General features: G+C 36.4%; 2 protein-coding genes and 1 long non-coding RNA gene across 5 annotated transcripts; 2 read left to right on the top strand and 1 right to left on the bottom strand.

Annotated features, from left to right (window-relative positions):
• Positions 1-13,427: 13,427 nt before the first annotated feature.
• On the top strand, positions 13,428-18,105 carry LOC123559481 (uncharacterized). The gene is made up of 3 exons (XR_008368173.1): positions 13,428-15,103; positions 16,389-16,498; positions 17,084-18,105. It is a non-coding gene; the product is annotated as an uncharacterized LOC123559481 (long non-coding RNA).
• A 10,299-nt stretch (positions 18,106-28,404) lies between these two features.
• LOC123536222 (uncharacterized) lies at positions 28,405-103,363 on the top strand. Of its 3 annotated transcripts, none has more exons than XM_045319200.2 (14): positions 28,405-28,483; positions 37,985-38,130; positions 40,989-41,064; positions 47,854-47,968; positions 61,570-61,738; positions 72,221-72,439; positions 73,547-74,005; positions 75,126-75,247; positions 77,370-77,420; positions 81,960-82,028; positions 90,785-90,850; positions 96,727-96,944; positions 97,270-97,421; positions 97,922-103,363. In XM_045319200.2, exons 2-14 carry the CDS (start codon positions 37,990-37,992, stop codon positions 97,994-97,996), a joined length of 1,932 nt encoding a protein of 643 aa, XP_045175135.2. In that variant the 5' UTR covers positions 28,405-28,483; positions 37,985-37,989; the 3' UTR covers positions 97,997-103,363. The 3 variants fall into 3 exon arrangements, with proteins under 3 accessions (XP_045175135.2, XP_045175134.2, XP_045175133.2); XM_045319199.2 differs by having other exon boundaries at positions 97,267-97,421; XM_045319198.2 differs by having other exon boundaries at positions 97,261-97,421.
• A 2,043-nt stretch (positions 103,364-105,406) lies between these two features.
• Positions 105,407-107,154, bottom strand: LOC123537262 (uncharacterized). The gene is made up of 3 exons (XM_045320917.2): positions 106,983-107,154; positions 106,157-106,369; positions 105,407-105,814 (listed from the first exon to the last, which is right to left on the bottom strand). The coding sequence occupies exons 1-3, from the start codon at positions 107,105-107,107 to the stop codon at positions 105,445-105,447; spliced, it is 708 nt and encodes a 235-aa protein (XP_045176852.2). The 5' UTR covers positions 107,108-107,154; the 3' UTR covers positions 105,407-105,444.
• Between the last annotated feature and the right edge of the window lie 9,077 nt (positions 107,155-116,231).

Here is a 116,231-nt window from a genome sequence, read left to right as displayed (position 1 = left end):
TGACCCCTTTCGAAAGAAATAAACCCTCAAGGGAACTTCGATCAATTTTCTGAAAATCCTTTAAAAAAAAAATGGCCTCTAGAGAGGGCAAAAAATTTTAATAATTTTGATATGACCTATTTTTTTTCCGCAGTTGACCCGTTTCAAAATACCAAAATTCATCAAGAACATCGACCATTTTTTATACGCCCGAAAAATTTTGGCCCTTAGAAGGTCAAAGCTTTTTTTATTATTTGCCCCACTGACCCAGTTTTTAAAAGACGGGACCCGTTTCAAAAATGATCTAAATCATTTTGGTGAACATTTGACCAATTTTTATGAAACCATTCACAAGTATGGCCTCTGAGGGTCACAAGGTTTTTTTTTTTTTTAGACCTATGACCTAGTTTTTGCTGCGTTTACCCATTTCGAACTTGACCTAGATATATCAAATGACATTCAGACCAATTTTTTTAAGATTCCTAAAGAACAAGAGGACCATGATGGTCCCTGAATCGCTCACCTCATCCCCATAACCAATTTTTAGTTTTCTACGCATTTTTTTTTTATTATCTGACATAGTGACCTAGTTTTTTTAGCTCATGTGACCCATTTTGGGAAATGCCTAGTTTACAAGATAAAAATTTTGACCAATTTTCTGAAGATCTTTAAAAAATGGTCTTAGGGTCAAAAAAATTTTAAAATTTTAGACCCACTGACCTAGTTTTGACCGCGTAGACCAGTTTCAAAATTTTACTTAGATTCATCAAGATGAAATTAGACCAACTTTTTACAATCCATGAAAAAATATGGCCCTTAGAGGGTACAAAGGTTTTTTTTTTTTTTATTTGACCTAATGACCTAGTTTTTGACCGCACATGACCCCGTTTTTGACTGGATCTTAAAAATTTATAAGTGAAATTCAGACCAATTTTTTACAGTCCCATGAAAAATATGGCCTTTAAAAGGTTTACAAGGTTTTTTTATTATTTGACCTAGACCTGTTTTTGATGGCCCCCTGACCCCCTTTCAAACTTGACCCGTATCTCAAATGAACATTCAGACCAATTTTTTATACAGCCCATGAAAATTGGCCCCTGAGAGGGGCACAAGGTTTTTCTTTATTTAAATATGACCTGTTTTTGACCGTCAGCCCACTTTCGAATTGGCCCAGATTCTCAAGGGACATCTGACCAATTTTTTTTTTATGAAAATTAGAAAATTGGGGCCCCTTGAGAGGTCACAAGGTTTTTCTATTTTTAGCCTACTGACCCATTTTTGACCGCACTGACCAGTTTTTGAATTGACCTAGATTCATCAAGAAAAACATTCAGACCCACTTTCTACACTCCCCTGAAAATATGGGCCCCTAGAGAGGTCACAGGTTTTTTTTATTTTTGGCCTACACCCGTTTTTGATGGATGTGACCCTTTCGAAAATTGACCTAATATCATCAGGTGAACTTCTCACTAACTTCTGAAAATCTTGTGAAATATATGGCCTCTGGAGGTCACAAGGTTTTTCTATTTTTTGCCTAGCCTAGTTTTTTAAAGGCCTGACCAGTTTCAAACTTGACCAGATATATCAAGGTGAACATTCTGACCAAGTTTTTTGAAGATCTTGTGAATTATGGCCTTAGAGAGGTCACAAGGTTTTTCTATTTTTGACCTACGACCTAGTTTTTGAAGACGGTGACCCGTTTTTAACTTGACCTAGATTATCAAAAATGAAATTCGCCAATTTGTAAAGTCCATGAAAAATGTGACCTCAGAGGGTCACAAGCAAAATTTACGGAGGGTGACACCGCCCCGGACGGAGACGGACACCGCGCGATCACAAAAAACCACCTTGTCCTTTTGAAAGGTGAGCTAAAAAAAATGGCCTTTAGGGGTCACAAAGGGTTTTTTTATTATTTGACTACTTGGACCTGTTTTGACGGCCCTGACCCATTTTCGAAATTTCCCCAGAATCACAAATGAAATTCTGCCCTTTTCATGAAAATTTGTGAAATATAGGCCCCTAAAAGGGACAAAGGTTTTTTTATTTTTTTGACCTATGACCTAGTTTTTTTTGGCCATGACCCAGTTTCGAACTTGACCTAGATTCATCAAATTAAAATTCTGACAACTTTATAAGATCCCCTTAAAAAAAAGTGACCTCTAGATGGGGCACAAGCAAAGTTTTTCGGGGGCACGGCACCCCACGGACGGCGGACGGGACACCGCGCGCACAAAAGTCACCTTGTCACTTTGTGACGGTGGTAAAAAACATTTTTCTCGTACAAGTAGAGAGGGGGTGCTGATTTGTAAAAAACAAAAAAACTGAGAAAATAACTTTTGTAAATCAATACTACCCGAGTATGTATATTGTAATTGGTTGCCACCCCGAGTTCAATCAAATTTTTTTTTTTTTTCGTCAGTTTGATGAAAAGGACAGGCATTTTTTGGGGACTGTCTAAAAACCCTATCTTAAGTTTCGCAATACTTTTGAAATGGATAAAACTGAATAGGAGATGAAGTTTGAACAGTCAAATACTTTTTTACTTTTCTGATATAGGGTTTTAAAATTAAAAGCTGGATATTTATTCCCTTTTAAAAAAAAATGATGGGGCTTAAAATCAAAAAGGACAATGGAAAAAAAGTAATTACACCTTATATCTTTGTTTCCTCTTTTTAAAGGACTTGTCTCTGAATATTAGTCAAAGAATCAGTTGGCATCTTTTATCTGCTTTCAAAAGGTGATTCCCTTTAAAGATAATCTAAACACATGTAAGTTTTTATTGCCCAAGTATGTCACATTTACAATTCAGTAAAAATTTTTTGGGGGAATGCCCCCTTTATTTTTATAGACACAAAATTTTAAAAAAATTTGATTAGCTGCAGAGGTTTTGAAAAGATACCCAAATTTCTTTCCTCATTACAAAACAGAAAAATATTTTTTCTGCCATTTTAAAATGCATTAAATTTTTAAAAGCAAAGAAATCTGTTCCAGTGTTTACAAAAAAAAAAAAGTTTCATCATTAATTTAAAATAATTTTTCCCTAACAGCCCATAAAAATATTCAACATAACTTTGGGTACTTTATCACGCCACAAAAATATAATCACCTTTTTTTTTTATCTTTTGTGTCATGAAATTTATTTTTTTGGAAATTTTAATTTAATACTCAAACCGATGGGAGAAATTAGGTTATGAATGAAGTTTATGCTCAAGATTCTTTCCATCTCATTTTCTTCTTCCTCATTTTCATTACAAAGTGACTTTTTTCAGAAAGTTCTTAAATCATTACAGTGAAGAAACCCGAGCCGTTTTTTGGACAAAAAATGGGGTTTTTTAATCCCAAAAAAATAGACCCATTCTGTTCACCTGCAATTTTCATACCTCCATACAGAATGTCATTCTTTATTTCAATAAAAGTCTGAGGTGTGAAGTCAAAACTAAAACCCCTTAAGTCATAAACTTAATGTTTTTTTTGCAAAGGGCCTTTTTTAATTTGGCCGGGTCGTTTTTTAAAAAAAATCAACAGTTTTACTTTAAAAAGGGTCTTATTCAACGGTTATTTATGATGTTTATTAGAATAAAGGGTTCCCGGTACGAGTAAATTTTTGTGTAAATAAATTAGCTTGTTCGCCCAGCCCGTGTAAACGGCCGGGTCTAAGATCTTACCTAGGTTTAAAGGAAGTCAAACGAATGGAAACGGTATTACCCATCCCGATTCAGCTAAAAATTTCAAAAAAAAGTAAACCCTTGCGAACTTTTCTTCCATCTTTTTTTCGTCTGGTCACTGCTTTTAAGATTCATGTTTTAGGCAGCATTTGCGATAACGGTACAGGTCGTGCAATTGGGGCTTTTGGGCCATTTCTGCTTAAAAATTTAGTGTCCGAAACCGCTTTTTAAATGAAGTTACGAATCGGCAAACTGAAAATTCACATGATAAAATGCTAAGTATATCAATACATCCCCCTAAAACTTCCCCCCAATTTTTCAAAAAAGGATTTTTTATGTTTTTTTCGCATGGGATCAGCGCAGATTTGTGAAATTTTTCAAATTTACTGTCCCTTGCCCCCTTAAATACAGCAAACAAACTCAAAAAATTTTTTTCGACACTTTGTATATAGAGATATTACTGCTTTTGTAAAGATACACAAAACCCCAAGTTTTTAAAAAGTTTTAAGTGCTAAACAAATGGCTAGAAATTTGACTTCCCCAAAATCTGAAGCTTTTGGGACCATCTTGCAATTTTAATGGGGAAAATTGATGTGTGGTTCCCCTAGGCAATGGTGCCCCCCCAACTCCCCCCCTTCCTGTCATTGTTTTTGGTTTCATGGTTAAATCGCAAAATAACCCAGGGAAAAACTTCAAATAAATGTAACACCTTAATTTTTAGCTTTTGGGGCAAATTCTTTTTGTACATGGACACAAATTGATTTTGACTTTCTTGTCCATTTGTCAATTGCTATTTTGACTTTTCCATTAAAGGTAGCTTATGGGACGCGATGTCCCCGGGGCAGCAGTAGTCCCCAGAAACCCCCCCGCAACGCCTTTTTCGCGATTCTCAATATTTTTTGTGTCTAACATCGCGCTTTTTTGGAGAAGTTTATCAAGTTCTTTTTTCAAGGTAATCATTTGAGTTAAATTTTTGTGGAAAACCACCAAAAGGGTTTTGTTTACATTTTCACTGGGGGGGCTTCCGTTTTTAAATGCGATGCACAAAAGGGTTTTTAAAATTAAAAGGGTAATGTCTTACTTTACGACTAGCGCGATACTAATACACTTTCAAAAGAAAAGTTTTTTTTTTGGACAACAATACTAATTTGCCAAAATATTTAAAGAGGGGTTATAGCACTACATTGTCCCGATATCTTTAACTTTAAAATAATTATGGTTTTTGTTGTCACAATTTCCTTGGGCTGGGCAATAAATAGCGCAAACTTGTGATCTTTTTACGTTTAAAAATATCATTTGTCTTTTTCATTTCCAGCACAATGGGCAGTTTTTCCCATAAATTTAAAATTTAAGAAAAATTGGTGTCCGGGGAATACTACAGCATGTTAAAATTTACGTTCTTTTTGGGTTGCAATCCCCCGCGACGGACGTCATTTCACAGGGAAAACCCTTTAAATGGTAATACGGGGGCTAAGGTTTGTATATATGTAAAAGTTTTTTTTTTTGATTTGGGTTTTTTTTTTTGCGGCGAAATACATGCGATTTCTGTCTGGGTACTACTTGTTTGCCAGTATAGTAAATTCTGGTCAAATTTCACTTGTCCATGCAGCTTTGGGACACACTGGGTAATACAGACATTTAATTTGCCAAAGGGTTTTTTAGAGTACGGGGGGGGGGCAAAAATGTTTTCGGGCCCGGCCATGCGCCAAACACCCGTGACAATAAGAATAAAAGATTCTCGACAGCCAAAAAATTGGATTTTCGAAATCCCTACTTCACAAAATTCAGCATCCCTTTGTAATTTTAAAGCATAACATTGTGACTTTAAAAATGGGTTTTCCCCGGGGGGGATAATGAGGTCATAAAAAGAAGTTATTTTTCCCATGGGTAAACCCGTAACGGAAAAAATTTTTGACACATGTTTGCTGTTTTTTGATATCGAAAAAAAGAATTAACTTTTTTAATATTTTTTACTTAAAAACTCCAACAACACCATGAAAGTAACCCGACTTTTAACAGCAGCTAGAATGCAAAAAAAAGGGTAACTCTCAAAAAACCCAATTCATCAAAACCCATTCTTGAAATTTTTAAATAGATTGAAAAAATTAGTGCAAATCGACGCCCCCTTTTTTTAAAGTCTATTAGTTACGGGGAAATTAAAAGTTACACATCATGTACAAAGAACATCAATATGCAGGTTTTTTTATTTCTTCCCTACTTTATACCCCGGAAAATTATATCATGCCCCTTTTAAAACAGCATGCCTCCCGATTGGGTAAAAAATAATCTTTCTTTTAAATGAAGTTTTTTTGGTCATATTAGAACATTAGAATTTAATTTTGTTTCTAAAAATTTTTAAAAATTCCAAAAAAAAGAAAAAAAGACAACAACGTCGGGGAAAGAACCCGGACCGCCGAGCAAAAAGACCCAAATTTCCCCTCTCGTAACCCAATAGGCTATACCTAACGAGAAAAATGACTTCAAAAATAATATTATAATCTGAAGTTTACCTGGATAAAAGCGTTTCGTGACAAAAAAGCTTTTTGATTTTCATCGTAAAAAGTAGTAAAAACAGCAAAATTTTAAAGTGTTTCTGTAAAATAAAGTTTGTCGTAATTAAATTTTTTTAAACCTTTCTTAGAAATTGCATTTTTTTCAAGGATCTCAAAAAAAAAATTTTTTTTTTTGTCGAAAGTTGGTGGCTTGCACTTTAAAATGAATGTTGTTTTGTAAAAAACAGGGCCTTTGGGGAGTTTTGATCTAAAAGGAACATTATACGCTTTGTAAAACAGTGGTTTGTTGTAGATTGAAGAAACAAAAAATTAAATGTTCAAGATGAAACAATTTCTAAATAAACCCAATTTTAAAAAGTTATTAAAAGTGCCCGGAAACTGGTCCGTCCGATACGTTTCCCAACCATACAACCGAGATTCTCAAGTCAGTGTATGAAAAGGTGCTTGAACTACCCTTTTTTAAAGTTCTTTTGGCTAAATTTCTTTCAGTAAAAAAAAGTATAGTCCAAAAAATTAGACTGTAGCAGATCTACATCTCACTTTAAACCCCTTTAACTTCTAATTTACATTTTTTTTTTCAATAATTTTGCAAATGTAACCCTGACAAAACCCTTACTGGTTGGCGACCCCCGATTCGGACAATTTTTAAAACCTTTTTTCCCGTAATATTTTTTTTTTTTAATTCAAGATCCTGAAATGTTATCTGAATCAAATTCATTTTCCCGGGGTCGCAAAACGCGAAAATTTTTTTTTGTATTTAAAAAATGAACACCACTGAGGCCCCAAGAGGGTACGTAAATTTAAGATTTTTGGGGTTGCAGGACCAGAAAAAACGGACGTAGGAAAACAAATTTTAATTTTTCATTTCGTCACCAGAATCCTTTTTTGGGCGGCGTTAATGATAAAAAAGACATGTTTACCTTGTTTCATTCAATATTAAAGTTTGATTAAAAGGTGCGGGCTTTTAAAAAAAATTCAGCTGGCCTATATAAGACACAAATTTAATTAATAAAAATTGGTAAAATGCATTTAAAATCGGGTTTTTTGACAAAAAAACCCTTTACACTTTTTTTTAAAACGCAATTTTTTTGACTGAATTTACGATTGTAGGAGACCCTTTGAATAAGTTTTGGGCCTCAAAACAAGTTTTCGCATGCACATGAAAGCCAGCAGTTTCCCCCCGCAAGAGCTGTCCAAAATTTGGAATAAATGTAAAAATATTTCAATTTTTTTTAAGTTTTATTTCTGTTTGCAATGTTGTAAAGGATGTTGCATTTAAAGCAAAGGTCTGTGTACTTGTCAAAAATTTTAAAAAATAATAACGCCAAAATAAGCGTTTAGCGTTGCCCATTTCTGGGGCGTCGAAATTTGGGGGCGCCGCCATGGGCCAAAAATAAAAAAAGTTTTTTTCAACAATATACTAGTATAGATTTTTTTTTTAAAATTTAAAAAGAAAAAAAATTGGAAATCCCCCAAAAAAATCGAAGAACAAAAAATTTTGGGAAGAAAAAAATATGATAGAGTAGAACCCCGAATGTCAATTTTTCCCTTTGACACTAATTACACATTTCGTATATAATTAAATTTTTTTATTTATTCTACTTTTACTCAATGAGATAAAAAGACATTCTTGTTGCTAAAACTTCTTGTTTGCTAAAACTTCTTGTTTACATTGATCCACGGCGAGCATACCTTAACCTGAGACGGCGACACCTGTTATCACGACGTTCAACTGCAAACATCGAGTTTTGCTTACGAAATATTGGCGGTAGTAACCTGGCGACATGTGTTCTCGATAGTCTAACAAGAAATCACAAATTATTTACATAATTATATTCAACTAACCTTTAAAATCATCTGTTTGACAAAATATTACCCCTTTCATATAATCTGCAAGCAAAATCTACGATTATAAGTCTCCGCTGTGCTAATTTATTACAAGTTTTATCAGATGACCTACTTTCCGATTCAAGAAATCACCGTCATGTATTCTCGAGCTATTTTTAGTAACGGATGATTTCCCCATCTACATTGTGTACACTACGGTAGCGCTTTCATACTGTCGCACTGACGTTAGACGGAATGTGTGACGTCACGCTCTATGTATAGAATGTCCCCATCTAGGTTATAACACACTAAATAGTTGTTGTTCTTTATTCTATATGAAACTGACCCATTTCCAATGACCGCAGCACACATCAGGACCCATTTTAAATTCCTGTAACTTACATTTTCTTGAAGAATATTGTCAGTGCTAACTAAAAATCAAAAGAAAAGTGGGGGTCATGTTTGATGCAAGAAAAATAATTTCAGTCAAACACACAAACTGCAAAATCAGCTAAAAAATGAGACCCCAAATTATACTGGTGGTGTATGATCTAAGTTTCCATGAAAAATTTTGTCATGTTGTTATTTCATTATGAAAATGCTACCTACATGTCAAGCATAGATCTGTCATGTGATTTTAGCAAAAAAATTGCAAAGAAAATAAGGAAAATAGCCCTACAGAACAAAAAAACTGAGGACTATTTGTGTCCGCCATTATGCGACTACCATTTTTTTTCGCGCAATTTTTCTATTTAGTGTCTGTATGCCTCTAAAGCTAAAATCACTGTACTGTAACTGCTCTACTGAAAACAAATAAAGTGGTAATGAATATTTATTTTTTATTCAAACTTATTTCTTATTATTTTCTGACATATATATTCAGTTACAACATTCACATAATTTTGACAAAGAATAAGGACTTTTTTCATGGAATAGGAATTAAAGCTCACAGATCAGGAGAAAAATGAAGATATTGTAGTGAAGTTCTCCATGAAACAAGGTTCTATGCCAGTTGCACAGAAACCTAGACCCGGCCCATATTGCTTACAAGCACCACTTAAGAATTAGCAGGATCAAGGATTACAAGAAGACATATCTGAAAGTATAGAACCTGGGGAACCAATAACATGGTGGTCTCCATTAGTTGTCCAGCCAAAGCCAAAATTCAACCAAATAGAAAAAGAGAGTCTTGAACCACACATGATCCGGATTTTACATAATATGTTTCATGATTGCACTGTTTTCTCTGAAATGTTTATGAAACAAGGATATCATCAATTAGTATTACACCCAGATTCAAGATCAGTAGCAGCATTCAGAACACCCTGGGGAAACATGAGACCAAAGAGGTTAATATTCGGTGCCAAGTCGTCACAAGACTTATTTGATGAGGCAATGTACAAAATATTCGGCGATATACCAAAGTGTCTAAACCAGAGAGATGATACTTTGATAGGCGGGAGAACATTAGAAGAATACAACAGAACATTAGAAGTGGTATTACAAAGAGCAAGATATTTCGGAGTGAACTTCAACAGAGAGAAATGTAAGTTTGGCGTATACGAACTTGAATTTTACGGGTATAGGTTTATATATATATAGTTTCCACTCTTCTCTATTTTATAAAAGATGGTTCGAAGCTAACGCCTGAGAAAGTTAAAGCTGTCAAAGAATGTAAAACACCAGAATCTAAAGAGGCAGTGAGGAGCTTCATCGGCATGATTGGGTATCTTTCCAAATTCATTGATAGATACTCTGTGCTGACTGAACCCCTAAGAAAACTGACAAAGGAAGACATGCCTTTTGTTTGGAGAAAAGAAGAAGATAAAGTTTTTCAGAGACTGAAAGAAAGCATCACCGATGAGAAAACCATGGCATTATTCGACCCAAGAAAACCAAATATAGTAAGAACAGAAGCAAGTTTCCATGAAGGGTATTTCAAAGGACAGCGAAGGGTCTACAATAAGTTCATTACGTGAGCAGATCAATGGCAAGTGCTGAAAAACAGATTCAAGATAATTACATCCCATAAACCACTGATACCAATGTTCAACAAAACTATGATCAAACTACCACCAAGAATAGAGAAATGGGTGATGGAAATGCAAGACGTCGACTATGAATTGATATATGAACCAGGAAAAGACGAAGCAGATTACCTATCACGACACCCACTTCCGGAAATAGACAAAGATGAAACCGATCAAGTGATCCGGGTAGTAGTTGAGTCGGAACATGCTGTCGTAACGACGAAAATACAATATGAAACGAGTAAAGATGTTAGACTACAAGATGTTCTAAAGCGGATACTGCAGAGCAATGACTGGGAAAAACACAGAAACAGACCGGAAACTAAATCATACTATTTGGTCAGAAATGAATTAAGTATTGCTGAGGGACTGACAAATAGTTATACCGGCAACTCTGCAGAAGAAAGTGATAAAGCTGCTCACGGAATAGGTCATCTAGGATTAACGAAAACTAAACAGATGCTGAGAGCTAGATATTGGTTTCCAGAGCTAAACGTACTTGTAGAAGATACTGTTGGTAAATGTTTCGAGTGCCAAATCACAACAGAAGAACACAGACAAGAAACAATCAAACCATCGGAGATCCCTGAGAATGAATGGGAAACAGTTGCTGTAGATTTCGGAGGACCTTTTCCAGACGGACACTAACATTGTTGTAATGGATAAAAGAACACGATACCCGAAAGCAGAGCAGACAATACCCACATCTTTCAGTGACACAGCGGAACGATTAAGGAAGACATTTACTAATCACAGTGTTCCGAGAAGAGTAGAGAGTGATAAACGGGCCACCATTCAGTTCAGTCAAGTTTGCAGAATTTGCCAAAGAAATGGGATTCGAACATCATAAAATAACAACAGAGCACCCTAGAGCAAACGGAGAAGCCGAAAGTTTCATGAAAATGTTAAACAAAACAGAACAGATAGCGCATGCCATTCAAGACATGTTGATAGGTTACAGATCAACACGCATCCTGCGACAGGATATACACCATATGAAGTCTTGATGAAAAGGAAGGTTAGAACAAAACTTGACGTAACTCGAAATCAGCGACATGTGGGTTCCAGAGAAAATGGAGCACGAGATCATGCATAGAGATCAACACTATAAGCAGAAATGGCTGAAATGTAATCAGCGGCCAAGATGCAGTGAACATATGTTTAAGGTCGGAGATACCGTATTATTACGACAACACAAAAAGAATAAGTTGTCTACAGCATATGAGGCTACACCATTATATCATATTCAGAATCGGTGGATCGAGTATAGCTGCACGGAAGGTAACAGACACGCGCGAGATTTATAGAGATGCTACACATTTCAAAATTACGAGTAATATCACCGGAAAACAAACAGACGATACCTAGCTGGAGAGAAAAATTACTACGTAGAAGCCGAGGGTCGAACAATACACGGAGACGCTTAGATGAACCACAAAAACCAGTTACAGCAAATAGATCCAGGGAAACAAAAAACACCGGAAGTCGATTGAGACGGGAATTGCCGAGACGTACCAGACGAGAACCTGGTCGATACAATGACTTTGTAAAATAAACTATCAAAAGAACTGTTATTTCTTGCATACCAGACGAGGATTTCCGGTATTTTTACCGGTGCTGGAAAAATCCATCTTACACCCCGGGGCTGTAAGATGACTCTCGTGCTGTAAATGACGTATTACGAACTACATATATGTAGAAGATTTATGTAGTAATTTATATTTTATTTAAAAAACGGAATAAAATTTCAGTTCCTTGACAGTTCCTATTGGTCCCTGATAGTATATTTTTCAATTCAAATTACGTTATTTTATCAAAAATTCATAACGTTACGCTGCAACTGATAAAACAAAACCGGAACTAAACATTGTTATTTGTTTTGAAACGTCATGACGTCTTTCCTGTTTACGGACGTTAGTTTCCTGCGCTTTGTTTAAATACACTGCCATAAGAAATAGTTCTAAAAAGAAAGCCGTTCGATTGATTTTATTTTTATTATTATTTCTTGAAATTAGTATGCAAGAAAAAGATTCTGTCACTGGTTATAGGTGCAGATGGAAATATCCGGCTCTCGGGTAACTGTTTAGGCGGTAACTCGCCAGGGAGCCTCGTTACCGCCTAAATAGTTACCCTCCAGGCCGGATATTTCCATCTGCACCTACAACCAGTGAAAGAATCTTATAAGAAACGCGATTTGTTATTAAATTTTATATATCTGTGCAGAAGAGACTTTAAGTAATGATATAAGATCACTGCATTTACTAAAAGAAAAATAATAATGTAAAAGGAACCTCCCACTCTTGAGTTATTTTTTGAAGATAATTTAGAATGACTGCATGGTATTTGTCTGAAATATAGGAACCGTCACAATATATTGATGAATGTAGATTTATCAAAGATTAACAATTATTGTAAAGATAAGAGCTCAAATGCATGCTTGAATTTATGGAACATATATTACTGGAATTTGATGGTAGTGGAAAAACATTCTTGAGCCCAAAAGGTGATGAATGCAATGAAATAGACTATTTTTGAAGCCTTTAGCTAATAACACTGATGTTACAAAAATAGTGTTGAAAGATATAGATACAAGATACAATTTTTATGACCCCCTTCGAAGAAGGAGGGGTATATTGTTTTGCAGATGTTGGTCAGTCAGTCGGTCGGTCGTAATGTAGACCAATCCGTTTCCGGATGATAACTCAAGAACGCTTAGGTCTAGGATCATGAAAGTTGATAGGGAGGTTGGTCATCACCAGCAGATGACCCCTATTGATTTTGAGGTCTGTATGTCAAAGGTCAAGGTCACAGTGACCCTGAATAGTAAAACGGTTTCCGGATGATAACTCAAGAACACTTGGGCCTAGGATCATGAAAGTTGATAGGGAGGTTGGTAATGACCAGCAGATGACCCTTATTGATTTTGAGGTCAGTATGTTAAAGGTCAAGGTTACAGTGACCCTGAACAGTAAAACGGTTTCCGGATGATAACTCAAGAACGCTTAGGCCTAGGGTCACGAAAATTGATAGGGAGGTTGGTCATCACAGCAGATGACCCCTATTGATTTTGAGGTCAGTATGTCAAAGGTCAAGATCACAGTGACCAGGAAAAGTAAAATGGTTTCCAGGCAATTACTCAAGAACGCTTGGGCCTAGTGTCAGGAAAATTGATAGTTATGTTATATCCTTGGGGTCAAATATGGCCCCATCCCGGGGGTCACATGGTATATATAGACTTAAATAGGAAAACACTTTGAAAAAACTCTTGTCCAAAACCACAGGGCCTAGGGCTTTGATATTTTGTATATGACATCATCAAGTGGTCTTTTACTAAGATTGTTCAAATTATTCCCCTAGGATCAAATATGGCTCCGCCCTGGGGGTCACATGGTTTACATCCCGGCTGTACATTTTCCAGGTTCACCCTGGAAATGATGCTGGAAATACCTGGTATTACATGGTAATCCATGGAAATCCCTGGTAAATGATGACTTTTCCATATTCTGTTACATGAAATGTGGTATAATTTCCATGTAATACGGAATTTTATTTCCAGCCTTTTCCAGCATAGGCTGGACTATGATGGAAAGAGGCTGGACAACAGAGGTAAAAGGCTGGAAACCTCTGGAAATGATTCAATGGCAACATGGAAAGTGGAACTTAGTAATTTTTAAGGCTGGAAAAATATGGATAAAACTTTGAAATTTTACAGACCACCATGGAAAGAACTTAGTTATTTTTTAATCAAAATAACTGAGGAATAAATTTAAAATGCTTCTTTTTCAGTCCAGGGTGGTAGCTATTGCAAGCTTGCAGAAAGCTTACGCAAGCTTGTGTGTATTAACATACAGAATTCTGCAAGCTTGCGATAGCTTTGCAAGCTTGCGCAAGCTTTTTCTGTTAAAGCTGGACTTAGAAAATTTCATGCCAGTTGTAAGGTGGGAAGCAGTTAAAAATTCTAAGTTGAGAAACATGGAAAAAATCTATAAAAATCATTATTTGATGATGATTTATTTTTATTTTAACATATTATTCAAATTAAATGACATGAAACAAAGAATCTAAATATCAGGTAAACATTTATTTTTTGTATATATGTCTATATAAGGGCATGTCACACTAAATACCAAAACTATCAATTTGTCTGTAGCATGCACAATATAAATAAGACAATAAAATATGACAAAAAATATCTTTAACACTTTTTTATACATTTTATGTTGAGAATGTCTGAATTGATCATACAGAGAAAACTGTACAAGTGTACATGTAAGTATATAAGTCATATGGAATAATATATGATATACAGGTGATATTCTCTTAACTTTTACTCAGTAGCAAAGCTGCCATTTTTAGAGGATGGGTTTAGTTATATATAATCTGACATTTTTTTTTCTTCAAATTTTTCTGTCCAGAGAGGAAATCAGCTGAAAAAGGAAAAATCACATCCTTAAAATTTTAAACTAATACTAAAATTTATTGAAATATCATGCTTTTTTCTCCTAGAAAACAACAGCTGCAGCTACAGTAATTGCATGAAATAGTACAATTCTTTTCACCAATTCATTAAAAGTTACCTGGCAAAGGGATTCCTAGATAAGTGATAAATCATTTGGGTCTATTAATCTACTACAGTGTATGTATATTGCTTGTCTCACTACAGGAGATTATCTCATGCAGACTGATAAGATCTGGCATGCTTTATATTTAGAAACTCATAACAGAAATCAACCAATGAAAATAAGTCAGGGAACTACTTCTGGGGGCTGTACATGTACCACAAAAAGTAATCCATAGTTTTTTTCTGTTTTATATCAGTAATCTTCAAAATTTATGAGTATGTGATTGAATGGAATAAAATCTTCCTCTAGTACAAAAATATATTAACATCATAGATGTAACATTACCTTCATTAGCTGACTGTAAATGGCACATTTGCCCAAGAATATCAAAATTTCAAATCTACACAGGAAGTTCTTTGACAGAGAGCAGAACAGAGTAAAAATTTGGGAGAGTGTTTCCCTAAATATTTTACTATGTGCAGCTTATTTCATCTTGGAAGTTAACAATAATTTACAGAATGCACCAGGTGAGTTCATAAAATTTATTTATTTTCAAACAGTAATCTAGATTACCTTTAACAATGTCAAAACTAGAACAATGGATTCTATCAGGAAGCAGGTGGTTTAGTTTTCACTGTGTAATGCAACAAATGATTTTACTTCATGTCAATTTGTTCCACTGCAACTACTATGCAGCTGCAATTTCTAATTTATCATGCTTTTAATTTATAAGAAGGAAAATTGGATATTCTTTTTAAATGAAAATATCAAATGGAGGGGAAAAAAAGGCCAGAAGAGTTATCTCCGCAGGTGGCACTACTGAGTAAACAATGCTACCAGTCTGCTGACTACAATATTACACAGTATATTCAGGGAATATTTGGTTTAAATCAATGTTTTTAACCTGTTATTATATGAAAGTTATTTTTTAACAGGAAGAAATGTTTATGGATAATTTAGTTATTATTATAGATCATTATACCCTTTATTGAAACAGCAGAGCATTATATCGAAAATTCAGCAAAAATACACATATTAAGCAGCTTTTTGTTATTTATAGGTACTTTTATTGTAACTTCTTCTTTTGTTAATTCTGACATCTTTAACTACATTTATCACTTAGTCTAATTCTTTTCAATATTAAAAATGATTTTCAAATTTTCAACAAAAAAAAGTAGCATCTTTAATAATGGGAATTGCATGTCTAGTCCAAGACTATTCTAACTTTTTAGAATTTTTATTTTTAGAATTGTGATTAGAGCCAGTCTATAATTATCTAAGGTACAATATCATATGATAATATTAAAATCTGTAAATTAGACTGGCATTTGTCACAATAACGTAAATTTTTAAAAATCACATTTTTTTCAATTTTGTGACAAGTTCTTTATTATCAATCTTGCGGCTAGTCTAGTCTAGTCCACCTACTTATGATAGTCTTTGTCTAATATTTACCCATTTCAACAAAATAAACTGGAATGCACAAGTAAATAAAACTTCTATGTTCAAGGTTAAATGTAAAGATTTACCTGTTTTCCCTTTAGGAGTCTTACAGAATATTGACATATATTTGCAATGTTCAGGGAGATTATTTGAGCCTATCATACTTTAACTTAAAATATATCAAACTTTCCATGACATTAAAAAGTGAAAAAAGTATAAACAGTACTGTCAACTGATGAATGCATCAAAGACATTTTTTGGCCTCATTATTCATCACAATGTACAGTTTCAATTTTAGATCATTATACCCAATAATAAGCTATGAAAAAATTATAGACATCTAAGTGTTAAATTAAATCTATTTTTCAGGTATAGCATCATATGTGTATATAAAGTATCAGCACACATGAATGAATTGAGATATGTTTAGTGACCCAATGTATTGTGTTCAAAGGCTCCATCCAACAGTTCAAAGACATGTAAGTATATTGGCATTATATATTACTATAGTAATATACCAATACACACACTACCATAGTTCTAGGTCAACTGACAATTTTCCCCAAACATGACTGAATGTATCAACCGATTTTCAGCAGGACCCATAGCAGGTTTTATAATTATTCCCCTTGTTTCAAGTCCAGACCAATATTATTATATATAATGGTTAAAAAAGTACCAAATTAAGGAATCACTTGGCAGTCAACACAACTTGGGATGTCAGTGCAGGTAAATGGTAGAAATAAAACTTGTTACTATTTATACAATAAGAGCAATGCATAAGTCCAACCTATTAATCACTAACCCAAAACACTTAAAATATCTGTCTGCCTTCATTGGAACCTTATTCTACCAACATTTGAAATCAAATTGAGAAATAAAGCTTCGTGAAAATGCAAAAAGTAATGTTATTACTTGTTTAAATCTGCAGTGTTGCTTGTATCATAAAGATGCACTAACTTTGAATACCATGTAAGATATTAATTTTATTTTAAAACTATGAACAATACTAATGAAGAAACTGCTTTAATGGTTTAATATCTAGTGATTCATTATTTCAACAGGTCATAGCAGTGGAGCAAATGATGGCTTTGTGGTGGTTAGTGAAAAACTGTGGCAATCTACATTGGTGGTGGCAAACACTGACAGAAAATTTCTGGACCAGCAGTGACATTAAGTTGAAAATAATGACATATTTTACACTGTACTGAAGATGTAATTGCGAAAATTATTTAAGAAATAATATATCTCATTCAGTGATTTGTCGCTGAATAAATCATTGTTTGGAGTTCAGATGCGAAGGAATTAAATCACGATGGCGCAACATTACTGAAAGGATTTTCTTCAGACTTTCGCAAGTGAACAATCTTGACGGGTAGATACAACTACAATTATATTGCATCCAAAATCAGTGGCACAGAAACCGGTATGAAACCGGTATGGGACTATGTATTGCCTTGCAATACTTCAGCAGCTTGTTGTTTTATATGTGTAACCTGTAAATGATTATTGGTGTGTTTTATAAAGTTAAGAAGTCCTAGATGAAATTTTTAGTTTTTAATTTTAGCCTCACCTATGGACATGCACTGCTTAGGGGAGCTCATTTGTGATCATCCTTTGTCCAAGACTGTGAATCAAACCTACAACCTGCTGCACACAGCATTTTCATTTAGGATATAATCATATGGGATAAAACTTTTTGCTATTTCAGGGCCCTTAGAACTAGGCTGGAATATTTTCCAGGTTATACCAGGCTCATTTTCCAGCATTCCCTGGAAAATTTACCATGGTAAAACCTGGAACATTTTCCAGCCTAATCCAGGCTATGCTGGAAAATGTTCCAGGCTTTTCCAGACTTTGGTTAAAAAACTGTCCGAATACTCCAGGTTCATGGAAAAACAGGAATTTTATTACCATGGTATATTTTCCAGGGATGCTGGTATATCATGGTACTTATTCCAGCCTTGGCTTTTTCAAATTTTCCGCATTGATAATTTGGTTAGGCTGGAAAAGGCTGGAAACTTAGTCCGAATACTCCAGGCTTTTTTTTCCCATGGAATTCCATGGTAAACCCTGGAACTATTTCACCCGGGATAGACTTATATGGAGAAAAACTTTGAAAATCTTCTTGTCCAAACCACAAAGACTATGGCTTTGATATTTTGAAATATAGCATCATTTAGTGCTTCTCTACCAAGTTTTTTCAAATTATCCCTTTAGAGTCAAATATGGCCCTGCCCCAGGAGTCATATTGTTCATATAGACTTATAATGAGAAAAATTTAGAATCTTCATGTCCATAACTTACATCATTCAAATTTGGACCACATGTATAGTTTTGAGTGGCAAGATGAACCTTGACATGAGTTGACCTTGATCTTGACCTAGTAACCTACTTTCACATTTCTGTAGCTACAGCCTTCAAATTTGCACCACATGCATAGTTTTATGTTCCAAAATAAAATTTGACCTTAATTTTGACCTAGTTACCTACTTTCACATTTCTCAAGCTACAGCCTTAAAATCTGAACCACAAGCATAGTTTTGTGTACTGAAATGAACTTTGATCTTGAGATTGACTTAGTAAATTACTTTCATATTTCTGAAGGTACAGGCTTCAAATTTGGACCACTTGCATAGTTTTGTGTTCCGAAATAAAATTTGACCTTTATTTTTACCTAGTGACCTACTTTCACATTTCTCAAGCTACAGCCTTCAAATTTGAACAACATGCACAATTTTGCGTACCGAGATGAACTTTGATCTTGAGATTGACCTAGTGACCTACTTTCATATTTCTGAAGCTACAGGCTTCAAATTTGGACAACATGCATATTTTTGTGTTCTGAATTGAAGTTTGACATTGATTTTTACCTATTACCTACTTTCACATTTCTCAAGCTACAGCCTCCAAATTTGAAGCACATGCATAGTTCTGTCTACTAAAATGAACTTTGACTTTGAAATTGATCTAGTGACCTGTTTTCACATTCCTCAAGCCTCAGCTTTCAAATTTGGACCACATACACATTGTTTTGTACCAAAATGAAATTCGACCTTGATTTTGACCTTGAGCTAGTCTTGAAATTTGGAACATACAAAAATGGCTCAGTGGATGGCACCAAGATCACTCTGTAATCTCTTGTTAGGTTAATAGTTTAAAGGTCAAGGTCAGATTAAACCAGAATGGTAGAACTTTTGTTTACAGTAAGCATATAATTTCTGTTCCTTGTGCAATTACTGAATGCATCAAAGGGGGCATTTCGTGTTCGACGAGCTCTTGTTTTATTTATAGCCGGGTGTCAATATTACAACATTAGCTATGAATAGTTATTGGCCGACTCTTTAGTAACTGTTCTGATTACTACACAATAGCAATATATGTAAAATGTTCATTTACGAAAACTGAAACTAAAAAAGAAGTGAAATACTACACCCCGAGAATTAGATGGGATAAGGTAGATAAGGCAGAATATGCAGCCATGATTACACAAAACCTACAGACTTTGTCGAACGCTCGCTGCAGATCAATCCATGCTGTATGACTTTCTGCTCTTGGGAGGCGTCCTCTATCTCTTGCGATAGGTAAGTGATATGGTCCTCTGTGGAGCAGAATGGTCTGAAGCCAGCTTATTGTGTTGCGAGTAGGTTGTTAGTCTCCATGTACCACTTCAGACGTGCATTCACAATCCTCTTCATGATCTTTCCAACACAACTGGTTAGACTGATTGCACGATAGCTTGCAGCCGTCTTTGGATTCTTCCATTTATTATGGATGGGGATCATGACTGCCTCTTTCCATATCAGCGGAAGTAGACCTTGTGTCCAGCTGTAGTTGTAACTTTCCAGGAGTTTGCAAATTGCTGCAGTGCCTAAGTGAGTCAGCATTTCATTTGTGACTCCATCTGGTCCACTTCAATTGTCTGAGATCTGTCTGTAGCTCATGTAGTTTAAGACTCCGTTTCATGCATTCTGGTGTCACTTGACTTGTCTGCCTTTCCCTTTCTTCTCAGCTTCCCCTTGCCGTTCCCTGTTGATGGGGATGTTGGAAACATCTTTGTAGTTGGAGCAAAGGTTTTTGCCGCTTGTTTGCCCGTCAACAGTTTAACATTATCTTTCAAAGTTGTTAAGCCTTTCCCTGTGTCTTCATCGTTCAGCTATTTCGTCAATCTCCACAGCTTTTGACCATTTCGCTCTAGGTTGAGCGAGGCTGTTTTGTTTCTCAAGCTCTTCCTCTGTGCTTCCAGTTTGTGTCTGAGGATTTTGGCCTGGGCTCGCTGTACATACAGAAAGGTTACTTTCTTGTGAGGGATTGTTTTCTGCTTCCTCCCTGGCTTCTGATAACTTTGCCTGTAGATTCGCCAACTCATCACTCCAGTAGGGCTTATAAACAGACTCAATCAAACCGAGGCTGCAATTTTAACTGTTTGCCTTGTTCTCGGTGCTTCCGAGGGATCCACTTTTCAGATTTTATATTTTACTTTGTTGCTCCCCTTTGAATGGCACTGTAAGCAGCCTGTAGTATACTGGCGTTGAAGTCTTTGACAACCCGGTTGATGTTTCTACCTTCCACTCTGATGTCTTTACAAAGCTCATTACTCAGACTTTGGTAAAAGGTCCATCTGGCCTTCTTGTAGTTCCATCTGGGGATGTTGGGTGAAGTAGAGGCTACACGGTATCTACGGTCCATAGTAAGATGGTTTGGGCGATGGCTGCTACCTCCTAGTTGCTCATCAACTTCCCGTTTGACATGTCCGTGTATGTCATCAGTACATAAAGCAAGGTTAGGAGTTGACGTTGTTCGCCAGCTTCTGGAGTGAAAGGTTGGGGGATCGTCAGGCTTGTTGATAATGTTAAGCTTGTTATCATCTTGCCAGGTCTCCACTTCCTCTCCACGTTTATCCATATGGTCATATCCGCAGTTTTGTGAATGATTGTTAAAGTCTCCTACAATGATGCAGTTGCAACTTTGTCCAGGGGCAGAGCTTTGCCACTCGGAGAGTATATATTCACAAGTTTCAAGTTGAACTCGTTCTTTCTGAGGCTCAGAACTTGGAACCCGGAGTCATCCATATGCGTGTTGGTCTGGACAGCACTGATGTTGTTCCTGACTAATGTCGTGATGCCTCCTTTTCGTCTGCCAATTCTGTTACAGCGAAAACTCTGGTATCCTCTGACTTTGAAGGCTTTTGCAGGTTTTCTGAATGCAAAATACGTTGATGTCTTTCTCGTGGAGGATATGCACAAGTTCAGCCTTCTTGTTGAATGCATCAACCTGAAAGGCTAATGATGATTAGTTCTCCTCCTTGGTATGTTCCTCCTTCTTCTCTTTGCATGTCGAGGATGGAAGGAGGGACCCCCAGTAGCTGTGGGTGGACTCTGTCGAGGCTCAGAGCCCGGCACTAAATCTCCCTGGAGGGACCTCAGAGATTCAGCACCACATTGCTGTACACTGGATGGCTGTGTAGTCATAGAGATATTGCATAGTGCTGTGGTTCGTTAAGAGAGTGCCGAGCACTTCGGTCTTCAAACTCTGTAGGTTTCTGTCGGGGTTACCTCACCCTTAGTTCCAGGTTCATACCCTACCCTAGGAACACAGGGGCTATTTGTCCAATAGCTGGGGGTCTGGTCATAGGCATTAGGCGAGTCCACACACCGGTGAGCCTGGAATACCACATGTCTTGGGGCAACCCTCCTCCGAGTCCACTGCAGTTCATTCTGAGGCCGCAAGGTGTTCATTTACCGTGTAGCGCCATCTGGAAGGCACTGCAAAGAGCTTGTCTGCAGAGAGGTTATGTTCTGGCAAGGAAGACTACTTTCCAGATTTTATTTTATGCACTCGGCTTCTTTTTCGCCAGAAGGCTAGCCAGCGGCGGAAACTGAAAGCGGAAGGTGACAAGCACAGAATACACAGCACACCACACTTGACGCATCAACAGACCGATGTCACACAATCCCATTGCAAGGGATTGGTTTGTGTCCTTCATAGTCATCGCTATAGATAGTATGCAGCTAATGAACCTAAAAATGTGCTCTGACATCCAAGCTTCCGGTGAGAAACCGCCATAATGTTTTTATCTGAGAATAGAAACAAGTGATTATATACGTACAGATTTGGTGGATGTTCTTATTCATGGTTCTGGTGATGGATTAATCGATATTAGAGTATCTTTTTGTGGACAGTTGTGATTACGTGGATTCACGGTTCTTCCATACAGGAGGATAAGACAAAGAAGAAGAAGGATGGCTGACTAGCTACGGGTCATACAACCGCTTAAAATTATTTACGTATGCCATATAATGAAATGAACAGCCGAAATTTCTGGCGATTATTACCGTTAAAACAGGTGTGAAAACAAAGAAAAATATCAAACAGGGAGTGCCACGCACAAAAAGCGCAGCCTCCTCAAAACGAACCCCCCAGCACGCAAACGCGTGCACCACACACACACTCAAAGCTTACACATAAGGACAAAACGAACAACACACACACACCCACAGCTAACACATAAGGACAAGACCAACCTCACTCTTACCCCCACCATGTTCCAAAGACATGGGACAGTGTAAATAAAAGTAATCCCCTCCAGGTGAATCTCTAACACACGTAATGGAAACAAAAAGGCATGGCATGTAAAACACAAAAATGCTCGTGTATAAATATATAAAAAGCAAACCTTAAGAACCAAAAACGTATGTACTCAATGCCTTTTCAGAAGACAGAGCAACAAGAGAAACACCCTTAAGGGCCCGACGAAACAGGCCAGAAGACAAATATCAAAGCAGTTCAGTCCTGGTAGGATTTAAAAACTGCTCATCATAGAGTCCTCCCCCTCTTCCGTCAGACGCAATCAAAGAGGGAAGCGTAGTGTCCAACTGTAAACGGGTTGAACACTTAACATGCGGTATGTCTCAAAACAGTTGGGTCGTAACCTCTTTTAATAAAACGTTTGATAATCTTTTCAAATACATTTGGAAAATTACCATGACCCAAGATCTTACGAAGTTTGTAAACCACATCCCGATAAAAAAAACGGGTTTAGAAATACTGAATATATTGAATTTTAAAACTAAATCAGAATTACGATAATAAAATTTAGTAAAATATTTACGCAATTTGTAATAACGTTAGCCTTGCTGAAGAAGTTTACTTGTAATATATTGATTACGTTCATTGAAATGCTTGAAATGACTACACGCTCTGGCAAACCGAATTAATTGAGAAATATATACCCCATAAGATGTAGCCTGAGATACATCCCGATCCAAATGGGAAAAATTTACAATACTAAAAGTAAAATCATCCCTCTTGTCATAAATTTTGGTATGAAAGTTGTTTTTCGCAAATTAATTATGTCTTTTTAAATATTATGGTGATCTAGCCTAGCTAGATATAATGATAAATTGAATTCAATAGGCGTAGAAACCGATAAGCCTACTTGGTAAAGCAATCCATTTAAGTTGCCTTCCATGGAATATGGAAATATATAAAATTATTTGATCGAAACACATGTTAAGAGATGTTTTAAAACAAACTATTAATCATACTTACTGTTACAAGCCGGGGCTAGGGGGCGTGAGAGGTGTTGAACATTTCATTACCTCTCATGAACAGACTCAATCAAACCGAGTCTGGTTTTATTCTTCTGCATTGTTTGCTTCTAAAAGATCTTTTCACAGATTTTATTAACTATCACAACAGCAATCTTTAAGTGCCGTTTGGCGGCTGTAAAAAGGCTCCCCGTGCTTGGATTCAGTGTTGATACATTTTCTGGTCTTTTTTTTTCACTGTCCTGTGACTTTGGAACATGGCGAGAGTAAGAGTGAGGTTAGTGCACCATAAACCGGTATAAGCTCCCAAGTGGTGGTTTTGCCACTGACCGTTCCAAGGCGGTGTCCCACTGTGTTCCTTTATTTGTTTGTTTTGTTCTTGTGTGTTTGCTTTGTGCGTGTGTGTGGTGTGCGTGTGTGTGTGTGTTGATCGTGTGCGCGTTTGGGGAGGCTGTGTTTTTAGAACGTGGCTTTCCCTGTTCCATGTTTCTTTAATCTGTAATACTCGTCTTTTCGCCGACGACAGCACTCTCGCATAATGAGGAATAGAGTCTAAGACATGCACACAAAATATATAAACATAGCAAACACATAGACACTGTAGACCAAATAAGCATAACGTATCGTTAAAAATTGTAAATTCTAACACGACTCGATTTGTTTTCCTATTAAACAAAGAAGACTGAAAACCGTGTGTTATTATTCAACAATTCATTTTTCTGTTCGGGTATATATTGTTTCTTAAATGATTATTTAATAAGTATCAATAAAGGAACAGCTTGAAAATCTACCTTTAAAGTTACATGTATAGATCTATATCTACTTGCCATAGATATTTTGGTCCGCATTATATGATATAACTAGTCACAAGCTAAAACAAATTTCGGCCCCAAGTGCGTATTATTTGTAATGCTAGGGTATTATGAGACGATGCAAATACTCTAGGTCAAAATGTCACCAGCTAATCTGTAATATTTTCTGCGGTGAAACCTTTCCAGATGCTCTTCTTAAACTTCCGCTCCACCAATAAAGAATTGCAAATCAAAAACGAAACTTTTCAATCAAAGTGTCACATTACCATCGTAGAAATAAGTCTCTACTATGTCTCCTACCGAAAATCTCGGAACAGTAAGTTGATTGTCCAGAATTTTAGCGTCTGTTATTCCTAATCTGTTACCCGACATACTAGTATAACAACCACCAAATATCTAGTCTTCAATGGGATTTAATTTGTAGCATGATCGTCTCGACATCCAGTTTCGGATCTGTAACCACCTTCCTTTAGAAATTCTGTCCGATAACATCCGGTTTTGAATATTCATGGAAAATAAAGAAAGACACCCTACCGAGAATAATTTCGGATCCTATGGTGGCATATTTCTACCAACCACAAATCCACATTATTCAGTTATTATCTGGCAAGTGACAAAACTGCGTGTTTTTCACTTAAGTATCTTAACAGGACAAAACTGCCTGTTTTTGCCCACTACTGCCATCTATTCACTTACGTTAACTATAGGTACATTGACTTTTGTCAGTTAGTTAGTTATGATTGGCAATATCCCGTAATCGTCCCCTATCATTACGGAATGAATGAAAATATATAAAGGGGCATAATAAATACCATTACTTTATGATGAAAATTGTTGGAAACCCCTTTTGTTGATTCTTATAAACTCAAAACTTATTTCGGCTAAACTGCATCAGCTGCTTATTTTTCCCGTTTTTATTCATATCTTTTGGCCGATTCATTGTGTCTGTCGTTGTTAGACAAGGCTTAAATCATCCTTATATAGCAGAGGCCGGTATTCGACCACCAGGGGTATAACTATCTGTGCGCAAAATATGCAGCTGCATACACATGGTCCTAAAAATGGAAACATGAATAGTCTTAAAATTCAGTTTAAACAGTGACGGGTAACGGTTTTCATGCTATTTTTCTTTTTAATACTGTGTTTGGTTGCCTGTCTCCACACCGACACGCATTAAATATGACTTTTGGTAGGTCGTACACTGAACTCCTAAGCATTCATTTCTTCAGTTTTGCTTGTTCTTTCTCCAAAGGTGTAAAAAACAACACTTGTTTCCATTTGTATTAAAATCTAAACATACATACAGACGGAAATAGTCTCTAACATACTGTAATGCAAATATGTTAATTGGACACACTCGAAATGTCCGTTTCATGCGTTTCAGTGGGAATGCATGCAACCCTGTCTTTTACAATTTCAACGAATTACTCTCTCCCTAAAGTTTTTTTAGCTCGACTATTCGAAGAATATGTAGAGCTCTTGGACTCATACGTGCCTCGGTTTCCGCGTCCCGAATTGGTAAAGTTTTTGTATGTAAGACAGTAACCACTTGTTAGAATGGATTGAAACTTCACACACTTATTCGCTGTGATAAACTGACTAAAATTGCCAGGTTCCATAACTCTATTTTTTTGTACAAAATCAAGCCCCTTCTTCGACATCGTAATTCTGATTTAGTTTTAAAATTCAATAGTAATTTAAAGACACTTCTGCGAGAAGGTATTTCTAAACCCGTTTTTTATGGGGATGTTGTTTACAAACTTCGTAAGATCTTGGGTCATGGTAATTTTCCAAATGTATTTGAAAAGATTATCAAACGTTTTATTAAAAGAGGTTACGACCCAACTGTTTTGACCATACCGCATGTTTAGTGTTCAACCCGTTTACAGTTGGACACTACGCTTCCCTCTTTGATTGTGTCTGACGAAAGAGGGTGAAGACTCTATGATAAGCAGTTTTTAAATCCTACCAGGACTGAACTGTTTTGATATCTGTCTTCTGGCCTGTTTCGTCGGGCCCTTAAGGGTGTTTCTCTTTTTGCTCTGTCTTCTGAAAAGGCATTGAGTACATATGTTTTTGGTTCTAAAGGTTTGCTTTTTATATTTTTATACACGAGCATTTTTGTGTTTTACATGCCATGCCTTTTTGTTTCCATTAGGTGTGTTAGAGATTCACCTGGAGGGGATTACTTTTATTTACACTGTCCCGTGTCTTTGGAACATGGTGGGGGTAAGAGTGAGGTTGGGTGCGCACCGTAAACCGGTTTAAGCTCCCCAGTGGTGTTTTTGCCACTGACCGTTCCAAGGCGGTGTCCCACAGTGTTCCTTTGTTTGTTCGTTTTGTCCTCTTGTGTGGGCTTTGTGTGTGTGTGTTCCTTTGTTTGTTCGTTTTGTCCTCCTGTGTTGGCTTTGTGTGTGTGTGCGCGCGTGTGTGTGTTTGTGGTGCACGCGTCTGCGTGCTGTAGGTTTCGTTTTGGGGAGGCTGCGATTTTGGTACGTGGCATTCCCTGTTTGATATTTGTCTTTGTTTTGTTTTTTTGGCACGTTTTGTTTAAGTTTTTAGCTCGACTATTCAAAGAATATGTAGAGCTATTGGACTTACCCGTGCTTCGGCGTCGGAGTCTCAATTTGTTTAAGGTTTTGTGTGTACTATTATAAGCTGGTATGTCAGTAACCATTGAGGGAATGTACTGAAACTTCACACACTCATTCACTGTGATAATCTGACTTACGCTGCACAGGTTCCATAACTCTATTTTACTTTTTTACAAATTTATGCCCTTTTACGACTTAGAAATTTTTGGTTAAGGTTTTGTATGTAAGTTGGTATCTCAGTATCCACTAATGGGAATGGACTGAAACTTCACATACTTATTCACTGTCATGATCTTACATACAATGCACAGGTTCCATAACTCTACTTTGCATTTTTACAAAATTATGCCCATTTTTCGACTTAGCAATTTTTGGTTAAGCTTTTCATTCACTACGATAAACTGACTTACACTGCACAGGTTACATAACCCTATTTTGGTTTTTAGCTAGTGAGATTCTGTTAGGTTTAAAAATTTCACATGCCAAGCTTTTAAATTTATAGCACTTATTATTAGTGACCGGTTTTTATGGTAATAATTTATGTAAAGTTGTTGATACATTATTCAAATACGTTTTTCTCTTAATTCATCTTCTTGGTGCAGATGTAAATCTATAAACCGTACTTTCTTCATTTAGAATATTTATCGAGTTTCCACATGTCGAGATTTAAATTTAATGCTGTAGTAAAATACCACAGACTCTACCGAGGATAAAGGGCTAACCCAACAGCAAGGCTGTTGGAAGTGGCCTTATATACCTACAACCACTACATTCCTCTCCTCTCTAACATTGAAGGACTATGCATCAACTGAACCTCCTATCAATTTCTAGCCCGAGGCATCAACTGAACCTCCTATCAGTTTCTAGCCAAAGGCATCAACTGAACCTCCTAACAGTTTCTAGCCTGAGACATCAACTGAACCTCTTATCAGTTTCTAACCAAAGGCATCAACTGAACCTCCTACCAGTTTCTAGCCCGAGGCATCAACTGAACCTACTATCAGTTTCTAGCCTCATCCAAAAGCATGAATCCGTCAAACATCCTCATCGCCATTGTAGTATTTTTAATACCACAGACTCTACCGGGAATCGAAACCCGGACCTCGTGATCTGAAGGCGGACACTCTAACCACGTCGCTAAAGGGTTAACCCAACAGCAAGGCTGTTGGAAGTGGCCTTATATACCTACAACCACTGCAATGCACTCTAAGACATAACATTTTTGTATTGCATTCAATAATTGTATAGAACATATAATAAATCCTTCTAAAACAGATCCGTAATTCCAGATATTTGCAGCCATTGCAATAACACCACTTCTTTAATTTTTTATGGGGCACTGGTGATTTTTCAAGGCAGCTCTGCCCTTTAGGTAGCATCTAATTAGATAAAAAAAATCTACTCTGACGGATGCCATTTATCAGAGCGTCTGGTAAACGTGAAAGTGTATGGTAGTAGTTTCTAGTTTTCAGAAAAAGAAGAAACGGTTTCAATAGCCTGTTTACAAAGTCAGATTTTTTGTTTGTTATTTATACGGAAAGTTCATATTTTGTTATTGCAAATTATCTGGTCAGTGGAAAAGTTTTACGGCGGGAATTTTCAAGAGTGTTTTAGCCACGAGTTCTAGTATCGATTCGTTCTTGGTCAAGTTCGAAATTCGTACTCAGAAAATGAGAAACTTAACAGAAATTGAAAATACAGTTTGTTAACACCCAGTAAACTAGACAAATAGTTCATGACTTGAATTATAACGATATGGACAGTGCAATAACAGATTTTTTGTATTATTGAAATAGCATGTTAAAATTGACGCATTGAATTGATTGAACTGAATAGCAATTTCCTTGAAGAATTTAACGCCCCGAGTGAGGTTCAAACCAACATCAGTGAGGGGCAAGTGATTTGAAGACAGCGACCTTAACCACCACAGGGATCACTTTTGGCAGATACCTTCCATTTGCCTTGAATCAATGAGATTTTGACAAAATGAATCATAATGTGACTTTTTCTTTTTATAATGAGATTTTACATTGGCAGACAGCCTTTATTACACTGAAAAGCAAACATCTGTTTATTTGAAAGAACAATTTATCTTTATAGATTAACAAAACAGTTCCTTTAAGAGACACTTTGAACATAATTCAAGATTCTGTGCCCGAATAGGTTGATGAAAGTTGCAGCCGAGTGCAGGGCCCACATGCATTTTTCCTTTCAGTAAGCAGTTGACTCTGAGCTTTTACTCATACATTTGATCTCCCGCACGGGAGGGTCAAAATCCGGATTTTTTCACCTTGCCTGTTCCCCGACCAAAACCATACATCTCCCGCTTTTCAAAAAAATTCAATTTTTAGACTTTTTCCTCGCAGCACTGGGTTGATAATTACAGAGGACTGACAAACATGTTTACACAGTAAATCAAAGCGTCACCAACTGTTGTATATTATACATGTTTGACATACATGTATGTAGCTGTTTTCACAGGTGAATTTTGATAACATGATTGTTTTGATAAGGGATTAGACCAGCAGGGCTTTTTCCACCTGTCTCGCGGGGCCGAATATCAGCCCATTCTCAGTGCCATTAGGCTCCGTTTTTTACCAGTTTGAAGCAAAACACTCCCAGTTATAAGAAATAATTCCCAGTTTGATTATTCAAAGAAAAGTTTTTTTCGGTAATGAAATCACATAAATAATTGTTAGAAAATACCAACCAGTTACTATTTTTAGAACATGCCTGTCGTCTGCACCTCGGTAAAAATAAAATGCTCTGATTAAGTTGGTAAGTTGTTTGCTCCAAAGTTGGAAGACAATAAAAGTAATTGTCGCAATTATATCGACAATTTTAGCACAAATAAAATAAATGAATAAATTCTCTTTGCAAATTGGTGAGTAAATAGACACTTCAAAGTCAAAGCAAAAAACGGTAATAAATTTGCTACTTACTTTGGATTTTTGTAAATGATAAGTCCTACTTGTACAGTATTAAAAAAAACAAACATTCAATTTGTCTCCTATTTAGATTGATATAGTAGTCGCAACTTGACCGCGATGGTTGACCTTAGGCTGATAATTCATATCGATTATTTCATTATAGAAATCAAGGGTGCTTAGGGTAGCCGTGTATATTTATATGGAATTAGTTTGTATACAGTGTAGTATCAAAATATATATACTTACATTTGATCATTTAAAGCCTTCCAATACATAATTTACATTTACACAAATTTATAATTCCTTTTTCTCGTGCAGCTCGTGTTTTACGTACACTCCTTTTCAATAATAGGTTGTGCCTCATTATGTATTATAATGCAAAGGTCAACCATCGGGGTCAAGTTGCGTCCACTATATCTATGACACATTTTGATGAATAGCCTGAAATAAACACCAGCACATTGCAGCTAATTATAAACTTCAGAAGGGAGAGTGTCCACAAATTTTCCTTTATTGATTTTCAGCATTGTTCTTTGATGTGGGATGAAAGTTAACTGGTTGGGCATTGCCAGGTGACTGATGTAATTTGACATAATTCTACTCTATTTAGTGTATAAAAATTTACTTTAGATTGTTGTTGTTTTTTTTTGTGTGTGTGGATCTTAAATTATTATATGGCTGAAGAACAGTAAGTTTGTTCATTTAAATAAAATGCAGGCTGTTGCTATAGCTATAATAAAACTATAAAATATTTTTTGTTAAATATAATGTTTTCATCTACCATTCTAGTGGTCCTTTTCTCTAAATTTTATAATACTTTACACATTGTTTTGAACCGATTAAATATGACAGTAATGATGATGATGATGCCAGCTGATGATGATAACGGTCATTGTACAAAGTAATACTAGGACTGCAACAAAATTTAAGAGGGACTCCAAAATCTGAATGTTTGGCAGTCCTGACTCCATGAAACTGAATCCTAATGGAAGCCCTGACTTGTTAAAAGTTGTTAATATACAATATATTTTATCCTTTTAGCTTTTTGAAGTTAAAAGTGTAATAGAAAATAACTCAAAATATCGAATTTTGTCTCTTAAGTTTTGCGTTCACGCGCTTAATTTATGTCGGTAAAAAAAACCCTCCAGTTTTGAGATCCCAACTCCAGCTGAAAAATAGCAAACCTCCAGTTTTGGGATTCTGAACTTATCACATGTGTGCTTTTTCTTCAAAGCTGCGCTGTCCAAGTGTAAGTTCAGTTATATTCTAATCTTTCTGGATCTGATACACTTCCATTAATTTAGGCCAGGACAGCTTTGAAGTCAAACTCATAATGACCCTACCCTCCCCCTCAATTACAAACATTTTGTATGGAATTTTGGGCGTTCAGCGGTTTTTATTTTCTTGAAGGGACTTCACCAGGGGTTTCTCCACCCTATTGTTATTCTCATTGCTACTCGTACGCGAGAATGGAAGCAAAGTTTGGCCTTCCAAACGCTTCAATTTCTTCTTCGGTGGCAGTTTGACACTTCGCGAAAATAGGCGATTTGTGCCTGGTAATCATTATCACATGATGCTCTAAGGAGATAAAAGTGAAATTAAAGCGCCCACTAAACTTCATATGACCAGCAAGTAACGGAAAGTCCGCATTGCAGCGGAAGTCGCAATTTCGGCAAAAGCTCCATAGCCGCGCGGATGCGATTTTTAATTGCATTTGAGCAAAATTGATGCAAATTTCACCAAAAAACTGCGAGAATATCGCCAAATTGCGGCCAAAAGTGTATTTTTTCTATTCAGTACACAGCCCTAGAAATTTCAGTAATGGAACGTTATTGCAGATGCCTAGAATAAAAGATATGTAACGATTCTTTGAAAACGGTGAGTTTTAAAGGTGCTGAACTGTCCAAATGAGTGGCCCCTTTATACTGTCCTGTTACGGAATTCAATTTTTATATCATTATACTGACCAGTTGTTTTGTAGAGTAATATACATGTTTTATATGCTGTTTAATTTTCATGTGAAACAACCCTTTCTTTCTATGATTTGGTGTTGGATGAATTTTTTCTCAAAATGTAAGGCCAAGCGTTATTAAACTCGTTCATACTTGTTTTCCCAATTTTGAATTTGACTTGATCATTAAAAAAGTAGCTAGGGCTTCAGACCACAGTAGCAGGGGGAAATGCACCCTCTGCTACCATACTGGAGTCATCAATCTATAGAAATAAGTAGAATGAGTTCATTTATGCTATTATAACATACAGGTTTAGGATGATTTTGGTTACAATCCACAAATTTTTGCCAGAGTTATGGCCCCCTTTTCGACTTATAATTTTCAGCACTGTTGATGTCAGATTTAGAACTCTTTAAAGGATGAACTGATTGTATTCATTCTTCGGTACACAGGTATGCTTTTGATTAAAATTTGGTCTCCTAAATGAGTAAATGGATTGAATTCATTGTAAGTACACAGGTATACAATCATAGTATACAGGCCAACTTCAGTTTTAATTACTGTCTATCTTTTTTTCTCCTTTTTAGCTCACCTGAGCATGAAGTGCTCAAGGTGAGCTATTGTGACTGGTCATAGTCAGGCGTGGTGCGTCATCTGTCGCGCATCAACATTTGCCTTGTTAACACTCTAGAGGCCACAGTTTTGACCCAATCTTTATGAAACTTGGTCAGAATATCTGTCTTGATGATTTCTAGGATAAAACAAGAAAACTTTGAAATAGGGTCAAAAATCTATGAAGTCTGTCAGGTCTGAATTTAAAAGGGTAAAATGTCATCTGGCAAAAACTATGCACTGGTCAATCAATGAACCTTGTGTAGAATAGAAACTCACTGGATTTAGAGATTGATCAGAATTTTTTCTTGATGAATCTAGGTCAAGTTTGAATATGGGTCATCGGGTCAAAAACAAGGCCACCCAGTCAAATCAAAAAAAAACTTGTTACAATAGGGGCACTTAATTTTATCACCTGTCTTCATGAATTTGGTCGGAATTTGTTTTCGATGATTCAAGGCAAGTTTAAAACTGGTTATGTGGGTTTAAAAACTAGGTCAGTAGGCCTGATCAAAGAAAAATCTTGTTAATACTCAAGAGTCCACAGTTTAAGTTTGAAACTCATGATAATTGGTCAGAATGTTTGTCTTGATAACCTCTAGGTTAAGGTAGAATCTGGGTAATGCGGAATCAAAAACTAGGTCACCCAATCAAAAACCAAAGAAAAACCTTGTGTATGCAATAAGGGCTGCAGTTTACACTGGATCTTCATGAAGTTCTGTCAGAATGTTTGTCTTGATAAAATTTAGATCAAGTTTAAATATGGGTCATCTGGGGCAAAAAAACTATGCCACCTGGTCAAATCAAAGAGAACCCTTGTGTATGCAATAGAGGCTGCATTCTTCACTGGATCTTCATGAGATTTGATCAGAATATTTTTCTTGATGAAATCTAGGTCAAGTTTGAATATGGGTCATCTTGGGTCAAAAACTAGGCCACCCAGTCAAATCAAAGAAAAAACTTGTGTATGCAATAGGGGCTGCATTTTTCACTGGGTCTTCATGAATTTTGATCAGAATCTTTGTTTTGATGAAATGTAGGTCAAGTTCGAATATGGGTCATCTGGGGTCAAAAACTAGGTCACCTGGTTGAATCAAAGTAAAACCTTGTGTATGCAACAGGGCCTTTTTTTTCACTGTATATTTGTGGACTTTGATCACAATGTTTGTCTTGATGAAATCTAGGTCAAGTTTGGATATGGGTCATCTTTGGTCAAAAACTAGGTCACCAAATGTTTTGTCAAAACTATTTGACATGTGGGTTTGAAACTTTGAACACTTGCTTATCATCATGATTTCCATCTTTAGGCAATAGTACATAATTATTAAATATAGTCAACTATTTTGGCTGAATTTATGGCCCTTTTTATGACTTGGAAATCAGTTAAATTTTTCAAACCATTCCATTTTTGCCAAACCTGTTTGTCATATGGCTTTGAAACTTTGACCATTTGTTTACCATCATAGTTTACAAATGTAGGCAAGACTATATAACTAGTACAAGGACTGTAGCTCAGTTATGGCCCTTTTTTTGACATAGAAATTAGTCAAGTTTCGCATCCCATTCCATATTGTGTCTAAACTGTTTAATATATATGGCTTTGAACACTTGCTTATCATTATGGTCCCACATTGCCATTAGTGCAAGACTTATCCAAATCCACAAATACAGGTGCATTGTTTGATCTATTTTTGGCTCAGGTTTTTAGCTCACCTGATCTGAAGGCTCATGGTGAGTTTTTGTGACCGCTCAATGTCCGTCCGTCAACGTTTTCTAAAAAAATATTCTTCAAAACCACTGGACAGATTTACACCAAACTTCACAGGAATGATCCTTGGGTGCCCCCCTTTCAAAATTATTCAAAAAATTGAATTCCACACATAATTCTGGTTGCCATGGCAACCAAAAGGAAAAACTTAAAAAATCTTCTTGTCCAAAACTGCAAGGCGTAGAGCCTCGATATTTGGCATGTTACATTATCTAATGGTCGTCTATGAAAATTCATGTTCAAATTGTGCCTGTATGGTGAAAAGCCCCGGGGGTCACAAGTTTTACATAGACTTATATAGGAAAAAACCACAGTAGGTAGGGCTTTGATATTTGGTATGTGGCATCATCTAATGGTCCTCTACCAGGTTTATACAAATTATCCCCTAGAGTCAAATATGGCCTCGCCCTGGGGGGGGGGGGGTTTCACATGGTTTACATAGATTTATATAGGGAAAAACTTTGAATTTCAAAATCTTCTTATCTGAAACCACAAGACCTAGGCCTTTGATATTTGGTATGTAGCATTGACTTTTGGTCCTCTACCAAGATTATTCAAATTATCCTGGGGTGAAAAATAGAGGCCACGCCCCGTGGGTCCCAAGTTTTACATAGACTTATTTAGGAAAAAACTTTAAAATCTTGTCTGAAAGTGCAAGGCCTAGACTTTTGATATTTGTGATGTTGCATTGCCTAGTGGTCTTCTACCAAGATTATTCAAATTATGCCCCTGAGGTGAAAAGAGCCCCCACACAGGGGGTCCCAAGTTTTACATAGATTTATATAGGAAAAAACTTTAAAAATCTTCTTGCTTGAAACTGCAAGGCATAGGGCTTCTGATATTTGGTATGTTGCATTGCCTAGTGGTCCTCGACCCAAATTGTTCAGATCATACCCCTGGGGTTAAAAGAGGCCCTGCCCTGGGCGTCCCAAGTTTTACATAGACTTATAAAGGAAAAAACTTAAAAATCTTCTTTTCTGAAAGTTCAAGGCCTAGGCCTCTGTTATTTGGTATTTAGCATTGCCTAGTGGTTCTCTAACAAGATTGTTCAAATTATGCCCCTGGGATGAAAAGAGGCCCCGCCCAGGGGGTAACTTGTATATGAGTTATATAGGAAAAATTACTTCAAAAATTATCTGATCATATTTCCTAGACTGTTTAATTATAATTACCTTATAACCCCAAGTAATTAGGGATCACTTGACTGTGACCTTGACCTACTTTCTTGTTTTTAAGATATAGTCTTGAAATTTGGATGACATATACAGTTTTGCACACCGATCTTAATACTGACTTTCATTGACCATGAATGTGACCTACTGACCTACTTTCTTAATATTTTAGCATCAGTTTGACATTTGAAACATGTAGCTCATATAACTCGGGTGAGCGATCCAGGGTCACCGTGACCCTCTTGTTCTTGTCTGAAAATCTCTGGTAATATTTTGACCCCATACTTCCATCGATTCTTCGAATAGTTGAGCTCGCTGTCAACAGACAGCTCTTGTTATAAACTTGCAAATACCTAAGGGCAGTATCAAATGCAATTTATCTTTTAAAATCATCCAAAGTTGACAAATACTGTCTGATTCTTAATGTCTTTTAATAAGTAGTTTAATAAATGGACTGAAAGCGAGTAAATATCGTCTCTCACTTTCTTGGCACTGTGTGTTCACTTAATTATCCAAATTTATGTTCGTCCGAAATACTCTATAGTTTCTGACATGAACTTGCCGGTTTTTGCTAATTTATAGTAATTTTTCATGCTGTGAAAGTATTTAAATGAAAAAGCATAAATACATTGTAATCACTAAACTGCCTGATAATAAAATGTCTCTGAGCCAGTGTATATCCTCTCAAAGCTCGATAAGTATTGAGGTCAGCGAAAAGGATAGTATAATTTGGCAGGTGGCAGTAAAATGATATCATTTTAAGACTGGTTTGCATATTGTTTTGAACATTACGGATCAGCGACTTTGATGCTATTGGATTAGTCTAAAATCTCGCGTGTACATGTTTTTTTGTAAACATTTGTCTTTGGCTACGATGAAACAGTTGCTTGCCAATTTTGACAGTAGGTGGTAAGATAGTTAATGCCTCCGGCGTGTATCACTTGATTAATAAGAGGATTATAGACAACTGTCAAAATTACGTTTCATGTTGCTTTCACGAAAACTAAAGTATTGATTTCAGGGCTATACTTGATACCGAGTTTTACGGTAGCCCAGCGAGTGCGCGCTCTGAAAAATTTAGTAGTCGACAGAATTTTCTGGTAGCCCCTGGGCTGCGGACATTGGATTTCTGAAACCCTGATTGAATTCATTTTAAGTACAATTCACAAATATTTAGCAGAGGTATCTCCTTTTCAACATAAGATAATTAGTTGTCCCTTCAATGAATCTAGCCCTGATGAATGGATTGATTTCATTTTAAGTACACAGATATACGATCATAAAGTTCAGATCATGTACAGTTTTAGTTACAATCAACCAATTTCTGGCAGGATTATTGCTCTTTTGTGACAATATTGATGCCCATTTCATAACTTTAAAAGGATGAATTGATTGAATCCATTGCACCCAGGTAATCCTAGAGAATTATGTTATTCTAAAAATTAGGATCAGAGTAGACATTTTACAGCTGTAAAACTGGTCTTCATACCGGAAGGCAGTGTTTCGGGTGTAACTTTTATCTTCTGAAAGGCTGAAACCTCTGGTTTTATTACTGGTATGTCATGCTTACACTGAAGAAAATCCAGAAAACATTTTTTACATGCATAAATGTCTTCAGTAATAATTTTGTGGAATTTAAGTCATTTGGTGAAATTTTTAATCTGCAATGAAAAATCATTTTAATGTATAGAAATCAAAAGTAAAAAATCTAGGCTAATTATGTCTCCCACCACACAGTGGTGTGGGAGATATATTGATTTACTCCAGTCTGTGTGTGTGTGTGTCTGTATTTGTGTCTGTCACAAAGCTTGTCCGCACTCTAAGTCGAACATTTCTCATCCGATTTTCACCAAACTTAAACAAAATGTGTTGACCATAAGACCTCGGCCAAGTTCGATAACTAGCCAAATTGGTCCAGGCGTCTTGGAGTTATGGCCCTTGAATTACCAAAAATCGGCCTTTTTACTCTTGTCCGCACTCTAATTCAAACATTTCTCATCCGATCTTCACCAAACTTGAACAAAATATGTTTAACTATAAGACCTCGGCCAAGTCCGATAACTAGCCAATTCGGTCCAGGCATTTTGGAGTTACAGCCCTTGAATTATCGAAAAATCGGCCTTTTTACTCTTGTCCGCACTCTAAGTCAAATATTTCTCATCCGATCTTCACCAAACTTGAACAAAATGTGTTTGACCATGAGACCTCGGCCAGGTTTGATAACTAGCCAAATCAGTATAGGCATTTTGGAGTTACGGCCCTTGAATTACCGAAAAATCCGCCTTCATACAATTGTCCGCTCTCTAAATCGAACATTTCTCATCAGATCTTCACCAAACTTGAACAAAATGTGTTTGGCCATAAGACCTTAGCCAAGTTTGATAACTAGCCAAATCCGCCCAGGCACTTTTGATTTATGGCCCTTTAATTACTGATTGGATCCACTCATCCAGACCATCTAATTGGATCAACTCGTCTAAACCATCTGGAGAAACTAGACATTTTTCTTAGGGGCAGTTGTGGGAGACATGCGCTTTTCTCAAAAGCATCTCTAGTCTTGCTATTTGATTTTCAGTCCAGATGCCACGTGGTGTGACACCAACTAGGGTTCGACGCCGTCAGAGTGATGCTAAATGGAGGGCAAGTGTAGCTATGTGTTATAATATTATGAAGAATGTAATACCTAACCAGAAAAAACTTGGGCGGCGGAAAGTTTCCAAGGTAATTATCTTCAGTAATTCATGCTTTTGACCAAACTGGCACAATAGATTTTATTTCTGTATAGAATTTAGGTCTGATATGTGTGCACCTTTAATATTAAGGCTAATACAGATTCTAGCCTTGTAAGGCTTTTATTAACTCAACCTTTACCCTGCTAAATTTCTAAAATGGACTGGTCCATCATTCAGTTTGGCCAGTACCATATATTATTCGAAGGTGTTCACTGAAAAGTTACTGACTGCAGAGTGAGACTATGATCAGCCTGCATGGATGTGCAGGCACTGGTCTCAAAAGCAGAATCACCCACTGCCAGCCTAGCAGGCTAAAGTTTAATCTTAATAGTATTAAGTTTTCAAGTTATGCAATATACATTGTCAAATGAATACAAATGTGTGTAAATATAAGTACTAAAGTTACGAGTACCTTACAACACAAATTATCTCCATGACAATTTTATAGAACACAAAATATATCTTCTTTTCTATAGTTATTTAAATTCTCAATCACAAGGTTGTCATTTATATTCATAGAACAAATTCAGTTAAGGTATTCAGTACTAATTCAGAATCCTGGAACACTTCTGCTGGTAGGTCTACCAGGTAAGGCTGCCTTGTAGGTCTGCTGGGTTGGTTTGCCAGGTAGGTCTGCTGGGTTGGTTTATTTGGTAGGTCTGCTGGGTTGGTTTGCCAGGTAGGTCTGCTGGGTTGGTTTATCTGGTAGGTCTGCTGGGTTGGTTTGCCAGGTAGGTCTGCTGGGTTGGTTTATCTGGTAGGTCTGCTGGGTTGGTTTGCCAGGTAGGTCTGCTGGGTTGGTTTATCTGGTAGGTCTGCTGGGTTGGTTTGCCAGGTAGGTCTGCTGGGTTGGTTTATCTGGTAGGTCTGCTGGTTGGTTTGCCAGGTATGTCTGCTGGGTTGGTTTATCTGGTAGGTCTGCTGGGTTGGTTTATCAGGTAGGTCTGCTGGGTTGGTTTATCTGGTAGGTCTGCTGGGTTGGTTTGCCAGGTAGGTCTGCTGGGTTGGTTTATCTGGTAGGTCTGCTGGTTTGGTTTATTTGGTAGGTCTGCTGGGTTGGTTTGCCAGGTAGGTCTGCTGGGTTGGTTTATCTGGTAGGTCTGCTTGGTTGGTTTGCCAGGTAGGTCTGCTGGGTTGGTTTATGTGGTAGGTCTGCTGGGTTGGTTTGCCAGGTAGGTCTGCTGGGTTTGTTTATGTGGTAGGTCTGCTGGGTTGGTTTAACAGGTAGGTCTTCTGGGTTTGGTTTGCCAGGTAGGTTTACTGGGTTGGTTTATCTGGTAGGTCTGCTGGGTTGGTTTATCTGGTAAGTCTGCTGGGTTGGTTTATCTGGTAGGTTGGCCAGGTAGGTCTGCTGGGTTGGGTGGCTATGTAGGCCTGCTGGGTTGGTTTATCTGGTAGGTCTGCTTGGTTGGTTTGCCAGGTAGGCCTGCTGGGTTGGTTTGCCAGGTGGGTCTGCTGGGTTGGTTTGCCAGTTAGGTCTGCTGGGTTGGTTGGCCAGGTAGGTCTGCTGGGTTGGTTGGCCAGTTAGGTCTGCTGGGTTGGTTTATCTGGTAGGCCTGCAGGATTGGTTTGCCAGGTGGGTCTGCTGGGTTGGTTTGCCAGTTAGGTCTGCTGGGTTGGTTGGCCAGGTAGGTCTGCTGGGTTGGTTTGCCAGTTAGGTCTGCTGGGTTGGTTTATCAGGTAGGCCTGCAGGGTTGGTTGGCCAGTTAGGTCTGCTGGGTTGGTTTATCAGGTAGGCCTGCTCAGATGATTTTGGACTCTCTTGTTTTAAATATATGTACTGGTTATGTCTCCCCCCCCCCCCACCCCCCCCCCCCAGAACATGTAAATCCATTTCCGATCAGTAACTTGCAGAACCTTCAAACTTAATAGGGTGATAGGACTTACAGAGTAGATGACTCCTATTGTTTTGGGGTCACTCCATCAAAGGTCAAGGTCACAGGGGCCATCTGCCTGCCACACTTCATTTTCAATCAATAACTGGAGAACCATTTGACCTAGAACCTTCAAACTTCATAACGTGATTTGGGCATACAAAGTAGATGACCCGAAATATTTTTGTGGTTACTCAATCAAAAGTCATGGTCACAGGGGCCTGAACATGGAAAACAGTTTTTGACTAATAACTTGAGAACCACTTGACCCAGAATGTTGAAACTTCATAGGATAATTGGAAATGTAGAGTAGATGATCCCTATTGATAATTGGGTCACTTTGATCAAAGTTCCAGGTCACAGGGGCCAGAAATTGGAAAGCGGTTTCTGATCAATAACTTGAGAACCATTTGATCCAGGGTGATAGGACTTAGAGTGGATGGCCCCAATTGATTATGGGGTCACTTGAGCAAAGGTCAAGGTCACATTGTCTTGAATATGGAAAACTCTTTCTGATCAATAACTTGGGAACAACTTTGCCCAGGATGTTGAAACTTAATAAGATGAATGGACATGCAGAGTAGATGACCCCTATTGATTTTGGGGGTCACGCAATCAAAGGTCAGGGTCACAGGGGCCAGAACATGGAAAACCGTTCCAATCTGTAACTTGAGAACCACTAGGCTCAGAAAGTTGAAACTTCTTGGGATGATCAGACATGCCGAGTAGATGATCCCTATTGCAGCCTGCACTTTTGGTCCTGTCCTCTATTGACTTCTTGCCTTTTACTCATATGTGTTGGGGGAGACATGCGCTTTTCTACAAAAACATCTTCTAGTTTGATTTTACTTTTAATTCAAAGTCTCAAACAAGTAAAATGATTTTGAATTTTGAAAAAGTTGTCCAGAATCTTCAGTCATACACCTTCAGTCCTAAATGAAACAGTCCCCTGTGTACTGTAAATTTATTTTAGGCATTAACTCTGAAGGAGACAGAACGACACATTGTCAACCTGGAGAGGAAGTTGAGGGAACTCATCGAGGAAAGAGGTAAGGATAATTGGAGCTAGCATTTATAAGAAGAGTAGCAGTTAATTTAACATGTTGCAGACTTCAGGAAAGTTGGAAAAAATGGCCTGACATTTGGTCTAGCAATGCCTAAAAATCTTCTGGACCGAAAAACAGTATGCCAGACCAAAAAAAAGTCGGTGCACCGCATATGTTGCTTTTCTCCATCATATACGAGCCAGGTGCGATTTTGAGTCCATTTCTCGTTAAATGTTCGGTCTCTTATTTTCATACATTTTTAGCTCACCATGAGCCAAAGGCTCATGGTGAGCTATTGTGACCGTTCAATGTCCGTCGTGCAGTGTGCGTCGTCCGTCGTGTGTCAACATTTTCTAAAAAAATCTTCTTGAAAACCACTGGGCAGAATTACACCAAACTTCACAGGAATGATCCTTGGATGGCCCCTTTTCAAAATTATTCAAAGAATTGAATTCCATGCAGAACTCTGGTTGCCATGGCAACCGGAGGGAAAAACTTAAAAAATCTTCTTGTCTAAAACCACAAGGCCTAGGGCTTTGATATCTGGTGTGTAGCATCATCTAGTGGTCCTCTACCAAAAATGTTCAAATTATCCCCCTAGGGTCAAATATGGCCCGCCCCGGGGCTCACATGGTTTATATAGACTTATATAGGGAAAACTTTGAAAATCTTCTTGTACAAAACCACATGGCCTAGGGCTTTGATATTTGGTATGTAGCATCATCTGGTGGTCCTCTACCAAAATTGTTCAAATTATCTCCCTAGGGTCAAATATGGCCCCGCCCCGGGGGTCACATGGTTTATATAGACTTATATAGGGAAAACCTTGAAAATCTTCTTGTACAAAACCACACAGCCTAGGGCTTTGATATTTGGCATGTAGCATCATCTAGTGGTCCTCTACCAAGATTGTTCAAATTATCCCTCTAGGGTCAAATATGGCCCCGCCCCGGGGGTCTCAAGTTTTACATAGACTTATATATGAAAAAAAGTTTAAAAATCTTCTTGTCTGAAACCACAACACTTAGACCTTTGATATTTGGTTTGTAGCATTGTCTTATGGTCCTCAACCAAAATTGTTCAAATTGTACCCCTGGGGTGAAAAGAGGCCCTGCCCTGGGAGTCCAAAGTTTTGTATAGACTTACATAGGAAAAAATCTTTAAAAATCTTCTTGTCTGTAACCATACAACTTATGCTTTTGATATTTGGTATGATGCATTGTCTAGTAGTCCTCTACCCAAATTGTTCAAATTATGCCCCTGGGGTTAAAAGAGGCCCCGCCCTGGGGTCACTTTGTTACTATGTGAGTTATATAGGAAAAAATACTTAAAAAATCATTTGATCCTATTTCCAAGACTGTTTAATAATAATTACCTGATGACCCCAAGTAATATGATGTCACTTGACTTTGACCTTGACCTACTGACCTACTTTCTTGTTTTTTAAGATACAGCCTTGAAGTTTTGATGACATACACACTTTTGCACACCAATCGTAAAACTGAATATCATTGACCATGAATGTGACCTACTGACTTTCTTGATATTTTATCATCAGTTTGATCTTTGAAACATGTAGCTCATATTCCTCAGGTGAGCAATCCAGGGTCATCATGACCCGCTTGTTTCTTTTCACTATGATTGTCGGGTGTTAATCTAAGTTTCTTTCCCATTCTGCCCCAGCATAATCTGTTAGTGTCACCATTTTGATGTGTTGTCTGAGATGTTGCAGTTGTCGGGGTGCGATAAATGCCTGTCAGTCGGACCGCATCTGGATTAAGAAATAGCAGACCACGTCAAAGTTTTCCGGTCCAGTGCCTGGAACAACTTCTGGTCTGACCACTCCACTGTGCTATAACAATAACACACTAACTGTTAATATCATGTTGTCATACTGATTTTCGGAACAGTATGTGATAAAGTGATAGTGATTACCAAAACAAATTGTAAATTGATTGTATGAACATGCTATTTTATTCCTTATAAGTGCCAAGAATAATGTTATTAATACCTCGCCATGAGTTTATAGGAATTGTCTCCGTCTGTCTGTCCTTTGGAGCTTACATTTGCATACTTAGGTGGCTATAGGAAAATAGGTTTCTGTACTTTTTCTGTGATGTCATTCATTCCATAAGCTTTTATGTGGCTATTTTTCTTTTAAGTGGCTAAAAGAACAATGAAAGAACAAAAGAGTAGCCACATAAATACCCATATGTAGGAACATCTGTCTGTAACAATTGTGTCCGCTCCATATAACTTAAATCCTTTAAAGGATTTTCATGAAACTCAGGTCAAATGATCACACTCTGTAACTCCTAAATCCCTTGGAGGATTTTCATGAAACTTGGGTCAAATGATCACCTCATCAGGACAATTTGCAGAACTTATAAGTCAGCCATGTTGACTCAAGGTCAAGGTCGCAACTCAAGCTCAAAGGTTTGAGCCTTCCATTTTGTTTCTGCTCAGTATCTCCTAAACCCATTGAAGGATTTGAATATGACTTAGCTGTAATATTCCCCTTATCAAGACAATGTGCAGAACTCAAAATTCACCCATGCCAGCTCAAGGTCAAGTTCACAACTCAAAGGTTTGAACCTTCAATTTTCTGTCCCCTCCTTTTCTGCTATACCACTTGAAACTTTGGTGAAGTGTTTTCCATATTGAGACGGTTTGTAAAACTCATCAGTCAGCCATGCAGGCTCAAGGTCAAGGTCACTATAATGAATACTTAACAACGTCAGTGCTTCCACGCTTCCACCCAATACCATCAACCCTTTCACTACCCATAACAGTGGTAGGGGATATAGCTGTCTTTCAGGCTGCCTTGTTTAAGAATCTATGAGTGGGAAGAAAATAATGATAAATGTTATTTAAGCATCAGTATGTGTCAGGAGAATGGTAATGTTAATTCAGCACCATGTATGTGGAGTTGATAATAATAATAATGTTATTTTAGCTGTTATGTGTGGAAAGTTGATAGTGATAAGGTTTTTTCAGCACCTATATGTGTGGAGTTGATAAAAATAATGTTATTTCAGCACATAAGTGTGGAAAGTTGATAGTGATAATGTTATTTCAGCACCTTACATTAAAAATTAGGTGCTTCTATGCACTATGGCATCCTCAAAATAAGCGAGAAAGAATATTCACAAAGATTTGAAGCAAAATAGTTTACTAAATAAAATAGTTACTAGTTGGCTTCAGTTTGGGAACATGTGAGAAGTATTTTGAATGACATTATATCCAGTTGTTTCGATTTAATATTTGCAGCAAATAATAACATTGACAAGAATATTGCTGGGATCATGTCAATAAAATGAACTTTGAATGGATGGTAAACTTCAGTATTGCTGGGATCATGTCAATAAAACTAAGTTTTAAATGAATGGTAAACTTGAGTATTGCTGGGATCATGTCAATGAAATGAACTTTGAATGGATGGTAAACTTGAGTATTGCTTGGATCATGTCAATAAAACTAACTTTTAAATGAATGGTAAACTTGAGTATTGCTGGGATCATGTCAATAAAACAAATTTTTAAATGAATGGTAAACTTGAGTATTGCTGGGATCATGTCAATAAAACGAACTTTGAATGGATGATAAATTTAAGTATTGCTGGGATCATGTCAATAAAACTAACTTTTAAATGAATGGTAAACTTGGGTATTGCTGGGATCGTGTCAGTAAAACAAACTTTGAATGGATGGTAAACTTGAGTATTGCTGGGATCATGTCAATAAAACAAACTTTGAATGGATGGTAAATTTAAGTATTGCTGGGATCATGTCAATAAAACAAACATTTAAATGAATGGTAAACTTGAGTATTGCTGGGATCATGTCAATAAAACAAACTTTTAAATGAATGGTAAACTTGAGTATTGCTGGGATCATGTCAATAAAATGAACTTTGAATGGATGGTAAACTTGAGTATTGCTTGGATCATGTCAATAAAACTAACTTTAGGGTTCGCACAGAATTGAAAACTCCTTGAATTTCAAGCTGCTAGATGAAAAGTGCTTGAATTTGCAAAAACCTCCTTAAAACTCCTTGAATTCGTTTCTTGCCTTGAAAACTGCTTGAAAAGTACTTGATTCTATGATAAAAGTCCTTGAATTTCCTTCTTCAGAAATTTTGGTCAGCTTAATAAAAATAGATCATAAAAGACGCTTTGTTATATGTACGCATCGCCATGTTTTATGTCTACATAACCTATGTGTACCGTACGATACAGGTTTTAAACAGACTGGTACTAGGAAAATTACGACGTGTAAAAATTACGGACACCATTTCCGTTACCGATATTGAAGAAGGCTATATACCAATAAAAGAATTTGTTCTTTGTTTCATATAAAATTCAGCTACTTCAGACCAATTTTGTTACAGTTTCTAGATTTTCACTCCGTAGTAGACCTATTTTCCACAAGATATCCATACATTTGCTTCAAGAAAACGAAAAGAAAAAGGGGTGTTGAATAGTATGCAGTGAAATGCAAGTCAGCTGAAGTCAGGTACCCTCATATTGCCGCATTTCAGAAAGCGGTCCGCAGAATAAACACCCTACTTTTGTTTTCAAGTAAACAACTCGAAAACATGCGAGTATTAGCATGAAACGTGTCCTATTTTATGTAAAATTCATTCCACGAGTGAAATAATGCCCATTTGGCCCCTGATTTACGCGCAAATGCGTGAAAAATGGAAAAATTATGATCTATTTATTAGGGACTTCTTTCGACTACACCACGGAAGCACATTTTGGACCGAATTACTGCATTATAACCAGAAAATGTCGTGTATTTTCAACAAAAAGTGGCTTGTATGCTATTCATGTCTGGTCGAGCACGAAAACAAACGGAAAGCCATGTGCAAATATTGTAACAAAGTTATTGACATTAGTTCAATGGGTGAATCGGCGCTGAAATTGCACGTCAAGTCTGAGAAGCACAAGAAAAATGTACCTGATCGAAGGTCACCCACGGCCACTCTTGATGTGTTTACTATTCCACCTTCGCCCCCCAGCAGCCAGAGGCACCTAAAACTTGATGTTATATGACATGATAAGTCACTGTTGATGTAAGAAGTGTTGATCAATTGTTTGCCAGTCATTTTGTGTGTGATAAAGTGTTGATCAATTGCAAATTGGAACTTTATAGAAAAACTTATATCACGTGATAGTCATTTTGGATGTAAGAAGTGTTCACCAGTTGTAAGCCAGTCATTTCGTGTGTAATAAGTGCTTGTTCAATTTTTTGCTTATCCTTGAAAACGTAATAAAAGTCCTTGAAAACTCCTTGAAAACCCCTTGAATTGTCAGTCTGGCTGTATGAACCCTGAACTTTTAAATGAATGGTAAACTTGAGTATTGCTTGGATCATGTCAATAAAACAAACTTTTAAATGAATGGTAAACTTGAGTATTGCTGGGATCATGTCAATAAAACGAACTTTGAATGGATGGTAAATTTAAGTATTGCTGGGATCATGTCAATAAAACTAACTTTTAAATGAATGGTAAACTTGAGTATTGCTGGGATCGTGTCAATAAAACAAACTTTGAATGGATGGTAAACTTGAGTATTGCTGGGATCATGTCAATAAAACGAACTTTGAATGGATGGTAAATTTAAGTATTGCTGGGATCATGTCAATAAAACAAACTTTTAAATGAATGGTAAACTTGAGTATTGCTGGGATCATGTCAATAAAACGAACTTTGAATGGATGGTAAATTTAAGTATTGCTGGGAACATGTCAATAAAACTAACTTTTAAATGAATGGTAAACTTGAGTATTGCTTGGATCATGTCAATAAAACGAACTTTTAAATGAATGGTAAACTTGAGTATTGCTGGGATCATGTCAATAAAATGAACTTTGAATGGATGGTAAATTTAAGTATTGCTGGGATCATGTCAATAAAACTAACTTTTAAATGAATGATAAACTTGAGTATTGCTGGGATCATGTCAATAAAACTAACTTTTAAATGAATGGTAAACTCAAGTATTGCTGGGATCATGTCAATAAAATGAACTTTGAATGGATGGTAAATTTAAGTATTGCTGGGATCATGTCAATAAAACTAACTTTTAAATGAATGGTAAACTTGAGTATTGCTGGGATCATGTCAATAAAACTAACTTTTAAATGAATGGTAAACTCAGGTATTGCTGGGATCATGTCAGTAAAACTAACTTTTAAATGAATGGTGAACTTGAGTATTGCTGGGATTCTGTCAATAAAACGAACTTTGAATGAATGGTAAACTTGAGTATTGCTGGGATCATGTCAATAAAATGAACTTTTAAATGAATGGTAAACTTGAGTATTGCTGGGATCATGTCAATAAAACAAACTTTTAAATGAATGGTAAATTTGAGTATTGCTGGGATCATGTCAATAAAACTAACTTTAAAATGAATGGTAAACTAAGTGTATGTGGCTGCTCAAAAACTGTGTACAAGACATGCAAATCGTTTAAGTGAATAAACAAGAGTGACCAAGTATCATTGTTTCAATTATTTCTTCATCCTACAGCTTCATCTTTTTTGAAAGCATGAAAAATTAATAAGTTCCCACTGAAATGCATTGATATCAAATTTAAGTTAAATTCATTGAGTAACATGTTTTAGAATACCCAATTCAGTTTAGCCAATACCCAATTCAAACCAAAATGATGGGCAAACACCCACTTCACTCAAAAAGCTTACCTACTGATATTGTAAGGTGGTGATGGTAATTTTATTTCAGGACCTCTGTTTGAAAGTTGATAATAATTATGTTATTTCAGCACCTATGTGTGGAAAGGTAATAATGATCGAGAAAGAAGATAATTGTATGGTACCAGCAACATTTGACGACATCAAACAAGATTTTGCGACAAAGCAGCATGCACTCTTTATGTGGTAAGTACATAACATATTTTTTCATATTTAAGAGAAAGTCACATTCCATTTGCATTTTTTTCTTCCTTTTTTTACCAGTAAATTATAGTAATTTCAAGAGGGATGGGTTTAATATACTGTTTTGTCCCCTTCCTTTTTTTCAAAGAAAAAAAGGAGGCATATAAAAAGGCTGTGTCCTTCCATCCTTCTATCTGTCAGTCATACTTCGTGTCCGGTCCTTAATTCTGCCATCCATAAAGGGATTGTGAAATAACTTTTCACAAATGTTTCCCATAATCAGACAATGTGTCTTGCGCAAGAGCCAGACCCCTAGTTCCAAGGCCAAGGTCACACTTAATGGTCAAAGGTTAATAGTGTCTATTTTCTGTCCGTTCCATAACTCTGCCTTTCATCAAGGAATTTTAAAATTAACTCCATAATGAAACAAAGTGTCATGCTCAAGAGTCAAACCCACTAAACCTCAAGGTCAAGGTCATACTTTAGAGTTAAAGGTTAACATGTTCTGTTTCTTGTCCAGTCCATAGCTCTGTCATTCATCAAGGGATTTTGAAATTATTGGCACAAATGTTGCCTATAATGAGTTGATGTGTTATGCTCAAGACCCAGACCCCTAGCTCTAAGGTCAGTGTCCCACTTAGAGATCAAATGTTAACATGATCTGTTTCTTGTCCAGTCCATAAGTATGCCATTCATCAAGGGATTTTAAAATAACTTGGCACAGATATTCCCTATACATGGCTGCTTGAATTGCGGCACTACTGGTGAGCGCTTTGCACACATGAATTTGACAAATTTACTTTTGGTAACTCACTTTTCTTTAAATAGTTCTGTTCTTGAAATAGGATATCACAAATTGGGCTTCATAGTCCGACCTGTATATAAACAAAGACTTATCCTGGAAAATATGTGCTTGATTAGTGAAAGAAAGAGTGAGGTACAATGGAAATTCTGCAGACAGGTACGGATCAAAATATTGTTCAGTGATAAATTAATTCTGTACATAAATGTACATTTTCTTCTTGCTGTCATTCCGAAGGAAAATGTAGCAAATAAATCACAATTTTATACATAATCTAACTTAAAACCGTGTTTTCTTTACACGAAGTGAAAAGACATGGCTGGAATATTTCAAAATTTACCCGGTGCTTCAGTTGCGGCACCGGAGATAGAATTGCGCTAAATAATTATTAGTTTGCAGTGTTATCATGCTTATTGCTCCACGACATTTGACTTAGTTTATACTAATTTATTTTAGCTCGATTGTGATGAAAGCTTTAAGCTTATTTGAACCACTCCCAAGTCCGCTTCCTGGAAAAAAACAGTACTGGTGTAATATGAAAAGTCATGTTCGTGACCCCACTGGGGCTCGAACCCACGACCCCTGGGTTGCGCAGCTGACATCTTAACCACTAGACCACCGCTCCCCTTTAACATAGATGTCAGATTACGAAAGCGGTATGCCTTTTGGAAAAACCAAAGTGTAAGATGCAGTACAACAAAGTTTTTAATGCGTCTCGAGGTGAGTTACTGGAGCTTGCCCATCAATATTTTATAAAACAGGGTTATTGTGGCTTAGATAATATTGACATATTCAAAAGTATGCTGTACACTGCAGGGAATAATGACATCCCTTACAGAAGCAAGCCTCTGTGGCGTACATGCTGCGTATTTGCTGTGTATATGCTGCGAACACAGTAGTACGCCAGAGGAGTACATTTTACATACACCGCATGCCGCGTACTATTTCGACGAGTACACAGCATGTACGCAGGAGGTCACTAGTACACTTCAAGTACGCAGCACAGACTCTGAAAATTTAAGGAGTACACTGCATGTACGCAGGAGGGACTTGTACAAGAAAGTAGTACACTGCATGTACACGGCAGATACTTTGAAATTTGTGCAGTACACTTCATATACGCGGGAAAGACTTGTACAATTTCTTTTGGCATTTATACTTAGTTTTTTTTTTTATAAGTTAAAGTCTGAAGTAAACTTCAAATACGCGGGAGGGACTTGTTCATTTTCTTTTGGTGTTTATACACTTTGAATTTTTTTAGGTAAAAGTCTGAAGTACACTTCATGCAGGAAGGATTTGTACATTTTTTTTTTTTTGGAAGCAAGAACTTGATTTCCGAGTAACTTTTATCTTAATAGCATAGAATAGTAGAATAGTTCAGATTACCGGTATTCTGAACAATGAAAATTTGCCAGACTATTTGCAATGTTCATTTGTGAAGCTTACATCTTAGTGATTTCTGAGCTGCACCTTGCATGCAGTGTAAAAATATATTCTTTTTCATTTTGAATTAATCCTGGAGCTTTCTAACTTGGATAATTGAAAAGCCTTATTTGAACTTCGTTGCATTACATTTTGTAATACATGAAATAATTACCAAGATAATGCCTCAACAGCCCCCGAATGAGAAGAATTAATAGCTCTCACTGTTATTTGAATACTCTTAAGCAAAACACCATTCTATCATGTTTTATAAAGGCTTTAATGCTCATTGTGTTAACTCATTAAGGCCTCACCAAATTAAAAAGTTGTTCATCGGATTTGCCGCTCGTTTATTTTCAGAACGTTTTTGGCTAATTGCGCTTGCCCCATTGGAAAAAATCAATCCAAAATTTTTTGGTGCGCTACTTTTTACTGACGTAAAAGTGTGTAAATGCTTATATAATTCCAGTCCTAGATTGTTCTCAGATGGATTTTAATCAAAATAAATACATACTATGCACACATCGTCTATAATAAATCATAACACTTATATTTAGTTGCATTAAAGTTGTTTCCCCTTGATGCAGTTACGCCATTTTCTTCAAATGTTTACCAAATTACATGCTACAAAAATTGATTTATTTCATTGAAAAGTGGATGAAGAAAAGCATACTAATTTATTTGATAACATCAGTCTACATTATTTTGGTAAGGGTAAATACTTATTGATGCATGTCATTTATATTTTTTCTGTTTTTTTCTGTCCAAATGATCATGCAGTTGGTGGGGTAAGGAATTTACATTATCACAGCAGTTTCGCCACGAGAGTACACAGCATGTATGCAGCAGGAGTACACGGCATGTACACCGCAGGACTCGGGCCAGGAGTACACAGCATGTACGCCGCAGGAGTACACAGCATGTACGCCGCAGGGGTAGTACACCGCAGGCTCATTTGCATGTGAAAAGTGAATGTGCCGCGTACATGCTGCGTACTATTTCCCGCATACTAAATTCCTCCAGCGTACATCCTGTGTACTATGTAGTCCACAGCATGTACGCAGCAAGTAGTACGCGGCAGAGCTCATTTGCATGTCAAAAGTGTACTACAAACGTACTATCGGTGTATGTGCGGTGTATATCCTGCGTACTATTTAAAGCCCTTGATTTCAGTACACATCATGTACGCATCATATACGCTGTATGTACACAGCAAGAGTACGCAGCAGGCCTTTTTCTTCTGTAAGGGATATGAACGTTCTAAGTGAGTAATTTTAAGAGTTCTAATCACTGTGTACTGGAGGTGACATATAGTCTACCTACAACTCTTACATATATATATTAACTAGATATTGATTTGAGTCTGGATAGCTTGATTGTATACCATTTTATTATAAACCTATATAAATTCTGTAAAAAAATCGGCTTGTATTTCACAATTAAATATGAACCCTTACCAAAGAAAAGGGCCTGCCGTGTACTCTTGCTGCGTATATGTGGCGTACTTGTCGCGTACATGATGTGTACTAAATTCTTGGACTTGAAATAGTACGCAGGATATACACCAGTAGTACGTTTGTAGTACACTTTTGACATGCAAATGAGCTCTGCTGCGTACTACCTGCCGCATACATGCTGTGAATATATAGTACCCAGGAAGTACACCTGAGAAATTTAGTACGCGGGAAGTACACCGGAGAAATAGTACACAGCATGTACGCGGCACATACACTTTCCACATGCAAATAGGCTCTACGGTGTACATGCTGTGAACAAGGTGCAATGTATTCTTTTCTGGTATTTTTGCATCGATATTCTTTACACATTCAATCAGTATAACTTTGTGCAAAGACATTTAGGCAATGGAATGCAATGTATTTTAAGTAAAGTAATGAACTTAAGTTTTTAAGCCAAATCAAAATGTAAAAGAAAAAAATTTATTATATTGATTACTATAATTGAAAGAGAAGTTGAATTACTAATTAATATAGAATAAGTTTTGCTGTGGCAAGTTTGTTACATTTAAAATTAAAACCTAAATTATATTATATATATATATATATATATAATATTTCCTTTATATATACTGGTATGTAAGTTGTCTTGATCAAGTTGCTAAGTTATGAAAAGAACAATTATAATTCATTTTAATACAAAAGTCAAACACAGCCAAGTATGAAGTAAATAATTAATTATACTACATGAATATTTTAACTTCAGTTAAAATACAAAAAGTAAATTCAACTTACAAAACTTTGATACTGTATGTTAGTTCTTTATTTTAGTATATTTTACGCTAAGAGACTGCATGTTGTCATTTTAGCTCCAATTTTCAAATAGACAGGAAGTTATTACTGGGCATGCTCCAAAGAGATCACCTGATTGTCTAATCTATAACCAGAGTTACTAGAAAAATCTGTTTTCTTGTTGTGTATATGAAGTGTACTTCTGAAAATTTCAATCACTGTGCCACGTACATGTGTACTACTGTCTCCTGCGTACATGCTGTGTACTCTGTGAAATAGTACGCAGCATGCGGTGTATGTAAAACATACTTCTCTGGTGTACTACTGAGTTCGCGGCATGTACGCAGCAAGTACACATTATGTACGCTGCAGATGCTTGCTTCTGTAAGGGTATTCCTGTGGAAATTATGATTTTTTTAATTTAACAAAAATTGAAAATCCACGAATTTACGTCCCCACGAAACAGCCGTTTTGGCCAAAACCACGAAATTTTGTGCCAACGAAATTACATGATTTCACAGTAGTGCACATACAAACTTCACTAAGATCCATTTTAATACCGATAAACATTGAAGATTTCATTTAATAACAAAACAACAAACAAAAAGGTAGAGGTATATAATAAAAGGGTCATTATAACAGTAGCTCGATCTGGGATTTTGTATTCGGCTGTCGTAGATTTTGCAAGGTCAGATCACACTCGGCGTTTGCGTGCCTCGTGAGATCCGATCTGGCAAAAATCCACTCGAGCCGAATACAGCATCCCAGATCGAGCTACTGTTGTAATAACCCAATTATATCAATGAATATGCTCGTGTTAAAAAAAAGATAACAGACACATAATTTTCTATGTCAGTAGATGTAAACAAGTCAGTTGCAAATTACATACCTGTACGTAATACCATATTTAATTGTTTATTGAATATTGGAACAGAAAGCCATACATTTACGTGACAATATATAAGAGCTTCTTTATAATGTTAGATAACAAGCTCTTGTCACGTAAATACTTAGGACTTTGAAGACAAGTAAAGACTTTGCTTTCTTGGTAAAAACCAACTTTCCCCACTGTTGTGTTTTTTCAGTCCATTAAAGTATATCTTGTTTCTGGTTTTCTATTTCGTGCGAAGTGCGAAAATTACATACACATGATAATTTGATAATGACAGATTTAACCAGATTGAAGAACCAGTGGGAGAAAGAAGATGCAAAAACGTTACTTTGTATGTGTAATATGATTTAGTAGGTTTGTTTGTGCTATAGACTTGATTTTGGAAAGCAGCCATCGTGATATGTTCAGTTTATTTTCTAATAAAATTCTCGATTCGACGGCCATATATTCCTTGAATCTCAGTAAGAAGGAAAAAAAATACTCCATTTCAACCGTCTAATTCTATTACTGGCTAAAATATGTTATTTTTCTGAAATGATAATCTAGAACATAAAATATAACATGTTTCTATAACAATCAGTTGAGTTCGTTTATATTCAAATTCTCAGAAATGGCTTCCTTTGAATTTAGAACAAAACGTTTAACGTATCTGAAAAGAAAATCACATGTGTTCACATCAAGAAAATCTCCTTTTCAAAAGACAATGAAACATTTTAGCACACTCCACAAAAACACGCCTGGTCCACCAAAACTATATTCAAGAACCCGTATTAAATTATCAACCACCAGTTGGGCATCATAATTCTAGTCATTATCCCCCGCCGATGAAATCGGGAGAGGGGATATTGAAATGGCGTTGTCTGCCCGTCAGTCTGTGCGTCGGTCTGCAGCCACTTCTCAGTAACTAGCAGGTAGAATTTCATAAAACTTGAAATTAACATGAACCAACATACTGCGATGATGCCCATCAAGTTTTTTTTTGGATTGGTCAATTTTTCTTAGAGTTATTGCCCTTTAATTGTTTAAAAATCCACAGATTTTTACATAACAAACCAACCAATTGGTAGAATTTCATTAAACTTCTTTCATTCTTTTCCATGAACATTTATTATAAACATGTGAAGTTGTGTATCCACACCTGGTGCCCACCTTGCCTTGGTCACACCCCTCCCCCTCCCAAACCCTCCCCTCCCCAACCCCCCCCAAAAATAAAAAATTTCATTCCTTTTTAAAAAAGTTTTTTCAAACCTTAATGAATATTTATCAACATGCAAAGTTGTACCGTTCCCCCACCTCATTCCTCCACCCAGTCATGCCTACCACCCGATCATGCATCCCCCCTTACCCCATTTTTTTTCGTTTTTTTTTTTTTCATTTTTAATTTTCCGTCAATATTTATAATCAACGTGTGAAGTTTTATACCCTCACCTGGTCATCCCCGCTGCCCTCCTCCCCCCCACCCCACTCCCCACAATAAAAAAGCATTCATTTTCTGTTAAATTGATTTTGACTAATGAAATTATTTGTTTCTTAGTAACATCCTTAACTTTTTGCCAGATATATTTTGCCATTCCTCACCACAAACCCTTTCGACGGGGGATACTAATTCATGGAATTTGCTTGTTTTATTTGTTAGCTCACCTGAGCACAAAGTGCTCGGGGTGAGCTATTGTGATCGCTCTCTGTTTCGTGATCGCTCTCACAGTCTGTCCATTGTTCGTCCACACTTTCCTTTAAGCAACTTCTCCTCCTAAACCACTAGGCCAATTTTGATGAAAGTTCACAGGGATGTTCCTTGGATGGTCTTCATTTAAAACTGTTCAAAGAATTGAATTCCATACAGAACTCTGGTTGCCATGGCAATTGAAGGGAAATATTTAAAACTCTTCTTGTACAAAACCACAGGTACTAGGGTTTTGATATTTGGTATGTAGCATCATCTAGAGGTCCTCTACCAAGATTGTTCAAATTACCCCCAAGCAACTCAACTCGGGTGAGCTATATAGGGCCAACATGAGAAATTTTAAGTCATACGGTCATACACCTCTAATATTTGTATGTGTAGCAAACTGAAGGCAAGAAGAATTCGATATATTTCTACTCTACTAACAGACGCACAAACACGCCAGTGTCCATATGCCAATATGTAATACTGCCAAGGACTGGTTATTGAGTTTCATAAATTATCATGCTTCAAGAGAAATATATCCCAGGGCTTTCCAGAAGGGTAAAAGAACAAGCGTCTGATACACGTGTTGATAGTCTCGCATCTTTTATCGTCAGTCCACACACGGGAACTCTTTCGGAGATTTACCCGTATCATGAGTATGCTTGTCAAAAAAATCTTCAAAAGGTCTTCATTAACTGTTGGATCTCAAAGTCTTGTAGGTATCAAATTATGAATGAGAAAGACATCACTGTTACATGTACTTGTCTCAACCATATGACTTTGTTTTGTGTGTGTCTTGTGACTGTGTATATTGCTCTGCATTGCTGTGCTCTTGTTTTAGTTTGGGTGATCCTCTTTTGTTCACTTACAATATTTTTTTTAATTACTTCCCTTTTATGTTACTATAAATAACTTATTTTGTAACTTTTTTATTATTGGCCATAGGGAAAAACCAAGACCACTTTTCTGTGGTACAACATGGATGGTACCTCCAATTTTTAGGTATATTTTGACATATCTGTACCTGCTATAGATTTTTTTTTGTGGACTTAGATTTTTTTTCTGTGGATTTTGTTGTTCTTGTCCTTTGGGCTTCAACAGTCAAGTTTTGTTTTTAGCTCACTTGAGCACAAAGTGCTCGGGGTGAGCTATTGTGATCACTCACCGTCTGGCGTCCATCCGTCCGGCGTCCGTCCGTCCACACTTTCCTTTAAACAACATCTCCTAAACCACAAAGCCAATTTTGATGAAACTTCACAGGGATGTTTCATGGATGGTCCTCTTTAAAATTTGTTCAAAGAATTGAATTCCATACTGAACTTTGGTTGCAATGGCAACCGAAAGGAAAAACTTAAAAAATCTTCTTGTCCAAAACCGCAAGGCGTAGAGCCTTGATAGTTGGCATGTGGCATCATCTAATGGTCCTCTATGAAGATTGTTCAAATTGTGCCCCTGGGGTGAAAAGAGGCCCCGCCCCGGGGGGTCCCAAGTTTTACATAGACTTATATAGGAAAAAACTTTAAAAATCTTCTTGTCTGAAACCACAAGACCTAGGCCTTGATATTTGGTATGTAGCATTGCCTTGTGGTCCTCTACCAAGATTGTTCAAATTATTACCCTAGGGTGAAAAGAGGCCCCGCCCCGGGGGTCCCAAGTTTTACATAGACTTATATAGGAAAAAACTTTAAAAATCTTCTTGCCTGAAACTGCAAGGCCTAGGCTTTTGATATTTGGTAGGTTGCATTGCCTAGTGGTCCTCTACCAAAAATTGTTCAAATTATGCAAGATTTCAGTACACATCATGTACGCATGATATACGCATCATATATGCTGTATGTACACAGCAAGAGTACGCAGCAGGCCTTTTTCTTCTGTAAGGGATCACCTAACGGAACCAAAATATTGTACTAGTGACCTCCTGCGTACATGCTGTGTAGTCGTCGAAATAGTACGCGGCATGTACGCGGCATGCGGTGTATGTAAAATGTACTCCTCTGGCGTACTACTGTGTTCGGGGCATATACACAGCAAATATGCAGCATGTACGCCACAGAGGTTTGCTTCTGTAAGGGATGCTTTGATAAAAATGATTGCAGAATTTTCATCATATCTCACTTCTTGTTCTTTCACTATTTAAGATGAAATAGGATATATCTTTGTAAGTATACAGGTCAGCCTACGAAGCCTGATTTTTGATATCCTATTCCAAAAATAAAGTAATACAAAGAAAAAGAAACCACTAACCATAAATGTCTATTATTTGTGCGGAAATCGTTCACTGGAAATGCCACAATTCCTTTGAAGCAGAGCACCCATGGTGCTCAAATTGCGCAATTAGCAGCTGTGCCATAATGAGTTGATGTGTCATGCACAAGACTCAGAACGCTAGCTCAAAGTTGAAGGTGACACTTGGAGGTCACAGGTTTAGAGCATCAGTTTCAAGTCCAGTCCATAACTCATCCATTCATCAAGGGATGTAAAAATCATTTGGCACAAATGTTCCCCATAATGAGACGATGTATCATGTGTAACCCAGGCCCCTGTCTCAAAGGGCAAGGTCACCCTTAGAAGTCAAAGACAACGGGTAAATTTTTTTTTTCTAGCTCACCTGAGCACGAGCTTTTGTGATCGCCCTGTGTCCGTCGTCAACAATTTGACTGTTAACACTCTAGAGGTCACAATTTTGGCCTAATCTTAATGAAACTTGGTCAGAATGTTACCCTCAATAAAATCTTGGAAGAGTTCGATATTGGGTCATCTGGGTTCAAAAACTAGGTCACCAGGTCAAATCAAAGGAAAAGCTTTTTAACACGCTAGAGGCCACAATTTTGGCCCAATCTTAATGAAACTTGGTCAGAATGTTGCCCTCAATAAAATCTTAGACGAGTTTGATATTGGGTCATCTGGGGTCAAAAACTAGGTCACCGGGTCAAGTCAAAGGAAAAGCTTGTTAACACTCTAGAGGTCACAATTTTGGCCCAATTTTAATGAAACTTGGTCAGAATGTTACCCTCAATAAAATCTTGGACAAGTTTGATATTAAAACTAGGTCACCAGGTCAAATCAAAGGAAAAGATTGTTAACACTGTAGAGGCCACATTTATGATGTGTCTTCATGAAACTTGGTCAGAATGTTAATCATGATGATCTCAAAGTCCAGATTGAATCTGGATCAAAAACTAGGTCACCCAGTCAAATCAAAGGAAAAGCTAGTTAACACTATAGAGGCCACATTTATGCCCATATCTTAATAAAACTTGTTCAGAATGTTAATCTTGATGATCTATAGGTCAAGTTCAAATCTGGGTCAGGTGGGTCAAAAACTAGGTCACCGGGTCAAATCAAAGGAAAAGCTTGTTAACACTCTAGAGGCCACATTTATGACTGTATCTTCATGAAACTTAGCCGGAATGTTAATCTTGATGATCTTTAGGTCAAGTTCGAATCTGGGTCCTGTGGGGTCAAAAACTAGGTCACCGGCTCAAATCAAAGGAAAATGTAGTTAACACTTTAGAGGCCACATTTATGACCATATCTTAATGAAACTATCTTGATGATCTTTAGGTCAATAGATCAGGTGAGCGATACAGGGCCTTTATGACCCTCTTGTTTTGTTTAGTCAGTAACTCTGCTTTGCATGGATGGATCTACAAGTTGATTTGTTTCATGTAAGACTCAGACCTCTAACTCAAGTTCAAGGTCACCTTTGGAGAACTTTTTTGGTATTTTTTGTCTATCACTTTTTATGCATGTGTGTATATTATTTAAATAACTTGGCATAAATATTCACTATTACAAGACATTGTGTCATGTGCAAAGGTCAAGGTCACAGGCATTCAAGTCGACTTTCTTTATTTTCTTTGTACATGATAAAAATTATATGGTAAAGTACAATACATGTGTTTTTATATCAGTTTTCTCACTAATAAGTTTGAAGTAAGGTGATTGGTATTGATAGATATAAAAAGCTATTAGCGATTGTAGACTTCCAGAATGCAAACCCAGGCGCATGTTATAACTTTATGGTATATAAAGCTAAATAAAGCATTATTATGGTTGCAAAACATTAGGTTGATATATTAGTGCAGCTCTGCATTGACCAACACTTGAATTAACTTTTTTTGGTGTGTAATTTAAAAGCAAGTTTCTTTTGTACCATATAAATGTCATGCATTTCATTGGTTTATTAATTACCTCCCTTTAATATGATAAAAATATTTCATTAAATTATTATTATGCCCCCTAAGGTTAGCAAATTAAAATCGCACTGTCTGTCCGTGCGTCCGTGTAAATTTTTGCCCGGGCTGTAACTGCCATCCATAACGGGATTTTGTAATTACTTGGCATAAATGTTCACCATAATGAGACGACATGTCATGTGCAAGATCCAGACTGCTAGCTCCAAGGTCAAGGTCACACTTAGAGGTCAAAGGTAAACAGGGTCTGTTTCATGTCCGGTCCATAACTCTGCCATTCATCAAGGGATGTTATACACCTGGTGTACGTCCATCCCTCAGTTAGCAATTTTGTGTCCGCTCTGTAACTCTTGAACCCCTTGAAGGATTTCAAAGAAATTTGACACAACTGTTCACCACATTGAGACGACATGCAGAGAGCATGTTCTGGGTGGCTCGCTTTAAGGTCATACTTAGGGGTTAAAGGTCATATGATTTTGTTTCGTTACCACTCTGTAACTCTTGAATTGCTTGAAGGATTTCAAAGAAACTTGGCACAAGTGTTCATCACATCAAGACAACATGATGTGCAAAGCGCATGTTTCGTATGGCTCGCTTTGAGGTCAAGGTCACACTTAGGGGTCAAAGGCCATATGACTTTGTTTTGTGTGTGTCTTGTGACTGTGTATATTGCTCTGCATTGTTGTGCTCTTGTTTTTGTCTGGGTGATCCTCTTTTGTTCACTTACAATATTTTTTTTAATTACTTCCCTTTTATGTTACTATAAATAACTTATTTTGTAACTTTTTTATTATTGGCCAAAGGGAAAAACCAAGACCACTTTTCTGTGGTACAACATGGATGGTACCTCCAATTTTTAGGTATATTTTGACATATCTGTACCTGGTAAGATTTTTTTTTGTGGATTTTTTTTCTGTGGACTTTGTTGTTCCTGTCCTTTGGGCTTCAACAGTCAATGTTTGTTTTTAGCTCACCTGAGCACAAAGTGCTCGGGGTGATCTATTGTGATCCCTCACAGAGCGTCGATATTTGGCATGTGGCATCATCTAATGGTCCTCTATGAGGATTGTTCAAATTGTGCCCCTGGGGTGAAAAGAGGCCCCGCCCCGGGGGGTCCCAAGTTTTACATAGACTTATATAGGAAAAAAACTTTAAAAATCTTCTTGTCTGAAACCACAAGACCTAGGTCTTTGATATTTGATATGTAGCATTGCCTTGTGGTCCTCTACCAAGATTGTTCAAATTATTACCCTGGGGTGAAAAGAGGCCCTGCCCCGGGGGTCCCAAGTTTTACATAGACTTATATAGGAAAAAACTTTAAAAATCTTCTTGCCTGAAACTGCAAGGCCTAGGCTTTTGATATTTGTTAGGTTGCATTGCCTAGTGGAGTTCTACCAAATTGTTCAAATTATGCCCCTAGGATGAAAAGAGGCCCTGCCCTGGGTGTCCCAAGTTTTATATAGACTTATATAGGAAAAAATTTTAAGAATCTTCTTGTCTGAAAGATTAAGGCCTAGGCCTTTGATATGTGGTATGTAGCATTGCCTAGTGGTTCTTTAACAAGATTGTTCAAATTATGCCCCTGGGGTGAAAAGAGGCCCCGCCCTGGGGGTCACTTGTGTATGAGTTATATAGCAAAAAATACTTCAAAAATTATCTGATCATATAGCCTAGACTGTTTAATTATAATTACCTGATGGCCCCAAGTAATAAGGGGTTACTTGACTGTGACCTTGACCTACTGACCTACTTTCTTGTTTTTTAAGATACAGCCTTGAAATTTGGATGACATATACAGTTTTGCACACCGATCTTAACACTGACTTTCAGTGACCATGAATGTGACCTACTGACCTACTTTCTTAATATTTTAAATTGTGACCTACTGACCTACTTTCTTGTTTAAGATACAGCCTTGAAATTTTGATGACGTACACTGTTTTGCATACAAATCATAAAACTGAATTTCATTGACCATGAATGTGACCTACTGACTTTCTTAATATTTTATTATCATTTTGACATTTGAAACATGTAGCTCATATTACTCAGGTGAGCGATCCAGGGTCATCATGACCCTCTTGTTTAAATTTTTCTCCAATCCTCTGATATAACCCTTCGGTCACACTTAGGGTCAAAGGTCATACCTTCAGGGGGTGCTTTTGTTAACCCTGCTGTTACATTCTCCTAGCCCTTTTCTCCTAAAATACCTCTTTCTGGATTTGATTTTTTTACAGTGAAGATTATATGAAAGTTTACTTAGTCTTACATTGTGATCCAGTAGTATGTGATCATACAGTGACGGAAAATTGGGGCGCCTTGTTCCTATGGTCATCTTGTTATAACAGACTTATCTGTTTTCTATATATACATACAGTACTACTACGGGAGGTAAGAAGAGGTACAACGTGCCATCCGACATTGAAGCAAGCTTAGAACAGTTGAGTCAGCAATCTTGTGATTTGACAGCAATGAATCGTAAAGAGTTAGAGGTGTCATTTCCCCATCTGCTCCAAGTGATGGACACCCCAAGATTTAAACCGCAGGTAAAAAATATTCATTGTTCTAGTATAGTTTTAATTTCTGTAAAAAAAAAAGATGTTAAGGTAAAGCTTAATCTTATTAAGCCTTGTTCTTCTTACTTACAAGACCCAGTCTATGACATTTGTTAATAATGTCACTACATTTCATGGGATACATTATTGTTTTGCTTTTGCCTGTTTGTCTGCCTGTCCATCTATCTGTCTTTACTAAGTATGTCTGCCCTTCTAAAATAAAACAAAAAAAACAACAGATTTTTATAGACATTTACAGGAGTTAAAAATTGGCCCCTTAAAGGTCATTCTTTTGACTGCTTCTGTGCTGTTGGTAAGATTTGAATATAGCTTAATAGGAATGATCAGTAGCAAGCCTAGTTATGTATTATTTATGGCTTTTGACTGTTCAACAACTTTTCTTACTTCACAGCTATTTGTTTTTTCTTTGCCAGATTTCAATGAAAATTGGGCACATTGTTACTTTAATGATGACCTTATTATGATAAAATGTAACAACAAGAGAGTCAGACATAAACTCATTACTGTAATGTAACCCTTTCATCAAAACTCACATAATTAGTACACCTCAAAGGACAGCAGTACACTCTGAATATATTTGAACTTTAGAAATTCAGATTATTTTATGCTGATTTCTAAACTATCATAGCAGTTGAGGTGAAATGGAACAACTATCAGTATTTTCAATATCAACATGTAAATTTCATATCAGGTGAGTGACGTCACCAATGGCACCTTAATAATGGATGATGTGACATCTTAAAGTACATTAACATCGACAGTTTTCAAAAGAATAAAATTTGTAAAAATGAGTGTGCAATAAAAAGATGATTAGATTTGCATTTATAACTTTGCACTCTTCTTTTAGCAGATTAATATAAAAAATAATAATAATTATATTACACTGATAGAACTCTTGCTAATTCTTGTAGAATAGTAACCAATGTCAGCATAAAAGTATTCTATCCCTTGAAGAGTAATGTTGGCTGCAGAATTATTTAACGCATAGTAACCAGCACCATGTTGCAACTGCCACTGCTCAATGAATTTACACACAGTTGTTAACTGTGTTATGTTTTATTAAACATAAATAGATAAGCATTAAACAGTGTGTCCAATTTCCATTCAAAATCTCAAAATTTAAAAAAAAAATAAAATAAAATAAGTGTAGAAGAAGAAAAAGTAGTTGAATAAACATTAGTCTGCATAGCTCTGTTCATAATTTTCAGCATGTGTTTCTTTGCATTTAAATACTTAACATATACTTTAATGTTCTATTTTGTAAAAATAAACCTGTCTTACCAAGATTAAGTGCATGGGAATACTTTTTCACTCCAAAAAACACCCAACCAATTTGAATAACTTTCTTTCACAATTAAGACTAATCTTTCAGATCAAATATTATGTCAGTTGCTTTGCACCTGGCTGAACTGCATGTAAATGTTTTTGATAAAGCTTGATGTTCCTTTGTAGATTCTCAGACTCCCTTTCTGTTGCTTTTTGACTGGATTGATATCCAATCTCAAAAAGCTGCCAACTTTTATCAAGAATTTTCATTGGCTTGTTATATGTTTCATGTTTGAAGTGTTTAGCATACAGTGATATCATACAGATTGAGTAGTATGAAAGTAGATCCTCAATATCTAGTTTGTATAAATGGACAAATTCTTTCTTAACTTTCCTTGCCTAGAATCAAAATTTATCACACTTTTTTGTCTCTCATCTGTCTGACACACATGAATTTTTGACATGCTTGGTAGAGTATGCTTGAGATCAACTAAACATTAGAAAAGATTTGCAACATGTAGTCGCTCTTTCAAAGAAATAGTTCCTTAATTTTCAGAAATGCATATGGGGACATAAATGAATAATGCAGCCCAAGGAAGATTGAAAGATTTTCAGAACTTTTTCTTCAGATTTTTTCTTAATTATTCTTTTTTCTAAAACTTGACATTTGTAGTATGTGTTTGTTTTGTAGATACTGATACATATATTGTTTGCTAAGATTTTGTATAAAAATTTTAAAATATACATTTGTATCGTAATTTGAACTTGTGGCTTTTCTTTGCCAGAATTTTCATCATTATTTCTGGACAAAACTTTGTAGTATACTTTTAAGGTAGTTATGCATGTTTTACTAACTTTGTCAAATCTAAAAGAAAGACGATCCTTATGATGTCATTGGGTGACATCATTTAACTAGTCTGACTGATTGAATCATGTATTGCTTTAACACGTTTGCAACTGAAGTAAATCTGAGCATCCCTAGATCAGCCTCAGCACTCAGGTGAAGTCCGACTACGGATGTTAGTTAAGATTGTTTGTATGTGTCACTTTTTTGATAATGTACATAGTGTATAAAATTTATATGAACTTTTATAACACTGTCAAAACTCTGTGTTTCTTGTTCTGTGTTAATTATTGACATTATATTGTTTGTTCCAGACTATATTGTTATATATCTAATCATGTAGAAATTAGTTCTTGGTAATTTTGTCTGAAAAAAGTAGTAAATGTTTTGCAACAGATGTTCTCTTCAAGTGTCAATACTTGATAATAATATGAGCCACGCCATGGGAAAAACCAACATAGTGCATTTGCGACCAGCATGGATTCAGACCAGCCTGCGCATCTGCGCAGTCTGGTCAGGATCCATGCTGTTCGCCTTCAAAGCCTATTGCAATTAGAGAAACCGTTAGCGAACAGCATGGATCGCAAATGCACTATGTTGGTTTTCTCGTGGTGCGGCTCATATCATACTGAAGTATTCTTCTGATGGTGTATTTCTTCTAATGGTGGTCATACGTATTGACGTGTGCTGGATATGTTCTCACCAAGAAAATTGAACGGGCCAGGAAACAATACTTAAAAACTTGGTTTAGCAGCGATTTTTGGCAAAATATTGTACGCCCTTATCAGAATCTTCACGGCAAATATGGCAACCATTGCTAAGAATAGAAATACTTGTTCCAATAGCAACCCTCAGCACTAGCCTAACATTTCACTATTCAACACTTGCATGAACATAGCCAGAGTAGCCAGGATTAGGGTTAGGGTTGGTTTCTGGCTGTTCTGGTTGCTCTGGCTAAATTCCCACACATCTATTCAACAGCTCTACCACAAAACGTTTTACAAAAACATGAATAAAAATTGCTGTGTTAAGTGTTAAAAGACTTATTGATGAAGTAAAGGAGAGATATGGTGCCTGTGCATTGCATGTTTGATCATAAAAATGTGTGAAGATTCAGTCCATTTCCACTAGTGGTTACTAATGAACAAACTTCGCCAATTGGGACGTGATGTAGTCACAGCGAATGGTGATCATGAGTGCAATAGCTCTAGTACCAATTATTTGAATGGTTGAGCTAAAATGCAGCCTCTTTAGTCAAGCCCTTTTGATTAAAAAAAGGAGCTGTACCAAATAAACTGCATTTCCTTATAGTCCATAATAGGTCATGCATATTAGTTTGCAGTGACAGTAAAACAAATCCTATCTTCATTTGATTTTTCTCAAATCACTTGTTTTTTTTTAAATTTGAAGTTCATGAAAATTAAACCTTTTGACTCAAATCAACTGTCTAGATTTTATATATGATATGTTGTTCTAGAGGCACTAAAGTACCCTAAAAAGTACCTGGAACTGGGGTTATTTTGTTTTTTTCTTGCTATTTACAGTATGTGTTTTATTATGATAATCTCATTCTTATGTTGTGCAGAGCCAGTGCAGCCATTCAACTAAATACAGAAAACAAAATTGGCCTTCTTCAGTAACATCTACATTAAATCTAGAAAACCTTCGGATTTAAACAAAGTTACATGCCATATTAAAGACATACAAAGCTTAGTTTGAAAATGCTCCTTTAGAGTTTCAAAATTGCATGAGCATATAATTTTAAATTCTAACCAGTAGTTAGTGCTAACTTTGTTCCTGATAAATGTTTGTAATAACAACATAGACTGCAATTTGATCCTTTTTAGGAAATCAGTATCATTATGATAATGCAAGCTGACTGTAAAAATAAAACTAAAATTCTGATGAAAATTGGAGCAAACACACATATGAAAAATGATTAAATGTTATACTAACATGCCTTTCTTGTTCCATAAAGTCTTCTATTACTATTTTGTGATGGATGTTTGTCATTCATAAGGATTAGTAGTACCAACCTGACAAGAAAATACAGCATGTTGTGCGTTATCGTCAAAATGGTCTTGATACAAGAGATTACTTAAGATTTTTAGCTCAGTTATTTGAGCCATGCCGTGAGAAAACCAACATAGTGGCTTTGCAACCAGCATGGATCCAGACCAGCCTGCGCATCTGCGCAGTCTGGTCAGGATCCATGCTGTTCGCTTTTAAAGCCTATTGCAATTAGAGAAACTGTTAGCGAACAGCATGGATCCTGACCAGACTGCGCGGATGCGCAGGCTGGTCTGGATCCATGCTGGTCGCAAAGCCACTATGTTGGTTTTCTCATGGCGTGGCTCATTTGTAGAATAGGCAGAGCTTTAATAAATAACCATTTGTATGTGTTTGCTCCCAGCTTCCAATTTGGTTATGTTTTTAGCTCACCTGAGCTTTCAATTTTAATCAAACTTGCACACAACTTGTATTGGCATAATATCGCAGTTCCTTTTGAAAACTGGCCAGATTTCATCATGGGTTCCAGAGTTATGGCCCTTTAAAGGGCCAAAATTTGCTAATTTTGGTTTGTGAACACGATAGCCACCACATTTTGCAATCAGCTTTAATCAAACTTGCATACAACTTGTATTGGCATAATATCTTGGTTCCTTTCAAAAACTGGCTAGATTCCTTCATGGTTTCCAGAGTTATGGCCTTAAAAATCCATTTTGGCTTTTGCGGCCATATAGAGATGATTTGTTACAAACTTGCAAAATATTTTCAACAACAATAAGTCTTAGATTCCAAGATGAATCTGTCAGATCCAATCATAGGTTCTGGAGTTACGGCCTCTGATTGACCCCTGAAAGAGCCAAAATTTGTTAATTATTTTTACCTTGTGAACACGTTAGAAGTGACATTTTATATTTGATTTTAACCACACTTACACACAACTTAAGTCACAATAAGAACTTGGTTCCTTTCAAAAACTGGCTAGATTCCATCATGGATTCTGGAGTTACTGCCCCAGAAACTAGGCCTGGATCGAAACTGGATCATGTTGGGTCAAAAACTATGTCATCGGGACAAATCAAAGGAAAAGCTTGTTAACAACCTAAGGGCCACATTTATGACCCTATCTTCATGAAACTTGGTCAAAATGAAGCTTTTCCGGAGCATTACTTGAAAAGTATTAATGGCATTTCATTGAAACTTCACAAAATGATAGAGGCCATTGATGGGAAGTGCAGAACCATAACACTACTTTACTTAGTTTTTGAATTATCTGCCTTTATTATACAAAATAAGGCTTGTCCGGAGCATTACTTTAAAAGTATTAATGGCATTTCATTGAAACTTCACAAAATGATGGAGGCAAAAATTACACTTAATGATATGTCCCTTGCTTTAATTATCTCCCTTTATTTCAGTTTTTTTTCCTTTTTTATCTCCATTTTTTAGCTCACCTGCTCAGGTGAGTTTTTGTGATCGCTCAATGTCCGACATCTGTCTGTCTGTCGTCTGTCAACATTTAGCTTGTGTATGCGATAGAGCCTGTATTTTTCAACTGATCTTCATGAAATTTTGTCAGAATAATTACATTGATATAATCTAGGCCGAGTTCGAAAATGGGTCATCTACGGTCAAAAACAAGATCACTAGATCAAATTTAAGAGAAACCTTGTGTATGCGATAGGGGCTGTATTTTTCAATTGATCTTCATGAATTTTGGTCAGAATCATTGCCTTGATAAAATCTAGGTCGCATTCGAAAATGGGTCATTTGGGGTCAAATACTAGGTCACTAGTTCAAATCAAAGTAAAACCTTGTGTATGCGATAGAGGCTGTATTTTTCAACTTATCTTCATGAAATTTTCTCAGAATTATAAACTTGATGAAATCTAGGTAAGTTCAAAAATGGATCATCTGGGATCATTAACTAGGTCACTAGGTCAAATGAAAGAAAAACCTTGTGTGTGCAATAGAGGCTGTATTTTTCAATTGATCTTCCTGAATATTGGTCAGAATGATTGCCTTGAAATCTAGGTTGAGTTTGAATATGGGTCATCTGGAATCAAAAACTAGGTCACTAGGTCAAATCAAGAGATAGAGGCTGTATTTTTCAACTGATATTCATGAAATTTTGTCAGAATGATAACTTTGATGAAATCTAGGCCAAGTTCGAAAATGGGTCATCTGTGTTCAAAAACTAGGTCACCCGGTCAAATCAAGAAAAACCTTGTGTATGCCATAGAGGCTGTATTTTTATGCCCCCAAAGGGAGGCATATAGTTTTTGAACCGTCTGTGGGTCTGTCCGCAATTTTCGTGTCCGGTCCATATCTTTCTCATCCATGGATTGATTTTCAAATAACTTGGCATGAATGTGTACCACAGTAAGACGACGTGTCGCGCGCAAGACCCAGGTCTGTAGCTCAAAGGTCAAGGTCACACTTAGACGTTAAAGGTCATATTTCATGATAGTGCATTGATGGGCGTGTCCGGTCCATATCTTTGTCATTCATGCATGGATTTTAAAATTATTGGGCATGAATGTGTACCACAGTAAGACGACGTGTCGCGCGCAAGACCCAGATCCGTAGCTCAAAAGTCAAGGTCACACTTAGACGTTAAAGGTCATATTTCATGATAGTGCAATGATGGGCATGTCCGGTTCATGTCTTTGTCATTCATGCATGGATTTTAAAATAACTACGCATGAATGTGTGGCACAGTAAGACGACGTGTCACGCGCAAGACCCAGGTCCGTAGGTCAAAGGTCCTAAACTCTAACATAGGCCATAACTATTCATTCAAAGTGCCATCGGGGGCATGTGTCATCCTATGGAGACAGCTCTTGTTTCAATTGATCTTCATGGAACTTGGTCAGAATAATTGCCTTGATAAAATCTAGGTCGAGTTTGAATATGGGTCATCTGGGGTCAAAAACTAGGTCAAATGAAAGAAAAACCTGGTGTATGCGATAGAGACTGTATTTTTCAATTGATCTATATGAAATTTGGTCAGAATGATTGCTTTGATGAAATCTAGGTCGAATTTGAATATGGGTCATGTGGGGTCAAAAACTAGGTCACTAGGTCAAATTAAAGAAAAAACTTGTGTATGTGTTACAGGCTGTATTTTTCAATTGATCTTCCTGAATATTGGTCAGAATGATTGCCTTGGTGAAATCTAGGTTGAGTTTGAATATGAGTTATCTGGGGGTCAAAAACTAGGTCACTAGGTCGAATCAAAGAATACCTTGTGTATGTGATAGAGGCTGTATTTTTCAATTGATCTTTATAAAATTTGGTCAGAACCATTGCCTTGATGAAATCTAGGTTGAGTTCGAATATGGGTCAACTGGGTTTAAAAAATGGATCACTAGGTCAGATCAAAGGAAAACCTTGTGTATGCCACAGAGGCTTTATTTTTCAATTGATCTTCATAAAGTTTGGTCAGAATGACTGCCTTGATGAAATCTAGGTCAAGTTTGAATATGGGTCATCTGGGGTCAAAAAGTAGGTCACTGGGTCATATCAAATGAAAAACTTGTTAAAACTCAATCTTAATGAAAATTGACCAGAATATTCACCAGGACAAACATGTTTACACTGTTATGGTACGTTTGTAAGGTGAGCGACCTAGGGCTATCTTGGCCCTCTTGTTTTTGTTTTGTTTCTAATACGCTACTTCCCATATTGGGACAAGCACTCGCATCGGGGAGGGGAGCATCCTTCTGTTTTACCGATTCCTTGTTCAGATTGTTTTGATTTGTAAAAAAACATGAATACCAAGGGCTTAAACATTTTATGCTATATATATGTCGTGATACACAAATATTCTTTGGGTGATATTCCAATTTATCAAAAAACATGACCAGAGCTGAAAATAGGAATGTTTTCAAATGCCATCTCTTCCTAAACTACAGATATAATTTTAAAATAATTTCACAGAAATGTTCCTTGGGTGACTTTCTGCTAAAGTTGTCAAAAGCCATCTTGCTTTGTCAGAAAAAAAATGGCTGTATGGGGCAGGTCTAGTTTTCCTAATATGGCTCTATGGTAAACTTTGAAAATCTTGTCTAAATTTGCAGGTCAGTTTTCAAAGTAATTTGACAGAAAGGCTTGTTATCATGCCTGTCCAAGACGTGAGACTCTGTTGAGGGATATAGGATCATCATGGCCCTCTTGTATTGTTTTAGTACAGCATTTAGAATATTTATCATATTTTTTTCCAAATTCACAATATACCTTGAAAGTGAAAAAGTTCCAAACAGAGTTTATTTTGAATTTTAAGAGTTGAAATGTTTTAACTAAAGGACGCTGTGTGTAGATTCTATGAGATATTGCTACCTGCATTGTAATTTTATACAGTTATTGACTTTTCAGGTGTGCAATATAATATCATATGCAACCTTGGTCATTACTTACATTTTTCTCCTGCACATCACACCGTATTGCACTGATGAAAAATCCATAACAGTTTATTATATGAAGTGTAAATTTATTATGAGTGGCTAATTTTAGTAACAGTGCAACATTATAATTTTATGCACAGTTTTTCAGTAGTCCAACATTATACGAGGTAAGTGTCATAATATTGCTTGAATTTGACATGCTGTTTACAGTTACTGTGCAATATCATAATTTTATGCACAGTTTTTCAGTACTGAAGTAGTGAAGTAAAATGTAGTATTTTGTGCACTGAAGAGATATTCTGGCCAATCAGAATGCATTTATGTATTTATATTTCATATAATAATATTTTTATTGTTGAGTCAGATAGGTATTTATATGTTGTTAGGTTTGTAATCAGAAATGGCACAAGCTATTATTACATGATCTTTATGCAAGCTGATACCAGTAATGTTTCTTATTACATACGCTGTCTGAATTATTATGTTGTTATTGATGTCTCCTGTCGACTTTAACGTAAATGAAGATGGAAAACGTATATGTAAGAAATCATTGCTATTCTTCAAAAATCTCTGACAATATGTCAGTTTTGGTCACTTATCAGGAGACACAGGAGACTAAATCATTGCCTTCCTTTTTTTTAAAAATATGAACTTGGGGAAGTAGGAAATCCTGTACATTGTCACATTATCATTGAGCAATTTCCCAAATGGTTATCTACTCCAGATTGTAACAGGAAGTACCATACAGTGGTTGATTCTTACGTCTTCTGTAAAGTGACCAAAATTGACTAAGACAATTCAAAGAACAGTTACAAAATACATTATAAGTATGGAGAAAAAAAAATTATTTGTCAGCCATCACAGGTATGTCAGTGACATTCATAGAAGTAGATATGCCAGGCATAATTATCCAGGAACAATGTTTGAAATTTTATGTGTTTTTACTGTTTGTATTTTTAAGAATAAATAATTATTAGAAAAAATCTCTATTGAAATATTGCTTTCTTAACTATATATATTTGGTTGTTTAGTTACAGCAAGAAGTAGTGCTACTAACAACATCAAAATTCTTCTTTCTTCAAGGTCAGGGTCATATTATCTGTTCACCCGGTTGTTTTGTCCACGGTATATTTTTACTCTGGGGCGTCCGTGGCCGAGTGGTTAGAGTCGTTGACTTCAAACCATTTGCCCCTCATCGATGTGGGTTCGAAACCTCATTTGGGGCGTAGAATTCTTCACGTGAGGAAGCCATCCAGCTGGCTTATGGAAGGTCAGTGGTTCTACCCAGGTGCCCGCTTGTGATGAAATTATGCACGGAGGGGCACCTGGGGTCTTCCTCCACCATTAAAGCTGGAAAGTCGCCATATGACCCAAAATTGTGTCGGTGCGACGTTAAACCCAACAAAAATAAAAAAAAAATATTTTTACTCTCTCTGGGCAAGTACTCACAAATTGGTTACTTGTGATAAGAGGAATTGTCATGACTCTTCATTTGATTTGATTTGCTGGGTTGAAAACCTTTTTTTTGCTGCAGTCATTTAAATTGACCAGTGTCATACCCTTGCAGGATCATAAGAAGTTACTAATATGGTCTGAACATCTCGATGATTCCATTCTTTGTAAAAGTTTTAATTCCATACCTAATATATTTATTTTGATGTAAACAAACTAAACTTTTAGTCCTGTTTTGCACCCCTGGTAATCTGTACTGTGTTGATGCCCCATGTAACCATGGCAATAACCGTCATCCTATCTGTGACTTACTTATATTACATCAATTCAAACTGAAAGAGACAATTGACTTTCAGTGGCGTACATTTATAAACTAATGACCATTATTTGATATTTACAAAATGGCTCAGAAATGTATTTTATAAGATGAATTTTAAGACTTGTGAGTTACCCACTGACTGTCATTGTCTGTTTCAGACATCTGTGTCAAGTGAAAGTTCCGGTAAGCTACAAAGCCTACTAAATACTCCACTTGATGATGTGAGCAGCAGAGCTTCCAATATACATAAAACACCAGCCAAGAAACAGGGCTCTCTCGTGTCTAAGGTTATTATTTGCACGTCTGAGAAAGAAGAGGAGGCATCTACAAAATTGGTGAACAATTTGAAGCCCAGCACTATGAAAGCTTGCAAACAGGTAAGATTTTATTGTCTCAGCTGACATCAGAACCAGTTGGTAATCATCCCCTGTGCAGAAAGGTGAAGAGGGATGTGGTAATGGTGACATCTGTCCATCTCGTTATACTTTTGCTTTGAGCATAACTCCAAAACTATGAAAGTAATTACGTTGAGATTTCACACAATGACAGAGGATATTAAAATATAATGAAGTATATAAGAACTGTAACTCTGTCTTGCTTACTTTTTTAATTATCACTCTTTACTCAAGTCATTTGCCCTATATAGAATTACTAACCCTTATCATGCTGGACAAGATTGCTTCTGCCTTTGCGACCAGTGTAGGTCATGATCAACCTGCACATTCATACAGTCTGATCAAGATCTGCACTGTTCGCCATTCAGTCAGTATCTTTTTTGGTAAGCATCCCCTTTTAAACAGTTAATGGTACTGTCCAAACTGAAAGATGGACAGATGGACAAGTTTGCTATAGAAATTTAGCAGGGTAAAGGTTAAAATTGAGAAAATTTACATTGTCCACTTGATTTATGCAGAACTTTTCCAGTGTACACCACACTTAGTCAGAATGTTTGTGGGCATATTATCTCCACCCAAGAGATATGACCCCTAAATTAGTGGAAAGTGAGAAAATTATCAACTAGAATAATATAGTTGGCTCAGATTAATTGGGGTATATTAAAAGTCGAAGGTAATTTTCTGTGAAGGGTATTATATTGTCTCAGTGTCAGTTGGCATTCTTTTTCAAACTGCTTACAATGATATTAAGTGAAAGTACCATTCTTTGTTTTTGAATTATCTCCCTTTATTTAATTTTCTCATATCGCTTGTCCATAACTCGTACATAACTCCAAAACTTAAGGATTTTTGTTAGAACTTAATGATAGAGAATTTGGAAGCACTGCAGCTGTACTTAATGTTTCAAACCTCTCATTTATTGTTAGGCAGAATTGGCTTCAACTGTCATTGTCACTAGTAATATGCAGTTATGATTTTTGAAGAGGTCATTATTCTCAGTTATGGTCCATTATGGACAAACTGGTGTTTCAAGGGGGCACCTTTTTCTAATGAACACATTTTTTATCTTATCTTTTGTTATTTTCACAGCTGCCATTCACCAGCAAGCCACAGACATCTACAAAGACAAAGCCAGTTTCTTTGCTGTCTGGCAGAAATTATTCACAAACAAGTTTGCAGACTTTCAATCCATCAACCGAGACATGTACTAACTTTTCCCCAAATACACCTTTACAGTCATCATATCTGACATCCAAATTGTCAACTGAAACTTCCAAACAGACATACTCTTCCTCAACCAGAACTTCCATAGAGACATGTACTCAGCCGTCCAGCCAGGAGTCATCAGCATCTTCCAAGGCATCTGACCAAGCATTGGCTACATCTTTAGCTGCAAAGAGCACACAGATGTCAAGTCATGGTTCCGGTGGATTTACGCCAGTTAAACTGCCTTATGGGCTGGATAATGGTGATCCAATGTTGACATTCTCCGGAACCCCAGCTAAATCAACCATTGGATCACCACTTGGCTATTTGTCTATACCAGAGGTAGGAATGTTTAACTCTTTTGTAAACATATTTTTAAAGGGAAAGGAATTTTATATGAAAGCCTTTTCTTAGGCCTTCCATAATGCTGAAAAACGGACTGCCATTTGAAAAGTTGAAGCAGTTTGAAATTTAAGAATATGGCTATGAAGGAGGCCATCATTTTAATGTGTTTATGGTGTCATTTACACACTGTTTAATTAATACTCATTTAAATTGATCAGTTTGTAATGTTTCTTGAGTTTAATATATAAAACCTGGTAATTTCTTTAATCATAGTTGGAATTGACAGAGAGTTATTTAGTGATGACATGACAGTTGTGTGGAATCAAAAAATTGTTAAAAATAAATGTTAAGGAGCCTAAATAGATGTCCGTACTCTGCTTACTGATATGTTCCGTTTGTTGCTTTTTATGTATGGTATTTATGCTTTCACCATTGTGTCAAATTAATAAACCAGTTCCCAGTTTCTACATGCCACATCTATATAAGCTTTGCTTACCTGACAAATAACTAAATTGGTTCAGAATGTTGAAATATCCCAATATCTATCAAATGCAAATGTAGTATTAGAAATATATTGAAATCAAAAGCAGTAGTACAGTTTATAAATACTTCTGTATTAAAGGGGAGTAATTACAAAATTTCATTTAAGAATCATTTCTAATAGGGATCTAGCTCTATGAAATGTGTCCTTTTGTTCCTTAAATAAACCTAAAACAGAAAATACTAATCAAAGTGTTGAAAGCACACAGAAAGGTTGAAACCAGCATTTGCTGTGCAATAAACCGCTCCGCTGTAAGAGCTCAAGTCACTTCTATGAAACAGTATAACATTCAAACCATTTGCATCAATGTTACATTATATACTAGAAATTGAAACGACCAGGAATTTTAACTTAGAAATTATGTACAGAGATACTCGTAAATAATCAATAAAAGTAGTGCGGAAATAGAATCTGCTTCAGAGAAAACTGTTATTATTGATATTCTTGCAGTGTCCAGAATATGATTGTAATAGATTCAACCTAAAAATGAAAAATGTCATAAAATATTGCTCAGATGTGATTGACCACCTTTAAAAGATTCAAGGTTTTAAATGAGTGTATGTTGTGACTTTGCAGACACCAGGCAGTTGTTTCAATGGTGTAGACTATTTTGATTTGACTGATGAAGAAGATGTGGCAGGCCTCTTGTGTACTGAATCAATAGACAGCATGGATCTTGACACAACCTTCTCAGACAAGTATTTTGCATTTAAAGCCGTCTTTTTTATTTCTGTTGAGATTTCATACTTGTATTGATAGGCTTGAATACTGGATTTATATTGATGTATTTTAATTGGTGCCAGCTTTGATCTTCACAGCAAATGAATGCCTCAAGTATTTTACTGTATATAGCAGCTTTGAAATCAATGAAAAGAAAGCAGATGTTAAGGAACACAAGATAAAATAAGATTTGTGGATGCTATTGTAAAAAATAGTTTAAAAAAAAAAAGAGAACAAAAATGGATCCAGTAATACAATAAAAAGTACAAGAGAATTTTTCATGAAACTTTGTACCTAGATTGGAGACAATATGGAGAACATGCATGTTATGCATACATGTGTGTCCATCTGTCTGCTCATCCTTTAGTCATGGGTTCTGCCATAACATCTGAAATGTGAACTTTTCATGAAACCTGAAACATAGATAGAAGGCAATATGGTGAATATGCACTCACCCTGGCGTCGGCATTGGTTTCATACCTTGGTTGAGTTTTGCATGCAAGTACGTATAGCTATCATTTTAAGGCATATATATTTGAAACTTATTTTTCTTTTTCTAGGTCAGTTACCAACCTCACTGGGTCAAGTCCCATAACTCTGACATGTATTTTGGCCAAATTATGCCCCCTTTTGGACTAAGGAAATCCAGAAAATCCTGGTTAAAGTTTTGCATGCAAGTTACTATCTCAAAAACTAATGCAAATATTGAATTGAAACTTCACACTTAGGTCATAGCATCAAGTCCCATAACTCTGACATGTATTTTGCAAAATTATGTCCCCTTTGAACTTAAAAACTTCTGGTTAAAGTTTTGCATGCAAGTTACTATCTCCAAAACTAATGCAGATACGGGATTGAAACTCTAAAAATATTTTAACATTGGGTAATATTCCTGCTTCTGGGACAACAATTTGAATAGTCAAGCATTTACTGACTTGTATTTTTTAGCTCACCTCAGCAATGCTTAGGTGAGTTACTGTGATCGCTCGATGTCCGGCATCTGTCTGTCAACATTTAGCTTGTGTATGCGTTAGAGGCTGTATTTTTCAACGGATCTTCATGAAATTTGGTCAGAGTGATAACCTTGATGAAATCTAGGCTAAGTTTGAAAATGGGTCATCTGGGGTCAAAAACTAGGTCACTAGGTCAAATCAAAGAAAAACCTTGTGTATGCAGTAGAGACTGTATTTTTCAATTGATCTTCATGAAATTTGGTCAGAATGCTAGCCTTGATAAAATAAAGGTCAATTTTGAATATGGGTCATCAGGGATCAAAAACTAGTTCGCTAGGACAAATCAAAGAAAAACGTTTTGTATGCGATAGAGGCTGTATTTTTCAATTGAGGTTGATGCAATTTAGCCAGAATGATTGCCTTGATCAAATCTAGGTCAGATTCGAATGTAGGTCATCTTGGCTCAAAAACTAGGTCATTAGGTCAAATTGAAGAAAACACTTGTTTACACTTAAGAGACCACATTTTTGTTCCAATTTTAAAGAAAATGGGTCAGAATATTTGTTTCCATGAAGTCACTAGGTCAAACATGTTTACACTGTTATGATGTGTTTCTCAGGTGAGCGACCTAAGGCCATCTTGGCCCTCTTGTTTTATGTTTATATCTGTTCATCCATCTGTCTGTCCATCAGTCAGTCACAAAAGATAGATACTGTGTTAACTTCATTACTTGACCGGACTTAGGTTTTACTTGTTCCGGACAATCGGACAAGCGCTGATGTCGAACCCTGTGTAGTGTAAAGTTCAAAATGGCCGTATAAAACAAGATAAGAAATCGATTTTAAATAGAAGTGAGACCAGTGAAAGATTATACAAGTAAGTCATTTGGCGGATATCTGCATACATGTATGCATAAGATAAGTTTATGCCAAGAAATTCTAAATTACATGGTTTCACAAATGTGTCACATGTTTAAGAAAATATGTGTTAGGTGCCTGGTAACTTAGTTGACAGCCTGCTGGAGAGTCAGAATTCAAAGGTCTCGAAATCAAGTGTGAGTCTGGATTGGGCTGAACTTTTTTTTTCACAATTTGAATACCAGACACGTGGTATTTAAATGATCCACTTTGAACTCTGTATTTTACAGGTCTCCAAGTGATACAGCAGAGAGAAAAACACAAACCATACCTGACACAAGGTGGGTTGGATGATTCAGTTTCATACCTGTATTTGTTTGAAGTCTGTTTCTGTTTAATGGGAGGAGAGATATTGGTTTAGTGCTGTCTGTCAGTTTGTCAGTGTGTTTGTTACAAAGTTTGTCCACACAACTCCTCTGACACCAAGAAGTGGATTCATACAAAACTTCACAAAAGTGATCATTACCAAGCCTAGTAATGCATTTTGTTAGCATGATTTTCAGTGGAATTATCACCCATGATTTGTTGATTTGTACAATATTTTGGCTATTTCTCTTATATTATTTGGTGGATTTCCACCAAACCTTACAGGGGTGATCAGTGCCAAGCCTTAGTGCATGTTCCGGTTCAGTGATTTTCAGAGTAACGACCTTTGATTTGTCGTATTTTGTCTTTTGTAACTGCTCAGATACCTCCAGGAGGAATTACGCCAAACTTCATAAAACGATTATAATATTGTCAAGCTTAGTTGTGCATATCTTGAGCGTATTCCTGTTCAGTGATTCTCAACTGAGTAATGGTCCATTATTGTCAAATTTGATGATCGTTTTGTCAATTTACACCATTGGCCAGACCTATAGGTGCGAAGCCTAGTTATGCATATTTATTGCATGATACTGTTCAGTGATTTTCAGCAGAGTTACGGCCCTTGATTAGTTATATTGTATGGCTTATAAACTATTTGCCATATACCACTGGGCTAAATTTCACCAAATCTCACAAGTGATCAGTGTGAAGCATAGTTGTGCATATCTTCAGATTCTTTGTCCTATACCACTAGTTGGAATTCCACCAAACTTCACAATATTGATCTTGTGTGTACTGTAAACCTAGAAATTGTTTTGCGCTATTTAAGTAAGCGACTTGTGTCTCCACAAAATTTTGTAATTGCGAAACAACCACTTACTGTGAAAGCGCAAGTTTGTCGTTTTCATTGGTAGCCAGGTGCAAAGCTTCTCCCCGATATATGCATGTGTATAATTATTAAAAAAAAATAATTTCATTTAGATATATCAGTTTCATACTTGTTATATAAATTCCATAAGGCTTTGACAAATAAAGAACAGCAGCAGTTGTTAATCTTGTTTGACATGGGGAAAACTAAAATAAGGTCATATGTTGATATAGCTCTTGGAAAGTTGGTCGGGTTTTGCAATTTTAGCTCTTTCCGGTCTTGTACTAGTATACAGTGATTTGTGCTAAGAGTGTATTTCGCCAATGATCAAAAAGTGAGGTAAATTGAAAAATGTGTTAAGGACATGTGACCAGGTATTCATGCAAGTTATGTCATTAAGAATAAGGTCAGTAATTCGGTAGAAAATGTGCTTCCGTGGTGTAGTCGAAAGAAGTCCATAATAAATAGATCCAAATTTTCCCATTTTTTGCACAAATTCGTGTAGAACGAGTGCTTTAATCACACTTTTTCACTGCTAGAATTCATTCTGCATGAAATGAGATGGTTTTCGTGTTCATACACCCCTAATAGCAAGTTCTGCAGATAGAAACAAGAAGTAGGTGTTTATTGCGCGGAAGAGAGCAAATATGCGCCATTTTTAGGGTAGCAGTCTCTACAACTGACTGGCATTTCACTAGGAACTATTCAACCCCCTATTTTCTTTTCATTTTTAGCTCACCTGTCACAAAGTGACAAGGTGAGCTTTTGTGACCGCTTGATGTCCGTCGTCAGTCGTGCGTCAACAATTTGTAAAAAAATCTTCTTCTTGAAAACCACTGGGTAGAATTACACCAAACTTCACAGGAATGATCCTTGGGTGGCCCCCTTTCAAAATTTTTCAAAGAATTGAATTCCATGCAGAACTGGTTGCCATGGCAACCAAAAGGAAAAACTTTAAAAATCTTCTTCTCAAAAACCAGAAGCCTAGAGCTTAGATATTTGGTGTGAAGAATTGCCTAGTGGACCTCTACCAAGTTTGTTCAAATCATGACCCCGGGGTCAAAATTGACCCCGCCCTAGGGGTCACTTGATTTTACATAGGAAAATCTTAAAAAATCTTCTTCTCAAAAACCAGAAGCCCTAGAGCTTAGATATTTGACATGTAGCATTGCCTAGTGGACCTGTACTAAAATTGTTCAAATCATGACCCCGGGGTCAAAATTGACCTGCCCCAGGGGTCACTTGATTTTACATAGGAAAATCTTCAAAAATTTTCTAAAAATAAACCAGAAGGCCTAGAGCTTAGATATTTCACATGTAGCATTGCCTAGTGGACCTCTACAAAATTTGTTCAAATCATGACCCCCAAGATCAAAATTGATCCCGCCCCAGGGGTCATTTGATTTTACATAGGAAAATCTTCAAAAAATTTCTAAAAATAAAACCAGAAGGCCTAGAGCTTAGATATTTCACATGTAGCATTGCCTAGTGGACCTCTACAAAATTGTTCAAATCATGACCCCGGGGTCAAAATTGACCCCACCCCAGGGGTCACTTGATTTTACATAGGAAATCTTCAAAAATTTTCTAAAAAACCAGAAGCCTACATCTTAGATATTTGACAGTAGCATTGCCTAGTGACTCTACGAAATTTGTTCAAATCATGACCCCGGGGTCAAATTGACCATGCCCCAAGGGGTTACTTGATTGTACATAGAAAAATCTTCAAAATTTTCTAAAGATTAACCAGAAGGCCTAGAGCTTAGATATTTCATATGTAGCATTGCTTAGTGGACCTCTACAAAATTTGTTCAAATCATGACCCCCGGTTAAAATTGACCCCACCCCAGGGGTCACTTGGTTTTATGTAAGAAAGTCTTCAAAAATTTCCTAAAAATAAACCAGAAGGCCTAGCGCTTAGATATTTCACATGTAGCATTGCCTAGTGGACCTCTACAAATTTGTTCAAATCATGACCCGCGGGATCAAAATTGACCCCGCCCCTGGGGTCACTTGATTTTACATAGGAAAATCTTCAAAAAATTTCTAAAAATAAACCAGAAGGCCTAGATCTTAGATATTTGACATTGCCTAGTAGACTTCTACAAAATTTGTTCAAATCATGACCTCTGGGGTCAAATTGACCCCCCCCCATGAGGTTACTTGATTGTACATAGAAAAATCTTCAAAATTTTCTAAAAATAAATTTAATTACTTCCCTTTTATGTTTCTACAAATAGCTTCTTGTCCTTAAGTGCAATGATAACAGGTGAGCGATATAGGGCCATTATGGCCCTCTTGTTTCGTTTAATGTTGATAGAACTTTCATGAAAAATAGGTGTAGGAAAAAGTGGTTCTCTAAAGAAACATAAAGACCACCTGAAGTTGTCGTTTTCTATATGAAACAAAGAAGGATTTGATTTAGTGACCTTTAACCAATTTTGTCTCCCACCACACTGTGGTGTGGGAGACATATTGATTTACTCCTGTCTGTGTGTCTGTCTGTCTGTCACAAATCTTGTCCGCACTCTTTAAGTCGAACATTACTCGTCCGATATTCACCAAACTTGAACAAAATATGTTTTACCATAAGTCCTCGGCCAAGTTCGATAACTAGCCAAATCAGCCCAGGCACTTCGGAATTATGGCCCTTGAATTACCGAAAATCGGCCTTTTTACTCTTGTCCGCGCTCTAAGTCGAACAGTTCTCATCTGATCTTCACCAAACTTGAACCAAATGTTTTTGACCATAACTTCGCGGCCATGTTCATTAACTAGCCAAATCGCCGGAGGCACTTCAGAATTATGGCTGTTGAATTACCCAAAATCAGCCTTTTTACTCTTAGATGTATATTTGTAGTGAGTAAACAGTATATAAAGACTGACTTACTATTTAGATGATTAGGCAGTTGTGGAAGACATGTGCTTTTCTCAAAAGCAGCTTTAGTTTTTTCTTGCAACTGTTTGTTATGTAAAGCTATTAAGTTTTCATGCATTTCACGTCCAATATATTCCACAAATTTTTTTAGCCACTGAATCAACAGTCATTATAAAAATGCATAATATAGTGTTTGCTAATGTTTCTAGGGTTACAGTATCATTGGAATGTTATGGGTCTTTGATTTTCACTGGAGATATGGTCCTTATTATGTAGCATTTTAAATTTAGTGGTGGAAAACGTACATTTTTCATGAAAAACAATTTTTAGTTTAATAATAATTTCATATACTGTGACATCATTTAATGTCATAGGCATAAAATACCATTGTTTTGCATCAGGTATATGAACCTCAGAGGTAGTTCTAATTGATAATTCTTCATAGCAGTATCTAGTTTTTGACAGAAAAAAAAATGTTCAGAAACCAGTCTAAAAGGATTTAGAATGCAAAGACATGTCTGAAAATGTTATAGAAAAAGAAACAAGGTGCAACCTTTGCCAACAACATGTCTGAGGGACTAACATTAGGCTGCTAATTTCAGTTCCTTTAGATAAAATTCTTAGAAGGTTGGCTTCCAGCGCATCAACCTAAAACAATGTTTTTAAAGTTTTTCCAAGGGTGTCCACTCTGAGAAGTATCAGTATATGTAATGCCTGTCCCTATGTATCTTGCAAAATGTTAATATTTATAAATATGTTTGTATCTAGGTGTGAGACTGTTAGAGACAACAGCAAGAATACCACAGTGCAGACCAAGGTTCGGAGAAGACTTGATAGGTAATAAGTTATTTCTTTTGTTTTGCAGAAAATCAGAGCTGTTGGTCAGATGAGCAAATTAAAACTCTCTTGATCTGCTTAATCTGTACAAGAGTTTCTCCTGTATTGCAGCTTCTATTCTACAATACCCAGATATGTATAAAAATCATTCTAAAAATCATTCTAAGTCTCCCAGGGTAGAATCTTTAGGAATTTTCAAAGTATCTATTAATTTCTTTTATGGCTAAAAATCTATACTTCCCATTGTGAAAATGGGGCAAAATTGCAATTTCAAACTAATTTTTATTTTAAATTTATGCTAACTAAGATATCCTGAAAGTTATATAACAAATTCATTCACAAATGAAGTCAAAGTCATTTTTTATGTGCCTGTTTTGAAAAAAACTTGACATATTATAGAATGGTGAGAATGGTGATGTTCCACCCTCCTTTAACTGTACAGAATGACTGAGCACCACGTTAGGAGGATCTCTTGTTTTTGAGGTCAGTAGGCAAAGGTCAAGGTCACAGAGACTAGAGATTGAAAATATTTTTGTGGACTTCTGGACATGATGTACAACAGCTACATCCTTCAGACTTAAGACAGTCACAAAGTACCACTACAGGAAGATCCCTATTGTTTTTAGGTCATTTGAACAAAGGTCAAGGTCACAGGGACCTGCCTTAATTTGTGGTGCTTTTAGCTTACCTGATCAAAGGTTCGGGGTGCGCTATTAGTATAGATTGGTGGTCTAGTTTTGTGGTGCTAGAGCTAAAGATAGAAATACTTTCTGCATGACAAGGGGGAGGGGGCTTTTAGTGGCTGCTACCCTTACAGAAGAAAAAGGCCTGCTGCATACTCTTGCTGTGTACATACAGCGTTACATGATGCGTACATGATGTGTACTGAAATCAAGGGCTTTAAATAGTATGCAGGATATACACCGCACATACACCGATAGTACGTTTGTAGTACACTTTTGACATGCAAATGAGCCCTGCCGCGTACTAATTGCTGCGTACATGCTGTGGACTACATAGTACACAGGATGTACGCTGGAGAAATTTAGTATGCGGGAAATAGTACGCAGCATGTACGCTGCACATACACTTTTCACATGCAAATGAGCCTGTGGTGTACTACCCATGCGGTGTACATGCTGTGTACTCCTGCTGCATACATGCTGTGTACTCCTGTGGCGAAACTGCGGTGATAATGTAAATTCCTTACCCCACCAACTTTTGTATGCAAATGCTGATCATTTGGACAGAAAAAAAAAACAAAAAAAAGATAAGTGACATGCATCAATAAGTATTTACCCTTACCAAAATAATGTAGATTGATGTTATCAAATATATTAGTATGCTTTTCTTCATCCACTTTTCAATGAAATAAATCAATTTTTGTAGCATGTAATTTGGTAAACATTTGAAGAAAATGGCGTAACTGCATCAAGGGGAAACAACTTTAATGCAACTAAATATAAGTGTTATGATTTATTATAGACAATGTGTGCGTAGTACGTATTTATTTTGATTAAAATCCATCTGAGAACAGTCTAGGACTGGAATTATATAAGCATTTATACACTTTTACGTCCGTAAAAAGTAGTGCACCAAAAAATTATGGATTGATTTTTATACGCCCGTTTGAAAAACGGGACGTATTATGGGAACGCCCCTGGCGGGCGGGCGGGCGGGCGGGCGGGCGGCGTCCACAGACCTTGTCCGGAGCATATCTTCTACATGCATGAAGGGATTTTGATGAAACTTGGCACTGTTGTTCACCATCATGAGACGGAGTGTCATGCGCAAGAACCAGGTTCCTAGGTCTAAGGTCAAGGTCACACTTAGAGGTCAAAGGTCAAATTCAAGAATGACTTTGTCCGGAGCATATCTTCTTCATCCATAGAGGGATTTTGATGAAAGTTGGCACAATTGTTCATCATCATGAGAAGGAGTGTCATGCGCAAGAACCAGGTCCCTAGGTCTAAGGTCAAGGTCACACTTGGAGGTCAAAGGATACAAGAATGAAAACTTTGTCCGGAGCATTTCTTCTTCATGCATAGAGGGATTTTGATATAACTTGGCACAAATGTTCACCACCATGAGGCGGAGTGTCATGCGCAAGAACCAGGTCTCTAGGTCTAAGGTCAAGGTCACACTTAGAGGTCAAAGGATACAAGAATGAAAACCTTGTCCGGAGCATTTCTTCTTCATGCATAGAGGGATTTTGATATAACTTGGCACAAATGTATACCACCACGAGACGTAGTGTCATGCGCAAGAACCAGGTCTCTAGGTCTAAGGTCAAGGTCACACTTAGAGGCCAAAGGTCAGATACAAGAATGACTTTGTCCGAAGCATTTCTTCTTCATGCATGGAGGGATTTTGATGTTACTTGACACAATTATACACCATCATGAGACGAAGTGTCATGCGCAGTTCCCTTCTTTAGAATTACTTCCCTTTGTTGTTACTATAAATAGCTTATATTGTAACTTTTTCATTACTAGTCGTAGGGAAAAATCGAGACCACTTTTCTGTAGTACAACATGCATGCTACATCCAATTTTGAGGTGTATTTTGACCAGTCTCTACCTGGTAAAGATTTTTGTGAGGACTTACAATTTTTTTTTTTTTTTTTTTTTTTTTTTTAAGATTAACTTCCCTTAGTTGTTACTATAAATAACTTATATTGTAACTTTTTTATAATTGACTGTAGGGAAAAACCAAGACCACTTTTCTGTGGTACAACATAGATGTTACTTTCCAATTTTAGGTGTATTTTAAGGTATCTCTACCTGGTAAGGAGTTTTTTTGTGGACTTAGAAAACAAAACACTTAGTTATTACTAAACAACCACAAAATTAAAATTCCATTTGCAAATACAGGTGCTAGAGTAAAGAAATTTGCTGTGACGGGCGTATATTGTGACATTCTTGCACTCTTGTTTCCAATGGGGCGAGCGCAATTAGCCAAAAATGTTCTGAAAATATACGAGCGGCAAATCTGATGAACAACTTTTTAATTTGGTGAGGCCTTAATGAGTTAACATAATGAGCATTAAAGCCTTTATAAAACATGATAGAATGGTGTTTTGCTTAAGAGTATTCAAATAACAGTGAGAGCTATTAATTCTTCTCATTCGGGCGCTGTTGAGGCATTATCTTGGTAATTATTTCATGTATTACAAAATGTAATGCAACAAAGTTCAAATAAGGCTTTTCAGTTATCCAAGTTAGAAAGCTGCAGGATTACTTCAAAATTAAAAAGAATATATTTTTACACTGCATGCAAGGTGCAGCTCAGAAATCACTGAGATGTAAGCTTCACAAATGAACATTGCAAATAGTTTGGCAAATTTTCATTGTTCAGAATACCGGTAATCTGAACTATTCTATGCTATTAAGATAAAAGTTACTCGGAAATCAAGTTCTTGCTTCCAAAAAAAAATAAAAAATGTACAAATCCTTCCTGCATGAAGTGTACTTCAGACATTTACCTAAAAAAATTCAAAGTATAAACAACAAAAGAAAATGAACAAGTCCGTCCCGCGTATATGAAGTTTACTTCAGACTTTAACTTATAAAAAAAAAACTAAGTATAAATGCCAAAAGAAATTGTACAAGTCTTTCCCGCGTATATGAAGTGTACTGCACAAATTTCAAGGTATCTGCGGTGTACATGCAGTGTACTGTTTTCTTGTACAAGTCCCTCCTGCGTACATGCAGTGTACTCCTTAAATTTTCAGAGTCTGTGCTGCGTACTTGAAGTGTACTAGTGACCTCCTGCGTACATGCTGTGTACTCGTCGAAATAGTACGCAGCATGTACGCGGCATGCGGTGTATGTAAAATGTACTCTTCTGGCATACTACTGTGTTCGCGTACAGAGGCTTGCTTCTGTAAGGGTAGAGCTAAAGATAGAAATACTTTCTGCATGACAAAATTGTAAATTTTGAACTTATTTCACACATAAAATGTGAGTAAATCGGGTTGAAAAGTACACACTACTAATCCTAATAATAAGAGTATTATTATAGGAAGGGATAGGGTTTTGGGGTCCTGCCCTAGAGGGTTTGAAATTCTGCAAGACAAAGTCATGTACTTGAAACCCATTTCAGACAGATATATCTGAACAAATCGGGTTGAAAGGTATACAGTATTAGTCTGGATAATTATCTCAGTTGCAGGAAATGTTCTTTCTGCTATCATAGAAACAGTCTGCCCTTCCTTTGGCAAATACACAAGATAAGATAAACTTTTAAAGTATACTGAATGCATCATTGTCAATGCCTGCCAAGTCAACATCATTGGAACAGTGATGTACCTTTGAAAAGTCTTTCATCATGTCTGTTTAATAACCCTGTTGATAAATAATATCACCTATCATTATTCATACAAACACAGGCAAAAACATTTGAGTCATGTAAAATAGGTCATAATAGTTAACATGAAGTCAATTATAAATCGATGTACCGGGTAACTCATTGCAGAGTTGGAGCGGTCTTCTGCGCATGCCCGAAAGTGATTATCAGTTGTAGCGCACGGCAAAAATATGCATATTTTTGCATGTCCGCATGCATTTAGTATACAATATGCATAAAATACTGACTAAAGGTTAGGGTTAGTATCACCATGGTTACAAAATATATACATTTAAGGTATTTTTTGTTCAAATTTAGTTAATCCGGTATGTACCGGAGTCTGTAATCTTATACCGGCGCTCCAAGTCTGCATTTAGTCACATTCATTATAAATTATAGAAACCATAGATGAATGATAAATCACTGAAGAAATAACTGCAGAATGCGCTAAATCGCCATTTTTTAGCTCATCTGATTTTTTGAAAAAAAATGATGATTTATTGTCATCACTTGAGCGGTTGTCGGCGTCGGCGTTGCCTGGTTAAGTTTTATGTTTAGGTCAGCTTTTCTCCTAAACTATCAAAGCTATTGCTTTGAAACTTGGAATACTTGTTCACCATCATAAGCTGACCCTGTATAGCAAGAAACATAACTCCATCTTGCTTTTTGCAAGATTTATGGCCCCTTTTGTACTTAGAAAATATCAGATTTCTTGGTTAAGTTTTATGTTTAAGTCAACTTTTCTCCTAAACTATCAAAGCTATTGCTTTGAAACTTGCAACACTTGTTCACCATCATAAGCAGACCCTGTACATCAAGAAACATAACTCCATCTTGCTTTTTGCAAGAATTATTGCCCCTTTTGGACTTAGAAAATCAGTTTTCTTGGTTAAGTTTTATGTTTAGGTCAGCTTTTATCCTAAACTATCAAAGCTATTGCTTTAAACCTTGCAACACTTGTTCACCATCATAAGCTGACCCTGTACAGCAAGAAACATAACTCCATCCTGCTTTTTGCAAGATTTATGGCCCCCTTTTGGACTTAGAAAATATCAGATATTTTGGTTAAGTTTTATGTTTAGGTCAACTTTTTCTCTTAAACTATCAAAGCTATTGCTTTGAAACTTGCAACACTTGTTCACCATCATAAGCTGACCCTGTACAGCAAGCAACATAACTCCATCCTGCTTTTTGCAATAATTATTGCCCCTTTTGGACTTAGAAAATCATTTTCTTGGTTGAGTATTATGTTTAAGGCAATTTTTCTCATAAACTATCAAAGCTATTGCTTTAAAACTTGCAACAGTTTTTCACCATCATAAGTGGACACTGTACATCAAGAAACATAACTCTATCCTGCTTTTTGCAAGAAAGATGGCCCTTTCTAGACTTAGAAAATCATGAGTTGGACAATATTTCTATTATACAAAAAAAATCAGATGAGCGTCAGCACCCGCAAGGCGGTGCTCTTGTTTAATGTGATGTGGCATGCCCCAGTACCCTCTAGCAGTATTATCATCAGCAGGCCTACAACTGAAAAATCCTCAGCCACGCTACTGCCTATTGTCATCAAACTTCATATAAGAGTTGTGTACTTGGTAAGGAGCAAACAACTGGTAGTCAAGTATCCTTAGGTCAAGGTCATTTTGTTCAAATATTGTAATACATGTGTATTTACCATACGGGGGATGGAACTGGCCATCTCTTTGTTGATGTCTTGTGAAGTGCCTATCAAAATAACCATGCAGTGATTGTTCAGCAGTAACTTTGTATTTTTTGTCGGGTTTAACACCAACACAGTTTATTCATAAGGCAACTTTTTCAGCATTTGATGGTGGAGGAAGACCCAAGGTGTCCCATGTCAGGCATTAGCGGCACCTGGGTAAAATGACCTTCCATAAACAAGCTGGATGGCTTCCTCTTATAAAGAAGTGAGGTTTTGAATCCACATTGACAGGAAGTCAGCTAGCATATTCACTCAGCCACGGAGGCTACTTACCTTTGTATTAAAACCCCCACTTAGTTTGTAGAATAATGGAAATGGCCACTACCCAGTCACTCTGAAAAGAGCAAGAATTTATCTGAACATAAAATTTATACATGTATCATACATCATCATATTCATTAAATATCAATTAACAAAATGGTTTATGAGCACTGGAATTTGTAGCATGTTAATACTGATACTGTGGTTTATATTATTCCCCCCATTAACATATATTTTCTTAACATTGATTTCTCATCGTCTGTCACTGAAGACGATACCTAATTAAGTTCTCTAATGGATATATATCTCCTGTCATATTTATCTGATCTTTTACGTGATCAATCAAGATGTGAAAAAAACCCATAAGTGGAAATGATCTTATAGCTGTAGGCATTACTTGTCTGCATATAGGTTATCCTGAATCTGTGGCAATATTGAGGAGGTCTCAATAGTCGAGCCGTTAAGGTTGCCGACTGCAAATCATTTACAGTTGTGGGCTCAAAACCTAATTTGATGCAGACCTCTATTGGCCGTGTAAAATTTGTAAATAATGTTTTACAAATGAGAGAATACAGTTTGATTAATCTTGATATATTTACATATTAAAATATTTTATTATAATCTTCAAATTTGCTTGACCATCTTGACATAAAACCCTGTAAACCAAAATGACTTACAGTATAAACAGAATAAAAGGGAAATATGATTGGGGAATACCTGTAGAACTTGAAAATAATGTAATATGAAAAAACACAACAGAAAATTACTATGAAATGGAAGGGGAAATAGTTGCAGAGTTATAATTCAGAAATAATATATAGCAAAAGAGTGTTTTAACACTTTATCCACGATGGGCGGTTATATGTCGGGCGTAATAATATTGCAAGGGCGCAGCCCGAGTGAAATTATTTGTATGACGTATTACAGCCAGAGAGTATAAATAGTGAAAGAACACAGTTTTGCTATAAATTATTATGCCCCCCTTCGAAGGAGGGGTATATTGTTTTGCAAATGTCGGTCGGTTGGTCTGTCTGGCAGTCGGTCTGTATGTAGACCAGTCCGTTTCCGGATGATATCTCAAGAACGCTTGGGCCTAGGATCATAAAAGTTGATAGGAAGGTTGTTCATCACCTGTAGATGACCCCTATCGATTTTGAGATCTGTATGTCAAAGGTCAAGGTCACAGTGACCCTGAACAGTTAAACGGTTTCCAAATGATAACTCAAGAACGCTTGGGCCTAGGGGCATGAAAGTTGATAGGAAGGTTGTTCATCACCTGCAGATGACCCCTATCGATTTTGAGATCTGTATGTCAAAGGTCAAGGTCACAGTGACCCTGAACAGTTAAATGGTTTCCAGATGATAACTCAAGATTGCTTGGGCCTAGGATCGTGAAAGTTGATATGGAGGTTGGTCATGACCAGCAGATGACCCCTATTGATTTTGAGGTCAGTAGGTCAAAGGTCAATGTCACATTGAACCCGAACAGTAGAACTTTTGTTCACAGTGAGCAAATAATTTCTGTTCCTTGTGCAATTACTGAATGAGGTCACAGTTACCAGGAACAGTAGAACGGTTTCATAGTGATAACTCAAGATTGCTTGGGCCTAGGATCATGAAACTTGATAGGGAGGTTGGTCATGACCTATAGATGACCCCTATAGATTTTGAGGTCTGTAGGCTAAAGGTCAAGGTCACATTTACCCGGAACAGTTAAACCCTTTCCAGACGATACCTTGAGAAGGCTTGGGCCTAGGATCACTAAACTTGGTAGGGAGGTTGATCATGACCAGGAGATGACCCCTGTTGATTTTGAGGTCAGTAGGTCAAAGGTCAATGTCACATTGAACCTGAACAGTAGAACTTTTGTTTACAGTGAGCAAATAATTTCTGTTCCTTGTGCAATTACTGAATGCATCAAGGGGGGCATTTCGTGTTCGACGAGCTCTTGTTTCGATTCTAGTATGCCCTTAATCTAAAACAGTAGATAAAGTATAGAAGCACTCTTTCTTTGCCACAACAAAAACTTTGACATCACCGCACGTTAACATGACGTCATTCTAGCATAAGAATGTTTTAACAGAGACAAGCATATTAGAATGAATATTAGGGAACATAAAATGGTCTGAAATCATTCGTCCTCCACCTGATTCATGTGGTGAAGTTGGCAGTTACTAGCAGAGAACAGGTTTGTACTGGTGCAGAATCCAGGAACACTAGTTAGGTTTTCTGCCCTATGTTACATAAATGAAATACTGTTGAAACACAGCGTAAAACCCAAAACAAACAAACAAGAGTCGACAGTTACTTTGCTTTTGTGGAGGCCTATGCTTGCAAATGATTTTCTTACAAATTTAAATGATTTATAACAGTAGAAGTTAAGATCATTGCCTCATAAATTGTACTGACTGTATATTTTCAGAGACTATGGTTCCAGTAATGACCAGAAAGTGCCTACTACAGACAAAAGTTGTCTTGAGTTTGATGGGTAAGATATAAAAATATTTTTATGCCCCCGAAGGGAGGTATATAGTTTTTGAACCGTCTGTCCGTCTGTCGGTCCGTCGGTCTGTCAGTCTGTCAGTCTGTCCGCAATTTTCGTGTCCGGTCCATATCTTTGTCATCGATGGATGGATTTTCAAATAACTTGGCATGAATGTGTACCACAGTAAGACGACGTGTCGCGCGCAAGACCCAGGTCCGTAGCTCAAAGGTCAAGGTCACACTTAGACATTAAAGGATAGTGCATTGATGGGCGTGTCCGGTCCATATCTTTGTCATCCATGGATGGATTTTCAAATAACTTTGCATGAATGTGTACCACAGTAAGACGACGTGTCGCGCCCAAGACCCAGGTACGTAGCTCAAAGGTCAAGGTCACACTTAGACTTTAAAGGATAGTGCATTGATGGGCGTGTCCGGTCCATATCTTTGTCATCCATGGATGGATTTTCAAATAACTTGGCATGAATGTGTACCACAGTAAGACGACGTGTCGCGCACAAGACCCAGGTCCGTAGCTCAAAGGTCAAGGTCACACTTAGACGTTAAAGGATAGTGCATTGATGGGCGTGTCCGGTCCATATCTTTGCCATCCATGGATGGATTTTCAAATAACTTGGCATGAATGTGTACCACAGTAAGACGATGTGTCGTGCGCAAGACCCAGGTCCGTAGCTCAAAGGTCAAGGTCACACTTAGAAGTTAAAGGTCATTTTTCATGATAGTGCATTGATGGGCGTGTCCAGTCTATATCTTTGTCATTCATGCATGGATTTTAAAATAACTACGCATGAATGTGTGACACAGTAAGATGACGTGTCGCGCGCAAGACCCAGCTCCGTAGGTCAAAGGTCCTAAACTCTAACATCGGCCATAACTATTCATTCAAAGTGCCATCGGGGGGCATGTGTCATCCTATGGAGACAGCTCTTGTTTACCTTAAATTGGACAACACACAATGGAAGGAAGATACAAACATTTTTAGACAATAAATTCTAAAGAAATTAACAAATATAATCAAGTTCTTGTTGCCAGCATTTGTGCTCTGTAGAATGAACTATTTTCAGGGTTTGAATTTACATTACTGATGGAATGCTGGTGAATATTTCAAGTTGCTAATGGTTTTAGGTGAAAATGTTTGGTTAAATGATCTGCATTTTAATTGACGATATTTATCACTTTTGACAATCCACTGTCAATGTAGTTCATTTTGTCACATTTTAGAATGCTAGGATCTTTAGAGGAAGTTTACATTTGTTAGTCTAAAATCTACATGCCTACTGAAGGGTTTACAAGTACCTGCAACAATATTGATGATTTTACCACACGTACAGTGATTTGATGCCCCTTGAAATTTGTTTGGGGGTGTGGGGGGTGGGGCACTTAGATTTACCCTTGTCCATTTGTCTGTTCATCAGTTCGGGCCTAGAAGTTTATGTCACATGTATGTCAAAAAGTTTTTAGGCTGTGGTCATGAAACATGATTATAGGAATTTTATTCAGCATGTGAAGTTGTACACCTGGGGTTTTGTTTGGGATTTCACACAGCCAGACCAGATTTACGGCCCTTGATTTAGTAAACAATATGCTAAAAGGACCAAAACATTTGTGTTGCTTGTATCTCTAAAAATACTTGACCAAGTCATTAAACCTTACAGGAATATTATTCTTGAGTGTGAAGTTGTGGAGCTGCTGTTTAGTTGGGGATTTCACTTAGCCAGCACAGGGTTATGGCCCCTAACTTAGTCAAAAGTGTGCATTAAGGGTCAAAACATCTGTTCAGAATATATCTCAACCTAATGTCATGAGAGAATTGTAACATATCATGTGAAGTTGTATACCTAATGTGTATATTAGTGAATTAGACATTGTGGGTTGAAAATGCAAATTGTTTTATTATTTGGCGAGTCCTGCGAAAAGATGTAGGTAGAAAGTCTGGCTTAATTCTAACCAGATTGTCTTTAGGTATTTAAAAAGAAATTGAGCATAGAACGCTGTTATAGAATAAATATATGAACATTAGTTTGTCACAAGCTTCTTAGAATAACTATGTCACCCACATGTAGTTGGGGAGACATATTGATTTTAGTGTTGTCCATTTGAGTATGTCACAAAGTCCACTCAACTGCTCTGAGATGACAAGGAGGAATTTTCAGCAGACCTCGCGAGTGTTTGTTAGAAGTTTAGTTGCGCATATCATCATCATGTTCCGATTAGATTCATGACCCTTGATTTGTCAAATTCTTTGATATCTGTGCTACTTTTCCTATATCACAGGTTGGACTTCCACCAAACTTCACAGGAGTTAACACTGCCAAGCCTAGTTGTGTATATCCTTGGAATGTTACGGTTTATTTGGCTTTCCCTTGAGTTTATGCCCTTTATTTCTGGCATTTTACAATTTCTATATGTTAAGTGGTGGGAGACATATGTTATTTATGAAAAACAATCTCTAGCCTTTTAATATATATCATGTACTTCAGGCAAGGCTTTCATTCTGATTTTTTTAATTCATATACTCAGCTTTTCTTGTTTATTTTGTTGCAATGATAATATTATAACTTAACAATTCTAACTAGTTCAACCGCAGCCATGATATGGGATTATTGTGCAATTGGAACTACTTTTAGTGTGACTCTACAGTTGTATCAGTCCACAAAGTAAATTCCAAGGAATAGATTTTATGACCTTGAAAAAAAAATGGTTTTACAGCATAGAACATGTTATATTTTTACAATAGCTGAAATAATTTGAAATCGGTAAGTTAAACCAATCTAGTAGAGTAGGCTCTGAAGACCAGTCTCAGAACTACCCCATCTGATTGGTTGAATCTGAGCTTTTTGTGCCCCACCCCCCCCCCCCCCCCCCCAAACCCATGAGTGGTGGGGGCATATAGATTTGGTCTTGTACGTGCATCTGTGTGTGCGTCCGTCCGCCCGTTCGAAGTTCGTGAGGCGCCTAGCTCGAAAAGTATTTAATACAAATTGATGAAACCTTGCATGAGTGTTTATCATGGTATGAACTTGCGCAGATAGATTTGGTCTTGTCCGTGTGTGCGTCTGTCCGTCCGAAGTTTGTGACGCGCCTAGCTCGAAAAGTATTTGATACAAACTGATGAAACCTTGCATGAGTGTTTATCGTGATATGAACTTGGGCACCTCCTATTTTTCGTCTGGCTCCGCCCCCTATTTTCAGAGTTATGGCCCCTGAAATAGTCAAAAATGCACATTTTCACCTTGTGACACGCCCTATTTTCAGAGTTATGGCCCCTGAAATAGTCAAAAATGCACATTTTCACCTTGTGACATGCCTAGCTCAAAAAGTATTTGATATAGATTCATGAAACCTTGCATGAGTCTTAATCATGATATGAACTTGCGCACCTTCTATTTTTCCTCTGGCTCTGCTCCCTATTTTCAGAGTTATGGCCCCTGAAATAGTAAAAAATGCACATATTTACCTTGTGACACGCCTAGCTCAAAAAGTATTTGATATAGATTTATGAAACCTTGCATGAGTCTTAATCATGATATGAACTTGCGCACCTCCTATTTTTCATCTGACTCCGTCCCCTATTTTCAGAGTCTTGGCCCCTGAAATAGTCAAAAATGCACATTTTCACCTTGTGACATGCCTAGCTCAAAAAGTATTTGATATAAATTGATAAAACCTTGCATGAGTCTTAATCATGATATAAACTTGCACACCTCTAATTTTTTGGCTGGCTCCACCCCCTATTTTTAAAGTTATGGCCCCTGAAATAGTAAAAAGATGCACTTTTTCACCTAATTATGTGCCTAGCTCAAAAAGTATCAGATGTAAATTCAGGAAACCTTGCTGGAGTCTTTATCGTGATGTGACCTTGCACACTTGGCATTCCTCTTGAGAATCTTAGCTCTTATTACAGAGTTATGGCCCTTGACATAGCCAAAATAGTGGATTTTTTGTTTGTGATGCTCATAGCTCAGAAAGTATATGGCCTACAGGGTTCATACGCGTCAGGGAAAAGTCAGGGAAAATTTTTTTTTCAAGGTTAGGGAATAGTCAGGGAATTTTACAAAATGTCAGGGAAATTTTGAAATTTGGAAAATGTCAGGAAAATGTCAGGGAATTTTCAGATCTGGTTAGGCAACAATTTGTAAAGGTTAAAGCAGTTTCTTCAAATATTTCCTTTTTCATGAAAGCTATCACACTTACAACAATTAAAGCATGATTTTAAATTATATGCATATATCTATATTCTACATATTTTTTAAATTCCATTTAGAAGAAACTAAAAGGGATTTGCACCCCTTACCTCCTGAGCAAATCTGGTGATGGCTATATCTAATGATTCGATCCCCTTCTCTCCTGTATAGTGTCCATTACACATAGCCATTACTATATATACATATAGTATATAATAGTATGCAATACTGTCACTTAATTATGCAGGGCTTATTTTATGTGCGATATATAAAATTGAACATAATATTATCTACAATACCTTAAAGACATGCTTTTGCTACCAAGGTGTTTTGCATGGTATATATCCTATAGATGTTACTCTTTTTAATTGGTAATCAGAATGACAATTCCATTTTAATGTAATTTAGTAAAGCTATGTTCAGAAAAACAGTTTGATTTGGCTAATATGTTCAGGTTTCCAAAAGTCATTGCTTTATTGTCTATTGGTCATAACATAAAAACATTTGTTTGTTTGAAACAGTGTATTTGATTACTTTTTAATGCATGATAATCCATGTCATTTTGCTTGCCAATGTGTTTTGTACAATCACCAGCTCCATATCCAGTTGATTTGGAATAAACAAACAAAATATTAAACAATGTAAATGTTTGTCAAAAAAGGAGGTAAGGGTTGGCTGTAGGGGTGGTGGAGGCCAACATTCTATTTTTCATTTAAAATTGAATCACTAAATGTGCACATTTTAAGATAACAAAAGTCATACTAGGTGACTTGGTTTGTATCGTACCGAACCAAAAAGTCAGGGAAAAATGCTTTCATGTCAGGGAAATGTCAGGGAATTTTGTCTGAAAGAATGTGTATGAACCATGTTTTCACCTTGTGACACGCCTAGCTGGAAAAGTATTTGATATAGATTCATGAAAAACTTGCATGAGTCTTAATCATGATATGAACTTGCGCACCTCATATTTTTCATTTGGGTCTGCCCCCTATTTTTAGAGTTATGGCCCCTGAAATAGTCAAAAATACATATTTTCACCTTGTGATGCACCTAGCTCAAAAAGTATTCAATATGAATTGTTGAAAACTTGCATAAGTCTTTATCATGATATAAACTTGCACACCTCTAATTTTTTGGCTGGCTCCACCTCCTATTTTTAAAGTTATGGCCCCTGAAATAGTAAAAAAATGCACTTTTTCACCTAATTATGTGCCTAGCTCAAAAAGTATCAGATGTAAATTCAGGAAACCTTGCTGGAGTCTTTATCGTGATGTGAACTTGCACACTTGGCATTCCTCTTGAGAATCTTAGCTCTTATTACAGAGTTATGGCCCGTGAAATAACCAAAATAGTGGATTTTTTGTTTGTGATGCTCATAGCGCAAAAAGTAAAAGGCCTAGAATAATGAATCATTTTCTTAAAATGATTGTTGAGGCTATACCCCATTAAGACTGTAAACATTTGAATTATTGGTCCTCATTTATGACAAATGTACCAGTGGGGGGCACACTCTGTGTCCTGCAGACACATTCTAGTTTTTTTTTAATTTTACCAATTGCAAGGTTAGACTTCTCCTCTAACACACAATTCTTTCTTTTCTAAGGGATGTAACTACTTTGGGACACATTGCATCTTCTTTGTAGAGTTATCAGTCTAATATTACACTTCCTTTCAGCTATCTTCTGTTCCACAAATATAATGCAGCACTGATGGATCCTGGCTGTAGCTCATCTAAAAAGGCTCTGACCATTGCAGACATGTGGGAGAAACTGGAACCAGAAGATCGTACTCGGTATGCTAGGATCGCTTCCCTGGATCAGTCTGATGATTCCAATGATCTGTCTGCTGATCTCCTCGGCATTGATTTAAAACCTTTACATAAGGAACATACAGGTTTGTTCTAACAATCTCATAAAAAATAGTGTATTTTCTAAAAATTCCCACTGACACTAAAGTAGTTAAACTGAAATAACCTCAAAAAACTTCAGTTAAAGCAGGTTTCTATCAGTTGTTTCTGTTTACACTTTTGGGGCTTATGAAAAAGGTCACAAACACTGGGGTTTGCATCTTTATATTGTAATGTTTCTCCATAACTTGTGTTATAGTGGTAGAGGTTTGTGACATGGAAAAAGTATTGTAAATTAAGAAGCAAAACTAAAACATGAAAATCTTTAATCATTTCCATTTATCCTATATCATTCTGTTCCAGCTCTAGCAGGTATTGGAAATATACAAGAAGATACTGGAAGTCAGGAAGTTCCAAGCCTTGTACTTGACCTGTCGGACGAGATGCACAGGAATTTCGAGCTTCAGTTTATAGAAGGGTATGAGGACCTGGGGGTGTTCTATCACAGTGATGTCTTGAAGGAGGTATTCAGCTGTACTTTAATTTATGTCTTCAACTGTTCGGAGATCCTCTTGTTCCTTGCAGTTGTTCTGTCTGGGGATCTGAATAACCGGGGAGCTGACTCTAATGTTAAATAAAACAAAATATGTGCAAGTTGTTAAAAAGCTTTGTTAACAAATGTAAAGAAAATTAAAATGTAGAAATAAGAAAAAAAGATTTCAGCTTAATGCTAGTGCAGTTCATGGTTTTTCCATTAATTTTGTATGAACTCCAAAAAAATTCATTTCTCAATTGAACTTCCCTTTATTGTGTTAGCTCGTCTATGACACACCTCACAAAATTGTAAGTCGGACATCATTCCAAGTTATTCCCAGCTATTGCATGAAATAGAGGTTGTCCAAAAAGAGCACACTTTTATTACATTTACGGAAAATCGAGACTCCTTCTTTTTGCATATTTTTCATTGGAAGAGAATCATCCAATAGATTCAAGACTATGTTTAATGTTGTATAATATTTTCCAGAATTTGTCGAGAGACTCGAGTGAAGGATTTCATGACTTGGAGCAAGAGACTCAAGTTGTACCACAGATGGGATGAATTCAATAAAAACATTCTGCACCATTTTTATTGATTTCTTTTACTGATGTTTTAGGAAAATATTTAGTTTTGTTCATTGTAATGTAGATTTGTATTCAAAGGGAATGTCTCATTTATATTTCTTCATAAAAGCTTGTTTTTATTTTATTTAGAAATAGAACAAAAATTGTTGAAATAGAACAGAAATTGTTGTTCTCTTAATGGAAAAATGTCAGTATATGTGTTTATTTGACATATTAGTACGTGTTAAACATACAAAATGTTGTAAGATAACATGAAAATTGTAGGTGTGTAAACAAGTTTTACAAACACCCTACATTATGGTAGTTCTGCACATTTGCACACTGGAAGTCATAGTGTAATGTCTTTTATTTCGATAACATACTAGGATAAAGTTTGGAGCCTACATATAAATGTCAAGCCATATGTACATTCATAAAAATGGCACAATTGAGCTGTGCCATAAGAAAACCAACATGTGCGTTTGCGACCAGCATGGATCCAGACCAGCATCTGCGCAGTCTGGTCAGGATCCATGCTGTTTGCTAACGGTTTCTCTAATTGCAGTAGGCTTTGAAAGCGAACAGTATAGATCCTGACCAGACTGCTTGGATGCGCAGGCTGGTCTGGGGATCCATGCTGGTCACAAATGCACTATGTTGGTTTTCTCATGGCATGGCTCAATTTTCTTTTTAAGAAAAGAAAAGGTAAATATGTTGATAAGGGAAATAATTTAAAGCAATGCTTTCAGATCTGCTTGGTTTGCAGATCTTGCCAATTTTGTGTATTCTGAAGTTTTGAAAATTCAGGTTTTAATCAAATTTGTCATTGTAGAAGAAATGTAGATCTGAATGTGCAGAATTACCTTAATCCATTTCTTACGTGTGTTTAGTTGATACAAAACCTGTACTATAAATTATGAAGGAAAATGATTTGTTGGCTCTGCTACCATAAAATGTACAAAATTTGGAATGGCATAATTAAGTTTTACAGGTGTTTTATGAACATGAATGTAGATGTTACCCTGCTAAATGTCTATAATGAACTTTTCTGTCTTTCAATTTGGACAATACCAATAACTGTTTTTACCATGAAGATACTGACGGAATAGCGAACAGTGCAGGTCATGATCAGACTGCATGGACGTGCAGGCTGATCATAATCTACACTGGCCGCAAAGGCAGAATCAATCGTGTCAAGCATGATGAGGGTTAAAATTGCTGGATTTTTACACCACAAGATACTAAAGTGCTTAATATTCCACAACTGAATAGGCAGTTGATATGGTTATAGTTTAAGTCTGACTGTCCGTAACACATTGTCTGCAGCTTAACGCCAAAACTAGAGACAGTTTGAAGGGAATTTGCTTAAACTTTAGAACAGTCCAGCATGGCTCTTGTTATAATACATATTCCCATACAAGTATGAAATCTCAACCTGAATCTCTATAAATTAATAAACAGAATTTCTGGGTGTATTATATGTGTTCAAGAAATTTAATGTGATATACCACATTTTTGCTCTCCCAAGGGTGGTCTTTGTAGACAGGTTTGACTGTATATATATATTTATGTCTCCCATCATATAGTTGTGTGGGAGATATACTGATTTACTGCTGTGTGTTTGTCTATCTGTCACAAATCTTGTCCGTGCTCTATGTCAAACAGTTCTCATCCGATCTTTACCAAACTTGAAAAAAAATGTGTTTACCAATAAGTCCTCGGCCAAGTTCAATAAAGAGCTAAATCGCCCCAGGCCCTTAGAATTATGGCCCTTGATTTACCAAAAATCGCTCTGTACACATTTATCCACATATTAAGTTGAATATTCCTCATCCGATCATCACCTAACTTGAATAAAATGTGTTTGCCAATAAGACCTCGGCCAAGTTTAATAACTAGCCAAAGCGGCCCAGGCACTTCAGAATTATGGTCCTTGAGTAACTGAAAATCACTCTATACACGGTTACCAGTGATACATGTATTGGTGCATGGTTGACTCCAATACTTAACTATTCAGATGATTAGGCAGTTGTGGGAGACATGCGCTTTTCTCAAAAGTAGCTCTAGTTAGTTTTGATTTCTCTGTCTTTTACATTAATTTTTTCTTGAATTTTGCTTACCTTTAAAGTGAAAGATCTCCAAAACAACAAAATTGTCAGCAAACATTTGCTGTTGAAATAGGAAATGTTGTGGTGAAACATGATGTTATGACATCTGTAGTGTTGTGTGACCTCTTGAATGCTCAGTATTTGGGTCGCAAGATTCTTTGGGGATTTTAGACTGTTTGCCTGTAGCCTCCTGCCTTTGCAACAATTGCATACCAAGATCAGCGTGCACATCCTGTTCTGCACTGTTTGCTATTTGGTCAGTAAATTTCAGTGAACACTCCTTCAAATGATAAGTGGTACTGCCCAAATTGAATGATAGACCATTCCATTTTAGAAATATAGCAGGGTAAAGGTTACTATTTGATAATATCACAGCCTAGCAAAAATTGTCAGGACACATTAATATGTAGACACTATTTAATGGTATAGATTACTTTAATGATTTTGTGGGTGTTTAAGTTATTGCTGCAATTTACAACATCTATCATTGAAACTGTCAAAGGGATGCAAATTGCAACAAATAATATCCACGATTTTGTATGTTTTAAATTGATCTTTTGTTATAATTTGGGTGTAAAGTAGTATCACCCTGTGATATATGACTCACCAGCTAATAATTACCGTGCATATTGTTTTTGTTTTTTTTCTAATAATACAGGGTGGAGTGACAGAGCATTTTAGATCTTTTGTAGATATATGATAGCAAAAATAAAGGTAAAAGCTGTATCATGTGTAATCCATAATTTGTTGGAAAAAACAAGAGTTAAACATTCAAGAAAACATTGGAGTTTAGATTCTTTTCTTGAATTTTCTTTTTTAGCCATTAAATATTCATTCTTTAATATTGGGATTGGGTATTGAACTGTTTACTTTTTATGCCCCTAAAGGGAGGCATATAGTTTTTTAACCGTCTGTCAGTCTGTCTGCAATTTTCGTGTCCGGTCCATATCTTTGTCGTCGATGGATGGATTTTCAAGTAACTTGGCATGAATGCGTACCACAGTAAGACGATGTGTCGCGCGCAAGACCCAGGTCCGTAGCTCAAGGTCAAGGTCACACTTAGACATTTAAGGTCATTTTTCATGATAGTGCATTCGTGTCCGGTCCATATCTTTGTCATCCATGGATGGATTTTCAAATAACTTGGCATGAATGTGTACCACAGTAAGACGACGTGTCGTGCGCAAGACCCAGGTCCGTAGCTCAAAGGTCAAGGTCACACTTAGACGTTAAAGGTTATATTTCATGATAGTGCATTGATGGGCGTGTCCGGTCATATCTTTGTCATTCATGCATGGATTTTAAAATTATTGGGCATGAATGTGTACCACAGTAAGACGACGTGTCGCGCGCAAGACCCAGTTCCGTAGGTCAAAGGTCCTAAACTCTAACATAGGCCATAACTATTCATTCAGAGTGCCATCGGGGGCATGTGTCATCCTATGGTGACAGCTCTTGTTCTGACTGTAATGACAAGGCATAAGATGAGGATTTGTATGTTTTGGTTTTAGTCCTATTTTTGAACAGTGGTTCATTTATGTAATGAATTGTTAATCTGACCAGTGGTCCTGGATTCTGTACAAACTTCTTTACATGTATCATTGGTGTAGGACAATATGATTTCAGATAAAAATCAAAATCAAATATATACACATAAATGTTCATCATCGTAATATTATGAGAATTTAGGACAACTTAGGTCATAAGATCAAAGGTCATGGTCACCTACAGAGGTCAAAGGTCAGTATTTCAATATTTTACCATCTCTTATTAAAACTGTGCCTTAGGGTATAAATCATTGATAGCTCTAGTTACATTTGATGGACTTCATTTATTTGGTTCTAGCACCCTTTAATCGTATTTTTTAGTGATTTTTGTAAATAACTTTTGTTAATGTTTGTTAATCATTCTAAAATCTTTGCAAGCTGCATGGGAAAAAATGCTAATGATGAGAGTGCCTTAAATGGGTAATTATTTATTTTGTATGTTTTTCTTGTTGTAAACAGTTGCAGTACTTTGTTTTTGTTGTATTGTTTGGTTGGATCATGCACAAGTAAAAACCCTTGCATTTTATAAATTATTGTGTTTTTTTCTTGTTATATCACATGAAATTGTTGTTAACACAGTAGAGGCCACACTTATACTCTTTCAATAAAGTGTGTCAGATGTCATAGAAAATTCTTGTTAAGGTTTAAGAGTATATCATCAAAACACAGAAATATTTGATAAACGAACAACATCTTTACCAACAATCTACCTGTTCTGCCGAACTGTCCTGTACAATGGATACTTAAAATAGTCTGAAAAAACTGTCCCCCTTTAAAAATGAATGCCATTTGTAAATAAATAAAAGTAAACAACTGCTAAAAACTACATTCCACCTAGTTCTGTGAAATTTCAGCACTGGGACATTATTGCAATTGCATCACATATGTGTAACAATTCTTTGAAAATGGTGAGTTAATGTTTGTCTCTGTGAATATAGGTCAAGTTCGAAACTGGGTTACCTATGTTCAAAAACCAGCTCACTAGTTCAAATCATAGAAAAACTTTGTTAACATTCTAGAGAGTCACATTTTTAGCTTGACTATTCGAAGAGTAGTCCGAGCTATTCTACTCACCCTGGCGTTGGCGTCACACCTTGGTTACAGTTTTGCATGCAAGTACATGTATATATAGCTCATTTAAAGGCATATAGCTTTGAAACTTATTTCACTGGATCAAGTCCCATAACCAGGGCTAGCGCTGGAATGGGCATTTTGAGCAAAATGCTTAAAATGCTAATTTTGGCTCAAGAAAATTCAGAAATGGCTCAAACTCTAAAAAAACCCTTCTTTAAGAATTAAAACCAGGTATGTTATTTTGGACCAAAGAGTGCCAAGACAGACTGTGTCAAAACATGCAATATACAAGAGGCACCATCCACGGTCCATTAACACCATTAAGTGACAATAAACCTATGCCACTGGGGTAATTAAAAGCATCTCTCACAGTTTGTTTAGCTAAATTGGTACTGATTAATGAATATACATGGATCAAAGGTGTTGTTTGTGGCACATGCCATGACTAAAGTTCCTTGATTGAATAAAATATTGAGCCATCTTTTATAAACTCATCAAAAGACAAGATTAAAGAATGTTGAAAGGTATGTGTGTTTGAACTTTATTGTTCAAAAAAGTTTAATTAAATAAAATTATTTCAAATGAGTAATTCATTATTGATGCCAATAAGTATATAATAAAATGTTTTTAAATTAATTTCTTGCTTGTCATTGTGGCTGAAAAATGTAGTTCTGAATCAGGTAGTTTACCTCCTGCATGGAAAGCAAAATCTGTGAAAAGTAAAACTAAACCCTAAATCCAGCTATAAAATGGAAAAATAGATTTTCCTTGGTTGCTTGTGGATTACTTGTAAGTTTGTGTGATTTATTTCAAAACTAATAAATAAAAACATTGCTTAAGAGTTGTCCCAGCAGTTACATGTATATAATATATTGTTAATTTATTGAGAAATGATATAAATTATGGTTAAAAATAAATTTATCCTTGATGCCCTGTGAAGCCCTGTCATGGACACACGAATGGACGTGCAAGCCTATATTGCTAATTTATTGAGAAATGATATAAATTATGGTTAAAAAGAAATTTATCCTTGATGCCCTGTGAAGCCCTGTCATGGACACACGAATGGACATGCAAGCCTATATTGCTAATTTATTGATAAATGATATAAATTATGGTTAAAAATAAATTTATCCTTGATGCCCTGTTTTGCTTATTATTACACAAGGACAGACCATTCAGTTATGAAGCATTTAGTTTGATTTAACATTTATGGATAAATGTGTTTTCTGCTGCAATCTAAGCATTTGAAATACCTTAAAGCCTGAAAGCTTCAGGGGGCAAAGCCCCCTGTGAACCCCACTAAAACCCTATCATGGACACACGGATGGGCGTGCGATCCGTGGCGTAAAAATTTGGCTCAAACTTTTTTCAACCCAGCGCTAGCCCTGCATAACTCTGACATGTATTTTGGGCAAATTACGCCCCCTTTTGGACTTAGAAAATTCTGGTTAAAGTTTTGTTTTCAAGTTGCTATCTCCAAAACTAAGGCATAAATTGATTTGAAACTTGTGTCTTCAGGGTTTTAAAACTAGGTGATAGCATCAAAAGCGTATTTTGCAAAATTGCTCCATTTTTGGACTTAGAAAATCCTGGTTATAGTTTTGCATGCAAGTTACTATCTCCAAAGCTAATGCAGATGCTGGATTGAAACTCAATAGATATTTTAACATTTAGTGTAATATTCCTGTTTCTGGGACAACAATTTGAATAGTTGCACATTGGCCGTCTTACAGACAGCTCTTGTCTACCTGGTCTTTATTTTAATATTTGCTAAAATGTTTTCAATGAAATCTAGAGCAAGTCTGAAACCCCAATTTCTGCTTCAATTCATAAAAGTTTGTCAGATTGTTTATCTTTAAGAAATTTGGCCAGGTTCGTTACCTGCAGTCATTAACTAGGTCACTTGGTCAAATCATACAAAAACCCTTGTTTACCCAATCTAGAGGCCACATTTTTCATGTTCATGGTAAATAATTGTCGGAATGTTTCAGTCCTAGGAAAACCTAGCAAACACACTATAAATCTTTTTCCCATGATGTCGTAACAGGTTGTTAAATTAAATATAGTTCAAGTTCGAAAGTGGGTTATCTAAGGTAAAACAAAAATAGGTCACAAGGTCAAATCATAGCAAAACCTTGTTAACACAGTTTAGGTTACCTTTCCACCTGATTTTCTTAAATGTTTGTAAGATTGTATCCATGAAATCTTGGTCAATTTTGAAAAGTGTTGCATGAGATCGCTAGATCAAATCATAGAATAAAACTTGTTTACATACAAGAAGCCACATTTCTACCAGATCTACATGAAATTTTGTCGGTATGTCCGACTTTATGAAATCTTGGTGAAGTTTAAACTTTGGGAACTAGAGTTAATAAGTAGGTCACTATGTCATATGACTGAAAATCTTGGTTAATGTTCTACCATTCTGACATTTTAAGAAATGATTTCAAATATGTGTGTTGTAATAGACAGTTTGGATACTTTGTTACTTAGGTAAGATCTAGGCCAGATGAGCGATACAGGGCCATCATGGCCCTCTTGTTTTCGTGGGAGTTCTGGTATTTTCAGTGAATAAACGTCGGAAGATCTATACTTCCCGGAAGGGAACAATGACAAAATTTCCATGGATAGATACCTTGCAACCTATAAGAGGGTGTTTTCTGTATGAAAAACTACTTATATTGTTTAGTGTTAAGATTTGTTTAATCTTTTTTTTACATATTTTTATCTTTCTTGAACCATTTTTTCTTTTTAGATTTCTTAGTGCGTTCTTTGCTATCAGATTTCTTTTTTCCCTTTTTCTTCTTTTTATTCTTTTTGTTCGCTTCGGACATTGCAATATCTTTTTCTAACATTTCTACAGCATCTAAATCCAGTAACTTCCATATTAGATCGTCAGCTGCAGGCATGTCACGTGATTTCTCGTGCATTACGTAATAATCCGGATATGGTATATTGTATTCATCGTATTGTGCCCGGATGTATCCGTAAGGGTCTTCTCTAAGGTAGAGGACACGCTCCAACCACAGCCGCCACGTTTTTTCCAAATTTCCGTTCAGATGTGTGTTTGTTAATTCGTAATACCTGAAACATATCTCAAAATTAAGCAGTCAGTCCATCATTGGTGTCTTACAACAGTTGTGTTTAGAAACTACATTCATAAACCCTTTCTGGAGAAAACATTGCAAGCACCTTATTCACGTTTCAAATTAAAAAAAAACAAAAAAAAACAAGCAGTCAGCCTACCTTCTTTTCAAGATTTTGCTTAGAAACCTATATTCATAAATCTTTTCTGGGGAACAATTTCGTAATTGAAAAACTGAGGACCTGCGCTCCTGAAAGACTACGTTCATTTATTTTTTTTAAAAATATAAGCTATTATAAGTAAGTTAGTAATTTAAATGTGTTTGTTACTTTAATACAAACCTGGTTTGATTATACACGCGTATGATGAGCTCGTATCTGAAGTAGGAGTTGTCCATTCTCAGCAGACATATTGGCCACACAGACGAAATTTCAAGGCCATCAAGTTCAAGGTCAACGTCTGTAAGAAAATAGACCTCGGGATCGTCTTTGTAATTGGCGATGTGTCTTTCTGCGACGATTAAATTGCATGGAGTCATTCCAAGAATAACTTGTCTGTAAGTAAAGTCGAAAATATAATTCAGGAGCCGCACCATGAGAAAACCAACGTAGTGTATTTGCGACCAGCATGGATCCAGACCAGCCTGCGCATCCAGGATCGATGCTGTTCGTTTTCAAAGCCTATTGCAATTAGAGAAACGGGCGGATGCGCAGGCTGGTCTGGATCCATGCTGGTCGTAAATGCACTATGTTGGTTTTCTCATGGTGCGGCCAATATAAAACACGTTTATAAATATCTACGGCAATTAAGTCGTCGTAATTGGTTAAGACAGTTATAGAGTGCCAGCTTTTTCCAAGAAGTGAACTTGATTATTTTTCCGGTCGTTTCGGATCATGGGGTCCATTCAATTGTTGTCTTTGAGACAGACTAATGGTACAGCGGCCGATTCGAGTAAGGAAGGTCGTGGGTTCGATCTCCGGCCGCGTCACACCAAAGACGCACGAATGGTACCAGTAGCTTATTTACAGTTTGTATGTTATAGGATAGTATCTTTATGTCGGATACAAGCTTCAAGCTTCTGTTGAAAACCGACGTGTTACAATCGACCAAGAATAAAACAGTAAAACTAAACTCAGATATGTTAAGTTTTTCTCACGCATTAAATACCTGAGCGGATTGTGTTCAGCGTCAATCTCTATAAATTCGCCTTCTGCAATAACTACATCTTCTAGCTCATTATATTCGTCTGACCACAACAGCCGCTGTAAAACTTTCGGTGCTTTGCGAGGCATCCATTTGATATTTACATGTTTGGCATAATTATTACGAAAAACGTCGTTGCCAGTGGTGCCAGTGATTTGGTGACGTCACGTTAACGTCGCCGCTGTTTAGGTATAGCTGCATAAATTTTAAAGAAAAAAAATGCCTTTATAAGTAGTTATGAGCACGCACTGTACAATGAATCAACTTGAATAAGAGAGTCATTGACACTAAAGCGCTCACATGTGTACAAGGCTTCAAGTGCGTTTGTATAAGTTCAGAGTTCTTCAGGTTTCTTCTATGTTAGCCTATATTATATATATGTCACACACACTTTTGAACCTAGGGAAATGATTTGAACAATTATGGTAGACATTACAAATCTGATATCACACGCCAAATATCAAGGTTCTAGCTACTATTGATTCAGAGAAGAAAAGTGACCACACACCCTGGCAGCAATGTTTTTTGACGAATCGGAAATTTTTTAACAATCTTGGTAGAGGGCACAAGAACCATTTGTGCATTTTTTTTTAAAATCAGGCTAGCAGTTTCACACAAGAAGATTTTTAAAGTTTCCACTATATAAATATAGGGAAAAGTGACCACGCCCTCTGGCGGCCATGTTTTTTGGCGAATATGTGTGCAACCAAGCGGAACCGTTTGAACAACTTTGGTAGGAGACCACTCAAGGAATATCATGGCCAAGTTTCATCAAAATCCATTAAGTGGTTTTGGAGGAGATGCCGTTTAAACACAAATGTTGACGACTTGACGCACGCACGCACGGACGTCGGACACATCGTGATCACAATACCTCACCATGAGCATTTCGTGCTCAGGTGAGGTAAAAAATGCTTGTTCGGTACAAAAGTAAATGAGCCGCACCATGAGAAAACCAACATAGTGCATTTGCGACCAGCATGGATCCAGACCAGCCTGCGCGTCCGCGCAGTCTGGTCAGGATCGCTTTCAAAGCCTATTGCAGTTAGAGGAATCGTTAGCGAAGAGCATGGATCCTGATACGCGCAGGCTGGTCTGTATCCGTGCTGGTCGCAAATGCACTATATTGGTTTTCTCGTGGTACGGCTCATATATTGCGAAAACGAACCGTCAAACAAGGACTTTATCAACATTTGACCGTTTCATGATTTTATTTCTGTTTAAATATTGAATCTAATGCATCGAAGATTCTTGGTTCTATGAAAATGCTAAAATATTAAAATTTAAAGTTCAAAGAAAAACATCGAGTCACATCTATATCTTTCTTTACGACCTCAGCTAGAATATGCTTCTTTAGTTTGGGATAATTATGCACAATCGTGATGAAAAAGACACAGTAGAAAAATTACAGTACGAAGCAGCTCGTGAAGTTACTGGCCTAACAAGATCGGTTTCAATACAAAAATAGGCCAAGTTGGGTAACACTCTCCGGCAGAAGAAAAATTCAAAAATAAGTTTAAATTTACAAAGCAAAAACCAATTATTGCCGCTGTAACTGACACAGTTGTTCCCCTTTACAGCTGAATCCCTAAATTGGTTAAAAAATAATGCCGACTACGCTTCAGTAACAAGAAGAACTGAATTTTATTCCAAGTCTGATTTACCATCAGCATTACAACTTTGGAATGGTCTTCCATTAAATATTTGTCACTCAGAATCATTATCTTCATTTAAAAGTAAACTGAAAGAATTATATCAACCCGCCAGTAGTTCCATCTTTTTTACAAAAGGCGAAATATTTTCATTTAAATATTGTTGTGAATCTACCAGTACCATTTCTTACGTCTTAAGTATGCCGCCTTTAGAGATTAACCCTCGCATGTGTATGAATTAAGTTGCTCTGACGTGCCCATACGGTTAGCAAGTAACTGACAAATTTTACGATGAACTATTATGTTAGATTTATCACTATTTGCCCATACCTTGACTTTGATTTGACTGTAATACGACACCAAAACAAAAAGATTGTTGTTAGACACATCAAAATTACTACTTTTTGATGATCTGACCTGTCTTTTAATTTAAAGATAGTAAACTTCAATGAAATGTACACATATATGTTTGTTTTTTTCAAATAGGTCTAGAGAAAGAGATGATGGCGACTTTAAATAGAGACTGGAAATTACTTTATAAGGGCCTGGCACATAGGTAGACCGCGAGTTTGCACGTGAAAGAATCCGACACCACGAGCGTTACTCGAACCTACAGGGTCGCGAATTCAGGTGACTTAGATCCATTGTGAATTAGTCAGGACCCGGGTAGTTGCCCTGAAAATGAAATGGACTTCCCTAAGATCTTTCTAACGCTCAATATTTTGATGCTGGAGCCGTCATGCGGGCTTGCAAAAGTGGGTTAAGTGAAAAACTCCAGGTCGCAGCAATTTCTATTTTAATATTAAAAAGTATTTGACATGTAAACAAGACAGCTATTAACCTTACAGGTATAGTTCAACAGACACCGCATGTTTCATATTTTTGATTTATGATGCTATCAAAGCAGAAGTCAAGGGTTTAAAGTAGACAAGAAAACAAACTTTTGAAGAGGTCTTGACTCTGTGTACCTGGCTACTTTGTCACAATTTCGTATCTATCTTTTTGATATCTACATCTATTTTGATACACAGCCAATTCACCGCTTTTAAGGAGACACTCGCTTTTCTGTTATAACCAAAACTTTTATAGAAACGTAATGCGCAAAACATTTTGACTGAGCACCTTTGGACATGCACAGAACAAAGCATGTATGAGTACGGTACTGAACAATTTCCAAACGTGATTCGCAGAACAAATCACGTGTGTGCACAGAACAGAACAACTTTTAACATGCACAGAACAAGACACGTTTGTCTACTGTACAGAACAACTTTCAACATGCACAGAACAAATCAGGTGTCCGCGCTGAACAACTTTCAACTTGCGCAGAATTCATTACGTGTGTGCACTGTACTAGTACCCGTTTACTCTAAAATGAATTAAAAAGAATACAACCTTTTTAAACAATCGATGCACCGTTGTTTATAGCGTTACGATTCTATACGTGTCACAGTTTCATAAATTCCTGTTGTTGTTTTTCTTCAGTTTTTGCCACACTTGCGCTTGGTGTCATAAAATTTATTTCTGTCGATATTTCGCATTTTGTTGCAATTTTACATTCCATCCAAACATTGGGGAAGATATTCTACTTACCTCTGTAGGGACAGATTTATGCGTTCAATCGCTTGAAAGTTTATTATCTATCAAAACGTAGTGGGGTAGCACACTTCATTGTTAATGGTTAATTTAAAAACTGTGAAGTGTAGCTGTTTATAGTGATTGAAAAATTGTTTGATTTGAGATAATCTTTTGCCCTCCGAACACCTCAAGGATAACGAAGATAAAAAAGGTAGTATTTTTCTTTCTTTTTTTATCAAATTAGGTTTTAATTCAAAAAGGTACTAGTGGCAAAATTAGACAAAATGTTCGTGCGAGGCAAAGTTATAATCTAAATAAATACCAATACTCTTCTAAAATCTTGACATTTAAGAATACAGATATGAGGGGTTTTTTAACTACAAAATGGTTTATATAACTGTAACAAAGTTTTGTTTTGTTTACATTTTTTAATAAAATCATGAAATATAAACTACTAGTATATGTGAGGCATGAATAAAGTATCTAGGAAAGTTCTTTGGAAGCATTTAAGGAATCTAAACAAAATAATACGAGTCTCGGTTTGAGTGAACTCGTTAATGAGAGGTAATGAATGTTGGTGAGAGATAATGAAATGTGCAACACCCTTCACGGTCCCTTAGCGCCGGTTTAAGCGCAATTCTTTTACAGATACATGGACTCCTTGGTCCCAAATTCAACGCCAAGCTCTGGGAAACTTTTAGCACTAAATTAAAGGCTCTTGTTTTGATTAAGAAGATCCTTCGACAATATAGGCTAAAGACGTTGATTGGCAATCTATCGAACCTGTAGGTATAACACTTACACGGAAAACTCTTAAAATAACATTATTTTGCCTTTATGTATAATTAATTACCACAATCGATTTTTTTTGCAATTTTTAAGTGATTGTTTAATTGTAAATATGTCAAAGAAAAGTCTTCCATTTATTGCTGGAGACTCAGTGTCTTGTTCACTTTATTCATAACATTTTTCAGAGCTTTTATATGAAATCACATGTTTTGAAATCAGATAGTATTTAATTGAGCCAAAACACAATAATGTATCTATAAGGAGGATTACATTAGAACCGGGAACATTGCTCTCCAAACAAACTCCACGGCAGTTAGCATCGGGTCAATATACCCGAGTAACATGATCCCAACGAAAACCATTTTTACAATGAAATAAAAATCTCTTTCATTCATAAATTGAAAGAATAATGTAATTATAATACACAAACCACTGTGAATATGTCGATTTATTTAACAAAACCGAACAATTTATGAAAATCGATAGCCGCTTATTTTGAAAAATTAGGGCTAATGACCTCTCATTCATCAACTTACATTGTACAAAGAAATAATTGTTAATGCTTCGATTTGTCTTTGGTTCAAGCTGTAATTATTTCCTTACTTGCTGTTTTGTTTAATTACAATTTTATTGTTGCACACTATGTAATACATTTATATATGTTGAAATCATGTGTGGTCCTTCTATTATTAACGTACTGCCGTATTTTGGTCACCGGGTGACCGTTTTATCCGAAGTATTAGATGACCTTGTTACCCAAAGTTTATATAAACACCGCAATATTTGGTTTCCATTCTTTATACCGTACGAGGTGTTTCTTCAAGTGGCCCGTTGATTGTCATCTTTAATTACTTTGTGTAAGGATATTCTTAATAAGTTTGTGTCTATTTTTGGAGGACACTATTCAATATAAGAGATTATCTGTAATCTCACTCACGTTCTACAAGGTGGAAATATGACCAAAAAATCCCTAACTTAATCTGTGAGAATGAAACAAAATCTTATCTATCTCATGAGATACTTTTCAAAAGTCTCATGTTGTAACGTAAATAAAATTTTCAACATCGCTTTCAAATAGATTTGGGAACCCGAAAGTTCATGAATGAATGCTCTAGCACATTGATGATTTGGACTCTTAGTTCAGTCTTATTTTGAACAAGTATACTAGCCTGTAAAACTAGAATTTCTGCCAGATCTTAATTCTTTAAATAGTTCGTTTTATCGTTATTAATTTTTTAATTGCTAGTGAAAACGATAATCAGTACTTTCAAAAGTAGACGGTCTATTTCATCCTGTGTGGGGCACTTCTTCAATGAAAGAATCTCTTTGTGAACTCTAAACATTCTGATTACATTACACCACTTAGAGTGTTCCGTAGTACTTATTCAGTGCTGTGATATAACGTAATTTATGGCTTTATATCAGTGCCCTATTGTTCGGTATCTACGTTGATGCAGCACCCACTAAGAGAACTATTTCGATTCTTCTGGACTGAGTTAGATTAAAGAGATGGTATTTCCAGTTACATCATACTGCAAAAATTAATATGCTATTGCGTTTTTTTTTTTTTTGACAGACGAAACTTTTAGTTATTTACCTTACATTGACAGCGTTCAGATTATTTGCTGGGTGTTCGGAAAAGGGAAACATCGCATGCTTCGAGGCTATCATTCTTTCGTGTGATATTTCGTCCGAGACATGTAACATTTAGGTATAAGGCTTTCGGCGGAAGCCAGCATTGTCCATCGCCATAAAATATTGTAACCAGTAATTTTGTAGAAATCATTGACTTCGATCTTTTGTTCGACCTAGAGTTAGACTGCTAGTTAATGAAAATAACTACACTCTTAAAAGTTCATTTCAAAGTGCGGTGTGTCGGGTTTGTACGAGACAAATTGATTCGCATAAAAATACAGTTCTAGATGGGACATCTTTGCATTAACTAATTGTACATCTTTTAACATATTTTGCAGTTTACACTCTACTGACTTAATAACATCTATTTCAGCTTTTTATTTCTTTGATTTTTTCCAGTCTGTTTGAATAAAGGATGGTTTCAAATACATATTCATTATATAACACTTTGTGCTTTTGATGTTTAATTTATTCCGTTATACTTTATAGGTTATACTGTCCTAAATTAAGATGTTTTTAGTTCTATTTAGAAATATATGAAAGATATAACTTTGCAAGTTGAATTACGTAAATGTCTAGTGTATCAATTATTTAACATTATAAAATTATAAAACGAGACTGCACATGTCATGGTGGTCTGACACCAAAAGAAGCAGTGTGTAGCTGGCATAGTGGTCTAACACCGGACAAGGACTGACAGTGGTCTATTTTTTCAATACATATAAAAGGCAAGAGTAGACTACCTGGAAGCATTAAACGCAGCCCGAACCACACATCGCAAAGTAGTCCAACCAAAAAATGAAACAATGAATATTTGACGACTACATATTACGGGTTGTTTTTGTAAGGAGATTCAGGGTCAGTGCTGACTGACTAACCATTAATGTCTTTTAATGGCATACTTCTGTGATCAGGTAAAGTCTGTGCGTTTAAACCAGCACATCCTTTGATGTTAAATGCCTATGACAATATAATACCTTCCCACTGAGAGATATATATTTCATTGTACTGTTTCTATTCAGGAGGAGCAATTTATCAACATCGCATATGTATTAGCGACAGAATTATCATAGGCAAGTGACAGCGAATTGATAATATTTCGGGTCATCTGAAAGGTATTTGTATCAAAGAAGATTGTCATTTTCATGACCGAATGTCGATAACTCCATTCACGATTTCAATGAAGACATTTCATGAGTGTATGTTTAACGATATCGAACGAACGACAGTATACATATTAGGTGGATAGTCGACTGGTAGAAAAGTATTTGCCGGTGTAACATTAAATCATTTACTGACCGCGTTGAAAATAGACCCCATGGGTCCTTTTTCATCTTTCAACGTCAAGAATTGACCCCGCCAACATTTCAACGTTGAATTTTGATCAGTGGGGTCAATTTTCAACGTGGTCAATATTTAAAGTTACACCTACTCATATTTTAAATCATCTTTTATGGTTTAATAATAGTCTTATATATCTTATTTATCTTATCTAATATATTAATATAACAGTTGTTCCTCAGTTTATATCTTTCATCAATTTTATTGTATCTATCTGTTTCCTTAATGCAATTCTAAAATAGTGAATCGGGTGCCATTATAGTAAATTAAGGGTAAATAAAGAATGTGTTGATTTGAAATAATCTAAAATATTACGTATTTTATATCGGCAGCTGGCATCTTTTATTGTATTTGTTTAGGTTGGCGTGGCCCTTATAGACAGGGACCCTCACCCTTTATTCATGAATCTTGCAACTTAAGCCGTAATAATGAAATGAATGAACTGGCACGCAGAAAAGTGCCATTCAAATATTCCAAATTTAAATGTAAACACAAAGTCACTGCATCCAAATGTTCAAATGAAGTAAACTTTTGTATAATTATACTTTAGTTGAGCACTACCACACTAATGCATCAAGCACCACCACAATCCGATAATATTATAATACAAAATTAATTCAGAATTAACAGTTCTGTCAGTTCTGTATTCACTATATATTATTCAATAATTTTAAAGGTGAACTTACGTTTTTAAAGGGGTATCACTGTTGAAACAAAACTGCATGTCCCTTTTTACTAAAATAATTAACCTTAATTCATCTTAAGATAGCTGTATTATTTTTAAGGTAGCATTCCACAGACAGCAATCTGCATACATTTTAAGGTATTGATATTAATTTTTAAAGTAGCAGTCCTAAGGTAGTGAGTTTTATATACTTTAAGGTATTAATTTAATAGGAAACGAAAATAAAGTAAAATAAGGTGTCATGCATCCTTAGCTAGCACTACAGACACTATCTTTCGGTTCAGCCTGTGCTGGAAAAAAAAACAGTTTCAGTTTCAGTTTTTTATTTGGCAAATCGGCATACATCATGCCTTTGGCCAATTTAACAATTTTCAATGATGAATATGGCCAAGACATACAACAACATGCAAAAAATACATTTAAACAGAATTGAATAATGTGTTGAAGAGTATTTTACAAATATACACAAACATATACATATAGCTTTTAAGAAGCAGCTTCTGTTTCAAGGGTTGTCTTTCTAAACTGAAAAGCCTCATAAATATATTTTGCAGTTTTATATAACCTAAATTTACTTTTAGATGACCAAGACTATATGACATTATACATTCCTTGTGAAAATGTAGCGGTGCCTTAAACATGTTTTACTCAGCTGAAACACTCGGCACGCTAATGTCACACATTCAAAATGCAATCAGCACACCAGACATCACTGACTAAGAAGAAGACACAAACAAAGGATAATGGAATATTTGAATAAAGTAAAGATTCTATCTATATTGCCCAGTTTCTTTTAGTGAAGACTGTGCTATTCTTTGATTTAAGTTCCCAGTTGTGTGGGTAACAATAGTTGAAATTACTATCTATATTTTTTTGTTTCTCTTGAAAATAAAACAGGGCGGAGTGTTGGTCCATAAAATTTAGTTTCTTTTAGTGTAGACTGTGCAGTTCTTTAATTTTAGTTTCTACTTGAATGGGTAATAACTGTTGAAATTACTATATATATATATATATTAGTTTCTCTTGAAAATAAAAACAGGGGGGATTGTGTTTTATGTCAATTTAATTTTATACAATTTAGGGTCCCTGTCTATAAGGGCCACGCCAACCTAAACAAATACATACAATTCTAAAAAAGTGAATCGGGTGTCATCATAGTAGATTAAGACTAAATAAAGAATGTGCTGATTTGAAATAATCTAGAACATTACGTATTTTATATCGACAGCTGACATCTTTTATTTCATTGACCTTTGATAAAGACAATTATTGAAAACCAATCGTGTATGTCGTGAGAATATAAAAACGGTGTTTATTTCTCTGCAAAATTAATTTTCCACACCATAAAAGTAGTTAATTCAAAGTTACCCAGGTGAAACTGTTGGGAAATGTTGATATTATGGGCTGCATTCTTCATTATGGCGATAAATAGTGCCAAACACGGTGGCAATTTCTCATATCTAGCCCTATTAGGCTCGTATCAGATAATCTTACTCTCCCTAGGGCAAATATTTCATTTCGCCGACAACACAC

Source organism: Mercenaria mercenaria, chromosome 17, assembly GCF_021730395.1.
Source record: "Mercenaria mercenaria strain notata chromosome 17, MADL_Memer_1, whole genome shotgun sequence".
NCBI lineage: Eukaryota > Metazoa > Mollusca > Bivalvia > Venerida > Veneridae > Mercenaria > Mercenaria mercenaria.
This window is presented reverse-complemented; position numbering and strand designations above follow the sequence as displayed.

Coding starts and splice junctions, on each gene's coding strand:
- LOC123536222 (XM_045319198.2), top strand. CDS start 37,990: ATGCCACGTGGTGTGACACCAACTAGGGTTCGACGCCGTCAGAGTGAT. Junction 38,131..40,988: donor GGCGGCGGAAAGTTTCCAAG/GTAATTATCTTC, acceptor AATTTATTTTAG/GCATTAACTCTGAAGGAGAC. Junction 72,440..73,546: donor CTATGAAAGCTTGCAAACAG/GTAAGATTTTAT, acceptor TTATTTTCACAG/CTGCCATTCACCAGCAAGCC.
- LOC123537262 (XM_045320917.2), bottom strand. CDS start 107,107: ATGCCTCGCAAAGCACCGAAAGTTTTACAGCGGCTGTTGTGGTCAGAC. Junction 106,370..106,982: donor GCTGAACACAATCCGCTCAG/GTATTTAATGCG, acceptor CTTTACTTACAG/ACAAGTTATTCTTGGAATGA. Junction 105,815..106,156: donor CGCGTGTATAATCAAACCAG/GTTTGTATTAAA, acceptor GATATGTTTCAG/GTATTACGAATTAACAAACA.